This window comes from Jaculus jaculus, chromosome 2, assembly GCF_020740685.1.
Source record: "Jaculus jaculus isolate mJacJac1 chromosome 2, mJacJac1.mat.Y.cur, whole genome shotgun sequence".
Lineage (NCBI taxonomy): Eukaryota > Metazoa > Chordata > Mammalia > Rodentia > Dipodidae > Jaculus > Jaculus jaculus.
The window spans coordinates 152,353,165-152,471,666 of NC_059103.1; the positions used below are offsets into that span (position 1 = coordinate 152,353,165).

Sequence of the window (118,502 nt, forward strand, 5' to 3'; positions counted from 1 at the left end):
GGTCCAGCCCCCTCTTCTGTAGAACAAGCTAGAACCAGATAACATGCAAGTATCCACAACAGGTAGACCTGGCAAGTGCAGTGACAGTCCCCATCCCTCCACACCTAGCTTCAATCCTAGTGCCCACAGGAAGATTCTCCCACTCCCTCCTCTGATGGCTCCCTGAGGGCATCCAGCTGAGAAATCTCAAACTGTGGTCTCACTGAGCACTGTCATGGGAACTGACAGAAAGAACAAAACCAGATGGGAAAATCTGGTTTGTCCAGCATAACCAACAGCCATCAGATAATGTGCACAGCTTCATGCGGGATTTTCCCAGGCTTAATTAGCCCCATTCACGGAGATTCTCACAGATGGAGTGGTTGTATCAGGGACGGAAGGGCAGAGAGTATATTTCACCTAATGCAAACATATTGAAGCTACCTAGGGCCCCCTTTACTCCTTGTAATCCTAAGACCCACACTCTAAAGTGCCTATAATTAGTTCCTTTTGGGGGGTTAGTGCCAAAGTGTTGGACAGTGATACAGTTACTACCTTGGAAAAGTTTGGGCCCAAGCACGAAAGGACACAAGAAAGGAAATGTAATGCCCCACCAAGCAACTCACTGTTTCAAATGTTTTCCAGTTGGTTCATCTGCCAAGTGTGCAGTGAAGGGAAAAAGGGCAACTGCCTCTTTTGTTGTTTTCTTTGTTTTTCTTTACACTGGAATGTGCTCTACGCATCAGGCTGGCCTGGAACTAGCTACCTACATCAGACCGGACTGCAGCTCAACATCCTCCTGCCTCAGACTTCAGAAAGCTGGTCTTACAGGTATATGTCACCATGCCCAGCCAGTAGTCACTTTGTGACATGTTTATATGTGTATGGTGTATGTGTGTTCGCATGCAGTCAGAGGATGGTATCGCGTGTACTTAGTCACTCTCCACTTACTCTCTGAGCCAGGTTCTCTCACTGATCACAGACCTCACAGATTTGCCAAAGCTAATTAGAGAGTGCATGCCCTCAGAATCTGCTTGTCTTCACCTTTCCAGCTGTGGTTCTGTCAGTCCTCACATTGCTATGTAGGTGGTGGGGATCTGAACTTAGGCCCTAATGCTTGCATGGCAAGAACTGAGCCATCTCCCCCACCCTATAGTTAATGCTGATAGAAAAATTAAAAATCACTAATAATTCTTTTCTGTAAAATTTTTTTTATTTGTACATTGGCAGGGGGCACAACAGGCAAATGAATGTCAGATACATGTGCCACTTTTTGTGCTCAGCTTTTTAACCACTGAGCTATCTCGTTAGCCCTGTGTCCAGCTTTTTATGTGGGTGTTGGGGAATGGACGTTGGTGGGCCAGCAGGCTTTTCATACAAGTGTCTTTAACTGCTAAGCCATCTCCCTAGACACATTTCCATAGTCCTTTAATTCATACATACAATCTCCTAACTGATAGAAAGTCAGCACACACACACACACACACACACACCCCAGAAGCTTCTTGGCTCATCCAAAGGTGCTCATTCTACACCTATTGCCAAGAATTTTTTTTTTCTTTACACAAGCTGAGTGTATTAATTATTTGCATATCTGTCTGGTTATCTGCCTGTTACTTGCTATGTTGTAAAAAAGACATAAGATAAAGTATGTGGCTATGTAATATGGTGAGAATTTAAATTAGAAGTGAAGGCAAGAAAAAAATAAAAGCAAAAAGATAAAACCATAGGAGATATGTCAAGAATGGAAAAGCTTAGTTGTCTACAGATCTGCTAGCAGTGAGCCACATGTTAGCCTCTAACCCAACAGTGCTCAGGTCTGAGAGAAGGTGCTTGCTGACGTAATGCCCATCTTTAATGGGATGCCCAAACTTGTGTGTGCACCTGAGTCATCCAAAGAAGTCACTAAGGCCACCTATAGTTCAACTTGCATATTTATTAAAGGAGTTAGGGTCAGAGCCTGGACCCTTGTAGGCCTAATCAGGCTTAGCTATCCTTAATGAGCCAATCAAAAGAGCCTAATTAATAGTGAAAGTAAGAAAAATGAGAGTTATCCAATGTGGCCACATTGAAAAGAGGGACAAAGAGGCCCAGTGACCCTCCAAGTTCATGTTTGGTGTCTTGACAAGAGATTTAGGTTTAAGTAGAAGGCTGGAGATATGTATAGCTAGGCAGTGTCAGTCAAGCGGCCCCTAGCCCGTCTTCATGATCTGGGCTCCAGTATCTCTTCCTGTAAGGCAGTTTTACAATTGTTGAATTTTCCTTTCTGGCTGGCACCAGGTTTCAGCCTCTCCTCTCACCAGCAGGGCCTGCTAGGGGAAATTCCAATTCCTTGCAATGCATTATTTCAACAGTCTGATAGCACAGAAAAGAAGGCACTTGGGCATCTCTTTAGAATGAATAGTCCATGCTTGTCAGGTCGGTTACACTTCTAAGGTGAGATCCTGAGGCTTGTGGTGCTCTAAGTTTCCACTAATCTCTCAGACCAAAAAAAAAAAAAAAAAGCAAAGCAAAACAAAAGAAGACACACTCAGAGGCTAAAACAGCTATTTTTGGCATACAAATCAGAGAGGACCTTGTTCTAGGAACTGATAAGGAAACAGTGAAACATAATAAACATTCTGACAGAGATGTAAAGGTGTACTTGAACGATCTGCAGGTCTTTAAAACAGGCTTTTACAGAATTGCTATGTTGAGATTATGTGAAAATGGTGAAAAACCTGTAATAATATTCTCCAGGATCCTGATTTTTGTTAGTTTGGCCAACAAAAAAATGCATTAAGAACATCTTGGTTCACCATGGGTTCCCTGAGAACGCTCCGCTCCATGCCTTTGGAGGAATGTAACCTAGTTCATCTCCAGCCTTGAGCTATGCCGGAGGGGGAGGAAGGAGGCAGAGGGGTTTATCTTTCTCCGCATGTAAATGACTCTGTGGGGAACCAAAAACAGGTTTTAGTAGGTCCAAGTCACCTAAAGTTCTCAATATAGTGAAGTTCTCAATATATAGAAACTTTCCAAAATCAGTTTCATGCATTCCCCCCCCCCCAGCTTTTTTAAAGCAAAACAAGAGTTATATCTTTCTCGTATCTCTAACTTTGAAAATATACGAGGTTTGGGCATTCCATAAGGCTTTTTTAAAATATTTTTTTATTTTTCCCATGCTAAGTACTAAATGGCCTGGTCCTTTGAGTATCTGGGAAAGGGACAGTTTGGGATTATTGTAGGGAATCTCCTTTCTGCAGGCATACATAACATTTTTGCTCTCAAATGTGCATACAAAATAGCACAAGAGGTTTTGTTAAACATTGAGACCTCATTCACTTGTTCAGCAAACATTGATAGAAGATTTTGTATTTGCCAAGCACTGTGCTTGGCAGATGACGAGAAAATATGAATGGGCAGAGACTGCCATCATGGTGTCTGCAGCCACATTTTTACAGCAGAGACAATTGCATACCATAGTGACTCCTAACCAAATATGAGTGAAGAAACAGACCCCTCAGGAAAGGAGATAAGCCTTCTTGGAAGAAGTTACATATAAACTAAGACAAAATATGTGGGGAATGTATAAGTAGAAGTCAAACATGTGAAGGACAGTTGAACATGAGTTCAGATGGGTTTCAAAATGGAAATTGGCAGCCAACCTGCCTACAAAGCCAAAGGACCCAGGTTTAATTCCCCAGAATCCATGTAAGCCAGATGCACAATGGGGCACATGCATCTGGAGTTCTTGTGGAGCAGCTGGAGGCCCTGGCATGCCCATTCTCTCCATCTCTCTCTCTCTCTCTCTTTCAAATAAAGAAAAATTAAATATTTTAAAAACATAGCTTGCTCCAAATATGAGTATCCACAAGATGTCCATAAGGTCCATTGCTGAAGCTTAAAATACCCAGCCTGACCTGTCTAGGCTTTGTGAGGTTGAAGGTAAAGGCAGGTTGCATGACAAGGAGAGGGTAACTGAATCTTGTACAACCTTGCCATCCATATAGTACGGAATACATAAACTGTTTCCTCGGAGAATGAGGGAGCTAGACACTGGTGCTCATTTATCTGCATTTGGAAAATTACCTGAACTTCTGCATCCCTCAGACTTTACCTGTCATCATGGGAAGTCTGGGTATGTGAAGGGTTCAACATCCGAAAAACCAACACAGTAAAAGCAGTGAGGACCAAGTAGGGCTGTTGTTACTTAGAGAAACCCAAATTGCCCCTTAGCTACACCAGTACGGTACGTGTGCACAAGCAGCAGCCACTTGACCATCTAGGACGCAGTGGTGTTCTTGCTATGGCTGAGAACACTTTGTTGACAATGTCACTATAGTGGAACAAAATCAGCTTGTTCCAAATATGAACATTCATAGGAAGGAAAGTAAGAAAAAAGGCTGAAGCCTTAAAAATCCAGACTGTTCATCAGTGTAATGCAAGCGGTGTACATTATTGTTCCTCACTACCCCACCTCTGAGTCTCCATCACACAAGCAGTGTCTAAGTTAAATGGGACAGAGCGGTACCTTGGCGCCCCCTTCTGTAGACTGCTGGACCTGCCACAAAGTAGAGAGGGCATTTGCTAATGCTATTAGTAGGCCGATTATTTAACAGGGGAATTTAAATATCCTGGTGAGAAAAGTATTCTCATGTATGATAACAAAAGGCAAGTCTTGCATTTTATATCTTTATTTAGAAGCTGAATCTAGGGCCTCAAGAGATGGATTCGCGAATAAAGCATTTGCCCTGTAAGTGTGAGGACTTGAGTTTGGGTCCCTAGCACCCACATAAAGCTGATCATGGCAGTTCACACCTATAATCCCAGTGTCCAGGAGATGGAGACAAACAGAATTCCTGCAAGCTGGCTAGAGAGTGATCAGTGAACTCCAGGTTCAGTGAGAGACTGTCTCAATACATAAGGTAGAGAACAATAGAAGGAGATACCCCTTCCCCACTCCCACACCCCATGCACAAACATACATTTACACATGCAAAAAATAAAAATAAAAAGCTGAATCTGTAAGAGAAAATCCAGAGTGAAACATAAACAGATACCTACAGTTCTGCTTAAGGGACTGTGAATGAGTCCACAGCACAATTTATGCATTTCCCTGGTCTTATTTTGTTTATTTATTTATTTAATGTTTTAGTGTTGGAGGATAGAACCTAGGACCTCATGAATGCGAGCCCCTGTTCTGTGGCTAAGCCACACCCCCACTCCCTGGCTTTATTATTACATTATTAAAACCATTGGATAATGGGTTTTTTTGAATGAAAAGTAAAGTATTTCAGAAATAAGCATAATCAACAGACAATGATTTCCTGTGCACTGTTTGCCATCTAGTGTTAATATTTGGAACTATTTTCCAAGCAGGCTCCCTCCATGGCAACTGGCTTACTACTCAGCAACATTCAACTTCAAGATATCAAACTGTCCTGTGAAATGCTTAGAGGTTTGTGAAGGTGGGTGAGTGGAAGGATAACCTGGCTGCTTGCAGGAAGCAGATTATTTCTGGGAAATAAAATGCTTATCCATCCTGGCTACGTCATAGCATCACCTGGGAAACTGAAAACACAGATGGTCAGGCACAGGCTGAGGAATCAGAGTCACTGGGGCAGAACCCCATCATGGCATGTATTAAAAGCTTAGGTGGGATTCTCCACAGCCTAGTGCGGGCTGCTGAGTAGTGGGTATGGACCATGCATCCTAGCTGTATCTCTACAGGAGTTCACCACTTAGCCTGGTCACCTTGTACAGGGAAATTGGGCCAATGAAGTAGTAGCATCTGTGTGTCTAAAGGAAAATTTCTCCTGGGGTTTCTTTATTTTATTTTATTTTATTTTATTTTATTTATTGTTGTTGTTGCTGTTGTTTTTGTTTCTGATGTTCTGAGATGGGACTACCTAAGTAGGTCTAGCTGGCTTGGTACTATGTATCCTAGATCAACTTCAAATTCACATCAGTCCTCCTGCTTCAACCTCTCAAGTGCTCAGATTACAGGTGTGCACCATCACTACTAGTTCCCCCTAGGGTTATAAGTAATAAGCACGACCATAAATATCAAATGTTCAGCATAATGCATGGTACATCATGCTTGATAAATGCTAAAATAAATCACTTTGAGACAGGGTCTATGAAGCTTAGACTAGCTCATAACACACATTATATAACCCAGGGTATCCTTGAACCTGTGACCCTCCTACCTCAGTAAAAATTATTATTATCAAGGAAAATACCTTGTGAGCAATTAAAAAGAATATTACATATTAGAAATTAGATACACTAAAGTGACTTCTCATGTGGCATTTACCCATTCATCCTAAACAGGTAGACTTGTGTGATCGAATGCTCAGACCCAGCTCAGCCTGAAGGCCATCACACCTGAGAATGGAACTTCATTTTTCGTCCAGGTATTGTTTGATACAGAGTATAGACCATGAGGATCTTGAACTTGAAATCCTCCTGCCTCAGCCTCCATGGTGTTGGACTTGGGTTGCTGCACCCACACCCAACTACCTCTTGCTTCTCATGCCAGTGCTGAAGTAAAGTACTCTGTGACCGGTTCTTTGAAATCACTTTTAGCCTCTGTCACAAATTCAAACCTCTTAATTTACCAGCAAATTTAATTTGCCTTAGGTGGGTCTAATGTCTTCTCATGAATTACTCTGGGGTAGACACATCACCTACAAACACAGTAACAGTAGGTACAGACTGTGCTAGGGACCATTCCTGTGCAGAAGGAATCACTGTGACTTATTACTACAATCTAATGTTATGGTCAACTATTTTGGACAAGTGGAATGTCATCTGAAAAGGAGTCCAGTGGTTTTCAGTTTGGCTGGAATATTCAATGGGAATGTTCAGTGGGTCCATATAGATATATTTTTTAAGATCTTGGCTATGACAAATTGGAGTGCAGGGACTAGGAAAAGGGAAAAAATCAAATATAACTGGCTCATTTGAAAGGGGGAAGAAAGTATGCAGAAAACAGCAGGATATTTTGGGTAGAAAATCAAGCAGTTTTAAGAGATGCTAAGCTGAGAAAATAGAGGGCATTCATCAGGAACATCCTGGAGGAATATGGAGATATATTCAGGTGACCTTTCAGAAGGAAAGCATGGACCTAGGTCAGGATTTGAGATTCCAGAGTAAGGATACAATGGTTAAAGTCATGGACATAAGTGACTTTCCCAAGTATTTGTGGCAAGAAGAGGACCATGAGATAAGGTCTTATTATATAGCCCAGACTGACCTCCATCTTGTCATCTTCCTGACTCCACCTCCTCAGTGCTAGAGTTACAAGCACTGGCTACCAGCCATCTTCTAGATCTCTATTGAACCCTTACATGCTATTAAGTATTCAGGTGCCAGTCTTCCTTGTGAACTGTTTGCCCAGTCTTTGCTCCCCACATGAGGATATGCCATAGTTAGTCTAGTAGCCTGGTTTTCAGTGTTGTATTTAGGTTGATGATCGTAGGAATTGATCTTTGTACACGAAGAGATGGCATCAGTGTTTTTCATTACTGGGCATCCAAAGGACTTCATACCATTTCCTGGGAAGTGCATCTTTCCCTACTAGTGCAGGGACATTTTTCAAAGTAGGCAATCTTAGATTGATAGCTGGTTTTGGATTCCCTATCCCACTGGCCTGTGGCTGGCCTTCAGCTAATACCACTGCTTTAATTATGAATGCCCATGCTCGGCTTGCTTCAATCAGTCCAGGACCCCAGCCTATGGTGTGGGAATGCCCATTCTTCCCACCTCAATTAACCTAATCAGGAAGATCCCCCACAGATACATCAGGCTTTGGTTCCATGGTAAATCTAAATCAAGTCATGCTGACAACAGAGGCTAGCTATCTTAGCTGCCAACCTTTCCTATTATCTCCTGCTACAGTTTGGAAGTTGGCTGTCCTCCAAAGGTGTACGTGTTACAGAACTGGTCCCAGCCACGCATAGTGGTGCATGACTCTAACCCCAGCCTGGTAAGGCTTTGTAGTTTTCCTCTGCACAGCTCTTGCACTTATTTCACTGGAATACTCACTTGGCATCAGCTAGCTTCTCTTGATGCTCCTGAAAGCGGTATCTTCACTAAAAGCTAGCTCTTCTCATTCAGATACAGCTGCATTATCCCTGTCTCCTATGGCAGCACGAACTCTCATGACTGCTCTGCAGACTGTTGGATTTCCTAATCACATACACCATGGGTTAATATTAGTACTGATCACTACTCCTTCTAACTTTGTTTCCTTGCTCACCTTTCAGGTTACAGCTTTGACAAGTACAGCCTTAATCTACATCCTTCAAGTTTCATATATATTCAAAACAAGGGCTCACCAGAGAGGCTAGAGCAGGGATTGTAACCCATGTCTTGCCACAAAGCTCAAGCTCTTGCTGCCCCAAAAGCGGACTTCCCCAAGGCCCACACAGCAGAGAAAAATGAGCTTCCATGGGCAAGCACTTCAACCCAGGCACAGCGTTACTGGGAGGGCGCCACAGAAAATGCAAAGGGCAGCATCCTTTGCGGCAGGCTATTTCATGCCCAGCCACTGGTCTTGAATTCAGAGGACCATAGCCCTGAAATGAGAACGTGAACAGGCATATACAGAGGACAGAATGTGTTAATTATACGTAAGTGGTCACAACAAAACTTTCAAATTACTGTTGTGTGATTTACTTTCCAATCATCCTCTTCAGTATATGAAGAACTTTGAGCCAGAAATATCCAATTGCACTTACAGTAAAAAGATATAAAACATTAACTATAGGAAAAAATTCAGGTACTTAGACAAGTTGGAAAAACTACATGGATAATATATATTCAATCACCTGAAAGTTTCAAATATTTGTAACTTAACCCAAAAGTCCTGTAAGTAGCCTAGATTACAAACTGTAATAATTTATGTATCAATTATACTTTTTTACTTAAAATCATATTAATGCTGGGTGTAGTGACACATACCTGTAATCCCAGCACTTGGGAGACAGAGGTAGGAGGATCACTGTGAGTTCGAGGCCAGACTGAGAATACAGAGTGAATTCCAGGTCAGCCTGGGCTAGAGTGAAACCATACCTCAAAAATCAAAATCAAAATCAAATCATATTCATGGGCTGGGATGGAGCTCAATTAGTAGAGTGCTTGCATAGCATTCATGAGGCCTTGATTCAATCTCTAGCACTGTATAAACCAGATATGATAGTGTAGGGCATGGCTGAGGGCCCTGGGCCACTGGAGGTTTAAGCAGGCTTGAGCTATCAGGCATGACTAAGGGCCCCAGACCCCAGATGTTACAGCAGGTCTAGACCCCGATAATCTTGCTTCCAGACCAACAGGAATGAGGGCACTCCCCACCTCCCCCAGCCCAGGGCACCTGGACATCCTGATAAGACTTAAGTTCCCTTTTCCCCAGAGCCTTGTGACCTTTTGCTGCATGCACAGATCATCCCTGTATGTTAATGAGGTATCAGCCAGCAGCCTTCACACAGCCAATCCCCCTACGACCCATACCCTACACCTATTCCCCTCACTACTTAGACTCCCACCCACCTAGAAAGTCCCTACGTGCTAATTAGGCATCAGCAGGACCTTTGTACTAACCAATCCCCTTATGACCCATTCCCACTGGTACGTCTTCCACTCTTTCACAAACGCTTATAAACCCATTCCCCTAACAAATAAATGAGCTGTTCTCTGACAGTCTCCTGGGTGTTTCTTCCCATTGCACTGAGGGCCACTCAAGACCCTGCTTCTTCATTGCCTGGACTCCCCTGGGACACCAAGATGCTGCAGCTGCAGGACGGAAAGGAACATGATAGAACTCACCTATAATCCCAGGATAGGAGGTAGAGGCAGGAGGATCAGAAGTTCATGGTCATCCTTGGCTACACAGCAAATTCTAGGCCAACCTGAAACATATTAGATCTTTCCCAAAATAAATTAAATAAAATTTTATTCGTGATAATCTTAATTAAAATAAAATTTCAAAACAACTTATCTTAGAATTGTACAGTATGAGATGTTTTAGGAGCATGTGACAAACAGCAATACAAATATAGAAAATACATTAAGTTTATATATCAAATGTACCCAACATAAAAAGAACCTTTACCTTGAAACTTGCACCAACACTTCATTATCTTTTAAGTTTTATTTGTTTATTTGCAAAGAGAGAGAGAGACAGAAGAGAGACAGAGAGAGAATGGGCCACCAGGGCCTCTAGCCACTGTAAATGAACTCCAGATGCATGTGACCCTTGTGCATCTGGCTTACATGGGTTCTGGGGAATTGAACTTGGGTCTTTTGGCTTCACAGGCAAACACCCTAGCCTCTAAGGCATCTCTCCAGCCCCAGCACTTCATTATCAAATACAAGGTTCATACATGCTTGAAACAAAACTTAAATTTGTTCACATGCCAAGGGATAAGGCTAAACAAGTAAGTTAATCCTTTAAAAAAAATTAAAAGCACAGAGAGAGTGAGTGAGTGAGCATGAGCGTACCAGGGCCTCTTGCCACTGCAAATAAATTCAAGATGCATGGACCATTTTGTGCATCTGGATTTACATGGATACTGAGGAATTAGACTTGAGCTGTCTGGCTTTGCACGCAAGTGCCTTTAACCACTGAGCAATCCAGTCTACTAAGTGAATCCTTTAAAAATACATACAAACTTACAATTTTCTTCTTGAATTAGATAGTCTAAGACTATTAAGAAATATATAAAAGGAACAGCAGTGAACTTTTAAATAGTGGGAAAAATTCAAATATTTCCATATTAACAACATAATATATTTGTTAGCACAACCAGATCAGTATAAGTTATCTTCACGTAAGTATGAAACTTAGTAATGTTACACTATAACTATACACATGTCTAATGACAGCACCTTGTGCAAACTCTTGCTCTGCAGTGCAGGGACAAAATCTATACATACTCTCTCCCCAGTGCTAAGGAAAGTATAGTCACTGCAGGAATGCCCACGGTAAGAGCACTCTGGCAACAGTACAGTCATGTGAAATGTCTGGTAAAATGAAATATAAAAAGGACAGTGCGGTAACTTCAAAGCTGGAAGCCAAAATGTTAGATAGCTCACTATGTGTTCATTCTAACTGGGAATTGCTGCTTAGATCTTTGGCCCCAGATGTTGTTTTGGGTAACCTTCTATTTACAAGACTGTGCCAGGTGCTATATGGACAATGGTGAATAAAACAAGGTATTCTGCTAAGGGAGAACCAATGTATCCTATCTTTACAAACTTAAGTAAATATGGCTTTGGAACAAAGAAAAAAACTTTTCCATGACGTAACTTTCTAAATTCTAAATATATATATATATATTATTATCTTAAAAATTAAGAGGATCATCATGTATTCTTAAAAACATAAAGTTACTAATTGACTATTTCAATGTATAATTCCTGAGCTATACTTCCATACATTTTCCCCACAATTTTTTTCAACACACATTCCACCTCGTCTTTGTACACTTAGTCTGTAAAAAGTCGGTAAAAGTTCCCATTTTAAAACCAGGACCTCAAAGATAATTTACATCAGTCACATCACACATGTGAAACAGATATCCACAGATGTGTTAGCAAGCATGGGGAAGGGCAACAGTGTCTGAGCACGATGCCTTATTGTGCACTTAATTCTCATCATCTCTCTGAAGTGGTATTATCTGAATTTCTTTGGCTATCCTTTCAGCCAGTGCTTTACTGTTTGCAGCAATTATTCTCCGGGACATCAAATCAAATGGTCCACCTAAAATCAGATCAAATAAGGAAAACAGTTATAACCTGGACAAAAACAATTCAGAAAAAAATGTATAGTAATATGTACTATGGCTAATCCTAGCATAACGATGTGTTTTCTTTAAAATAAAAAAAAAATATATGGGCTGGAGAGATGGCTTAGTGGTTAAGCGCTTGCCTGTGACGCCTAAGGACCCTGGTTCGAGGCTCTATTCTCCAGGACCCACATTAGCCAGATGCACAAGGGGGCACAGGCATCTGGAGTTCATTTGCAGTGGCTGGAGGCCCAGGAGTGCCCATTCTCTCTCGTTCTCTGTGTCTCTCTGTGTCTGTCGCTTTCAAATAAATAAATAAATATTAAAAAAATAAAACTATCACACAACAATGCTGGTACATTGGCAGTATGTAACTGAGTTTCTACGTGTGTGTGTGTGTGTGTGTGTGTGTGTGTGTGTGTGTATGAATGTGTGAAGGGGAAATCTCAACTCAGCAGTCTGAAAAATGTCCTTTTAAAACTGTTTTTAAAAATATGTTATGGGCTGGAGAAATGGCTTAGCGGTTAAGTGCTTGCCTGTGAAGCCTAAGGACCCTGGTTCGAGGCTCGTTTCCCCAGGACCCATGTCAGCCAGATGCACAAGAGGGCGCACGCGTCTGGAGTTCGTTTGCAGTGGCTGGAAGCCCTGGCGCGCCCATTCCCTCTCTATCTGTCTTTCTCTCCCTCTCTCTCTGTCACTTTCAAATAAATAAATAAAAATGAACAAAAAAAAATTTAAATAAAAATATGTTATTTATCTGAGTGTGATTGTACAGGCCTTTAATCCCAGCACTTGGGAGGCAGAGGTAGGAGGATCGGCCACCCTGAGACAACATAGTAAATTACAGCTTAGCCTGGGATAGAGACCCTACCTTGAAAAAAAAAAAATAATAAGAGTGTGTGTGTGTGTGTGTGTGTGTGTGTGTGTGTGTGTGAAAGCCAGGGCCTTTAGCCACTGCAACTGAGCTCTAGACACAAGTGCCATACCTTGTGCTTCTAGCTTTATTATGGAATTGAACTTGGGTCCTTAGGTTTTGCAGGCAAGTGCCTTAACTACTGAGCCCTCTCTCCAACCTGGAGAAATCATCTTTTCTCTGCCTGCTTCTTCTGTGCACTCCTATTACCTCTGTACTCCTGGGCATCTTGGGACAAGTGCTCTGCCTCCAAGACACTTGCTTTCTGCTCTCTTTCTTATTCCCTGCTTTGGTTTTGCTTTCCTCCCAGGTCACTGGTAAACTTGGAACTGAGGGTCATCCACTATAATTTCACCAACAGCTCAAAGCTACTGTTTAACCTGCTGAGGCCCAAAGCGGAATATGGTGGTAGAGGAAGGGTGCAGTCCACTACCAATACGATTCTGTTCTGAGAGCTCTCTATAGCACCTTCTTACGACCTCCTGTGAGCTCCAGATCCTCACATTTCAAGAAGCTTAGTTGTTTTTCCTTATTGTTCCCACATCGCCATTAGATGTTTTCCTTGCCTCTAACTCCTGATTTGACTTCAGAGAAAATTATATACTTTGTTTCTGCCTTCAAGGCTAAAATACAACATGGATCTTGCATTTTTTCAACCCTACAAGGAAAGGGAAAGTCTAAGAGATGTGAAGGGAGAATGCTTGGCTGTGCATGACTTCACCTGTGACATCCATTAGCACTCCCCCAGCTTCGGTAACAATGATGCCGGCGCCTGCCATGTCCCAGCAGTGGATCCCCATTTCATAGTACGCATCTGCTCCTCCAGTTGCCACGAGGCACATATTAACAGCAGCTGTTCCAACACTCCGGATTCTAACATTAAAAATGAGATCAGAAAAAAAATAATCCTTCCAAAGGGAATTCCTCCTTAATTTCCCTCTTAATGTTGACAGAAACAATGACTCAACTAGAGGATAAATGTGAAGGGGTAGTCTTTAATTTTAAAATATGTTAATCTATGTATCATGGTATAGTGCACAAAACACAAAATCCTCCCAAAGCAATCATTTAATAAAATGAGTATTAGAATGATTCTTCAGGAAAAAAAAAAAAAGATCACTAAGGTGGCATTTTCTTTGAATTAAAAAAAAATTGCACTTGAGTGTATCCTTCACAAAGCAATTAAAGCAATGCTAGGAATGACATGATGTCTTTGATCTGGAGTATGTCTTCCAATCTCTGTTTTTTCTACATACCAAATTTAAAGAGTCCCAAGCAAATATGATCAATCTAACTAGCTTTAGTGGTACTTTTTAGTCATACAGAAAGGTGATCTGGGTGGAGCAAGCCTCATATTCCAGAACTTAGAAGGCTGAGGAAGAAGGATCCTGAATCAGAGGCTAGCCTAGACTACACAGTAAGACCCTGTTTTAAAACGAAAGCCCACAAATAAAAGGTCTACTTTCCTACTTCTTATATGAAATATGATGACAGTTCATAGCTCCGAGTCTAGAAAGAACATATGCAAATCTTTCCCAAGTAGGATGTCATGTTCTTGTCAGAGACAGAGCACTGAGCTAAAGGAGGCACAGTGACTGCTACAGGTGATGTTTCTGTGAGCTTCTAGTGAACATCCCGTGTTCTCAGGTGGGGGGACAGCAGCCAGGCAAGAACATGTTCTAGAAACAAATTATTCCCAAAGATTACCCAGGAGATTACTCAGCTACCAAGAAGTGATAATAGTAGCCAAGATTCTGCACTGTGTGTCCTGAGTCCAATCTTTATCTGTCTTTCTAGAAAGTTAGTCTGCTTACAGTGATGAGAAATATCTCTGTGGTCACAAAGATGAGTCTGCTCTCAAGCTCTACTATTTAAAATTATCCCTTTGAAAGTTTCTTCAAATGTTAGCTTTCTTGTTATTGAAACAGGGACACCAGTTTACCTTAGACCACTAATGTAATGATTAAAATGTATATTAAAATCACTCAGCAAAGTGCTTAGAGGACAAGAGGCCCCAAGTAAAAGGCAGCCATATTTATGACGAAACTATTCTCCCAGTTGCGTCCAACACAGGCTACGTGCATCCTGGGAATGTGGCCTAATTCATTTGTAGATGAAAAGATCATGTCATCATACCCCTGCAACCCATGACAACAGAAACATTTGATACACAGTGATTTTCTTCTAAATTATTTTCCCCAAATTAAACAAATAACTGATCTACCATAACTTATTTTTTCTTATACAGATGGTACCCCAGATTCAGCCACATCAGATTCTCTTGGGTCTCATTCTGTCTTAGAAAATACTTCTGAAATGACAGAGAAAAATAAAAGAACCAATGGAATATACCACCATAAAAAGAAATCAGTAAGTCCTTGGTAACATTTTCCAGTAAAATTACTGAAAAAAATTTTTTTTTCAGCCAATAGCACAATAAAAGATCAAGGTTGTAAATCACTTGAAGCTCTGTTATGGCCATAGTTAACATCCTTGCTTCAGAAGAAAAAACTGTACAGCAGGTTCTTACAAAGCACATTGCTCTCACCTCAAGGACATTATTCCTTGGGCTTCAAGGGATTTTACACTCTAGAAGATTCTATAGCTACATGACTGTGATTTCTCTTTTATATTACTCATTACTAGAGACCATAGGTTTATAGCCTATAAACACTGTGTATTATGGTCAACCCATACTTTGAATGCCTTAATTCCTATAGAAGTTAAACACTGGAGAGATAGAATGATCTGGAAGCCAGGGTAGACCTATCCCCATGCAAATACATCAACTGTCCTGTGTATAACAAAGGTAAACTTATTAGTAAGGTGAAACTACTCCATGCTGTGTACAAGAAACACTTAGAATGAAGAGGCCTGTTGGGCATGGTGGTAGACACCAGAAAGCCCAGAAACACAGAGGCTCAAGTGGAATAAAATGAATTAAGACCAACCTGAGCTGTATAGCAAGATCCTGCCTTAAAAATCAAAACCAGGTTGGAGGGATGGCTTAGCGGTTAAGGTGCTTGCCTGCAAAGCCAAAGGAACCAGGTTCAGTTCCCTAGGACCCACATAAAGCAGATGCACAAGGTGGCACCATGTGTCTGGAGTTTGTTTGCCATGGCTGGAGGCCCTGGTACACCCATTCTGTCTCTCTCAAATAAATAAATACCAAAAAAAACAAAAGAAAAAAAAAAAAAACAAAGCTACAGAGACATGATAAGATTTGATGCCAGGGCTGAGTCCAATCCCCAGCACCTACCTTACTCAGCCCAACTCCCAAGTGCATGCTGACTCCAGACTGAATGCTGCACTGGATAAAGGAAGACACTACACAGAACATTATAGACAAGTGGACAAAGCTGCATACAGATGGTAGGCTAGACAAAAATCCATTATGAAAAAGACCAGACCTGGGCTGGAGAGATGGCTTAGTGGTTAAGCACTTGCCTGTGAAGCCTAAGGACGCGGTTCGAGGCTCGATTCCCCAGCACCCACATTAGCCAGATGCACAAGGGGGCGCACACGTCTGGAGTTCGTTTGCAGTGGTTGGAAGCCCTGGCGTGCCCATTCTCTCTCTCACTCTATCTGCCTCTTTCTCTCTCTCTGTCACTCAAATAAATAAATAAAAATGAACAAAAAAATTTAAAAAAAAAAGAAAAAGAGCAGACCTATCTTATAGGATAAGCTGAATAATTTAGGAGTGAAAAACCATGATGTGTGTAATATAATCAGAAATAATTCAAGGAAAATACACAATAATAACGAAAATACACAATAATGAAATGATAAAGCAAAATGCTGGTAACAGCTTAAGCTAGGTACTAGTTCTACAATTTTTTTTAATTGGAAATTATTTCATTTTAAAAATTAATTAACTGTTTTGGGCCAGCTGGGAATCAAACCCATGCAAGACAAGTGTTCCACCAATAACCTATACCCACACCATTTGATATTCTTCAAATGAAAAGTTTTCAAAATTATATTACAAAATATATGCAATATGTATTTATATATATGATATATATGTGATATATTTAAGTGGAAAAAAAAGTGCTTACCCATGAATGGGAATGGAAAATAACTTTTCCATATTGGAAAGAATAATCCGTACAGTCTCTGGTGTCCTGGAAGAGCCTAACTCAGTCACTAGTAGTGATTTGGTAATATCTAAAAAGGAAATATTTTGAATTACTACAAGATTTTAATAACTAAAACTGTTGGAAATTTGACACCTGAAATTCAGAATAAATGGGACACAAATGCCTTTTCCAACTTTTATCAAACATTTCATTCTAAGCCTTAAATGTTAAAATACTAATAAATTAGGCACTGTGGGTGGCACAAGCCTGAAATTCAAAGAAAAAAGCTGGTGGGTAGTCCTCAAGTAATCACTTATATAAGCCTGAAAAGTCTACCTTCCTAGATTGTTACCAAAAATACAGAATATAACCAGTTTGCCTGTTTGCATGAAACCTAAGAAAAAAAATAAGCAATTCTCTTAAAGTAGATATTAGAAATTAAATTTGGTAAAGAATTATGTGTAGATTGGAAGTAACAGCTAAAGCAGAAGCTCTTATCTGGTTTCCTTTTACTGAGGTGAGTGATTTCTCAGTACTTTCTACACCCTCTCTTAAATATGACTGAAGCTGGACACACCCAACATACCCACACTTTACCTTTTCCCACTGGCAAGATGCATTCTTACCAGCTGTTTCTCCCCAGTATGTTTATAACTGTGATATACTTCTAATTTTCACAGCTAAATATTATGTGAAACAAAAAATTATACAAAAGGGAAGATTTGCATTTACATGGTATTAGCTATTATAACTCACCTATAGTTGATTTAAAGTATACAGGGATGTGTGGTCAGGTTACATTCAAATATAATATAACAAAGGTATGTGGGCACATTACATGCAAACACAATATAATTTCTTTGGGGGTCTTGGCCCTGAAACCCATCCTCCACAGATACTGAAGGACTACTTGATATATATCATTCTTAATGATTCTTGGGTGATTTCTGCTTGTTTGCTTGGGGATTCTTTTGTTTTCTTGGGATACAGTCTTTGCACCTTTGTTATTATTTGATTTGTTGACTCATGCTTAGTCAAAAGGCATGAAATCAGAGGAATGCTAGGAAGACCTCAGATGCTCAGCCATGAATGCTATGAGGGTAGAAGTATAGATGAATGAAAACAATCCTGCTTCTCTTGCCCAATAATCATGTGTTTGCTTTCTCTGCTTCCTCTATCACACTCAAAACTGAGGTCAAGTATAAAAAAAAGAACACAACTTACAGATCAGATAATGCTTGACAGACCTATGTTAACTAGAAAATAAGTAAAGTGGAAGTGCACAATATTACCTGCACTGACTGAGGACAAACCTACCTTCTTGTCGTGAAACCTGCAGCTTTTGGCCATTGCAGAAGGCACCTTTTCCTTTCCTGCCTGTATACATCTTATCTTCCACACAACTGTACACAACTCCAAACTCCATCTGCAAAGAAAAGCCAGTCTCTCTTACTAAACCTGATTATTTTTCTTCACTAAATCAATATCTTCTTGAAAACAAAGTAACAAGAAAATATAGTACATTAATAAAAAAAGAAAAGCATTCAAATGGCTAAACTGGGATAGTGAAAATATTAAGTTCCATTCCTAACACAGGAGGTCATGAGACCTTACATCTTTGACTTCCCTTGACTCTTCTCACCCCCCCACCCCAACCTCCATGTCTGTGGCTAGACAGAGAGCACCCACTTGTCTCTCTCCTTTAAAGTCAGATGGAGATTGCTCTACTGTTTTCCAAGGTGAACACACACATCCATCCTCCTGTTACAATTCTTACTCATTTACTCTATTAAAAACCTCTATCCACTGATCTTTCATCTCCTGCATTTCTCTTCTGGTACATCTCACCAGCCTGCTCCCTTCCTTGTTGCCATGGTTTGAACTTTTCCCCTCCAAAGACATGCTAAAGTTTAATTGCTAACATAATGGTACTGGAAGATGGGGCCTTTAAGAGGTGTCTGGGCCACGGGAGCTCTACCCTCAGAGGTGGATTTACTCTCTTAAAAAAGGGACTTTTGGAGCTTAGAGAGATGACTCAGTGGTTATGGCGCTTGTCTGAAAAGCCTTAGGACCCAAGTTCAATTCCCCAGTACCCACATAAATAAAGCCAGATGCACAGTGGCACATGCATCTAGAGTTGGTTTGCTGTGGCTGAAGGCCCTGGTGCACCCATTCTCTCTCTGCCAGGTATGGTGGCACACACCTTTAGCCTCAGTACTTGGAAAGCAGAGGTAGGATGATTACTGTGAATTTGATGGCAGCCTGAGACTACACAGTGAATTCTAGGTCAACCTGGGCTAGAGTGAAACCCTACCTTGAAAAATCAACAACAAAAAAGAAAGGAGGGAGGAGGGGGCTTTGGGATTGTGCTCTGTCTTGGGTTTCAGCCACGTGAGAATTCAGGTTTGCTCCCCTCCAGAGAAGGCAGCACAAGAGACACCATCATGAAGAGAAGGCCTCACCCTACCCTGACCTCAAACTTTCCACTCTCCAGAATGGTGGGCCAATATATTACTCCTGATTTACCTAGTCTTCATGTTCTAGAGCAGCACAAACCAAGCCTTCCGCACCCTTCACTGTCCAAGAGACATCTACACTTCATACCTCCTAATCTCTAGCTAACACATTACAATTTGGGTTCTGGGCTGATCACTCATTCTGCTGTAATTGCTGCCCAAAAAACACTAGTGAACCTTCCTGATCAAATGACTTGTCTACAAATTGGAAGTGTATGGCCAGCCTCCAGCCTTCTTCAACACTTAACTCAATACCTCATGTTTACTCTTGAATCCACCCCATGCCATTATTTCAGAACCGTCTTCCCTGCTTAGCCCTTAAAAGTTGCATGTCTCAGGTTTGTTTTGTTTTTTTTTTTTCTTTCAAACCCTTTGGCATTGCTTTCATTCCTGTTATCTCTTTAAATTTTTGTGGATTAATCCTTTCTAGTCCACAAACACTGCACAGATCTGGCTCCCACCAGCCCCTCTACAAATAATAATCTATGCTTCATAAATTAGCCTTACAGAAATCTTGTTCAAAGCTGTCAAAATTACGTCAACTTCTCCAAGCTCTTCTTTCTGATGAAGATGTTTCCCTTTTCTTTTTATCTGACAAACCTCTAATTTTCAAAGTAAGAACTCACATAACCAACTTGTAAGACCCCTTCTGTTATACAAAGAATTCTGTACCCTGCTATGGACAGGATTCTTTTTATCTTCTATTTCCTGCCTGCCACTGTACATTATCTTTACCTACTGAAACATTTGACTGCCTTGCAGTGAGTTCAAAATTAGGACCACATGCAGTTTGGGCTGATTATATGCTAAACACTCATGTAGGTCTATAAGATGTTCTCACTGACCAATATACCAGTATAACCCTGTGACTAAACTCTCACTGGTACTAATTTGTGTTTTCAATTGTGTGTGCAGTGCTGAGAATTCAAGTCAGAGGCCAGGCAAGCACTCTACCACTTAGCTTTGTGTTCTTATATTCAGTAATTTAAGCATTTTGTGTGTGCTAGTCAAATATATAGCAAACTCCTTGAAGTCAGGTGCACAAAATGTTAGGCAAATAGCCAAACAGCAAGGAAATGTAGTAGCTACTGGTTTTATTCTGCTAGGGTTTAGATATAAGAACGGGATTATGTTTAGATCTCTAAATCTACTCTGCCTTTCCTAACCATGCTTTGGTCCCTGCTGCTGCCTGATCCTTCATTGTCTCCCTTCATCAGCCCTCATTAAAGCATGCCTAGCTCAAAGCGTTTATATGATTCATGCTAGGTCACATCCACTCCTATAAGTGACTTTACCAAAGGATGATGGTGATTAGTTAATGACTTGTTTGCTATTACTTGTCCTTATGCTCTTCTTATATCTCTTGCCTCAGGAAACAAACGTTATTCACTGGAGAGGTAACATGAAAATTTAAGAAGATTGTAGCTTCTAGGCTGGAGAGATGGCTCAGTGGTTAAGCACTTGCCTATGAAGCCTAAGGACCCTGGTTCGAGGCTCGATTCCCCAGGACCCACATTAGCCAGATGTACAAGGGGGCACATGCATTTGGAGTTCATTTGCAGTTGCTGGAGGCCCTGACATGCCCATTCTTTCTCTCACTGCCTCTTTCTCTTTCTATCACTCTCAAATAAATAAATAAACAAAAATTTAAAAAAAAAAGAGATTGTAGCTTCTATTAAACCAATGCTGCAATGAAAACAGAATAAAGAAAAGTCTGAATTTATGGTAGTGAAGCATTTAATTTCTCCCATAAAATTAGAACAAAACATACATTTAGAACATACCTTTTTGTTCACAACAAAGCCGATTGAAACAGCTACAAAAGGAAATCTTTAAAAGAGAAGCAAAATCCAAAATTTACCAACACAGAGCTTAATTTCAATATGTGCTTACAAAATTTTTCAAATTCTCATATCCACTAATTAAGAAGCAACCTGGTGTTAACAGTATGCATAAATATTACGAGAAGGAGACAGCATCTATGCACCTGCTTGGACATACACTAACAGTAAGCTTCTCCCAGCACTGAACATATATGAAAGGACCCACATGAAACCAAAAGCAGCGGTCACTCCAGAAAGAGAGCCTCAGCAACACAGGGACAGAGTGGGAAAGACAATTTGCACTGTATACAATCTCACTGCTTTTGAATAACAAATAACATGAATATAGTAACTCTCTATACATATGTCTTTAACAAATAAATTTAGGGCTGAGAGATGGCTCAGTAGTTAAAGGCACTTGCTTACAAAGCCTGACAGTATAGGTTTGATGTACCAGTATCCTCGTAAACTGAGAGGCACATGTGGAGTTCATCTGCAATGGCAGAAGGCCCTGGTGTGACCATTCTGTCTCTTTCCCTCTCTCAAATACATAAATGAAATACTAATAAATAAATTTTAAAAATATTAACATTGATCACAGTTAAAGATTTCTTTTATTTTCCCCACAACCTGGATCTATAATAAATACAGGTACTAAACAAAAAACATTCTTGTTTGTATATATTTCAACCCCAAAGTCAAAGCTTTGTTTGAAAATACACTGCTAGTCTCAGTGGTTTCTATGGCTGGATGACAGTTTGCACATTATATGTACCTTCTCACACACAAAAGAATTAGCAACTGGACATTGTGGCACACACCTTTAATCCCAGCACTTGGGAGGCAGAGGTAGGAGGATCACTGTGAGTTTAAGGCCACCTTGAGACTACATATTGAATTCCACGTCAGCATGGACTAGAGTGAAACCCAACTTAGAAAAACAAACAAAAACAAATTTTTTAAAAAAGAATTAGCAACAAAATAGATTCAAATGTAACTTGAAAATAAGCTTAAATATTTAATATTGAGTTTTTATTTTAGTAAAAAGAGGATCAAGTAGTGCAAACTATAATCTTCTACTGTTTTAATCTAGCACAGGCAGCTTTCCACACTTAGAAGATACAGCACTATCACATACAGATTCCATGTTAGTTTTACAGACTGGTAAATGTATTATGTAGTGCAGATATGTGCAACTACATACCAGCTTCAAATGGAATGTATATGAGAAATTGCACCTAACTCTCACTGGCAACTCCAGCAGGCCTTCTTCTAGTGATACACTTACTGAATTGGGCACTACTTAATTCTTACTCAGTGAATCCACCAAGAAAGCAATTTTACACCAGGTATGGTGGCTCACACCTTTAGTCCCAGCAGTCAAGAGGCAATTCTACAAGGAAGACGTCATTAATGTGGACATTCTATAAGAAGTTTATTTTTTGTTCTTCTCTTTTCTCTCTTTTTTTTTTTTTTCGAGACAAAATGTTACTATGTGGCATATGTTGGCCTAGAACTTGCTAAGTAGCCCAGGCTGACTGACCTCAAACTCATGATTGCTCTGCTTCTACCTTCCAAGTGCTAGCACTACTATAGGTGGGTACCATAATGCCAATATAATGAATGTTTTTCAAACTGAGTCTTAAGAAGACTAAGTTGGCCACAGTCACAATGCCAATGAAGAAGGTTCAAGACTCTGTCTAAGTCTGTTGATCCTAAAACCCATGCTGTTTTTAACACTATTTTCTCTCTGGGTCTGAACTAATTCTATACAGACAATATTCTAATTTCTTTCTTTCTTTCTTCCTTTCTTTTTTTTTTTTTTTTTTTTGGTTTTTCAAGGTAGGGTCTCACTCTAGCCCAGGATGACCTGGAATTCACCATGTAGTCTCAAGGTGGCCTTGAACTCATGGCGATCCTCCTAACTCTGCCTCCAGATTGCTGGGATTAAATGTGTGAGCCACCAGGCCTGGCAATTCTATATTTAGTCATATAATTCTTCTTTTTTTTTTGGTTTTTTTTTTTTTAATTTTTATTTATTTATTTGAGAGCGACAGACACAGAGAGAAAGACAGATAGAGGGAGAGAGAGAGAATGGGCGCGCCAGGGCTTCCAGCCTCTGCAAACGAACTCCAGACGCGTGCGCCCCCTTGTGCATCTGGCTAACGTGGGACCTGGGGAACCGAGCCTCGAACCGGGGTCCTTAGGCTTCACAGGCAAGCGCTTAACCGCTAAGCCATCTCTCCAGCCCTTTTTTTTGGTTTTTTGAGATAGGGTCTCACTCTAGCCCAGGCTGACCTGGAGTTCATTATGGAGTCTCAGGGAGGCCTTGAACTCATGGCAATCCTCCTACCTCTGCTCCCGAGTGCTGGGATTAAAGGAGTGCGCCACCACACCCAGCAAGTCATATAATTCTTATATGACTCCCACAATGAGAAAAAGAATGGTGAAAGTACTTCACAGCACAAGTCCATTTAACATTACTATTTTTTCATGTCCTCTAGATCTGACAGAAATTCTGCTTAATACATTTACCTCTTAGAATAAAGTGCTTATATACATAAACACACACACACACACACACACACACACACACACACACACACACATTCTTAGAATAAAGAAGCATAAACAAATTACGTTATTCCCTAAAGTATGTTCAGTCTCTATACAAACAGTAATTATACTAAAATTAAAGACATACCTATGTACAAAGTTTGTTGTTCCATCAATAGGGTCAATAATCCACGTGGGGTTGTCAGTGAAGACAGTTTTTTCCCCAGCTGCCACAGATTCTTCACCAATGAAACTGAAAGAGGGAAACACACTCTTATCTCTAAACTGCTTTCAAGAAATGTCAAACCACAATTCCTTAGCTACAAAGACTCTATGAAACATAAGCTAAGTGTGTACACCACAGACCTACCTTTGTTTCTTTTTACTTTCTAAAGAAATAGTAGGACTGGAGAGATGGCTTAGCGGTTAAGGCGCTTTCCTGCAAAGCCTTATGACCCAGGTTCGATTCCACAGGACCCACAAAAACCAGATGCACAAGGTGGCACATGCATTTGGAGTTCATTTGCAATGGCTAAAGGCCCTGATATGCCTATTCTCTCTCTCTCTCTCTCTCCCTCTCCCTCTCTCTCTCTCTCTCTCTCTAATGAAATAAATAAAATTTTAAAAATTTAAAAAAAGAAATACTAAAATGTGATAACACTTTTTATTTCCTCCCAGAGGAAAAGCATGTAGAACATTAGAGAATTCAAAATTCTAACTGTAATACTAAAATAAAGATACACATAGACATAGACACACACACACACACACACACACACACACACACACACACCCCATCACCTACAAAGGACATCTATTGTAAAAGAGAACTCACTAAGGAAATGTGGCCATTTTTGAAGTAAGATTCTTTGTTTGATACTCAGAAGAATCAGGCAGAAGGATATGAATTGTCAGCTAGCATGGGCTAGTAAGGCTTTGTCTTAAAATCAAACAAACAAACATAATAAATAAAAGACCATAAACCTTCTAATACTTATCAATATGTATAGACCAATACTTGTCTTGAGTGAGTTCAACACAGTGACTCATTTCTAACCACAAAGGCATAGGACAGCCCTGCCCCCAACAACTCACTGCTGCCTCCACAACCCCATGGGGAACACTTGCAACCCCACTGAGGAGGGCCCCCGGTGGAATAGGGCAAAGACTAGGGAAAGGATGGTGCCAACACATGATGTATCCATACTAAGTATGTCTATAATTAAAAAAAAAAAAAAAAAAAGCCACACATTAATGGAAAAAAAAAGAGTGACAGCCTTCAATTTTGGGGACTAGTTCTCTGAATAGGCTGGGGGTTCTCACCTCCATCACTGTTTCCTCCTCCCTGTCCCAGGAGAAGCCAGCTGCCATGCTGCTCTGAGCAGTGGCCTATCATGAGGAATTGGGGAAACTGCCAGAATAAAACCCATGAAGAGGGCTGGAGAGATGGCTCAGCAGTTAAAGGCAATTAAACGTAAAGCCTGAATGGTTGGGTTCAATTCCCCAGTACACATGTAGAGAAGACACACAAAGTGAGGCATGCATCTGAAGTTTGTTTACAGTGATGGGAGGCCTTGGCGTATCCAATTCTTTCCCCCTCTCTCTCTCAAATAAATAAATATATATATATATTCTAAAAACCCACAAGGAGCTCAAGTCTGCCAACAATCACAAAAGTGAAGGGCTTCTTCAGCCCTGTGGAACTTAGGTGACTGCAGCCCTGGGCCACAATCCAACTGTGACTTCCGAGACCTCAGCTGGAGCCATGCAGCCATACTACTCTCATCTTCCCAACTCCACCACAACCATGAAACAGTCAATTCATTGTCCAGAGTCTAAGTTTTCAGAAGAGATAACTAGCAGAAAATATTTAATAAGTTGAAAAAGCAAATTGCCCACCAGAATGACTCTGAATGCCTTACTAAACACACTCTACAATAAATCTTATGTCAATTTCATGTATGTCTAAATTTATTGGTTTTATACTTTTTTATTATCTTTTTCATAATTTCCATGATTCAATATTAAACTGTCTTAATAGTTATCTTTCATTGTTTTATTTATTTTTTCTCTTACCTGCAAGCCTTTTTACTGGAAGGAAGTATATTTAGCTTTTAAAAGTTTTTTCTTCTCAATGGCCAAAAGACTGGAAATAACCAATGGCACTATGAGGAAGAAGTACAGAATAAGAGAGCTAACATTTTCACAGAATGACTTTTATTTTATTTTAATGTTATGGTACTGAGAATGTACAAGTCCTAGCTATACTCCCAGCCCTGGTTTTGTGGGACAGGATCTTACTGTATAGCTCAGGCTTGCTCTGAATTCCCACTCCTCCTACCTGCATCTCCTGAGTACTGGAATTAGAGGAGTGTGACACCATGCCTGGCTGACTGCAGAGTTTTGGTTAATTTTTGTATCTGTGAAGGAGCCCTGATTTTATATTTTCTCTCAAATTCTGTAAAGCTATCATTTCTTGCACATACACAGATGTGTACAATACAATCTGCCAATGGCAGAACTTTGCAAGCATTCCACCTGTTATGAAGGAACTCGACGATCCCTCTTTCCTGGTCCCTGGTACCGCAAGCACAGGCAATCAGCCTATGCTTGGCAAACATGTGCTCCTGTTCAGGATTTGTAATCCTAAACCAATGAGGTATGGACATAAGGACGGTCCAAGTCAAAACCATTTGCCAAGTGCAAGGCTACCTGCAGCATCCTAAGCAGAGGCTCCTGTGTCACCTGTGGCTATGCCTTCTTTCCTTCCATGCCTCGTACTCAAATTCTTTTTTCAGTTTACATCAGAATCTGCCTAATCCAGGTTTTATTTTATCATTTGAAAGAAGTATAAGAAATATTTGTGACGGGGCTGTAGAGATTGCTTAGCAGTTAAGGCACTTGCCTGCAAAGCCTAAGGACCCAAGCAAGCTCAATTCCCTAGTACCCACATAAGCCAGATGCACAAGGTGGCACATGCATCTGGAGTTCATTTGCAGTGGCTCTATCTCTCTCACAAATAAATAAAGGAAGGGAATATTTTAGAAAAAAAAGAAATACCTATGACACATTCATGCACACACCCACCCATACACAAAGAAGATAAGAAAAATACCTATGAGATGGATACTTTTCCTTTATGGAAGACAGAAGCATTTTTTCAACTTTTTGGTCAGTAGCTGTGACCAAGTCAGCTGGAGAACTTTTAATCATCACATTCATTTCTTTCTTTAGAGCTTCACGAATCACCTACGAGGATTTTTTGGTAAGCAAACAGAAAAGGCACAATTTAAAAATCAAACAGAAAGATAAAATACAGAAATGGTTTAAAATATTCAATCTGTCTTACATGATAGTCATACATTTTTCTTACAAAAATGTTTATAAAACAGGACATTTATGGGTTATAACCCTCTAAGTAAATCATATAATGCCATATCCTACTTTAGACTCACAACTGTCATCATAAAAAGCTTAAGGACAAAACTAAAGGTTCAGGCTGGAGATGGGAGATATCTCTCAGTGAGAGTGTGCTTGTCTAAGAAGCAGATGATCTAGATTCTATCCTCAGCAAAACACACATAAACACAGGAATTTTCACTGTGTAAACAAAGTGTTTGATCAATGTTAAATGTAGTTTAATCAAAATACATGTTTTACTGAACAAGACAACAATCTATGCACATTACATTATGACTGGCACAATTTGGTTCATACCTCTCCTGCTTGTCTTGCCAGGGTCACTGCATAATCCATGCACTCCTGCCAAAGGTCAGTCATCTTCAGGCAATACTTAACACACATAAACAGCAAGCAGTTATTAACTGGAAAGTCTTAATTACAAAAAGTTACTTCACAAAGGTCTCTCAATTAGCAACAGATTTTTATTTCAAGATTCACCCCTTCCATATTTTAGAGTTTAATTCCACCCAACAAGATTTTCTTATAGGCCCAGCAAAAACCATTTTTGTTACCTAATACTTCACACTTCTATCATAGAAACTTTGGCGGGTTTGTTGTTGTTGTTTGTATGTTTTTCTGAGGAGAATCTTGCTCCAGCTCCACTATGCAGTCTCATCAGGATGGCCATGAACTCAAGGTGAATTCTAGGATTAAAGGCATGTGCCACCATGCCTTGTTGAGGGTTTTTGTTTTGTTTTTCTAAGTCAGTGTTTCACTTAGTCCAGGCTAGCCTAGATCTTGAACTCAAGGAAGACCTTGAACTGCTAATCCTCCTGCTTCCACCTCTCACTAAGATCACAGTAGTGCACCACTTTGATGGACTCAGTATAAACATTGTCAAAGCAAAATAATATTCCATAAAGTGGGTTCTCAAAGTGTTATCATATCATATTACATGGGGGGGGGTAAAACCTAGCTTAGGCAATGGAGAAGTATTAGAAATATTTTAAAAGATAGGTGCAAGAATAGGTGAAGAATAAAGTAAGAATAAAGAGGAAGAAACTGGGAATACTGAAATAAAAGCAGTTTTGAAGACTCAACAGCAAAAGGCACATGTGATGAATACCAGGCAGTTAAGTGCTTTGTAGATGTGATTATTTTTTGCTTGTTTGTTTTTTGAGGTAGGGTCTCACTCTAGCCCAGGCTGACCTGGAATTCACTATGGAATCTCAGGGTGGCCTCTAACTCAGAAATCCTCCTACCTCTGCCTCCCGAGTGCTGGAATTAAAGGTGTGCACCACCACACCCAGCTCAATTTTTTTTTCTAATAAGGCTGGAAAGATGAAGATGAGGCTCACAGATTAGAAATATGCCCAATGTTAGTTACATGGACAAAGGTCAGAATTTACATACAATTCGAATTTCAAAGTCCATTGCTCTTTCTATTAGAACATTACAAAGGAGGAAAATTCCAGGCCTAAAAATATAATTAAATAAAGCAAAGTGATGTTTACTTCCTGAGCCTGACAGAGGAAAAATACAGCAGAACTTCACATTCTGACTGTCAGCTTTCCACTGAAAGACTCACCACAGGCTCGACCACACTGGCATCTGCGCCTAGCACAGCAGTGTTTGAAGCTGTCCAACTCAGAAAAGGTGGTGTTTTCTCTAAGGCAGCCCTAATTTTGTCTGCTTCCCAATTGAGGTTAAGTGACACAGAGCTTCATGGAGATGACTACTGCGAGCACCCTGTCTTGTGGCTCACAGTGGAGGAGAGGAGAGGAGCATAAAGGAGAAATACTGTTGGCTTCTTCCCATTGCTTCTTTTCTTCTTTTGCTACAAGGCCTGCCTCAAATTCTTCATCATCCCACCTCAGACTCTAGAGTGCTGGCTGGGATTACAGGCATGTACCATCATGCCTAGTGCTTTTCTTCTTTTTTTGGATACAAGTTCTCATGTAGCCCAGACTGACCTCAAATTCCCTCTACAGCTGAGGATGACTCTGAACTTCTGATCCTCCTGCCTCTACCTCCCAAGTGCCAGGGTTACAAGCGTGCACCACTATGCCTGATTTTATGTGGTGCTAGGGGTGGAACCCAGGGACTCATGCATGCTAGGCCCAGCTTTTCCTTTTCTTTTCTTTTTTAAAATATTTTATTTGTATTTTGAGAGCGAAAGACAGAGGGAGGGAAGGAGGGAGAGAGAGACAGAAAGAATGGGCATGCCAGGGTTTCTAGCCACCACAAATGAACTCCAGATTCTTGTGCAACCTTGTGCATCTGGCTTACATGGGTACTGGGGAATCAAATCTTGGTCCTTAGGCTTCACAGGCAAGCATCTTAACCATTAAGCCATTTCTCCATCTCCAGCTTTTTCTTCTTAATATAACCATTTAAATTATTGTTTAAAAGGCCACTACTTGCCGGGCGTGGTGGCGCACGCCTTTAATCCCAGCCCCTAGGAGGCAGAGGTAGGAGGATACCCATAAGTTCGAGGCCACCCTGAGAATACATAGTGAATTCCAGATCAGCCTGGGCCAGAGTAAGACCATACCTCAAAATCAACAACAAAAACAAAAACAAAAGGCCACTACTTAAATTATAGAAGAAACTTCTCAGTTTGTGAAGAATGGTTTCCTGATTTTTGCTCATTCCATTCTTCTCATCTCCTCCCATCTGGAAATTCTCAGGCTGTATCTGCTTCTTCACCAGAAACTGTGTTCAAGCCACTCACACCTCACCCTGTGACAATACTATCAGAGCTTCTACCAGGTCCTCATATACCATTTCAATAGCTACCTATCATCTCTTCTAGGGATTCTCCTGCCAGAACTTGTCAAATCACTTAATATATATTTTTCAAATAACTACACTATACACGCCATGGGGGGGAACCAGCTCTAGTTAACACTGTCTTTCCAGTGGGGAGTCAAAGATGAATCAAAAGTCACAAATCTCATGAAAAAACAAGCATAATAAAGACTAGGAGAAATCCAACAAGGAGGAGGGAGCTCTGGATAAACTTAGGCATCAGATTAGGCTTCTTGTGGACATGATTAAGCCAAGTTGAGGACAAGTAAATAGGCATTGACTAGTAATATCAGGCCTGCACATAAAGAGAGCATCATATTAAGTGATTCAAATTCAGAAAAACCAAAACTGTTCATTCTTTCTGGTAAGTGGTCTTAACTTGTAATATCTATATGCACATATATATGGGGGTGGGGCAAATGTGTATAAAACCTATAAAGACAAAAGCATAACCAAAAGTGGATATAATGACCTGATAAAAGAGAGAAGGGTGGGCAAAAGAATGCATATGACATAGAAACAGGAGGAGGAAACAGAGAGAAGTGAGGAGAAGAGAAGGAGGGGAATGGGATTTTCAACAAAACCAAATATGCTGAAAATAGAAATGAGTACCTGAAACGGGACAGTGCAGAAACCAAAAGGAATTGGAAAGGACAAGGCTAGGGAGGTAGCAGGAATCATCCTTTACAGAGCCTTAAATGGAAGGCTTTAAGAGCCACTAGACACCACTTCATGATGGCTCCAGAACAAAGCCAACAGAAGGCTAGAGGGAAAAGTACATAGCCAGTGTGAGTAGACAGGTACGGCAAACAGAGTGCAGCAGTTTGGAGACTCAATGCTTGGCTTAAACCTGGTAAACAGGAGAAGGGGTTTCTAGACTGCAAAACCTGCTTTGTGGGGGCTTGTTAACTGACTGTATATAAGGTACAAGGAAGAGTTGAACATGTTCAGATCTCCTGCTATAGCATCTGAAGGGATAATGATTAGAAAAAGGGCGCAATACGGTATAGCTAAGGATATTGGTAGGTTACTAACTAGTGTTAATTATTGCACATGGGAGGTGTGCTTTGTGAAATTAAATGGCAATGCCAATCAGGTAGCTAAACACATAAGGAGTTCCAGCTCAGAGGCATCCTTGTATATATAAATATGTGAGCCATGTAACTATGTAAGCAGCAGCTGAGGTTCCCAGGGTGAGTGACATCCCTCGAAGAATTCATAACATTACCACTTTTATGACACTCAACAATGACTCTCGCATTTGGTCATTTGCATGCATACGGTGTCTTCTCCACCAGTTTGCATACACTGCTTGATGAAAGGTATAAATGAAAAATTCTGAGGTACCTTAAAGTTAATTTCAAGGCTCCAAAGAGGAAACTAATCAGGGAGGTGCATAAGGTAACTGAGCTGTTGGGTTTTGGGGAGGGGGCAAGGAGGGTTGTAAATCAACAAAAGGCCGTTATGATGAAACCTAAAAACACCCTTAATCCTGGGTCCCAGGGCCACTCCTCCTGCCAGTGCTTAGCCTTGCTGCTGGTAGCTTTCCAGACGTGCGTCAGGAGCTGCTCATCTCTCTGTCTGGTAGACTAGTGTTCATGGGCCTCATATTTTACCAGCCCTCACTTTCCCAAAGCAATACTTAAAACTTTCGGTTCTGTCCACTCTCCTGTCACCCGACTGCGGACAGCACAGGCCTGGGCCTGCGCATCCTCACTGCGACTTGGTGATGGGGACGTGCCGGGCCTCGGAGCTGTGAATTGGGTGGCAGACACGGCCTCGGGGACCCAGTGCGATCGCGTGGATGGGACCGTTCGGCGGCTCCGTGGTCCTCAGCGCCGCTACGCCGACCCCGGCAGGACGGAGCCCTTTACCCCGCGCGGACCCAGCCTCCGCCCGCCCGCCCGCCAGGGAACCCCGCAGGAGGGGAGCGGTGGAGGGACAAGTGCGGCCTCACCTTGGGCAGGAGCGTCACCAGCCGGCGTCCTCCAGCTCAGCTCTTCCGGAACAGCCCGTTGCCTTGGCAGGAAGTCCCGCCTCCTTAAAGCCGGCATCTGAGGGCGTGGCCAGCACAAGCCCCGCCCCACTGGGCCTTGGCTAGCGGTCCTGGCAGGACTTGGCACTGGAATTCCATCCCTCTGGCCCACTTCTGGCCTCCCTTCTCCTTTTCCTGCTTGCGCTTTTCCTTATTTCACCCACATCTACCTTTCGTCTTCGTTCATATTTTCCCATCTCCCTTTCTCATTCTTTCGTTTTTCGTCATCCTATTCTTTGGCAAAATATAAATTGGAGCAGTGACTACAGTTGTGTGGCTCTCGTCCGCTAAATCTACACCAAGTAAACCTAAAGTAGATTTTTTAAAAAATAATTGCCAGAATCAACTGTTTCTGTCATTCATTTACACGATGTTTGTTGAGGACTTATCTTATCGCAGGTAATTGTGCTTCAAGCCACTCCAACACTGAGCAACCTTCTCAGACATTAATAACTCTTGTTTTTGTTTGTTTTTCTGTGACCAAGTGGTTTGGGTCGTCTCATCTTCTGCCTCCAGCTCCAGAGTGCTGGGTTACAAGCTTGTGCCACCACACCAAGTACCAAAGGTCTATTAATATGCTTTAACTTCAATATTGAAACAATTGAGGAGATTCTCTTCATTATACAGACTAGGAAACTGAGGCTTAGAGATGTTAAGCGATTTGCCCTGGATCACACAGGAAGAGCAGAGAGTGAATCACAGACTCCAAAGTCCACATGGAGGGACTACCCACCACAGGAAGTTGCATTCTATGAGGAACAAGGGCTCTGTCGATTGTCCTTAAGATATGTGTCCTCATTATGAAATAGCAGATCATTATATTTGTTCTTCTAATGCAAAATGTCCTACCAATAATCAAATTTCAAAAATGGGTTATTGCCTCATAGTTTGTGAAGTTTAAATAAATGACAAGAATTACCTGTGGGAAGCATGTCTCAAAGACCGGTAGTAGGAATGGTGGATCCAGCTCTCAATCCTTACAAACAGCACAGATTTAACCATGTACTTCCAAACAGTGACGCCATGCAGAATCTGCTTTGGATACCTCTATCAGATACTATTGGCTTCTTGATTTTTCAAAATAGCCTTCAGGAACTTTTTGGTTCTTCATTGTCAATCATGTTATGATAGAAAGTCATGCAAAATACATACTGAAAGTGTGTGACAAAATGAAAATTTCCAGGCATCTGGAGAAATGTCATCAATCATTTTAAAATGTTTTATGAGTTACAGAGGTTCCACTAACTTGGCAAAACTGCTAAAATGAATGTAAATGTTTTGAAGTAAGATAGTTAGGGGTCAAGTATCTTACTCCACATAGTGAGTTTGCTTCCCAATATCTTCTGAAAGTAAAGTGGGAAATCTGCTAGCAGGTGTTCAGAGTCCTGTGTAACAATGTAATAACTGGGTGCCACACAGTTCAATACATCTTTATAGGGTGTTGTAAAAGTAGTTCAAATGGCTTTCCAGACCTCTGTACATAAAAGAAAAGCTCTGAGGCATAAAGCAACAACAGAACACTGCTCCACATTAATAAACATACACTGAACCCCTTGGCATGTCCCAAAGGCTACTAAACAGTTGACTAACTACTAAGATTTAAAAAATGATCAAATTTGGGCTGGGAAGATAGCTTAGCAATTAAGATGCTTGCCTGCAAAGCCAAAGAACCCAGGTTCAATTCTCCAGGACCCACGTAAGCCAGATGCACAAGGTGGCACATGTGGAGTTTGTTTGCAGTGGCCAGGGATCCTGGCATGTGCACGTGTGCTCTCGCTCTCTCTCTCTCTCCTTCCCTCTTTCACTTTCTCAGATAAATAAATAAAAGCAAAAATAATTTTAAAAAATAAGCAGGCTTCCATACACTATGTGCTCTGCTCAGGGGCAGAGCCATCTCCATGACATCTAATATGATTTCATGACTTTTTGAAAAAATATATTTTTTTTTATTTTTCAACCAGGCATCTATAGATGATAGAAGATACCTAACATTCTCCCCTGACCTCTGCACATGCACATGCATGGGCATGTACACACAAGGGAACCACACATCTATACACATATCACATACCACACATACTCTACACAAACACACCAAAAAATGTCTAAAATGTCTAAAAAATGTCTAAAAAAATGAGCACCTCTTTTGTCCAATGCATTATGTGAGCATTGTCAGGAATTCAAAAAATATTGTGTGGTCCTTGCTTAGGGTTAAGTTCTGTGCCATAAATTAGGTCCTAGTATTAATTCCAGAATCACCAATTTACAGAGTTGAGCCTCAGTTAAGTCTCTGTATTTTACAGATTTAAAAATTGCCACGCTGAGAAACACTACAGGGTTGAAAGTGAATGAGCAGAAAGGCAGGTCTCTTGTCTCTCCATTAGCAAAGTATGTCACTAAAATATAATAATGTAAAAATATGCACACATGTTCTTATATTTTGAATCCCTAAGTGGACATTTTTCTTTGTAGGAGTAAAATATTCCAAAGAAGCAATTATTATTTTTAAAACTTGGGTAGCTAGACTGGGGAGATAGTCCAGTTGGTAAAGGGCTTCCCTCACAAGCATAAGGACCTGAGGTTGATCCTCAGTACCCATGAAAAATGCTGAGCATAGTGGCATGCCTGTGATCTCAATGGTGGGGAGGTGGAGACAGGAGGATGCCCAGGGCTTGCTATCTAGCCAATCTAGACTAATTGGTGAGGTTCAGGCAGCATAGAACCCCTGTTTTAAGAAAAAAATGTGGACAGTATCCTAGAAAAGGACATCATATGTTTTTGCACACACATGGACATACACATGCATATACACACACATAAAAAAATGGGATTGTCTTCCCTTAGTATGTCATCAGATCTATTGTAAATCTTAGTATTCACACACTAGATTTCATAATAAAAGAAAGAATATTGGTTATCTTATTAACTGGCAGCCCCTCCAACCCTAATTCCACAATGCTGTAGGCAAGAGTAAGCTGATAAGAAAATGTACACATCTAGGCTCCATACATAGTAATCAAATTCATAGTTCACACTGGCAGCAGAAATATCAGTGCAGAAATTTCAACTTGGATAAAATACTGACAGTGGCTAACACTGTGCTCTTCTAAAGCACATTACACATCTGACCTGATTTAGTTCCCAGGATAATCTGATGGATTATCTCCATGTTTTTAATTAGAAAACTGAAGTGTAGGAAAATCAAGTAATTTGCAGAGGTAGGAGGATCACCATGAGTTCACGGTCACCCTGAGATGACAGAGTTAATTCCAAATTAGCCTGACCAGAGTAAGATCCTACCTCGAAAAACCAAAAAAAAAAAAAAAAAAAAAAAGAGTGACATTTCCTAGGCTTGACTGCTATACTTTCTTTGGAGAAGAAAACAGACTATACTTAGGTACCAAAAGTTTCCACTGAAATTTTCACTTCTCTATGTGTGCTTCTCTTTAGTTCATTCCTGTCTAGCCTCAGGGAAATTGTGTGTCTTCTATAAGGATCCCTGTCTTCTTAGCCTTGGAGACCAGAAGGATTAGTAACATCTCACACCCAGAGCAAATGGCTACTGTAAAGGGAGCCATAGAAGCTAAGTCAGCTTTAGACTGTGGAAAAGAGAGCTGAATAATGGCCAGGGCTAAGAAACTGTTTAGCACCCCACTTTCGATAGCAATAGTCTTACAAACAGAAAGGGGCAGCATACAGACTTTAGCAAAGGAGTACCCAAACAACAAGCCCAAAGCAGGAACCAACAGACCCAGAAGAAGCACCTCTAGGGTAGCTTTTTCCAGAAACACCGCTCCCATCCTGAACACCAAATAGCTCCCTGCAAACATTAAAAGCAGGCTCAGAGGCCGAATGACCCTCTCTAAGAAGTGTGCCTTTTCAGGCATCCTACGCTTAATAACCATCCCAACTGACACTGGTATAAGTATGAAAAGGAGTGTGGACACAATTTTGAAAATAGGGATGTGAAATACACCCGATAGCCCTAAGGTCCTACTATATATGTAAGAGTTGACAGGCATCATTATCAGAGCCAACAACGTTGAAGTGCAAGTTATCAAAATAGCCAGAGTGACATCTGCTTCTAGAAGGAGAGCATAGAGATAGCCCCCACCCCCTCCTGGGCATGTGCAGGTCACTACAAATCCAAAAGCTTGTGCCTCAGGCAATGCCAAAATCTGAGACAACAGAAACCCACAGAATGGCATGAGAAAAAACTGTGTGACTGCCACAAGGAGTACTGGCAAAGGTCTCTTGTATACTGTTTGAAATGTCTGGACTTCCATCTTGCAGCCAAAGGCACATTTATTTAACAGTATCACTGGTAAGATAAGTATTAGCATGTATTTATCCACATTCATCGATGTGTGGAAAGGGCTATCTTTGCTTTGTCTGAGCACTCTCACTTTCACATTCGTTAGTTCTTCAATGAGTTGGGCTTGCCTACCTTCAGAATCCCAGAGCTGAATGGTCAGATTTGTGTCCCCTTCTTGACTGGGCATTAGGTTGATGGCAAAGACTGTGACATCTGATGCAGTCCTGGTCACATTCATCACTTGCAGCATTTTAGGATCTTCTAATAGCACTATGAGGAAACTGGAGTCCGGCTGTTTATCTCTGTAACTGGACCTTACAAGGACAGTTTCTCCAGTCTTGACAAAAGACAGTATTTCAGTATTTTCTCTATTCAGAAAACTGAGAAATGATTTCCTAGCTTCTCCTGGAGTCACCATCAACAAAAGCAGAATCGTGAAAGGTTTTCTAATCATCTTGAGAGCTTAAATAAACTACATATGCCAACTGTTTTAAAAATGAAAGAACATTCTCGGAATAGGTCGTCAGTGAGGATGGTGTAGGGCTGAGTTAGGTAAGCTGTTTTTGCTGGGTTAAAGTCCAGGAGGAGGGACTATTGTAAATTCATATAATCCATCTAGTGACACAGCCTGTTTAACTTGTAATTAAGAAAACTTAAAGGCAAGCCACAACATTTAACAGGTTCAATTTATCACAAACAGAAACTTAATCCTTCCTCCTGACTTCCTTATTTCTGCTAAAGTAAAAACAACCTCCTGTTATCCTTAAGTTAGAATTCTGGTTTCATTTTTTAAAAAAGTATTTTACTTATTTGAGATAGAGGACGATAGAAGAACGGGTGCACCAGGGCCTCCAGCCAATGTCAACAAGGTCCAGATGCCTGTGCCACCTTGTGCATCTGGCTCACATAGGTATTGGGGAATTGAACCTGGTTTCTAAGGCTTCACAGGCAAGTGCATTAACTGCTGAGCCATCTCTTCAGCCCCTGGTTTCATTTCTTAGCTTTCTTCCATGCTATGAAAAACATGTTCTAAAAGGTATCACGGGAAAAAAATTCTAAACTAGACCCTAACCCTTGTTGTCAGTGTTACTATTTCATCAACTCAAAATCAAACACCTGCCAGCTGAGTCCTGAACTACAGCTTAGCTCATGTAATGGTGACCAAGACAGGTGCAAACTCTGCTCTCCTGGGTTTGTGAGGCTGCCATACTGATTGTAGAGAGACAGCATCTTTATACTGGTAATAGTTTTCCTACAACTGTATAAAGATCCTGTTGGGCTGAATGAATAAACCAGAAATTGCTTTTAGTGTAAGTAGGAAAATAATTTTCACAAGTCACCAGATTACTTGGGAATATAGGCCAAGGTACACAAGGTACACTATGGCCTAAGGTATAGCCTGGCTGAGCAGCTGCTGCTACTGGATACTTGGAACTTGACAGTGGAAAGGCACTGGCATAAATGCTAATGTCCTTTCTTTATAACACGACTCACTATTTGCAGTTAGGGGCATGGATGGTCAGCTAACCCAACTGTGCTTCATGAGTGAAGAAAAGAAGCCACAGACTCATTCAGTTGCATATTTCCCAAACAAGGGAGCTGTTTTGAAGCCACACAGCAACACGTGAGACAACAAAACTGAAAACCCTGTAAATGTCTACTCTTAAAGTTAGAATACAAAAATGGGGCTGGAGAGGTGGCTTAGCTTGCCTGTGAAGCCTAAGGACCCCAGTTCAAGGCTCGATTCCCCAGGACCCACGTTAGCCAGATGCGCAAGGGGGCATACACATCTGGAGTTCGTTTGCAGTGGCTGGAAGCCCTGGAGTGCCCACTCTCCTCTCTCTCTCTGCCTCTTTCTCTCTCTGTCACTCTCAAATAAATTTAAAAAAAAATTTTAATTAAAAAAGTTAGAATACACAATAATGAGTTTCATTATGGAATTTTCATACTTGTACAAATAAATGTATTCTCTGACCCTTCATATCTAGTTTCTAAACAGGTGATCATTTCAGATCCTCCAGGTAATCACTGTGCAGGCAATTAAGAGAAGGAAGAACAAGCCATATTATGTATTGACAGAAGAGAGGCAGACAGAGAGAATGGCCACACCAGGACCTCTAGCCACTGCAAACGAACTCCAGAAGCATGTACCAGTTTGTGCATCTGGCTTTACATGAGTACTAGGGAATCTAACCCAGGTCATTAGGCTTTGTAGATAAATGCCTTAACCGGTGAGCAATCTCTCCAACTCCATATTAAGTATTTTAGATGATTGTCAGTCACTCTTCAAAACTTGTCAGTCATTTTTTTAAAATCAGACATTTTGAAAAGCTTTAAAAAATGCTATTGTGTTATGTAGGTTAATCTTTTGAATAGAATAGGCTTCCCTTGTCCTAAACTTTATTTCCATGTAGGACACTGAGGTATGCCACTGCTGAGAACACAGAGGAACACATCTGCTCCAGTATGACTTCAGTTAAGATTCCCCAAAAGCTTCTTTACTTTAAAATGACAAAACTACTCAGTACTGGAAAGGCTGAAGCAGCTGAGTCAGGAGGCCAGTCTGGGCCACATGGCAAGACCTTGTGTCAAAATAAATACCACAATGACAAAAGTAACACAACCTAAAACAATCTTTATAATTATGACCAAATACCTTACTTTGCAATGTATACTATACATATCTAAAAAGATTAAAAGTATGTGAACACTTCCTTTTCTCTCAGATGCATTACCTAAAACCTCTTTTCTCGGGTTCTTCCCCCACCAAAACCTCCTCCTTATCTAACTTTGAGACTAAGACAGACCTGACAATTACTATTGGAAAAATCTGGTCATCCATTACTTCTATGGATTTGTTGTGGGATTATCATTTACACTAAAGCTCATTTCTATCAACTTATTTTTTTCAACTGCTTATCTAAACTCCTCTCCCCTACTTTGTGTGTTTTCGGCTTACGATTTTGCATGTGTGTAAATAAGTGGAAAAACTAGAGTTGGATGTGGACAATGAAACCCCACAATTCCATTAGGAAAACTTAAATGCAAGAACTGAAAGTTTTATTTCAGAATAATCTGAAAACTAGGGACTTGAGGTTCTCTCCCACATGATGTTCTTTTAGAGACTGAGCACATGCTAGAGCTGCCAGTCTTCACTGAGGATATGTTTTTCTGGGCATTCTCTTGACCCAGTTGGCTTCACTGTATGGGAACTGATTTAGTCTGTTCCAGTATGTCCAACAACATATGTACTTCTCCATGCACCTTTGTCCCTTTTGCCTGATCCTTAGAAGCACATCTTTCCATTCTTCCTAAGTAGATTAGCTGTTGCCAGCTTCACTTGCCCTCTTCTAAGTAACTGCTGCTTTTCTAGAATATTTAGCTTTGGTCAATTGTGGTGTGCTGATTATCCACTATGTGGAATTATGATGCACAGTAAGGTACTGGTTTGTATTAAAACTTTCGGGTAGGTAGCTGCATATGTAAAAGTTATTTTTACCTCTAATTTAAGAGTTTCTGATAAAAGAACTACTGTAACATACATATATAATTGTGGTGGTTTGATTCAGGTGTCCCCCATAAACTTAGGTGTTCTGAATGCTAGGTTCCCAGCTGATGGATATTTGGGAATTAATGCCTCCTGGAGGGAGTGAATTGTTGGGGGTGGGCTTATGGGCTTTATAGCCAGTTTCCCCATGCCAGTGTTTGGCACATCTTCCTGTTGCTGTGGTCCACCTTATGTTGTTGGCCAGAGGGTGATGTCCACCCTCTGCTCATGCCATCATTTTCCCCTGCCATCGTGGAGCTTCCCCTCGAGCCTGTAAGCCAAAATAAATCTCTTTTTCCCAGAAGCTGCTCTTGGTTGGGTGATTTCTACCAGCAATGTGAACTGGACTGCATCAATAATTTATTCACTCATTTGCATCTTGCCATATGACCTTGGCATTATAGTTGTATGCACACTTATCTATATTGTATCTACCATGACAATTAGAAACTAACACATTAAATAGTTATTCAAATAACTATGTAAACAACTGTATATATATAAAATCAATCACCTGATAAAAGCTGGAAGATGTCATTAATCACAAGGTAATAAAATTAAGATTGAAACAGACCCAATGAACATTCTTTTATTCCTTTAAGCCTAAAGCCACTGTACACATCCATAGTTGGCACAGAAAAGGGGCAAAAAAGTAAATAATTTTTATTCTTTCTTCAGTTATAGAAAGAATTCACCAGGATAGTTGAGTTAATTTGTAGGAAAACTGAGTAAGTTTTGACAAGTATTTAGTTTTGGCACAGGGACTACAATGAAGTCAGGCTCTCCCAACTTTCTTCTCATTTGTAGTATATTTTTTTCAAGCAAAGAAAACTGAACTGTACTGGAAGGAATCTACCCAAAACAGGATCTAATGCAATCACATGATACCAAAAAACAATTTTCCCTTGGTTTGAGAAATCTCATTCAAATACATGAAGGCTGAATGAGTTGGTCTCTAAGTTTCTATAGTTCATATATGTAACAATTCATACATCATGATGTAGGCAGATAGTAAGTCTATCTATTCTGGCCCACTGATATTAGTCTTGACCACAGGACATGCTTAGAATACAAGTGATAAGTACAACTTCTAAGAGCCCAGTGAAGCATCTGCTATCTGCTTCTCTCTGCCACAAAAATGGCAGAATCACTATGAGGAAGAGCAGGGTGTTCCTTTAGCTGGAATCCTGGATGAGGATGGCATGGCTGTCTGCATCTCTCTACCAAAGAATGACAAAATCACTATAGGGAGGGGTGGAGTGTTCCTTTAGCTGGGATCTTGGATGAGGACAGAACAGAGCAGTGCCATAAACAGCAAGCACCAACATTAACCAAACAGGAATTGTACCTTTGTTGATGTTTCTAAGGCAGAACCTAATAAAGGCTAATTAAAACAGTAATTTGATAGTAATTATCAATACATGGTTAAATTCTAAAATACAAAAACTCATAATAAAATGATAATGTAAGTCATGAAATAACAGATACTTTTAAAAGCAACTTTTTAAAACAAAATAGCATTTGTAGTAAAAGAAGATGACAACATGTAATAGAATTTTCCTTATGATTTCTGGTTTGAATCCTTGGATGACTACTCCAAATAAGAATCAGCATCTTTTAACAACTGCTCTTCATCATGAAGATATTCTAAAATGACATCTCCACCATTATACAGAGGACAGTCCTTCTTGGTGATCCACGTCTGCAAAGTCTGATCCAAAGGTAAGGTCTCTCCTGAAGTGACGTGACATAACCGTAACTTCTGTGGAGAGAAATGGACTGCACTGTAATAAAGATACAGCACATGTCCTTACATTGTTAGGCAAAGATAACAACTGGATGTTACCTTAGCTGTTAACTTGTTATTGTCATTTCTGATATTGGCCAGAGAAGCTGCAAAGTCTATGACTTTTCCAATGCTCCATTGGTGGCAAAAGAACATGGCTTTGCTCTTCTCTTTGCTCCCTTTTGGTAAGTAAACCTGAAAGTAAATTCTTTCTGTCTGTAAAAACAACAAAATTTATAGATTATATTCATGAAGTAAAATCTCTGCATCAGTTTAGGGACAGCCCTTCCTCTCTTCTTCTGGTCAAAGGGTTACCCTCTAAAGACGTAATGCTTAGTGAGAAAACTGATCATGTAGTCCATCCACCTAAATGCATGCACCTAAGGCCCAAGACCCTGGCCAGGTTATCTGTGACCTTCTTCAGCCAATCAGGATCTTTCCTCCAAGATTTTATGTTCAAAGAGCCAGGCAGGAGAGCTTTCTTATTTCTTCATTGGCTCATCTTGCTGATTTAAGCCTGGAGTTGCTTGCATGCATCACTCATACCCCTCAGCCATTCCTGAATCAGTGTAGGGGGAACAGTGAGTTCAGCATATTACAGAGAGAAGACAAGAAAATCGATGGATTCTTTCCATATAATTCCACTCCTAAATTTGGTTACTCTATTCTTCATTTTATAAGGATACTAATTTGTTTTGACTGTACAACTTGGAATCAAGTCTCTGTCACTTGCAAGAGGTTTCTTGACACATGTAACATTTCTTTTGTATGACATTTCACTACAGATTTAGAGATAACAGGATATTTTAAAATGAAGAAACTAAAAATAAAAAAACTAAAGGCTAATAAAACCCCAGAAAATTACTTTATTAATAAGGCAGAAGATTACAGAGAAAATTTCTGCCACATCTCCATCACATCTGCTTCTTTGTACTGTATTTGGTTACTTAATTGACAAATAAAAAGAATAAAATGAATAGTGAATAGACAGTTTACTCTCAGGAGTCATTGCAAGTCATTGACAATCTTTTCCCAGAGGAGGAATCATGAAAATCTTGAGAAATTTTTAATTTTTTATGGATAAATGCTAAAAAAAAAAAAAAAAAAAATCCTGCTAAGATAGTCAGGACTTACATTATCAGACATAGAGTAGTTTATAATCTTCCCTTATTCTGAAAGAACTCCTTTAGGGCACTGCTTTCACAGATAATTTTCTGTACTCTAAAAATGTTAAGGTAAGTGAACATCTCTAAGTTGTTGCAAATTGATTACAATCATTTTAATAAATAATAAACAAGGTTAAAGGACTTAGATTTGTTGAAGACAAGTGGAGTGTGTTATTACATAGAAAAAGCACTCAAAGAAAAATGAAGAATCAATGGTAAGTCTAAGCTTTGGCCAATTCCAAAATGAAACAAGCCCTCTCCAAAAATAAAGCAGTAAGAACAAAAATATGAAAAAGGAAAATTTTAGAGATAAAGTTAAGATAAATATCTTAGGAGCAAAAATGAACAAGTGGCTGAGGCAGGAGGATCATGAGTTTGTGGCTTCAAGGATAGCCATATCTATTCAGGGAAACCATGTCTCAAACAAATAAACAGCAATAATAAGATAGGAAAAAAAAAAAAAAAACTAAACCACACAGGCTGTAAGGGATTCAAAAAAGGAAGAAATAGTACAGCGTTGAGACCAAGGCACAGTGGGAAATGTCACTGCACAGAAATAAATACAGCTCCTAAGGCACACTTGCTGCCTGCAGGGAGAGACTCGTGTAGGACCTGGATTACAGGAAAGGAGGCTAAGGAAGTGACTGCTGAATGCTGGCCTAGGCACTGCCTGAAAATCAACACTGGGGAAGGAAGACAAGCACAGCTAGCCACTTCTGAGAGTAAACAAGCAATTCCACATCAACAAATGTATCTGCAATGATCTCAAAATCTCTCTCAGGCAGGAATACAAACTATCACTTATTTTTACATTCATTAACATTATCTGTAGGTGCCAGTCATTGACAATCTTTTCCCAGGGGAGGAATCATGAACATCTTGAGAAATTTTAAATTTTGTATGGATAAATGCTAAAAAAATAAACCCTGCTAAGATAGTCAGGACTTATATTATCAGACATAGAGTATTTTATAATGCTATCACATCAAGTCAATTAACATAGGATTAAAAATAGATGAATGAAACTGGGCGTAGTGCATGCCTTTAATCTCAGTACTCAGGAGGCAGAGGTAGGAGGATCACCATGAGTTTGAGGCCACCCTGAGACTACACAGTGAATTCCAGGTCAGCCTGGGCCAGAGTGAGACCCTACCTTGAAAAAACAAAAAAAAGGAATGGGGGCTGGAGAGATGGCTTAGGCTTAGTGGTTAAGGTGTATGCCTGCAAAGCCAAAGGACCCAGGTTCGATTCTTAAGGATCCACATAAGCAAGATGCACAAGGGGGTGCACATGGCTGGAAGCCCTGGCGTGCCAACTTTCTCACTCTCACTCTCACTCTCACTCTCACTCTCATGCTCAGTCTGGGTGCTGGCGCACCCATTCTCATTTTCTCTCTCTTTCTACTGGCCTATTTCCGTATCTCGCAAATAAATTTTAAAAAATCAAATATTTAAAAAATACATGAATAGTGAAATAGGACAAGAAATTTACAAATAAACCCATACACACACACACACACACACACACACACACACACACACACACACGGCACCCAAAGCAGGAGTCAGCATCATCACTCGTCAACAGGAAGATGGCAAAGAAAGTCACATACATCTACTTCATGGAATATGAAGCAGTTTGTAAAGAAATGACAGAGAGCTGTACTGGTACACTTGAGGAAAAGGATACCTATGCTTCATTACCATCTCTGTAAAGTAAAAAAAAACTTTCACAAGTATCTGGTATTTAGGCATAGCATATACCATGTAATTTATGGCACATATTAGATGTGTTACTTGATGGAAGAAAAGAAGAAGAAGGAGCCTTCCACTGTATTTGTATCATTTCTGCTTTTACTAAGGCTCCTGACTCACCTGTGGCAAAGATTCATCCCCGTCAGCGTGCATCTTCAGCTTCATCAGGGCAACCTTTGCGGCAGTTGCACTCTTCTTGGCACCTTTTCGTTGTTTACTTGTTGGCCCTCCTGCCTTGGAGTCTAGAAAAGTGGAAGCATGTAGGTACTTTATCATTAAAAGTTTCAATGTTATTATGAAGCCCTTGTTTATTATAGCCCACAATATGTATCAATTACACATCATATACACATTAAGTATTATAAGACCAATGGAAAAATATTCAGTAACCTCAACCTCAAATGTAATTCACTGACATGTGCTTCTTTTAAAGTTAAAGCAGCTACTAATGCTTGTACTATGAACTTTAGGGTCTGGTTATGAACACTGTAGTAAAAGCACTACCCTTAATACAGAATGAAAACTGCTCAGCTGGTGTAGTGGCAGAAACTCACCTATGTAACATGTATCTTCCTTGGCACTTCATACAACAGCAGCATTCACAGTACAGCTGTGTGTCCTTGTTAGTGCTTACTCTTTAGAGAAAGCAGTCAACCCTATTAATCTCACAGGTATGGAACTTAGTCATAATGGCTAGCTAACTGATCTAAGTAGCCTAGTAAAACAGATCATCTTGTGGGGTACTTCCAAACAACTTTCCAATTTTTATTGGCCAGATGGGCTTTGTGAGAAATATTCTCAAGAGGGTCATCCCAGGGCTGTTAGCAATACTTTCCATAGTTGGTAAGTAGATGAATGAGGCAGGAGCAGCTGGCTGATCCAGCATTAAGGAAAGATGCCACAGAAGCTTTTGAGGTGCATACCAATAATGTCTTTGACAAGTTTCTGTGTGGCAGCCATCCGAGGTGTTGGTATCTCCAGTTTTTCACACTCATGATCGGACTGATGACGGTGTCTATAAGACAGAAGAGTGGTAGTAGTTCAGGTGTTTATATATAACTTACACAGATACACAAAGCTTGAATGGTATAAGTGATGACCTTAGGCAAAAATTCCTCTCACAGTAAGGACATATGACTGCCACAAGCTCTTTTTCAGCACAGTCCTTGAATGAACATGAATAAGATTTGTGTGTATCTGTCTTCACTCTCTCATTGAGTACAGTCACCTGAAAATGTATAAAGGGAAAAGTGGCATTATATTTAACAATTATATTTTAGATTTAAAACAAATACATGTCAATTTTGGAAAGTACCATTTATATCACTTTTTTTTTTTTTTTTTTTTTTTGCTGAAACTTGTCAGATGTTCTCACATAAAAATTGTAAGAAAAAAATCAGGTGTGGTGACACAAGCCTTTAATCCTAGCACTCAGGAGGAACAGCTAGGAAGAGTGCCATGAGTTTGTTAGCTTGGGCTAGAATAAGACCCTACCTTGACCCCCTCCAAAAAAAAAAAAAAAAACTGTAAGAAAATTTTGTGTGAGAAATGACTGCATGTCAGAACATTCCCAATGGCTATATTTAAGTAAAATTATAGTGACTGTGATAATCTGAATATTTGTCCGTTAACTCAGGTGTTTTGTTAAAACTTGAATTTCCAAAGTCAGGTATGGTGGCGCACACCTTTAATCCCAGTACTAGGAAGGCTGGAGTAGGAAGATAGCTATGAGTTTGAGACCAGCCTGAAACTACATAGTAAATTCCAGGTCAGCCTGCGCTAGAATAAAACCCTACCTCAAAAAACAAAAACAAACTTGAATTTCCAGTCCACCTGGCTGGAAGAGGTGTCACTAGGGGACAAATCCTGGGGTCCGGCCTTAAGGTGTGTTTGGGGCAGATCTGATTCCAGCTTAAAAGTATACAGAGTAGTCTGAGCTCTGCTTGTGTCCCTGCTGCTGGTTGTTGGGTGGTATCTCTCCCCTTGGGTCTGTGAAAGGGAGCCATCTTCTTCTGCCATGAAGGAACTTTCCCTGTACACTTCAAAAAAAATCCCTTCCAACCATAAACTGTGTGTGGTTTGAAAGTACAACTCAGTGACATGAAGCTGACTACAACAATGACTATTCATATGTTTTTTCTACATTTCATTTTAAGACAGGGTCTCACTCTGTAAAGCCAGACTAGCCATGAACTTGAGATTCTTTTGTTTTAGCCACCTGAATACTGAAATTATAGCATATGATACTGTGCCTAGTTTATCCTCTACAATACTGCAATACATAGTCCCACACATAGATGCCCCCATAACAAGATACTCAGGGAATCAGTTTATCAATCCTCAAATGGTAAGTCATAACCATTTTTTATGACAGTTTCAGGAAATTAAGTACAATTTAGGAGATAGGGCCCTTAAAATTGCTTATTTACCAATAAGGCAAACATTAAGATAGTTTTTAAATCATAAACTGTGTTCACTATTATATTTTGTATTATATTACCATGAAAATATTGCATCAAAAGACAAGACTTTGCTAAATGTCAAAGAAAGAAAAACAGATCAGCAAATTATTGAACAAGTAACTAGGTTTCTAGAGTTGAATAAATGTAAGAAAATGACAGCTTGAAATATATAATCAGAAGGAATTAATGATAGCACCATCCTACTGGAATTAACCTAAACACCCTTACAACTTTATTGTAATGGCCTAATGGTAAGATCATTGTTTCTTGAAAACTAGTAAGTTAAGAGATATTCATAGAAATCAAATGCTATAATAAGAAAAAAAAAGCACAGGGGGCCACATTTATAAGTTGCATAAGAAATTATAAGTGTTACTATAACGTTTAGTGCTGTAAGTGGATTTCTTAAACAAAAATGTTAAAAGTATGAGGGTAAAAATTTATGAATAACAAGTAGACTCATTTTTCTTTAACACAGAGAAAAATATAAATGAAGTCCTCTTTATATAGTTTATGACGTCAAACTTTAATATCTAGTATAATTGTTTCAAATCTAATTAAATTCTGAAAGAAAGTAGGTGAATGCAAATATGTTTATCAGATAAAAGAAAATAAACATACCTCAGGACAATCATGACAGTCCTTGCTTCTGTGTTCAAGGCTGAAATAATTTTAGAAAAGTGTTTATTTAAATGCAATCAAATAATGATAACTGAAGTAACTTGAACTATTAATGTCTGGTATCTTTACAATCCATTACATACTCATATTACATTGTTCACTCTTCATGTCAGAATACACTGACACAGCAGGTAAGGATGGAGCACCTGTGGTCAACAGTTTTAAGACAATTACTCAACTTTAGTGAGTGAAAACAATGCTCTGAATTGACTTTGTGAGGGCTCCAGAAAATGAATGAAAATACAAATGGGTTTTTCATATTTTTCTAAAATCAATGCACAAAAATTGGAAGCATTTCTGTATGCAAATGACAAAGACACAGAAAAAGAAATAAAGGACATAGTCCCATTTTCAATAGCAACAAAAAAAATAAAATACCTTGGAATAACGTTAACCAAGGAAGTAAAAGATCTATACAACGAAAATATAAAAACTCTCAAAAAAGAAATTGAGGAGGACTTGAAACGATGGAAAGACCTCCCATGCTCCTGGATAGGCAGAATTAACATTGTGAAGATGACAATCCTACCAAAGGCAATATATAGATTTAACGCAATTCCAATTAAAATCCCTACAGTGTTCTTCACAGACATAGAAAAAATGATCTCAAATTTCATATGGAAAGGCAGAAGGCCTCGCATATCCAAATATATCCTCAGCAAAAGAAATACCTCTGGTGGCATCACCATACCCGATATAAAGTTATACTACAAAGCCATAGTAATAAAAACAGCATGGTACTGGCATAAAAACAGGAGTATAGACCAATGGAATAGACTTGAGGACCCGGATTTTGGGCCAAGCAACTATAGCTACTTGATATTCAACAAAGGCCCAAACAATATAGACTGGAAAAAAGATAGCATCTTCAACAAATGGTGCTGGACAAACTGGATAACCACATGCAGGAAACTAAAACTTGATCCACACATTTCACCATGCACAACACTCAAATCCAAATGGATCAAAGACCTCAACATAAGACCAGAAGCTCGAAAACTACTGGAAGAAAATTTAGGAAGTACCTTCCATGATATAGGAATGGAAAAAGACTTCCTGAATAAAACCCCAGTGGCTCAAGTTCTTAAACAGTCACTCAACCATTGGGATCATATGAAGCTGAAGAGTTTCTTTACAGACAAGCATATAATAAGCAAAGCCAATAGAATACCCACAGAATGGGAGAAAATATTTGCAGGTTATCCAACTGATAGAGGCCTTATCTCTAGAATTTATAAAGAACTCAAAAGTCTAAACAATAAGAAGACAAATACCCCACTCACCAAATGGGGCACAGAGTTAAACAGGCAATTCACAGAGGAAGAGATACAAATGGCAAACACACACCTAAGAAAATGTTCATCATCCCTAATCATCAGAGAAATGCAAATTAAAACAACTATGAGATTCCACCTTACCCCAATAAGGATGGCCAACATCAAAAGGTCAAATGAAAATAAATGCTGGCGAGGATGTGGAGAAGCAGGGACACTCATTCACTGTTGGTGGGAATGCAGGATGGTACAACCACTTTGGAAAGCAATATGGAGACTCCTGAAAAAGCTGACTATAGAAATACCAACAGACCCAGTGATACCATTACTGGGCATGTACCCTAAAACCTTCAAACCAAAAGCCAGAGAGATTTGCTCAACCATGTTTGTAGCAGCTCAATTCGTAATAGCTAAAAGCTGGAATCAACCCAGATGCCCATCATTAGAAGAATGGATAACAAAGATGTGGTATATCTACACAATGGAATTCTATACAGCAGTAAGAAAAAACGACATAAAGAAACTTGAGGAAAAAATAATTAGAAAAATAGCAAGGTATGACCCAATTTTAAGCAATTTTAAAGTATGCATTAATTTTATTTATTCCAACAAATTTTTCTGATTTATAGTCTGAAGATTTGTTTACAGCAGAATTAAATCAAATGCTTGTTATTTGAAGGTTAATTGTAGAGAAAATGTTTCCTAACAAGTTTTGTTCAAGGCAAAGGCTATTGCTGCAAGTGATATGTTCAAATATGTATCATCCCATTCAAGGAATTTATAGACTGGCTCTTTGCATTTACTAATCAAAATACAGAGTAATTTTAAAACTGAGTTTATATTATAGATATCATTTTCTCCTTGTAATTAAAAACACAGTTTTTACATTTATGATTAATCATATACACATAATGCTTAGAACCAGTCAGTTGTTTTTTTTTTTTTTTACAAGTGATCATTATGTTGACTGCCTACTAGTGGCTAAAGTTATAACTATTTTTAAATCATTATACTTTTTCAGAGATTAATCTATTAACAAATACCAAAACTACTCTCAAATCCTACATAAAAATTTGACTTACCAAAATATTCCTGAACAACCATCACATACAAATGGAAGAAAATCTAAAATTGGAGGAAAATGTGGTAGGAATTGGTCAGTGTCTTTGATTTAGTTTTCTTATGTAAAAATAAATTTTAAGGGGCTAGAGAGATGGGTTAGTGGTTAAGGCACTTGCCTGCAAAGCCTAAAGACCCAGGTTCAATTCCCCAGTACCTACATAAGCCAGATGCATTAAGGTGGCACATGCAACTGTAGTTTGTCTGCAGTGGCTAGAGGCCCTGGCATGCCCATTCTCTCTCTCTTTTAGACACATAAATTAATTAAATTAAATAAAGAATCTTGAAGGGGTGGCTAAGCCTACAGGAAAACTCTTTGAAGAATGATCCTGGTGTAGCAAGTTCCTATACAATCTCTGTTAAACAAATGCTATCCCATCTTCAGTAACTCTGATACTACTACTAGTAGCTTTGTTAAACCAGAAACATTTTGATTGTATTTTTTTTGTTTCCAAGATTTAATAGGTATTGTTTTGAAGGACTGTATACTACAGAAATTATGCAGTTGAAGTAGAAAGTCTAGAGGCTAACTCCACTTATTAATCTAGTAATATTAAGTAAATATCTACTAATACAGCCTTGAATATATATATATACAAGCACAATATTATACAAGTATTATATAGAGTATACATACAAGTACAATATTATACAATATAGTGTATAAACATGCACACACATACATGTGCATGCTTATGTATGCATGTGTACAGATCCCTATGCTGTATGTCATATTCACTTCATAGGGTAATGGTATGAACAAAATGAGATATATATAAAAGGCCAGAATGGTAATATAGTAATTATAATTAGCGAAAAATTACAACAATTAACTTATTTTGAGTAGCAATGCTTTCAAAATGATTCCAGAAATTTAACAAATGAATGGATACTTTAAAATTAATTGAATTTTTCCTTCTTTGGACCAAATAACTAAGTAACAAGTAAATTAGGAACTGAAGTTTTGAAAAGCACATACAAGTATCCAGTCTGAGATATGGAAACTAATCATTAATCACTAAATACATTTAAGTATCACTTTGTACTTTGAGACGGCATCTCAAGTAGCACTGGCTGAAAAATCCTGGTCCTCTTACTTCAGCCTCCAAAATGCTGGGATTACAGGTGGACCTACCCCATCTGGTTTCATGTATATTTCACATACTGATTCCCATATATTTCATGTATTAATTGACAGCATATAGCCAAGTAAGGCTGGGATGTATCCAATCATACCACCTTCACACAATAAAAATAAGAAGGTACAGTTGAGTCCCACTTCGGGAAAAGCTACAATTGCCATGAAAAAGTCTCATCCGAGCTGGGCATGATGGTGTGAACGCCTTTAATCCCAGCACTTGGGAGGCAGAGGTAGAGGATCACCATGAGTTCAAGGCCACTCTGAGACTACAGAATAAATTTCAGGTCAGCCTGAGCTAGAGTGAGACCCTTACCTCAACTCTCACCCTCCAAAAAAGTCTCATCCTACAGGTTATCTTATAGAAGTTATCCTACAGGAGTTTTATGTAAACAAAAGGGACCACTGCTTGTAGATTAATTCTTCCCTCACCTGACAAGTGGATGAATTTTCACTGTTATTATTAAAATATGATACTGTGAGCTTAGGTTTTAGACCAAGAAATCAGGGACATGTATTAGTATATGAAAATGATGCAACAATCTGCACAACTTTTAAGTCCTTTTCAATTCAGCCTCCTTGCTATTTTGAGGGATTAGATGACCAAGATGCAAATGAGGAAGACACAGGAGTTAAAGAGTTAAGATCAAGTTAACTTTCTAGCATCTGATAGCACTACTTAACTCCATATCTTAGCCATTCTGCACTAGTCCACAAGTGACAGACTCTGGTCTCAAGTCAAAACAGTAACTCTAACTACAGTGACGTTGGAAAGGAAAATGAACTATACTGTGATGGAATACATCTTTAGACTCCGTAGTATGAATCAGCCACATCAGATGTACATAACTTACACCGAAATTCAAATCCCCAGGCTTCCATATGAAAGCATTAGGGGGAAGTTCTGACTGGCTGAATGAGTGGTGACAACACTCAACATTGAAACACATAAATAGTACTGTAAATAACAAGGGACTGTGTCACCTGTCCTATTGGTCATGCCTACAGCAAGTGTCACTCTAATAAAATGTGGCACTCAAAATAAATCTGGACTAAACCTCGGGGTCTTTTACAACAGTGGATGAGGAACTTCCCAGCAATGACTGGAACTGCAGGAGGGAGCTAGGTACACTTTTGAAGTGAAGACCAGGAGCTAAAGCTGAGCAATCTGACTGCAGCGCTTCAAGAACTTCCTGATCAGGGGTGTAAGAAGAACCTGTAGCCTCAGAAATACCACCAGGGGCTATGTGTATTGCAGTCTCTGTCCAACAGTAAAGTCAGACCCTGACCGTGTAATTTATTAATGCTCTCTGAAAATGCGGATTAAAGTTCTTCTGTGTAAACGACTGTATAGACAAGTGATTTCAGCATCAAAACCAACGTCCTGTCCACGTTCAAACAATGACAATCAGGATTAAAAAAAAATGACTGAGGGGCAGCATAACGACCTCCCCCCCCCCATCTCGGCGGGGAAGTCTGATCAGGGGCCGTTTGAACTCATAGAGCTTTCTCACATGCGTTCATGGCCCGAGGAGCCCGTGACCACCAGGTTAAATACTGAAGAGTGAAGAAAAAGCCTGAGAAAGTGTCCCGGGCTAAGGGCCGGACCAGGACCCAGGCGCTGCACCGCCTAGCGGCGCGTGCTCCGCGGGGGATGTGCGCGGGGGCTCGGGGACCACCCGGGACGACCACCGCCGCCCCGCGTCCTCCCTCACCCGCCGCCACCGCCCCCGATGTCACAGCCGGACCAACGTCGCCCGCGGCCGGTGACAGGGCCTCCAGCGTCACCTCGCTGCCGGCAATGCGGCACCTGGCAGTGCTGCCCGATGTCCAGTTCCGCCATCTTCCCGGAACCCACGGGGTGGGGGCGGGGCCACGCCGTGCGCGGTGGCTGTCGGGAAAGCGTGGGGCCCACGGGGCGGGGCATATGTGGGCGGGGCATATGCGGGGTGGGGAGGGTCTTGAGCGCGTGCGCGCCGAGGCCAAGACTGGAAGTTTAGCGGGAGAAGCCTTGGGGTTCCAGTTTCCAAGAGTAACCTAGCGCTTAGGGATGCTGTAGTCTGAGCCGAGGTTCTCACGCCGCGGACTTAGCAAACCCAGTGCCTATGTGGACACTGCATCCGTAGAGCCACAGTGGTCCGACCTCGCGAGAGATGTTGAATTTTAATTACTGCAACTGCAGGAACCAGCACAGACCTGGCAGAATCAAGTGAAAGAACCCAACACTTGATCACTCAGTTAACTGGCTCAACTGCAATATTGGCTCTACATAGTTTGAAATGAACTCCCTTTGGAGTCGATGCAGTAAGCTTGATAAGTTGAAAATATTTTTCCCTGTCCTTGGTGGAAAAACAACCACAAAACTAGAGCCCTTAGGGTTCTTTAAACAGCGCACATTCATTTCACAGTGCCCAAAGCAAATCTGTGGCTGTTCCGCCTGGTGATCCACTTTACAGGTAGGGAAGAAGTCATTCCACCGAAGTGACACCAGACTGGGCTGGAGTGTGTGTATGGACACCAGTGCCACTCAGTGGGTGGGGTGACAACCATACGCATGACCTAAAAAGAATCCACTACCACCTCCCCTCTGACTTGAGATTCCTAAGACAATATTCACACAAGAAGGGAGGAGGGTGGAATTGGGAAACAGAATGTGCATTTAAATAAGATTTTTATCTCTGAATTGCTTCGGTCTCTGGAGGAACTTATTTGTTGTTTTTGGCTACCAAAGTAATGGGCTTTAGGGTGGCATTTTTCATAAATACTTTGTTTTTGTTGATCCTCTTTCACAATGCCCTCACTTATCCTTCCTAATAGTCCCCGTGCTCCTCCCAGTAGCTCCCTTCTGCTTTCATGTCACATGTATTCTATTACCCTCCTTTATTCTCCCACATTTTTTCTCCCTGATGGTCCCCTTTTTAATTTCATGATCTATATTCACTAACCATACACTTAAAAAAAAAAAAAAACAACCCAGGAACTGCGTGTGAGAAAACATGAAGCATTTTTCTTCTCTTTTTTTTTTCACGTGTGTGTGTGAATATGTGGTGTGCGTGTGTGCGTGTGGAGCACGTGGGTGATGTAATATAAGTGGTTTGTGTGTGTGTGTGTGTGTGTGTAGAGTACGTGGGTGATGTAGTAGTCTTGTGTATGTGTGGTGTATGTGTGCATGTGTGTGTGTATGGACATGCCCCATGTGCATGTTTGCAGAGGACAGAGGAGAACCTCCTGATGTCCTGTTATTGCTCCTCAGCTTATTTCATGGAAATGTAGTCTGTCCTTCAACCCATCTCTCCAGTCCAGAAATATTTTTATTTTTTTCAACCCTTGGAGAGTGCTTTCTCTTTCCTTGCAAATAAATAAAATATTTTTTAAAAAGAAATAAGGGTGGGAGAGATGGCTTATTGGTTAAGGCACTTGCCTCAAAGCCAAAGGATCCAGGTTCATTTCTCCAGGACCCACATAAGCTAGATACACAAAGTGGCACATGCATCTGGAGTTCGTTTGCAGTATCTGGAGGTCCTGTCACTCCCGTTCACTCATTTGTTCTCTCTCACTCTCTGCCTGTTCTTCTCTCTCTTTTATATAAGTAGATGATTGATTGATTGACAGATAGATAGATAGATAGATAGATAGATAGATAGATAGATAGATTGACAGATAGATAGATAGATAGATTGATAGATAGATAGATAGATAGATAGATAGATAGATAGATAGATTTTTAATTTAAAAAGAAATAATCTGGGGTTGGAGAATGACCTCACAATCTAAAGTATTTCTGCAAGGCCATGTTTTACATCCTCAGAAAGTTGTACAGCTGTAAAGAATTCAGGCAAGTAAGCACTTTCAGTGGGAAGTCCACTGGGATTTACCCTAACACGAGATCCTGTGCCTCACTCTGTTCAGTCAGAGCTTGGCCTCACATTCTCACACAATTGGCTAAATTTGAGTTTCAAGGACTTTCTACTAAATGAAGTTCTCAAGAGATGAGTTTCTCTATCTTATAAGGTCCTTTCCATTTCTCACTCAGGAGGTCCGATCTTCCTGGCATTCTGAGAAAGTCCCCACATTTCTCTAGGTTCTTTAGCTGCTTATGTAGCTGACCTTGGTTCTGATTCTGCTTTCTGAAGACATAGGGTTTTAATCCATATCGCGAGGCTTTGTTATCTACAGACCAATACCATGCACTGAGTCACTTCACAGCCTGTAAATATCCACTCTAGACAAAGGCAACTAAACAGCAGATGTTCAGTATTTCTGGATTGTTAAACCTGTAAATTCAAATTTATGTAACATATTTCTTTAGAAAATGGACCATCATTCTATTTTTATTTCCCAAATATCTTTGTGCTGTTACCCTTGATTTGGAATGTCCTTTCATGCAGCCCTTACAAATCAAGTTTTTCACCCAGCCTTGAATAGATGACATCACTTCTCCAAGGCTCCCCTCCAGTCCTAGTCATTTTCATATGGAATCCTATTATGCTTTATCTCTACCTTCTTTTTAAAGATAGTTTATTTTTACTTATTTGTTTATTTGAGAGAAAGAGAGAGGCAGAGAGAGGGAGAGAAAGAATAGGCATGCCAGGGCCTCCAGCAACTGCAAATGAACTCCAGATGCATGTACCACCTGGTACATCTGGCTTATGTAGGTACTGAGGAATCGAACCTGAGTCCTCTGGCTTTGTAGGCAAGTGCCTCAACCACTAAGCCATCTCTTAAAGAGTTTATAATATGTCATTTAACTTATGTAGGTTTGGGACTGGTTCCTAGTAGTATGCCTATAAAGAACAAGATAATAGTTACCGGGCAACACAGAACAGTGAATACTTGTGGCATTAATGAAGAGGGTTTGCTGAAGATGGCATAGAAAGTGTAGTAGTGATGCTAATCTATCTCTGTTGTGTGTCTACATTTTTTCCATAGGTTTATGTTTTGCAGTAAAAATGTTTCTTTAAAGGTAATGTGTTAGAGAATGGGGAAGTGTTCTAGTCGAGGGTTTGGCATATTTGGTTCGGGCAGTACATGTGCCTTTCACTGAATGCATCAAAGGTATGAAAACTCACCCACTGCATATTTGGAGTACTGATGTTCCGTTTTGTAATTGGTTAAAATAGGAATTAACTATGACTTTAATTTTCTGGCAATACCAAAATTTGTGATTAAGAACATAACTGGGGCAGGGAAACTAGCTCAGCAATTAAAGGTGCTTCCTTTTTGTAAAGCCTGCTGGTCCAGGTTCAATTCCCAAGCTACCCATAAAAGCCAAATACAAAAAATGAGACAAATGTCTGGCATTCACTTGCAATAGCAAGTGGCCATGACATGCCCAGGAGCATGTGTGCGTGCACATGCACACATATAAGAAAATAAAATAGGGCTGAAGAGATGGCTTAGCGGTTAAGCGCTTGCCTGTGAAGCCTAAGGACCCCGGTTCGAGGCTCGATTCCCCAGGTCCCACGTTAGCCAGATGCACAAGGGGGCGCACGCGTCTGGAGTTCGTTTGCAGAGGCTGGAAGCCCTGGCGCGCCCATTCTCTCTCTTTCCTCTATCTGTCTTTCTCTCTGTGTCTGTCGTTCTCAAATAAATAAATTAAAAAAAATTTTTTTTTAAATTAAAAAAAAAATAAATAAGAAAATAAAATAGAAAGTGTAAAATGTTTTATTTAAATTAAAAAAAATTGAGAACCCTAAAGTAAAAATATCAAGGTAAATATGAAAATGTGTTTACTATCAGAACATACATGAAAAATAAAATATTGTTTTAGTTTTAGAATGCTATATTATAACAGCCAGGCATGGTGATGCGGGCCTGTAGTCCCAGATAGAAACTCAGGAGGCAGAGGCAGAAGACTGAGAGTTGGAGTACAGGCCAGTCTGTACATCCTGTCTCAGAAAACTAAGGGATAAGGCTATAGTACAGTGGCAGAGCACTTGCTTGACATGAAGAATCTGAGTCCAATCTGCAGCACTATAGAAATGAATCCATATCCCATGAAGATCATAATTTGTCATACATGAGGCTAGGTAAATGGCTCGGCCAATAAGGTGCTTGCTATGCAAGCATCTGTACTTGCATTCAGTCTTTAGCACCCACATAAATTCTGGGTGTGTGTGGTGATGGCCTGCTTGTAATCCTGCCACTTGGGAGGCAGACAGCGTATCTCCTGGGCAAGCTGACTAGACTAGCCCAGTCAGGAAGCTCTGGTTCACCTGAAAGAGCCTGCCTCAGCAAATACAATACAAGGAGAGCAATAGAAGACACTCAACATCAACCTCTGGCCTCCACAAGTGCACACATACAAGCATTTAAAAATAGTAATAATTTGTTATGCAGTATATCATTGTGTATGTTTAAAATTTATCATTACTCAAAATATGTTCAATATAATATTAATGAATATAGGAAAATAGAATATATAAGTTATTAATTGAATTTTTTTCTCTTTCTTCTTTCTTTCTTTCTTTCTTTCTTTTCTTTTTTTTTTTTTTTTTTTTTTTTGGCAAACCCAACAGACTGGCCTTTGTTTGTTTGTTTGTTTGTTTTTCAAGGTATGGTCTTACTCTAGCCCAGGCTGACCTGGAATTCACTATAGAGTCTCAGGGTGGCCTTGAACTCATGGAGATCCTCCTACCTCTGCCTCCCGAGTGCTGGGATTATAGGTGTGTGCCACCGTGCTGTGCCCGCAGACTGGCCATTTTTTTATGTGACAGAGAGAGGTAGGGGGAAAATTGGCATGACAGGGCCTTTAGTCACTGTAATTGAATTTCAACATTCTAAATCCAAAATTTAATATTGATCTCATAACTAGGCTTGGTGACACACACCTGTAATTTAAGTACTCAAAAGACTAAAGCAGGAGGATTGTGAGTGCAAGGCCAATGTGGGCTATCTAGTGAGTTCAAGGCCATCCTGAAATACAGAGATTTATTCAATGTGACACTTGGGGAAGGGGAACAAAAAGGCCACATGACCCCGTACATCCATCTTTGGTGTTTTTACATGTAGTTTAGGTTTAAATAGAGGGCAAGAGATATGCATATCTTAGTAGTACTGGTAAAGGTTTGGTCTCATCCATCACTGACCATCACTGTCTTAGCTCCAGTCTATCTTACAAGTTCTTAGAAGTGAGTGAAATTTCCTGTGAGTCAAAATTTTCTTCTGACTGGCACCAGGGTTTCAGCCTTTCCTTTCCCAAACATGTGATTTCTGGTGAAATTCCAATTCCTGAGTTCCATTGTCTTAATAGACTAATAGTGCAAGTGTCTCTCTATATAAGATCTTAGCTCTTGCTAGGATGACCAAAGGGAGGTCTCAAAAAATATCTGTTAGTCGAGTGTTGTGGCACATGCCTATAATTCCAGACACAACTTAGGAGGTTGTGGCAGGATAATTGGGAGCTTAAGGTTATCCTCAGTTGTGTAGTGAGTTTGAGACCAGCCTGGGTGACATGAGATAATATTAAAAAAAAAAAATCAAGCCGGGCGTGGTGGTGCACACCTTTAATCCCAGCACGTGGGAGGCAGAAGTAGGAGGATCACCATGAGTTATAGGCCACTCTGAGAAAACAGTGAATTCCAGGTCAGCCTGGGATAGAGTGAGATCCCACCTCAAAAAAAAAAAAAAAAATCAGCTTACTGTTCAGTGAGTAAACAAGCCAATGCTAGCATACTGCTGCCAAAGAAGATTAATAAAATATAAACACCAAAACCTAGAAAATAAACAGATTTTTCACCCTCCTTACCTGGTTAAAAATAAATGAAATATTTTGCCTGATTCTGAGTACATACACAGTAAGTATGAAAGAGGAGAATCAGGGAATATTGAAAAGAAACCAACAGGGTGGTGAAGGAACTAGAAACAGTATTATGTAAAACTCAGAGTGTGTATAATGTTTAGAGTTTAAGTAGAAGATATAAGGAACAGTGTGACACAGAAAGACACCATGTTATTGTCCCCCTAGGGATCATGGTCAAGTTAGCATGTAGGCACATCTGTCATCTACATGCTGCATGTGTGTGTTTTGAAAAAAAGTCATCCTTTTAGCTTTTCCATTTATAATTTTTTCTCAGGAAATTGACCTTAAAGTGATAATTTTAGGATTCCTGATAAACATGCATGAAATTATTTTGAAATGACAGCTTAAATTGTATTTTGGCCTGAGTTGGATGTTCAAATATAATTAGTCTAATTAACTATGAGAAAATTTGGGTGATGTAATGACAGCTACTATTAATGTTACTCTTTGAAATTTCCATCATTCAAAAGGAAGGATATATTTAAATTTTACTTTTATTAGAGAGTTTTTTTTTCTTTTTACTATTTGCAAGAGAAAGAGAAAAAGAGGCAGATAGAGAAAGAGAGAAAGAATGGGCACACCAGGGCCACTAGTCATTGCAAATGAACTCCAGACATATCCTCTACCTTGTGCATCTGGCTTCTGTGGGTACTGGGGAATCGAACCTGGGTTGTTAGTCTTTGTAGGCAAGCACCTTAACCACTATGCAATCTCTTCAGCTCTAAAGATTATTTTTTAAAATAAGAGGTCATGTCTACCTCCTTCTCTAGTGCTGGTGCAATATATGTCCCATTTTTTTTTTTTTTTTTTGCTCCAATTAAGATGGGCCAGAATTTTATTAGAACATTTGTACACTGGCCTCAGAGATTTCATGATCACAGCTATAATATATCTCTTTGGCATTTTAGGATAATGACATATTATTTGATCTTTTTAAAAATATTTTTATTTATTTGAGGTTGAGAGAGAGAGAGAGAGGGCGCACCAGGGCCTCCAGCCACTGTAAACAAACGGTGGACGCATGTGCCACTTTGTGGCTTATGTGGGTCCTGGGGAATTGATCCAAGTTCCTTTGGCTGCGCAGTCAAGTGCCTTAACCGCTAAGCCATCTCTCCCGCCCAAATTATTTGATCTTATCATCATTTCAAATACTTTCATTTCTGTACCCTGGTTTGGATATTTTATCATTATTTATCTATGTTGTATATCTTCATTCATTTCTTCAACAAAAGTTGATAGAGTGAATAAATATGCTAGGCTCTGTGGGAATGGAACATGCTAGTGAACAAAGCAGACAACAATCTCTGCTGTCATGGGAAGCATTCCAGGGTCAGAGGAGATAGGGAAAAACAGGATGAGAATAAACCAAACCAACGTTACACAAGGTGCTTGTCAGTAGTATGGAGCAAAGCAGTACTGCACAGGGGTGGAGACCTCAGGGTATTAAAAGTTTGATAAGACAGAGCTGGAGAGATGGCTTAGCAGTTAAGCGCTTGCTTGTGAAGCCCAAGGACCCCAGTTCGAGGCTCGATTCTCCAGGACCCACGTTAACCAGATGCACAAGGGGAGGCACGCATCTGGAGTTTGTTTGCAGTGGCCAGAGGCCCTAGAATGCCCATTCTCTCTCTCTCTCTCTCTCTTTCTCTGTCCATCACTTTCAAATAAATAAATAAATAGTAATACAAAAAAATAAAAATAAAAGTTTGATAGGACAGGGTTGTGATGGTTTTAATTAGGAGGGGTGAAAGGATGATGAATCTGGAGGAGGGAGTGAATGCCATGGGCATGTGGAGAGGCTTCTGCAGAGGAGCATGTGTGCTGCTTTCCAGCCAGAGTGAAGAAGCTGTGCGGCTAAAGCAGACAGGACAAAACGTGGGCCAGAATGCATAGACAGGGAGGTGCGGTTCTAGTAAGAGTGAGGGTTGGCATTACCGCAGGCCAGACTTGAAGACATGTGTGAACACCTTGGCTAGGAACTGGCATGAGGTAGGAAGTTGCTGCAGAGGTTTGACCCAGATTCACCACATGCGCTCTGTGCAATGAGACTGTGGCAAGATCAAGTGTTTACAGGGCATTTAGTTAGAAGTCTATTGAGATAATCTCCATGGGAAACGACTCCTAGCACCGTGTGAGCAGTGTTGGTGGGGACAGGTGGTTAGGTCTCACAGAGTGCCTGGGATTTACTGGTTGATGAGACATAAATTGAAGCTGACTCCAATATAATAGTATATAATAGTTAATATAATAGTTAATAGTATAGTATATAATAGTTAATAGTAACTTGAAGTTACTATTAACAGAGGAAAAAGAGCAATAATGAGGAAAATCTGTGTTTTTTGATGAGTGATATGCAAGTATTATGAATTTCTGGAGGTATGAAAATATGTAAAAGAAAATTAATGTGGCCTGCAGAGATGGTCTGGCAGTTAAGGCACTTGCCTGCAAAGCCAAAGGACCCAGATTCCATTCCCCGGGACCCATGGCAGCCATATGCACAAGTGGGCACATGTGTCTGGAGTTTTTTCGCAGCAGCTGAAGGCCATGGCATGCCCATTCTCTCTCTCTCTTTTTGCTTCTCTCTTTTTCTCTCAAATAAATTAAAAATTTTTTTTTTAATGAGATAAATCTACTCAGTGTAGCCCTAACATTGAGATAGTGGCTATATCCCATTTTATGTCCACTAAATGGTTGTCACAGAAGACATTGTACAGTCAAATCTGGGAAACTTTGTTTTTCTTGACTTTTTCTGACCAGGGATGAATAAAAGAGTTACATAGGCAAAACTTGATCACAAGCACAATATATGTTTTCCTTAGGAATTAGGGCAATCAAAGCTTTACTTTAGCAAAATTATTATTTTTCATGATGAGCACCTTTGTACTCATTACTATGATCGAGTCTCACAAACAATGTGTAGTCAGTTCTAGGAAACAAAAAGAACTGATGATGAAAAGAATGTGTACTTGCTTGTTGGGCTGCTTGATGGATAACTATTTGGTGCTGCTCTACAGTGTGTTTAAAGGGCAATTCTTCTTTCTTGCTTTAGAAAGCTCATTTGGCATTCTAAAAATGGATGCAATTTCAAAGAGTGGCCAAAATGTATCAATTAGCCTGACATCTAGGTCTTTTTAACAGATCTATAAATTTCCAATTTCCTTTGCCATCTTAACCATGGTAAATCATCTTGAACAAGATCATTCTTTTGAACAACAGCCTCCTTATTAGCCAAGATCAATTGAGATTAGAAAATGAAAAATACACCAGACGCTGAGAGCTCTTTATGAAACTCCATTTGTAGGATGAGTATTGAATGAAGATTAATGTGTTATTTTCAGCTTCTAAATCATTGATTTAAAAATGTATTTTCTACATCCCACTGCTGGATTAAACACTAATATATATGTGGTTGGTTTACTTGTTTGCAAGTATTATCTTTCCCCATTGAAAATTTATGTATTAATGGGAGGGAATGAATTTTGGTTTTAAATGTATCTTGTTTTGCATACCACCTGTGTTTCTAAAATCACTACACATTATATTGGATAAAATATTTTTCATTTGAATTATAAATCAACAATTAGATCCTTGTTTTAACTTTGGATTGATTTTCATCTCTTCTGATAAAACATGTGAACTTTAGTATAAGGTATGGAACCTGTGTGATCTGAACTCTGCCTCCTTTGAAGAATGTCTCAACATTCCTTTTTATTTTCTTTTTAAAATTTTATTTTATATATTATTTAACAGGTTATACTCTTATCCTCTCACTCCAGCTCCCATTACCTGGGGACCCTCCTCAGTGGTGTTATGGTATTCATTGTGGGGCATGAAGGCCTCAGCCAGTCCCTGTCAGCACTCGTTTTCCATAAACAAGTCTTAGAGTGGACTTCTTCAATCTCAACACTACAGATTTGAGATATTTGCACATATTGTTTATAAGTTTAGTTCTCTCACATTCCTCCATATTGCATATATAGTGTATTTATTAACTGTCCATCTTCCTTAACTAGAAAGTAGCTTCCAAAAAAAATGCACCGGTTTTGTCTTTCTATTCACTGCTGAATTTTCACATTTGATACTGTATTGAGGATGTGAAAATATACTCAGAGAAAAGGATGAAGCTGGGCGTGGTAGGGCACATCTTTAATGTCAGCATTTGGGAGGCAGAGATAGGAGGATTGCTACCTCAAAAAACCAAAAAAAAAAAAAAGAATAAATGATAAGAGGATGGAAGAAAGCAAGGAATGAGTGCTTTTTATTATTTTTTATTTTTTTTACCAGGACACTGATTTCCCTAGTACAAACTTTGGTAACATCTATTTATCATTCAAGTTGCTTTCTTGTTTGTTTGTTTTGTCTTTTTGTTTTTTCAAGGTAGGGTCTTACTCTAGGCCAGGCTGACCTGGAATTCACAATGTAGTCGCAGAGTGACCTTGAACTCATGGCGATCCTCTTACCTCTGCCTCCCAAATGCTGGGATTAAAGGTATGTGCCACCATGCCTGGCTTTTCAACTTGCATTTTAAATATCATTTTTAACTTAGGCTCCTTCTTTTGACTCCAAGACAATATCTGGTTCTTCTATTATTTGCTTTTAAATTGCCCATATTTCTCCTTGGAATGTGCTAGAACTTTTGTTTACAAAGTCTGTTATTTGTGAGACAATTTTTTTTTTCCTTCAGGGCTCTCCCCAAAGCTAAGCTCTGTTAGAACAGAAAACATTCCTATCTCGTTCTTACACTTATCCAGCAAAAGCTCTACCATCCAGATCAGATAATTGCTCAGTAAATAACTGATAAATGAAAAGGTGAGTGGATAGCTACAGCACTCCTTGGCTCCTCTCTTCCACTTGTTCAGTGTGCTTCAATGTGTGTGTGTGCATGGATAGTTGGTGGGCCACAAGAAATTGTTTTGGTAGATGGGCCAAGTTTCTATTTAAATTTACTTCTATATGAATAATGCTGGTAGGATCCACTAATTATAAACCTCATGATAAGTGTTTTCACTTTACCCATTCCCCCAACATATTAGTTAATTCTTCTCTGGATCAACTCAGGGGGAAAGAAGGTTGTAACAATAGCAAAAGGAACATAGCATTGTTGGCTTGTTTGTTTTTTGAGACTGTGTCTCACTGTGTAGGCCAGGTTGATCTTGAACTTGAGATCCTCCTGCTTCAACCTTCCAAGTACTGAGATTTCAGTAGTGCATCATGTGTGTAAGGAGCATCAGGGCCTCTTGCTGCTGCAAGCACCGGGAGATAGTGTCACTGTTTGCATCCAGTTTATGGGAGGTGTTTGGGAATTAAACCTGAGCTGGCAGGCTTTGCAAGAAAATGCCATCTTCCCAGCCCCCATGTCATAGATTTAAAAACAGAACGATCACTTCCACTTTTATTTTCTGTGTGAATGTACCAATTTGCCAGTGGAGTTTTAGGGAATTTATCTTTAAAATGAAAATAGAAATGTCATTTTTCCAGAGAAGTATAGCCCGGAAGCAGCTTCCCAATGATACATTAATGTAATTGTCAGCGATTTAATCAGAACTTTAGCATATAAAAGCTATTAAAATAAAACATAGAAAGATGTCTTTTATGGAGTTTTTGTCCTGGCAATAGATAATGCATGTAAGGCTGGGGAGATGGCTCAGTGGATGAAGCAGTTGTCACTCAAGCCTGAGTACCTGAGTTCAATCCCTGGACCCCACTCAAAAAGCTAGAAGCCATGATGGGGTTCTGTAATCACAGCACACTGGGGCAAGCTGGGAGGCAGTGACGGGAGAGTGCAGGAAGCTCACAGCAAGCACAGCAAAGAACAGCAACAGCACAGCAAGATTCCAGACAGCTTGTATCCCAAGTGAAGTAGAAGGGTGAGAACTGACAGAAGAATTGTCCTCTGGCCTGCACATACACATTATGGCATGTGTGTACCATGGTATGCACATGCTTACACTCACGTGAACAAGTGCACACATATGCGCAAACACATCCATACACTCAAGAGATAAGAAATAAAGCAGATAATGCACGTAAGCATACTTGACACGCAGTAAGTGCTCAAAACATGAAAGCTGGTAATACTGAGCCTGAAATGTAACCTTCTAGAATAGAGCAGCTTGCATTGCCTGTGTCTTAGATATGTCTACACACTCAACAAAGCTTGGGTCAAAAGACTAGCAGCGGGATCCATAGCATGACAAAATGCAATCAAAGAAGTAAGTCTGAAAACACGTTCATGAAATTTTCAGATTGTAAAGAACACATGTTACAGTATGATACATGCCAAGTTAGAGAAAAATATGTGTGCCGACTATAAATGCTTTGGATAGATACTAAGACACGACAGCAGGTGGCTGGCTGTTGTTATTAGGAAATGGAAGTTCTTCTGTGTGGGTGATATAAGCCTCATGAAAACATCCAATTCCTTTGGCAAAATTGGATGCTGGATATAACCAATGTTGGATAAAAATGGACTAATTTTCTGTGATGGCAGACAAAATTGAGTTATTGATCTTGGGTATGGAGGATAATTTGTCACGGCGGTTTGCTAATGACCATGAACAGGTTCAGGTGATGTTGAGTAATGGCGCCAACAGGGCTGTGTTGTGCAGCAAGCCCCAGCCATCTTTGTGAACAGCAGCACTGACGAAATCCCACATCCACCTGTTTGTTGTGCACTCAACACTCCTCTCCAGTTGTATCACAACATCCACAAACGTCAAGTGCTTGCTCGGGAGAGATGGGAATGAGATAATGGGCATGGAGAAAGGTTATTTTCTGCTTCTTGTTACTTGGTGTCTGCGTTAAGGCATTTGACAAAGATGTAAGCACAAGTGAGCCCCACTTTCCAGTTTTAGAATCCCTGTCAACCACACAGAAAGCTTCAGATTCCTAACCACAGAAGTACCTGCAGCCACCCAACACACCCAGAAGGTCTGCCATTAGGGGAAGACCCAGTCTTCCTCCAACCTGGGGGCAGTCCCACCAAAGAGCAGTCAGGTGCGCGGGGACCATGCAAAGGCAGAAGCCATCCCAAACAGCCTGGGTCCCACACTCAGAGGAAAGTAGCTCAGGATTCTCGTTGACACCAGCCCAGGCTGGATGTGGGAACCCCGAGCTGTCTAGCTGTCCAGGGCACTCACTAAACCCGCTCAGGGAAGGAAGCCCTTTGCATATCCAGGTGAACCCAGCACCCGGGGCCCCGCTCTGCTCTTCTGTGAGCCGCTCCACAGCTGCGGATCCCGGGGGCATCCATCCCCAGAGTGGATCAAGCAGTGTCTCTCGCGCGGCCCCTGAACCCTGGCCAACTTTTCTGTGTCCTGGGAACTCCCGAGTGGCGCCGTCCAGGGCAGGGCGGACTCAGCCCTGCCTCCTTCGGGGTGGCCGGCGGGGGGCGGGGCCGAGCCGGGCCAGGAAACGCTCCGGGGTGGCAGTCACCTGCCGACGCGGCTTGTTGACTCCACTCCGGGTGTAGCTCACCTGTGCCCGCGCCCGCCGGGCCGCCCGCCCCGCACTGCACTGCTCTGCCATGAGCAAGTTGGGCAAACTCTTCAAAGGGGGCCGCTCCTCCAAGGGCCGCGCGGCCCCCAGTCCCCAGGACGCCCTGGCCCGGCTCCGGGACACCGAGGAGATGCTGAGCAAGAAGCAGGAGTACCTGGAGAACAGAATCCAGAAAGAGCTGGCCCTGGCCAAGAAGCACGGCACGCAGAACAAGAGAGGTAGGCTGTGTGCCCCTGGCCGGGCCCGTAGCACCCACTCCCAGCCCTTCCTGGGGGACCATCCTGCTCTGGGCATCTGAGCCCCCAGGCAGCCAGGTTTGCACTTTAGTCTTTCCAGGAAATGGTCCTGACCCCCCAGGGCCCAGTGTTTGGGGTGAGATGAGCCAGGCGCCTGCCAGGCTGGCAGTGTATAAGGCGGGGCCAAACATTTCAGAAATCATAATGAGCAAGACTTGTGTGTGTGTAATAATTGAAGGACGTAGAGTGGATTTAAAAATTATAATGAACCCGAAGTCAACATTTTAAATAAAGTCAAGATCAGTATTATTTTTTTTTTCTCTTGTCTTGGGGTCCTATGTTGATGTGTATGACATTTCTTTATTTAAAACTCTTTTTAATGTGATATTTTGCTCACCATGGATTGTTGTGTATGAATTTTGAACTGATACAACTTTAGCATTAAAGTGAGGTTTGCCTTAGTTACTGGTTTTGCCCATAGCTCACCACTTCCTAGCTCCGCCGTTTCCTCTTGTGCTGCACATCCAGTTTTCCTGTTTGTTTGCATCAGGCACAATTCACACGTGAGTCTCCAGTGAAGCACACCTTCACAGGCTCTGGTTTATCTTGCTTCTCCGCTCTTGAAAACTCCAGTCAGCTGTTCTGCAGTTGTGATCTGAAAAAACCACAGGCAGGAATTAAATATTAAGTTTTCTATCACTGGCATTTAGTAGATACCAGGGACTTTGAGTCAGTAATGACTTGGTGTGCCTGTTGCACCTTGAACTTTTTGTTCTGTGCCAGAGTTAATTGGTTTCTGCAGTACACTGATCTCTCTATAGGACTAGAGCACCCACAGCGTGCATAAAAACCCAGTGAGGAGATGAAGTGACTTGCTCTTAATACCAGGTCCATAGCAGACGCCCAAAGAGAAGTGGCAACATGGACCCTGCTTACCACCAAACCCTGAGCATTTGTGGCCTTAAATGTCTAAGCTTCTACTAAACCATTGGTGTGGGTGTGAGATTTTGTTTCCTCCTTTCTGTCTTCTTGTATGACATCATGCATGCCAGGTAAGTGCTGTCCCACTGAGTCACACCTGCAGCCCAAGCGTGGCTTTGTCAGTCACAGTGAAGCCTTGGAAAGATTTAGTTTACCCTAAACAATGCAGCCATTGTTCAGTTCAGGAAAGGAGTGATGTCTGATGGAGTTGTCCTTGAAAACCCTGCCTCTTCTTCTAAAACCATGTGTGATACATTCATGCCTACTTATCACCACAATGGAAAGGCCAGGCTTCACTTTCCTCTGTCATTGCATGTAGCTTTTGGCCACACTACAGCCTGGTTTAGAGCTAAGCACTGGTTTCTATTTTTACTTTATGTTGAAGAGTATTTTCGGAAGTTATCCAATGGCAATTTCTAAACCCAGACAATGCCATTAGAGCTCCCTAAGAAGTCAGTGGTCATGCTGTGACTCCGCCCTTCCTCTTCAGTTTGATGTGCACTCTCATCTTGCTTAGTGGCTCTCCAGGCACTTGCCCCTTGTCACCTGTTGGGAGCTGTGTGTAGCTTTGTTTCTAGTGATAGCTCAATAAATACTGGTTTAGTGATATGAAAAACATTGAGCATCTGCTTCTGGGAATTAATAAAAATGTAGATTTACTTTCAGAGAATAACATATAAAATAATATAGGTTATATTGACTCTTTTTTTACAAAAATATTCTCCAGTTGGCAATGCAGTAAGCATGCTAACTTTATAGAGTAAAAGAAAAAAAGAAAAAAAAGAAAGAAAGAAAGAAAGAAAGAAAAGAAAAGAAAACAAAGCTGAATCCTGATGCAAAGGTTACAGATACATGGATCGTGAGCAAATAACCAATTGGAATAAAAAAAAAAAATCCAGTCTTGTGTTTTGTTATTTATCAATGGAAAATCACTGAGGTTAATCCAGGCCTGGGCTGCAATGGCTTTGGGAGTAAGCAGAGCTTTTGTGTGTGTATGTGTGTGTGTGTGTGGTTGTTTATGATGTAAAATGTGGAATGAGTTCATTCTTAGGCCTGTGTATCAAATGCTCTGCCAATATCACTGAATTTTCCAGATAAATTGGTCAGCTTTGTCCATACAATCACTCTCTTCCAGTAGCCATGGAGCATATTTTCAGACATGTGACAAGGTAAGGACTCATAATCCTGAGCAGCAAATGTGACACAATGTATTGCTAGAATGGCTGTAATTGACATTGTAATCCGAGAGACATAGTATATGTTCATCTAAGCTTAATGGCTGCCTAGTGTGGCGGCACACTTTCTAGCTGAGTGGCCAGTCAGCATTGCACCAAAAGCTACAAATTCTTCAGTGATACTGTTCTTTACAATAACAAAAGTGTTGACAGCACTTTGAATATCTGAAAGGAGTCTTTCTGGTAAAATGAGTAACATAAATTAACATAAGTGTCAGATGTTTCCCAGTGGTGAAACTACAAATATTCAAAATATGTCAATTGACTAAAATGGCCTAGGGAAACTTCACAGTCCCCTCCCACACACACCAGGAACAGATATTAAGAATCTATGATCTACTAGATGTATCATTAATTTAACATCAGCATGGTATCTGCTTGCTTTCCATCAGGACAGTGTGCGGTCACGGGTTCAGGTTTTGAATGTGTGCTTCAGCCACAGAGCTCAGGACATTCCAGGGACTGTTCTTGTTCTCCTGAATCCGTCTTTCAAACGCGGGCAACTGGAGGATCTGAGAGGACACAGAGTTGGGGCTTTATTGATCTCATAATGCAGATTGGTAAACTGTTCTGCTGCTTGCACTGGATGTTTGTTTAATTACATAGATATGGACTTAAAAAAATATCTGCTACATAACAAGAAGTAAGGTGATGCAAAAGTAGCTAATTTTCACCTCAAACTCATTCAAGTGTTTCCACCATCATCCACCAGAAAGGATTGGAGCCTGCATAAGCAAACTAGCTTTATAGCATCCACAGTATCCTGATATTCAAGGCTGTGTTGGTCCAGAAGACTAATAGTTGGACAAAATTTATAATGTAATAATCATATTAGTTCAGAGGACTTATTTGTTCTTTTTTTTTTTTTTTGAGGTAGAGTCTTATTCTAGCTCAGGCTGACCTGGAATTTACTCTGTAGAATCAAGGTGGCCTTGAACTTGTGGAGATCCTCCTCCCTTTGCCTCTCGAGTGCTGGGATTAAAGGAGTGTGCCACCATACATGGCAAGAATTTATTTTTTAATATTTTATTTATTTATGAGAGAGAGAGAAGGAGAATGGGAACACAGGGGCCTTTAGCCACTGCAAAAGAACTCTAGACACATGCATTACCATGTGTTTATGTGGGTACTGGGAAATTGAACTTGGGTCCTTAGGCTTCACAGGCAAGCACCTTAACTGCTGAGCCATCTCTCCAGCCCTTATTTTATTATTTATTTTTATTTTTCTACAAAGGTTGTATTCTTATTTCCCCTTTACCTGTACTGAGGGCTCTCCTCAGTGTGGTCGTTGGTGTTCACTGTTGGGTAATTAAGGTCTCAGGCACACTCTCTTCCACAATGGTCCCTGAGCCTTGGCAGTTCTGTTTATGTTGAGTTCTGTGTAGCCTCTGGGTTTCTGATTCAAAGTGTTTTGATTGACCATAGTTTCTGTTAGGCCAGAAATTTTTAAGTGTGGCTTATTCAAATTACTGTGATGTTACACCTGATTTGTAGCAAGTGGTCCTCACTGGGCAAAAGTAAATGTTTTTATATCTCACTTGTATTTTCTACTTCTTTCACTGTCAGAAAAGTTTTCATTCTGAGTGTCTGTTGAAGTCACCTGGGCCCACCTCCCACAGATTCTGATGTAACTGCAACGGTTCTCAGGCATCAGGCATTTTAGAAGGGCTTTCTGCTGATTCTTTCTCAGTGCCAGGTTCAGGCTTACAAATCTAAGTCCATCACAATGTTAATGGGGTAGAAAACCCAGGTCTCTCACTCTTCAAGCTTCTTGGTTCTTCCCCCATTGTGGCCTCCATGGGCAATGAATATTTTCATGATTCACTGGTTGGTAGCCTCAGACTGAAGAATTTCATATCTTAGTGCAGTGCAGTCTGTGATTCATATTGGTTAATTTGGTAATACACCTTAGATATTCTAATTCTGTTCCAATTCCTTTTTAATATTCTTGAAAGATGAGCACAGGGATTTTGATAAAATATGATATACCAATTAGAATGTTATAATTTGATAAAAAGTAAGTTGGTGTTATAGTTAAGAGCTTGGGTTTCAGAGAAGTCAGTCCTGGATTTGATTTTTGGTCCTGTCACTTGCAACTCTGTGACCTCAAATCATTTACTTGATATGTCTAATTAATTCTGTTTCCTCATATTAAAAATGATAGTGATAATACAGACCCTAAGAGTTGTAAGGATGAATGACTGCTGGAAGCACTTAGTGTCTTGTCAGTATTAACCCTTGGTCCCTAACAATTATTATTATTATTTTAAAATTGAACTTGGCCCACTTACGGCCTCAAATTTTGTCTTCTGGAGTAACATTGAATACATCTCTTCATCTCCTCCACTTTCACATATTTGAGGACAGCAGTCACTCCTCCAGGTCATCCTTTTTTCACCCTTCTCCTCTCACTGCTTATGGACTCCTTCCTGTGCTAAGCTTTCTGGGCCCAGTGAGAGGCTTTGTACCTGTGTGAATCCTCCTCTCACTTAGTCCTGACCCCAAATGACTGCCCAAATGACTGATTTGGAGTAGCAACTCCAAATATGTAATTGTGTAAGATGGGGTGGATCCACTCTGAGGTTGTTTGTAGGCCGTGGCCTGTTAAGCACATGACAGGCTGATAGAAAGGGTGAGAACAGAGGGAGCAGATTTAGACTAAAATCCTCTTTGGTGTCACAATATATAGTTCCAGTGAATTTTAGTGCTGAGGTCCATTCCTCTTCCTCATTCTGCTTGGGAAAATGGGTCTCTGAGGCAAAATCCTCCATAGGAATAAGCTTTCTCACTTGGAAGCCTGGGCTGTGAATGGACAAGGGAGTATTTGCCTTCTGAATTAGAATGCAAACAGAGCTTACCATGGACTGGACCTGTGTGTAGGTGGAGTGGCTGGGTGTATGGGCAGTGGAGTGTATATGGAGTAGGCATGCGTATCAGTGGACTAGGGCTATATGTGTGTAGAGCTGTGTGCAGGTGACTATGGCTGTGTGCATATGGGCTGGAGTTGTGTGTGTGGACTGGGGATGTGTGCATAGCCAACTCTTACTTCTGTGAGAAGAGCCTCCTGTTCTGTTGACTTTGCTTTTTCGTTTTCTGTTTCAAGGTAGGATCTCACTCTAGCCTGGGCTGACCTGGATTTCACTAGGCAGTCTCAGGCTGGTCTTGAACTCACAGCCATCTTTCTCCTTGGCCTCCTAAGTGCTGGGATTAAAGACAGGTGCAACTATGCCCGGCTGACTTTGCTTTTTGTTGATGTCGCTGAATTCTTCCACTTCAGACATAGGGGGCTAGAGGACTTCTGTGTAAAGAGAGCCACGGCAGAATTTGGTTGAATGCCAAATCAGCAATGAGGGTACTGTGTGGCTGAGGTAAAGTGAGACAGCCATAAATTGCAGAGCCATGAAGGAATTCCCCTGGGAAAGGGAGCTTACCTGTTGACCTCCTTCCTGAAGAGACAGAATGTGGCTCTCTTCTCAGATACACTCAAACTCCTCCTGAATGCTTTCGATAATGCTCATTCTCAAATACCCCTGAAGATGTGAAGTGAGGGGTTGTGTCTGTAGTCTGAATTGAACATGTTGCTTAAAGATTTCATTCCCCAGGACACTCAGTGAACTTGTGATGTGTTGTTTGATGAACCTGTGGTGTATAATTCAATGAATCATTAAATGAAAGATTAATCTGTGTTTCCACCCTTACCCTTTCTTATAGTTGCTCCCTCTTCTCATTTTATTCAGATATGTGGATGAGAAATAAACTTACCATTCTTACCACAGTTTGCTCCAGGAAAAAAAAAAGTTTGAGGAACTTCCAACAAATCTTCATTAGCTACCTGAATTATTTTCTTAGGGAAAGTCATATGATTTTTGTTGTTATTAATATATATTCATTAATAGATTTTGCTGTGGCATTCATGTGTGTATTATAAACATGCATATGTCACATTTTGATAATGTCCATTCTCCCTTCTCCTACTTCTGTTTCCCCAGTTCCCTTCTCTATCTGTAGTAGTCCTTTTTATCTACTTTTGGTGTTTTATTTCTATTATTTTTGTTTGCTTTTAGTGTCCACATAGAAGCAAAACATGTGATCCTTGTCTTTTGGTGTCTCACTTATTTGGCTTAGGGTGATGTCTTCTAGGTCCATCCATTTCCTTGCAAATGACAGGATTACTCTTCTGAATGGCTAACAATCCATTGTGTATAAGTTGTGGTTTATATCTAGAATGCTCCCTAAAGGCCAGTTGACCCCCAATTCAGCAATGTTCACAGATGGAGCTTCTGGGAGTTACTTCATCATTACTCATCAGCAGATGACTCTGTTGATGGGCTCATAATTTGATGGGTTTCTTATTGGTCTTCTTTCTCCTGCTCTTCCTACTTCCTCCTCTCTGTTGCCATGAGATGAATAGTCACTTTGGCCACTTGTCCAGCTCCCTTGATGCTCAACCTCTCCTCAGGTCCAAAGCATGGAGACTTGTAGCCTATGAACTAACATAAATAAATAAACAAACAACTCTGAGCTCTGAGACTATGAGCTACAACAAACAGTTCCTCCTTTAAGTTGATTTTCTCAGGCATTTTTGTGACAGCAATAGAATACTTATCAATACAGTATATATACCACATTTTCCTTGTTCATTTGTTGATAGGCATTGTTACTTTACTTGTACAGATAAGAAGCAACTTAAAGAAGGAAGGAAGGAAATAAATAAGAAAGAAAGAGGTAGGAGAGAAAGAAAGAACTAAAGAAAGAAAGAAAGAAGGAAAGAAAATATGGCTTAGTTTGGCTATAGCTCATCATGGTGGTGAAAGCATGGCAGAAGGAGTCTGAAGCAGCTGTTCACATTCAGTCTACGGTAAGGAAGCAAAGAACAATGAATGCTAATACTCAGCCAGCTTTCTCCTTTTTATCCAGTCCAGGACCCTATGGAATAGTGATGGCATCCATAGTTAAGGTGACTCTTCCTACCTCAATTAACCTGATCCCAGATATGCACAGAGGTTAATCTAATCCATGTTATCCCTCAACAGGAGATTCTGGGTCCTGTCAGGTTGACAAAAAACATAAATCATCACATCCATCATTACATAACTCAGTGTAGTAAGCTTGCATTTCATATTTTACATTTATTCCTATTACCTATCTTAATTTTTAGTTGTCTTAGAGTTAAGGATTTTAAATTTAAATTTATTATTTTTTATATGCTATTTCCTTTAGTGGAACCAGTCATAGCTAGACTTTTTTGTTGTTATATAAATACTTGGTAAAATGTACAAGATATAAGATAGATGCAAGGACAGGGCTCTATGAAATACTGCTAAAGACTTCTTTATTCATACTCTCTGTGTGATAGCAGTAATGCTTCATCTAAGATTCAGCCAAGACTTGGCTCATTTGAAGATTAACACCCAATGAGTTTAGTTTTTCATCTGGGCATGAATACATCTGACTTACATTTCCAACCCCTGTTATCTTGTTTCTCTAGCTTTTGATTTCCTTCAATAGTGCCCCATATACCTTGTGAATCATATTATGAAATTCAAAATGCACCTTGGGTTCACAGGTGTTGGTTCATGAACTGATAGTGTGTTAGTGTCACGTGAACCACTACAGAGCTTTTTATAACACCATCCCATGAGACTCTGTTCTAAGAAATTAGACATGATTTTGGGATTGAGGTGCTCATGGTTCTGGATGATTTTTCTGTGCATTGAGTTAGGGCTGCAGGTGTTCCATAGATTTAATCCTTCAGTCAGCCTCCAAAGAAAAGAAGCCCATAGGATTAGTTTGGTGTTTTTAATTTTGAGGAGCTAATATTTCCAGCAATCATTATCCTTTTTTCAATTTCTCAGGAACTAATGTACAGAGTATTTCTGCTTTAGTCATTCATCAAGTGTGTGTGACGCGTATTTCAACAGTTTGCAGAACTGTTCTGGCCACTTCTTTCTGTAAGAGCAGCTGGGACTGCTTCTTGTTTTCTAATCTTCATGAGTTTGGAATAGTAGCATACATATTGGAACACTTATTATTATTAATTTATATTCCACAAAGGTAGAAGACATGCACCTTGGAAAATAATTCTATTAGGAAAATAATATAATTTTCCTTGATATATACAGTTTTGCATTTTATTGATTCAGGCCAAATAAGTTAGAGTGAAGTAGAAAGTTACTACGAACATGGTCACAGTACATGCACCTCTGAGTGCCATGGCAGAGAATAGTGTGAGCTCATTCAGAGATGTGCTTAGTGTTGCTATTCTGCTTTTTAGTATTTACTGCTCCTTATTTCACACATCTTTAATGATATCAAAAAAGAAAATATGTTCTGAGTAATGAACTATAAAGCAAGGTATCTAATGCTTAGTTTTTTCTGAAATTTGATTTGAAGGTCAGTTTTGGAGTTAGTCCTGAGTGATTTTGTTGGATTTATTTTATTTTATATTTTTGTAATATGCTCAAGCACATGTAAATCCAGTTGCGTTTTAAAAAGATAAAATGACATGAAACTCTGAATAATATTGAGAATTTATTTTTATTATATTCTCAATCTTCTAGTTAGTAAACTTATCTACTTTTGTACTTTATACATGATTTCATGCTGGATATTGTTAATTATTTACTTTTCTGATTAACATTTGGTAGAAGTTCTAACAAATATACAATTCAAAGTTTGGCTGGGCATGGTGGCGCATGCCTTTAATCCCAGCTTTCAGGAGGCAGAGGTAGGAGGATCGCCATGAGTTCGAGGCCACACTGAGACTACATAGTGAATTCCAGGTCAGCCTGAGCTAGAGTGAGACCCTGCCTTGAAAAACAAAAACAACAACAACCAAAAAAGTTTGAAGAAGGCCAATAAACCACAACCAAGAAAAATTTATCAGGCCTCTGCTGTGAATATAAAGGATGATGTAAGCCATTTCCTAAATAATTGATTTCCTTGCATCACAGATTTTGATTTCTTTCATCAGACAAATGGTGTGGCTAGGGGATTGTTTGATGGGAAATACTCCAAAGACATTAAGGTCATGGTTTAAGGCAGTAGTGATTCCTACACATGGACCAATGGCTCGGTCTACCACTGCTAAGCCCTTTTCCAGGCATTTCTGATTTGCAGGTATTTCCAGTGGACTCTAGCTCTGTGAAACCTTCCTTATCCCATCTCAGACATCCTGGCAAGCCATGGGCTTAAAATATCAGCACAGGGCTGAGAGATGGCTCAGTAGTTAATGGCACTTGTTTGCAAAGCCTGACAGCCCTGCATTCTATTCTCCAGTACTCACATAAAGTCAGATGCACAAATTGATTCATGTGTCTAGAGTTTGTTGGTTGTGGCTGGAGGCTCTGGCAGGCCCATATTTACTCTCTTTCTCTCTCAAATATGTAAGTAAAATAAAATCAATACAGTAAATATTATGATTGAAAACACTCAAAAAAAAAAAATAAGCAAGTGACTTCTAGCTAAGATGGTAGCATAGGAACCATGCCAAAGCAGCCTATGGAGGAAATAAGCAGCAAAATACATTCTTCTACCAAAAAGTGAAGGTGCAAAGGAAATTATCAACCTCAGCAGAGAAACAGGAGAGACCTAGAGCTTCTAGAGACCACAAAACAAGGCAAAAGTGTCTCCAGCAATGGTGCTGGTCCATGCAGCCACCAGGCTGTGTCTGAGCCACAGAAGCCAGGTAAAGGGATTTTCCACTCATACCAGCCTCTTTGCAAAATCAAGAAACCTGAAGGACAAGACAGCAGGATCAAGCTTAGTAGCTCATGAAGAAGAGGATTGTGGGGACCAGCTATACAGCTCAGGTACAACTTCAGGCACCCTCCACAGCCTCCTCTTCCCTGACTGCCAGTGGTGGCAACCACTAGAGAACTGGGGAAGGGAGATCAGCTACACAGCATCCAGTGTAGATGATCAGAGCAGTGGACCCACTGACACAGACAGTCTAGCTGAGCCCACAGCACAGCAAAGAGGGACTCAAAGGGACACACAGCATAGCTAAGACCAAAGCCATCCCAAAAGGTAACAGGGCTTAGTTATATCAGGTCAATACCCACTAAAAAAGCATGTAGGACTGCATTGGAAATGCTAATCACATCTTCTATGTCAGGGCAGGTTAAGTGTCAGATCTGATTGATGATTGGGTTTGCCATTCTTAAATAAGCTATATTTTGGGGTTGTACTTTGTTGCTTCCTGATTTATAGAGCTTTTGTCTTCTTTTGTCATTCTTGGGGGAAGGGTCTCACTCAGCCACAGGATGACCTGGAACCCTTTACAAACCAGAAATTTCAGCTTCCCAGTTGACAGGATTAAAGGTGTGGGGCAATGCACATCCTTAAAGACCTTGACTTTGTTAGATTATCTGTTTGTTTTAATACCCATTCTTACATCAATACTCTATGCTGGTTTTGATTGAATATGTATATTGTTCAGTTGAATTTTAGAATTTACCTGTATTTTATTTATTTATTTGAGAGTGACAGACAGAGAGAAAGAGGTAGATAGAGAAAGAGAGAGAATGGGTGCTCCAGGGCCTCCAGCCACTGCAAATGAACTCCAGACACGTGTGCCCCCTTGTGCATCGGGCTAACGTGGGTCCTGGGGAATCGAGCCTAGAACCATGGTCCTTGGGCTTCACAGGCAAGTGCTTAACCACTAAGCCATCTCTCCAGCCCGAATTTGCCTGTATTTTGTTCCACTCAGCCTACTAGAACAGTTGCATAGCAGGCAAACCCAACACCTAAGGTCACTTCTGCTGTTATCTTGGAGTCATTTAAGAGTGACAAGTGGCATCTTATGCTCCTACCCTGAAGATACATAATGCCAGATTTATACATCTCAGAATACAGCAGAAAATTATAAATCCCAAACATCAGGTTAACCCAACATGAAAAATACTGCACATTATAATACAAGAAACACACACAAAAAAATCAAGACACTATAATTCCACCAAAAATGATAAATCCATCCGAAATGACCTCCAGTGAGACTGATATAGATGAAATGCCTGAGAAAGATTTCAGAAGAGTGGTTATAATTATGTTCAAAGAAATCAAAGAGGAAAATAAACTCCTAAAGGAGCACACAGGAAACCAACTTAATAGAATAAGGAGGTCAATACAAGATATGAGTAAGGAAATAGAAATACTGAAGAAAAGCCAATCAGAATTAGTAGAAATGAAAAACACAGTAAGTCAAATAAAGAAACTCTGCAGAAAGTCTCACCAATAGAATGGATGAAGGAGAGAGCAGAATATCTAAATCAGAAGACCAGGTAGCAGATGTTATATAGTCCAACAAAGAGAAAACAAGCTAGTAGGAGGGTATGAATGGGAATGTCAAGATACTTGGGACACTTTGAAAAGATTAAACATAAGAATTCAGTATATAGTAGAAGAATAATTTCACTCCAAAGGCATAGTTGGTGTTTTCAACAAACTCATAGAAGAAAATTTTCCCCAAATTGGGAAATAGATGCCAATATAGATACAGGAAGTTTTTAAACACCAATCAGCCAAACCCTGGAAAGAACCTCTCCTCACCATATTGTAATTAAACTACTAAACATGAAAACCAAAGAAAAAATATTGAAAGCAGTTAGAGACAAAAGTAAGTCATTTATAAAGGTAAGCCCATTAGGATAACAGCAGATTACTTAACTCAAACTTTAAAAGCCAAAAGGGCTTGGAATAATGTATTCCAAGTTCTGAAAGATAACTGTCAACTAAGAATACTTTATCCAGCAAAGCTGTCCACCAATTGATGGAGAAATAAGGACATTTCACAACAAAACAGGCTAAAGGAATATATGACCACTAAGCCAGCTTTATAGAAAATACTTGAAGAAATTCACCAAAGAGAAAGCAAAACACACACAGGAAGAAATAGGAAAAAATAAACCATACTCAAATAACAGTTAATACAAAAAAGTAAAGGGAAAACAGGCAGCACTACAAAACAAGAAGAATTGCAAGAATAAATGCACACCTTTCAATAACTCTTAATATCAATGGCCTGAAGGCCCCAAACAAAAGACACAGCCTTGCAGACTGGATTAAAAGGCAGGATTCTTCTGTTTGTTGCCTCCAAGAAACTCACCTCTCCATTAAAGACAGACACTATCTTAGGGTGGAAAATGGTATTTCAAGCAAATGGGCCTAGGAAACAAGCAGGTGTTGCTGTCTTAATATCTGGTAGGATAGACTTCAAACCAGCATTAGTGAGGAAAGATGAAGAAGGTCACTTGATATTAATTAAAGGAAAAATTCATCAGGAAGACATTATAATTCTAAACATATGTGCACCTGAGTGCTCCTAATTTCATCAAACAAATGGTAGTAGACTTAAGGCCCCAGATAACACCAAGCACAACTGTAGTGGGTGACTTCAATATCCTACATTCATCAATTGACAGATCATCCTGGCAAAAATAGAGAGATATCTGGATTAAATGATGTCATAGAACAAATGGACCTAACACCTATCTACAGAACATTCCATCCAAATCCTGCAGAATACATATTCTTCTCAACAGCACAATTCCTTTTACATCCCTCTTGAAAATCATCTCCAAGAGATCAAAGCCACACAGTCAGGTGTCTAGCAGCAAATGACACCGCTCCTCTGGTACCAACCTTACTGTTGCAATCAGGTTCACACTGCTTGCATAAATTACCTGACTAAGGGCAGCTTGTGGGAAAAAAGGTTTATTTTGGCTTACAGACTTGAAGGGAAGCTCCATGGTGGCAGGGGAAAACGATGGAATGATCAGAGGGTGGACAACACTTCCTGGCCAACATTGGGTGGACAATAGCAACAGGAGAGTGTGCCAGACACTAGCAAGTAGATACTGGCTATAATATCCATAAGCCTACCCCTAACAATACACTGCTTCCAGAAGGCATTAATTCCAAAATCTCCATCAACTGGGAACCTAGCATTTAGAAAACCTAAGTTTATGGAGGACACCTGAATCAAAGAACCCAAATACCTTGTACTTTATCTTCTCACAATGTGATTGAACTACAAATCAGCAACAAGAAAAATTACAGATCATATACAAAATCATGGAAACTAAACAATATACTACTGAATGAAGAAATCAAAAAGGGTATAAAAATTCATAAAATCAAATGGTAATGATAACACAACATAACAAAACCTTTGGGACACAATGCAGGCAGTCCTAAGGTGAATTTTTTTAAATCAAGAAATTAGAAACATCACAAGTAAAGTACATAATGCTTCACCTTCAGGCCTTGTAAAAAGAACAAGGCAAGTCAAAAATCAGTATATGGGAAGAAATAATAAAGATTAGAGCAGAAATTAATGAAATAGAAACCCAAAGACAATACAAAGAATCAATGAAACAAAGAGTTGGTTCTTTGAAAGGATAAACAAGATTGATGAACCCTGAACAAATCTGACCAAAACAAAGAGAAAAGGGACATAAAATAACAAAGTTAGAGATGAAAAAGGCACCATTATGACAGATACCAAAGAAATTCAGAAAATCATAAGGACATACTTTAAGAACATATATTCTACTAAATTTGAAAATCTGAAAGAAATGGATGATTTTCTAGGTTTTTATGACCTTCCAAAATTAAATTGAGATAAATCAATTAAATAGACCTATAACAAGTACAGAGAACTAAGCAGTTATCAAAAATCTCCCAACTAAAAATTGCCCAGGCCTAGATAGACAAGTCAATTTGAACAGACCTTCATGGAAGAACTAACACCAATACTTATCAAACATTTTCTTGACATAGAAAAGGAAGGAATACTACCAAACTCCTTCTATGAAGCCAGCATCATCATCCTGACACCAAAACCAGACAAAGATAGAACTAAAAAGAAAATTACAAAGCAAGCTCCCTCATGAACATACATGCAAATATTCTCAACAAAATATTGTCAAACAATACAAGAATATATCAAAAAGTTATTCACCCTGACCAAACAGGCTTTATCCCAGAGATGCAGGAATGGTTCAACATATGCAAGTCCATAAATGTAATGTACTATGTAAATGGACTGAAGGACAAAAATCACATGATAATCTCAATAGATACAGGAAATGCTTTTGACAAAATCCATTATCCCTTCATGGTAAAAGTCCTAAAGAAACTGGGAATAGTAGAAAAATATATCAACATAATAAAGGCTATTTATGACAAACCTGCAGCCATCATAATACTAAATGGGAAAAACATGAAGCTTTTTCACCAAAATCAGGAATAAGACAAGGGTGTCCATTGTCCCCACTTTTATTTAATATAGTACTAGAAGACTTAGCCATAACTATCAAGCCAGAGACACAAATAAAGAGATACAAATTGGATAGGAAAATATCAAATTATCATTATTTGCAGATGATATGATTCTATACATAAAGGACCCTAAAGATTCTACCATCAAACTTTTAGAGCTTATAAACACTTTTTTTTTCTTTTAGCAATGTAGCAGGATATAAAATAAGCACACAGAAATCAGCAACCTTCCTATATACTAACAACAAGCATACTGAGGATGAAATCAGGGAATTACTCCCATTCACAATTGCCACAAAACAAAAACAAAAACAAAAACACCTTGGAATAAACCTAACCAAGGAAGTGAAAGATCTATACAATGGAAACTTTAAAACACTCAAGACAGAAATTGCAGAAGACACTATGAAATGGAAAGACATCCTATGTTCTTGGATTAGAAGAATCAATATTGAGAACATGTCAGTCTTACTGAAAGCAATTTACACATTTAATGCAATCTCCATCAAAATTCCAATGGCATTCTTCACAGAAATGGGAAAAAAAAAAACCCTAAAATCCATTTGGAAACATGCACGCACACACACACACACACACACACACACACACACACACACACACCAAGAATAGCCAAAAAATTTTGAGCAAAAAAAAATAAGGCTGGTGGTATCATCATAACTGATGTTAATCTATATTTCACAGCTATAGTAACAAAAGCAGCATGGGCACTAGCACAAAGACAGATAACATAGATCAGTGGAACAGAACAGAGGATCTAGATGTAAATCCAGGAAGTTACAGCCATTTGATTTTCAACAAAAAGGGCAAAAAATATTTATTGGAGAAAAAACAGCCTCTTTAACAAATGGTGCTGGGAAAACTGTATATCTATATGTAGAAGGATGAAAATAGATCTTTATCTCTCTCAATTCACAAGAATCAAGTCCAAGTGGATCAAAGTACTTAATATCAGACTTGAAACTCTGCAACTGCTATAGGAAAAAGTAGGGGAAACCCTTCTACATGTTGTCATAGGCAATGACTTTCTGAATAAAGCCCCACTTGCTCAAGAAATAAACCACTGGGACCTCATGAAATTACAAAGCTTTTATACAGCAAAGGACACTGTGAATACAGCAAAGAGTCAACCTATGGAATGGGAGAAAGTATTTGACAGCTATACATCTGACAGAGGACTAATATCTAAGATATACAAAGAACTCAAGAAACTAAATAAGAAATCAAAGAACCCAATATAAGACTGGCCTTGGAATTAAATAGAGAGTTGTCAAAAGAAGAAATACAGATGGCATATAAACATCTAAAAAAGATTCTATATCCTTAGCCATCATGGAAATGCAAATTAAAACTACTTTGAGATTCCATCTCACTCCTGTCAGAATGGCTATCATCAAGAAAACAAATGACAATAAATGCTGGCAAGGATACAGAAAAAGAGGAACTCTTCTATACTGTTGGTGGGAATGTTATCTGATACAGCTATTGTGGAAATCTGTGTGGAGGTCCCTGAGACAGCTAAAAACAGATTTACTATATGACCCAGCTCTACCACTTCTAGGCACATATCCTAAAGACTCTTCTCACTACCTTAGAGATACTTGCTCAACCATGTTTATTGCCACTCTATTTATCGTAGCTAGGAAGTGCAGCTTGCCTAGATGTCATTCAACTAATGCATGGATAATGAAGATGTGGTACATTTATACAATGGAGTTCTATTCAGTGGTAAAGGAAAATGAAATTATGAAAATTTCAGGGAAATTGATCTGAAAAGGATTATATTAAATGAGGCTGTCTAGGCCCAGAAAGTCAAACATCACATGTTCTCTTTCATATGTGGATGCTAGCTACAAATATTTAGACTTTTATGTGAGTTGGAGTAAACATCAGTAGCAGAGGCCAATAAGGTAGAAAGGGGCTATAAATGGGGGAGGAGAGGAGAGGACTTAAGGGGATGGTACTGTATATATGTAAGTAGATGAACAGATTACTGAGGGTGCAATGGCCTAAGCAAGGTCATAGGAAGAGATTGAATAAAAGAAGCGTCAGGGTAGGGTTAATCAAAATTCAAGATGTTGTGAATAAGGTCTCCATATGGAGACCTACTTTTTTAGATAATGGCATGCCCAGAAGCCATAACTAGAAAAATAGCAGTGCCAGGGATGGGATATCTTCCAGTGAGTTGGCCACGGAGCTAACTGATGCCCCTAAAACATTACAGGCTGTTGCCATGATTCTTGGTTTCCCACCACAAATAGATGGTAAAACCCTCTCACTGAGGACTCCACATACTTGGGCAGCAAGGTCATTGAGAAATCAAGATGAAGCTGAGCTGAAAAACAGCTGGCAGAAAGCTGGAAAAAACTGCATCACATGCACCCCTATGGGAGACAGAAGTCATAAGATGTGAAAACAGTGGACACTGCAAACCTTAATTTTGGCCAACTAGGCAAAATGACCTAACGGGTGCAAGAGTGTCATGTCTGTTTTTAGGGAAACCAACTGCTTTATAATTGGACTGGAGGCCTACTTTATGGTAGGGAATACATGCCTGGTTCTGGATACCTAATCAAAAGCCTATGGCAGGAGAAGTCATGAGCTGTAGGAATATAACACCTGCTTTTGTCTGGCTAAATGCATGTATTATGCTCACCAAACTGCTCTGTAAACACTTTATTTAACATTCATATGCATATATTAATGCTGTTGTCACTTTTTGATAGAGAAGCTTCTCTTTTCAGATGGCAGTGACTACTGGGATGACCCAAAAGGTACCATAGTGCTGAGAAGAAGTGACAGAGGAGTGCTCAGCACTGAAACATTTCCATCATGTCTTCCAAGGCTCAGGATCCATTGCAGAAGAGGTGGCAGAAAGAATGTAAGAGCCAAAGGAAGTGTAGGACTGCTTACAATGCAATTATTCAAACAGAAAGTGGCCTCAGTATCCATGACCTCACAGTGCCTAACATTACCTTCACAAGATCCTCTCAGTAGGAGGAAAAGATGATGACATCAAAATAAAAGAGGGATTAATGGAGAGAGAGAGGGGATATGATACAGAGTGGATTTGTGAAGGGAAAAGTTGGGGAGGGGAGGTAATTATCATGGTTCATTGTCTATAATTATGGAACTTGTCAATTAAAAAGTTAAAAAAACCAAGCAAGTGAGAATGGTGATTTTAAAATGATAGGAAAGGGAAAGGAGCTCATTCTATATTGGAGTTGGGAATGTTGCATTAGAGCCTGAATTCTTGGTTTAAAGATTAATATTTAATGTCTACTTCACATGAAATAAAGCTTAAATATTTACATCAGGCTTAAGTAGAAATTTAGGTCAACAGACTTATTTAACCAAATGTTTGACCAGCATTGTGGATGTTTTATGCTTCATTTAAATAATTCTAGTGAATTTCTTTTGGTTCCTTACAGAATGGTATGTGCTATAAGCAGTGGGTGTGTCTTATTTGCTATAATAGTAACACTGCCCAGCAGGCTTGACTCATTGAGCAGGGTGTATATTACCATTTCTTTTCATATATACATTGTGAGAACAAATATGACCTTGGACTTTAAACAGAGATATTGTCCTAACTTTGAAGTTCTACTGGGTCAATTACATCAGAAGGAGAAAATTAGAGCCGGGTGTGTTGCCTTTAACCCCAGCACTCGAGAAGAAGAAGTAGGAAGCTCGCTGTGAGTTCTAGGCCAGCCTGAGACTACATAGTGAATTCCAGGTCAACCTGGGCTAGAGTGAGACCCTAATTGAAAAACAAAAACTAAAAAAGGAGAAAATTACTATTATACATGTTTAAAATGTCACATACTTATGAGTCTACAATTTATCATTTGTGAGCAGTTTGAACTATCTTAACTTGCTGGATATTAGTTATCTTTGAAAAATCAAGTATAGTATACCATCAATTTTAGATAAACTTATTTCTAAAGAATTTCAAATGCTATTAGTCATCTTGAGTCATTCCAAGATTTGTTGAATATGAATCCTCTAAGGAATAATCTAGAATCAGAGAGAACTGAAAGAAAATTTTAGGGATACAGTTGGTTGTCCTTAAACTTTAGGTGTAAATAATCTGCATACCACAAGCATACTACTACAAAACATGGCTAGCTCACATAAACAAGGCATATTTTTAATAAGTATAAAATAAAACAATATGAAACACTTATGTATTTATATAAATATATATTATATCCATAAGTACATATCTACCCTATAAAGTTAAAGTCAGCTATTTCTGAATTTTTTTGTTAATATTTGCTGGTTTCACATTCACTTTTGTTCCCATATTTTAAGTGGAAAAAAATACCACAAGGTTTATTAATTTGTGAGGTTATAAATAATAGTAAGTAAAAAGAAAAACTCATTCAATCAGTGAGACTGATTTCAAGCAATTAACTGGGTTTGAACAAAGTATATTAATAGATTTTAATGAACATATTGGTATATTGTTCCAGTAAATATATTACTATTACCTGGCAATTGGCCCCTGAAGAAATTAATCATAAGGAATAAGAATTTGTCTGGTCGTTTAAAATTAGTCTTTTATGCTTAGACTTCTTCTTCCCATTCCTCTTTCTCCTACTCTTTTCTTTTTCTGTTTTTATGTAAATTTTTATTAATTTATTTATTTTACAGAGAAAGAGGGAAAGAGGAGAGACAATGGGCACACCAGGACCTCCAGCCACTGCAAACAAACTCCAGATTCATGCACTCCCTTATACATCTGGCTAACATGGGTCCTGGGGAATCGAACCTGGGTTCTTTGGCTTTGCAGGCAAATGCTTTAACAGCTAAGTCATTCCTCCAGCCCATCTCCTCTTTTCTTGACAACTCAAGGTTGATAGGAATTTTTAGGTCCTGAGCTTCCCCTCTCAGATTTATCTTCTCTAATATTTTCTGGCATTGATACTGGTTACAAGAATGATCTCATCCTCAAAAGCAATAATAAGCTCTTCTAGAATGAGGACAGGAGGATCATGTTTATTGGAAAATCATTTGAATTTTCTATGTAATTTTTTTTCTCTCAATCTCTTGCTTTTCTCATCTTTTTTCTAGTAATATTAGTCAGTCATGTGTATTTTAAATATGAAATTTGGCTGGAAGTTAGTAGCTTGCTTATAGATATACCACTTCTGAATGTTCTTTCATCAGATTACTTTTCACATTTTTTCCAGGCTCATTCCCTTTCACCACCTCCTCAGACATCTGGCTTGCCATCATATAATACTATATATCATTGTTGTGGTTTAGGCTTTTGTTTGCTGGATATTTACCCTTCTTATAACATTTTATACCGGTGAGACCTCTGAAAAGATAGAGGTTATATATAAGATCTAGCTGTTGTGATTTGCTATATTTTTGAGGTTTATAGTTCTTGGCTTCCCATATATCTGAGACAGAAACTTCACATGAGGATGAGATTTGCAGCAGGGGAAAGGTCATGCATTTTATTGATTAGTGTGTTATGTGTATGTGTAGGGAGCTTTGAAATTTTTCTCTGTCCACTCTATCTTGTAGATATATCATTATTCTCTTCATCTCCTCCACTACTGAAGACGAAAATGTAATTTATGCATGTTGATATTCCTGGACACTGTGTCTGTACCATAGCACAAATAGATACCTTTTTTATTTTCTTTCTTTTCTTTCTTTCTTTCTTTCTTTCTTTCTTTCTTTCTTTCTTTCTTTCTTTTTTTTTCCTGGTGGTCCTGGGGATTGAACTCAAAGGTCCCCAGTATGTTAAGCAAATGCCTTACCACTGAGCCCCACCCCACCCATAGTAAATATTGGTTGGTAAGGGAATGAGGAATGCATGATTAAGTGACCATTTCATGTTTTGCCTTTGTGAGATTGTCACCTTATTTCTCTTTCCCTCAGTGCTTTACAGTGCCAGGCACATGTGGCAGATCTTCATAATGCACGTGTTCAGTGACTGAAATGAATATTTCTGCAGTGTAGGAGTCTGGGGAAATTCATAATCAGGGGAAGCTGAGCAGTGCCTTAAAATGTTCTAGTATGTCCTCAGCTGGTCTAAATATAATCCATGGCTTTGAACAGGAGTGTTTGATTTTATTTCTGTGAAATGCTCCTGATGACACTTATTCAGAAGGTGTGTTTTGAGAACTAAGACCATGTGCCATCAGTGGAAGGGATGATTTGCAAATGAATAAGAACTTACTCCTAAAGTCCTCCATAAAATATGATCATGAGACTTCCCAGTTAAAAACAAAGAAAGATATAACCAGTTATATATTCCATCTGTCTCTTAAGCACTCTTGTAACTGGGCTGAGGTTTTTGGAGCCTTATCCTTTAATCCTTCTCTAGAGACCATCCACTCCTGGGTAAGAGAAGAGCTATCATATTCAGTTTCGTAGTTCACAAGCAAGTTCATCTATATTCATTGCAAACCATGGTTCTTCAAAGAGTCTTCTGTTTTGCCAACTGATAGGTGAACAATATACCCATTTATACACCCTAGGTGAGTGATGGGCAACAGGCTGACCTTTAAAGCCAGGATGTCCTGTATGTTAGAGGAGCCATGAAGCTGCAACGCTTTTCTTAAGTTATGTGGCATAGATGGTGGAAAGCCCTCCCTTTTCAGCAGCAAAGTAGAGTGGAATTATGTAGGGTTGCTTTAATTTTGGATTGGGTAGACAATTCTTACATTTCAGTAAGGTTCCTTCTTGTATTCTGTTCTCAGTGCACATAAAGGACATTGTTCTTCAACTCCTTTGCCAAAGGAACATTGCTCCTATGAGAGGAGACAAGTTCCTGGTTGATTCTCCACCCAAAGGCACCACAATAGATTCCTTTGTTTTAGCAAGAATGTTGCCCAGCTGCTGAAAAGCACACATAGGAGTTTGGAAGATTGAATTATACCTTTCAGCAGGTTAAATTACATGGTTCTAAAAGTGTCCTTCTTTGCCAGATCACAAACAATGTTTGTTGTGACGCATTTGCCTTCAAAAAAAGACAGCCACTTCTCTCTCAAATGGTTCACTAGGAGTCTGCGATTCATGGTGTGTCCATGCCTCATCAATTCCGTGTGAGAAGCAGCTTGTGGAGAGACGCGCTTGCACTGCTCGGCCACCCGGAACTGAAGGTTCTTGTCTGTGAAGGCAGCTCTGCTACCCACTACACCACCTGTGCTTCAGAAGGCTCTTGTCTTAATGGTTGAGAGCAGCTTAATGTACCAGGCAAAAGTCACAGTCCCAAGGGTCTTGGAACTATATCCAAACATGCAGAAGTTGTTTTTATCATTCCCACCTGGTTAAAAAATACAAATGAGCATTATAAGATTGGAGCTTTTGCATGCACACCCAGAAGCCATGCCTCTTTAGGATACATACATGGCTTTCTTCCAGGTCTAGGTAGCAGGGGACAGAGCCTGCCATGCTGTTTCCATTATGTCACGGCTGTGCTCTCTGGACACTAGGACTTGCTTCATTCTTTTCTCTCCCTGAGTCTGAGGTCAGTGCCTAAGGTCATTTCTTGTCACTTTAGCACTATTCTTTTTATTGTTATGGTAGAGAAACACTTCTCTCTCGCACAAGAGACGGAACAAAGTGCCCTTTCCTCCTGACCCTTTCTTTGCTTCACTTACTCTCATTACCTGCAGGTCTCCACTTGAGTTTGGGGCTCTGGTGCAGAGCAATTCTAGTTTGCAGAATGGGAATTATAAAGTAAACACTAGATCTCTACTTGTGGGTGAATTTTCACGTTTCTCCCTAGTATTTTGAAAGCCATATTGCAGGGCTCCTTCCCAGGCAGGTAGGTAGTTCCGAGGGAAGGACCAGGCCTGCTGGTTCCTCCCTAGGGGTTGAGGGGATGATGAGCATCAGACGACTCAGAAACCTCTCCTGGCCACTGGAGAAAAAGCACACTGAGTCGGGAGTCTTTTCGATGCAGGAACTCGCAGAAAAAACTCACTTTATTACTCTGAGCAGTTGCCTATATCATGTTGGGGAGGAAGGTGGGGATTTTAGGATGGGGGCAGAGGTAAGGGCCAATAATAAACTGTAACTATTGAAATGGTAATTACAATTACCATGTGGAGGTGGCAGGCCAGAAGCCATTAGGTGTCTTGCTGAGTCCTAGCTGTCCAGAGACAGGTCGCCAAACTTTACCTAGGCTCAGGAAGTTCCACTAGACCTCACGCCTGGACCTTTCAGAGCCCAACACCATATGGTGACAGAGGCATTAGAAATCATGTCTGATGACATTTACAAAGTTGGGTGTTGCATCCTGTTGCTCCTTCCATGGGGTCTGATAACCCAAGGAGGAGGTGACTATGATGGTTGAGATCCTCATACTTAGTGTCCACTCATCACAGTGCCAGACACTGTGCTAAACACTTTACATATTTAATTCACACATTACCTAATGAACCAATAGGGAGTTATATTCTCATTTTCTAGGGAACTATGCCATGTACGTACAGATATGAAAGTAGACAACCTCAGAGTAATATTCTGTTGTCTTCTTGGTGTGGCTGTTGTTATTTAGAAGGGACATCAGGCATGGTTACACATAAACCATTACTAAGTGGTGGAAGTAGGCGTAAACTCCAAAGTTTATTTTACGCCAAATCATGTTTCTTGATTTGTTTTTTATCCAAGGCAGGGTCTCACTATAGCGCAGGCTGACCTTGAATGAAATATGTAGTCTCAGGGTAGTTGAAAACTCACAGCAGTTCTCTAGCCTCTGCCTCCCGAGTATGTTAGAGTAATCTGTCACTAATTTTTTTTACTGAAAAACATCATAGTTCTTAATGATGAACTTGAAAGTTCTTTTAAATTGATGAAATAAGAATGTTTTGGGGGGGGGCAGTAGGTACTGCTGGGTTCTCAGCAAGAATAGACCCTGAACTATTTTGACAACGAAGGGAGGAGACACTGGCATTCTACTTCCTGGATATTGGGTGGAGAGATACATGTGAGGCTCAGCATCTTAGACTATTCTGCTAAAGAGCATCATTTATTGTACCTGTTGAGATAGAGAATTGTTTTGTAATATTTTGCTTCTTTTATGATGACTTATACTTTAAAATATGGCTAAACTCAATGGTTATCAAAAATATGTTATACAGGGCTGAGGGATGGCTTAGCAGGTAAGGCATTTGCCTGAAAAGCCAAAGGACCCAGGTTCGATTCCCCAGGACTCACATTAGCTAGATGCACAAGGTGGGGCATGCATCTGGAGTTTGTTTTCAGTGGCTGGAGGCCCTGGTGTGCCCATTCTCTCTCTCTGTCCCTCTTTCTTTCTCTCTCTTCCTCTTTCTGTCAAATAAATAAATATAAAACATTAAAAAAATAAGATATACAAACACATTGACTGATAATCTTATATAAACTACAGTGTTGATAATAAATAAAACATGGAGACTATATAAGGTGGTTTGTATAAATTTCCACTAATTCTTTTACCTGTCCCGCCTCTATTCAGTTTTATATAATTTCTATTCCTAGATAGCGAACTGAACCTCAGAGCCAGGAAGTGACTTGCCTAAGAGTATCCATCTGTTAAGTCATGGAAGGTGGCCCATGCTAGGCTTTCCATGGTGCTGAGCTGTTATTTATACAGAGAGAAAGTTATGGCACTTATTCACTCTATACTCATTGTATCCCCTGTAACATAGCTCATAGCAGCATCTAACCTTGGTGTTTCATGAGGATTAAATGGCACAAGTCACATAAAGCAGTTAACCCTCATGCGGCATGTAATAAATGTGAGCTTTTGTTGACCATGTGCCAAGACCTGGACCAGGTGCTGAGGAAACAGGGACATAAGAGCTCTGTCATTTTTCAAAAATAATTAGGCTCAGGAGAGATGGGGTGGAACTGATTTTGTAAGTGATCACAGTCCAATGTGAGAGATCTAATAGTCACTGTCATCCATAGGCAGAGGGAGCACACAGAGGGTCAGTGGCCATTCTGCCTGTACAGTGGAGATACTCCCACCCAGCCTGGCTGTCAAAATGCTGACTCTCTTGAGTGTGAGATTGTATAAAGGACTCTAAAAAAAATTGTGTTAAAATATTTTGAATGTTCCTCAAAAGGACAGGGTGAATAAATAAAAACTGCTCTATTTAGCAAGGACTCAGGTTGAGGTGTTAGATCTCAAGAAGAAAACAGAGCAGAGCCTGAGGTAACTGTGGACCTCCAAGTCAGCAGGGAGGGCAGAAAGGGATATCCTTACTCACAAAGAATGGGAAAATGTCCCTCATCCATATGAAAGCCTTTTATCACAAGTACAAGCATCTCTAGGTGTGTGCTGAGCTCTGACATGGAAGGAAGCCTGCCTGGCCTTCGCTCCACCTCATATAGACCCTGGGCAACCTTCCCCCTGTGACAGTGGTCTAGGAGAATCATCTTCTATAACAACACGCACAGCGTCATTAGGAGAATAAAGTTAGCATTTACAACTGACCAATATACTTAAAGACAAAAGGGAAAAAGAGGCAAAAAGCATAATATACAGAAAATGCATACAGGATGACAATAAAAAGATCAGATTAGATGACTTGTCAATCATAATAAATGATGCTGAATTACAACTTTACAGTAAAAGCTAGAGACTATTGCTTATTTGAAATAAGTCAATAAAATAATTAATACCAATTCAAGTATATGCTGTTAATTTCAGGCGTGATAAAAAGAGCACTTTTGAGCCAGGTGTGGGGGGTGCATGCCTAGCCTCTTAACACTCTGGAAGCTGAGGCAGGCAAGATGATTGTGAGCTTGAGTCAAACCCAGGCTGCATAGTGAGGTTCATGTAAAAAGTATTATAGGCAGATTGTTATTGAAAGGACAAAATGTTAATTTAAAGAAAACAGAATGGAATTTAAGGCAAAAGAGATAAAAAGAGACAGAGGGTAGTATTTGATATTGATCACATTTTTTTTTGTACGTTGTTAATCTTTTCATGAAAAACTTGCATAATCACCACAGATAAAGCCATTAGAAATCTTTTCTCCTACTTTTGTTGTTTGTGTGTGTTGGGCATATATGTCCATGTGCTTGGGGGCAGTTGGGTGTGGGGGTTCATGTGGAGGCCAAAGGTCAACGTTAGGTGTCTTCAATCACTCTCCTCATTTTTTGAGATAGAGTCTCACTGAACCTGAAGCTCACCAGTTCACCTAGACTAGCCAGCCTAGCTAGCCAGCAAGTGCCAAGGATGCTCCTGTCTCTGCCTTCTAAGCGCTGGGATGACAGGCTCAGGCTGCCATGCATGGCTTTTATGCTGGGGCTGGGGATCCACACCCAGGTTCGCATGCTTGTGCAGCAAGCTCTTTACTGACTGAGCCATCTCCTCAGCCCTTCTATTCTGTTGTGTTCCAGCCTTTGCAGTCCTGATGTTCTTCATTCTGCTCTTGTATTCCTTTCACTATTTTTCTTTTTAATATATTTTTATTATTTGAGAGAGAGAGGCAGAGGGGGGACGGGCACACCAGGGCATTCAGCCACTGCAAATGAACTCCAAATTCATACACCCCCTTGTGTATCTGGCTTACATGGGTCCTGGAGCGTTGAACCAGGATCCTCTGGCTTTACAGGCAAATGCCTTCACCACCAAGCCATCTCTCCAGCCTCTTCCTTTCACTGTTTTCTTGACACCTTTTCTTTTTGTGTTGTTTATATCTTGCCAGTCTGTGTTTGGGTTCATTGTCCTTTGCATAATGTGAGGAATTTCAAACTATACCAAAACCAATTATCTTGCTGCCCCTAAATCAGTCCCTAGAGATGGCATCTAGAGTGTTCTTGTGCTATTTTTCCTGAATTTCTATCTTGGGTCCTGTTGTCTTCTCAGGGTAAAGTCATTGGTTGGTCATAAACACACTGCTGAGATAGTTCCTTTGTCATTCCTGATGGTGACTGGTTCCTAGACAGCCAGAAGGAGGTAAAGAGCCATACTGATTACTAATAAAACCTCCCCCAAAATATCATGGCTGGGAGTCTATATGCACCAATGGGGGAAAAGAATCACTGGAAAAAATAAGCAAATCTGTTTGAAATGACAAGAAATTGACCAGAATAGACTTAGAAGGAGTCATCTCTGTAACTTCTCTGCTTCCTTCTAAATCCACAAACTGAGTTCTTTTGCCAAATTCATTTAGTTACCATTTACCTTTTAGAAATATTTCTTAGTTATTTATTTGTGAGCAGAGAGAAAGAGAGATAGAAAAGCGACAGGGAGGGTGAGTATGGGTGTGCCAGAGCCTCTAGTCACTGCAAATGAACTGCAGATGCATGCACCACTTTGTGCATTGGCTTTATGTGGGTTCTAGAGACTCAAAGCAAGGTCATTAGGCTTTTCAGGCAAGCACCTTAACTGCTAAGCCATCTCTCCAGCTCTGTTGCTTATCATGATATTAGCATTTTTATGTTTTCATCTTGAAATTTTCCTTAGTGCTTTGTCAAGCTGGGCATTTTAGGACCTTTGTGAAGACGTCTTCCAGGGTGCCACGGTCAAAAGAACCCTCATGGTTTTGTGGCTTCTGAGCAGAGCAGATAGAGATCTTGCTAAGTGCCAGTGTGAAGATTATTTGGATCTTATTTCTCTGAAAGCCACACTCTGCTCTCCAACCAGATGCCACCTAACCCTTGCTTATGATTCCAGAGGCATCGATTTCATGGACACTCAGGGTTATATATATTAGATGTAGCCTTAGTGAGCATCATCCCACCATTTCAGATCAGGGCAGGCAACTCAGCACTTCAGGTTCCAGCCGCCACCAGGAGCTATGTGCCTTTTAGTAAGTCCCATCATTTCTACAGGTTTCAGTGAACTTTCCTCAAAGAAAATGAGGCTATAGTTGACAGCCATTAAGTCCTATTCCGCTGATGGTTTGTTTATTTATTTATTGTGTGTATGTGTGTGTGTTCATGTTTATGAGTGCAGACACTTTCATACCACAGTGTGAATGTGGACATCAAAGGACAACTTCCCTTCCACCATGTGGAGTCTTTTTCACTGCTTCACTTGAGCTTCAGACAAATTCTCCTTTTTCTGCCTCCCTTTTCTCAGTAATCAAACTGGATTACAAAAGCCTGCTATAGATCCCTGCTTCTATGTGAGGTGTGTAGATATGAACTCAGATACTCAGATGAAACACTTGACTAAAAGCAGCTGACAGTCTCAAGGGGAAACTTCCTGATGGCAAGGAAAAGATAGTAGCGCAGAGGCGGAGCATCATGTCTATGGCAATATGAAGTAGACAACAGCACCAGGAGAGTGAGCCAAGCTCTAGCAAAAGGGAGTTGGCTATAACACCCCTGGGGCCACCCCCAACAACATGCATTCCACAAGAAGGCTACACCTCCCAACTTGCTACCAGTTGGGGACCAAGTATTGAGAACACATGAGTTTATGGGGGTGTCCTAATTCAAACCACACAAACATTGACTTTCCATTCTCTTACACATGCCAGATCTTTGACAGAAGGTTTGAGAGCGCTGATGTATTTATTGATGGAGAGACAGATGGTCCCATAAGTGTCTCAGGGTTTTGGTATACTCTCTGTCTGTAGCGTACAGCTATTCCGAGGCCATGTTTGGTGTGAGCAAATTTCACAGGAGCAGGCACTGTGGTCTCTTCCCTTAAATCTGTGGTCTTTTGTTTATTTAGCTGCCCTGCAGGCCTTAAAGAGAAAGAAGAGGCTCGAGAAACAGCTTTCTCAGATCGACGGCACCCTTTCCACCATTGAGTTCCAGAGGGAAGCCCTGGAAAATTCACACACCAACACCGAGGTCTTACGGAACATGGGTTTGGCAGCCAAAGCTATGAAAGCAGTTCATGAAAACATGTGAGTGACCCGAATAACATGCGATTAAGAACTGTCCTCAATGTCGGGAAGAGGCTTTGAAATTATGTGATGGCTTTGGAGGACTGGCTCTTTAATGTTTTGAATGGAATGCTTTTTCCAGAGGCAAGTTAGTGCTTACAGTGATTTTAAAAAAAGAAAATAAAGGAACGAAAGAAAAGATAATTCATTTTAACCATAATATTTCTTGGTCCCCTCATAAAACCCCACTTGTAAACAATTGGCATCTATAATTTTAAACAAGGCTTCAGTGCCAACACTAAGAAGGGTGTGAGAACCATAGAAGAGTGGTTGCCAAACTTTGATGGACACCAGAATTGTCTGGATAAAGAGCTATTTAAGAAAATGTAGATGCTCAGCTTGCTTGGACTAGGTTAGGGTTTGGGACTTTTTGTCCCAAACAAGTTCCCAAGTTCCCCAGCCTGATTCTAAAGTGACCCAATATTTGACAACCACCAACATAAAATATTCATTACAGAGACCAAGGTTAACATTGTGAGGTCAAATTATTTGGCTGTAATCCTAGTACACAGCTGATTGTCATCTGGGCGAATTATTTTCTCTCTCCTCAATTCAATTTTCTTGTCTGTGAGTTGGAGGTAGTGATGGTACAACATATTGTTGTGAAATTCAGTGACATGCTAGATACACACTCAGCTCAGTCCTTCCTGGCACAGAGTGGCACTCAGCCATCAACATTCCTAGATGTGGTGGGGCTGGTGGCACTTGTTTTGCATTCACAATGGGAAGCACATTGCTGACTCAACTCTTTGCTAACCGAGGACACCGAGAGTGGACTCTGGCCACAGGATCCCAGAAGCAGCGAACGCAGGAGGGATTTCCATAGGATGGGAAGAGGCAAAAGGCAAATTCTAGGGTGGTGAAGACCACCAACATTTTCTTCTCTCGGCAACTCATTATTTATCAGCTGCCATTCTGGTGCTTCCAAGCCCATTCCGCTCATAGTTGCCATAGAGCAGGTGCTGCAGTGGGTCTCAGCCTCAGTCCTTCCCTCCAGGCTGCTCAGGAGCATCAGACCATGCTGTTCCTGTCTAGAAAAAGGCACTTCCAACTTTGAATTTTGGCCATTGTTGCAGTCAGTTTTCTGTTACTGGCACAAAGGACCTGACCAAGTTGCTTGTGGGAGGAAAGGGTTTATTCTGACTTACAGACTTGAGGAGAAGCTCCACGATGGCAGGGGAAAATGTGCCATGAGCAGAGGGTGGACATCACTTTCTGGCTAACATCAGATAGACAACAGCAGCAGGAGAATGTGCCAAACACTGGCAAGGGGAAATGGACTATAACACCCATAAGCCCACCCCCCACACCTCCAACAAGCTTCCAATTCCCAAATTGCCATCAGCCGGGAATCAAGAATTTAGAACACGTAAGTTTATGGGGGACACCTGAATTAACCTATCACAGCTACATAGTTCTCATACTCCTTTTAATAAATACATTCATTACATTCATTACAACCATAATGGTGAACGGGTGGTAAAGCATTATTTGGAAATACCATGTGAAAATATGTGAACATATTCAGTTTTTGTAGGGTATATAGTCTGAGTACCTAAAAAAGGAATTCTGGGATGGAGAGATGACTTAGCAGTTAAGCACTTGCCTGTGAACCCTAAAGACCCCAGTTCGAGGCCCATGTTACCCAGATGCACAAGGGGGCGCACACGTCTGGAGTTCGTTTGCAGTGGTTGGAAGCTCTGGTGCACCCATTCTTTCTCTCCCTCCCTCTCTTTCTCCCTCCTTCTCTCTGTCACTCTCAAATAAATAAATAAAATAAACAACAACAAAAAATGATGAATTCCACTGGGCACAAACTTTGGTGGTGAGTTTACCTAATGAGGGACACTGCCACTGCTCTTGGAGCTAATCAGCTTGGCCTTGTTTTAGAGTTGGGAAAGCGATTCAGAGAAGCATTACAGAAACAGAGTGAATCTGGCTGTAGCTGATGCTGGTGTTTAATGGCAGGACAGGTATACACTAGAGATGGTCTCTAGAACAGAGGTCCTCTTGAGTTGAGCTTGGGCCTGCCTGGGCCCCCTTACTACAGTCCCAAATTTTCTGAGGGCACCATAAGTCAAATCCTGCCTTTCCAGTACTTTCCCAGGGCATTTCCTCTATGTGAAATCTTCAGGCAGTGAGCATCTCCGAGTACTAGGTATTAGAGAAAGCAGTTCCCCAGTCCTTAGCTTCTCTACAGGGCTACTGCCAGAGAGTGGCTGCTATGTTTATCTTAATCAGGTGGTTCTTAGTGGACCAGAGTGACACACAGCAGTGCATATACAAATATCATATCCCCATCTATCTGTCTGTCTGTCTGTCTCCATCCATCCATCTATCCAGCTATCTATCTATCTATCTATCTATCTATCTATCTATCTATCTATCTATCTATCTACCTACCTACCTACCTACCTATCTGCCTATCTGCCTATCTGCCTACCTGCCTGCCTGCCTACCTACCTACCTATATTGCCACACATATAAATACATGTGTGTTATATATACTGAACCACATACAATTTCAAAATGGGTCTACAAATATCATTAGTTACAGAGTAATCTGATTTAAAGTGACTCCCAGTGATAAAAGATATTTACTTAAGACTTGAAATATAAGTGCATGTACAGGTTTAATGATTTTCTGAAATGCAAATTATTTTAAAATATTTTCACTGGGAATTTTGTTATGCTGCTGAGATCACCAAGAGTTTATATCAAATTGACTTGTTTTGTATAAGGAGTAAATCTGAACTCAGAACTATGAATTAATGTCCTAAACCATTCCAACAAAATGTGATTTCTCAGGGATCTGAACAAAATTGACGACTTGATGCAGGATATCACAGAGCAACAGGACATTGCCCAAGAAATCTCAGAAGCATTTTCCCAACGGGTTCAATTTGGTGATGGCTTTGATGAGGTGGGTATTAATATTAAAGAATGTGGTTTTATGACTTCTATAATGGGCAGCTTTTTATCATATATACTAGACAGTTCCCTTTAATGAATAAATGGTATTTGTGGGAATGTACTTTTCTTAGGAGGGAAATGAAATGTTTGCAGCTGATTTAAAGGGAAGATTAATATACTGTGGCAAACAGCCTCCTAATTAGGGTTTTAGCTATTAAGGAAAAAGTAAACAGCTTGTGATTATGTAAAGTTAGTGACTTTTAATGGCTGGAGTATAAATAGCCCCATTATGAGGATTCATGTGCTTGCACATCTGGGCAAATAGAGCAGACTGTGTCACTCGGCAAGCAGCAGAAGTATTGTGCTCCATGGCTGTTAAATTAGAGGTTAGGCTGCCTCGGTTTATTACTCAGGCTATGAAACAAAGTGTGTGGAATGGCATTATCATCAACACACACATTCCTTCCAAATCAATCAGTCCAATAATCCAGGCACATGATAGTTATACATGTGGTGCCTGCACTGTGAATTTCAGTGGTTCCACTCAAGGCACACACATACAGGACAAAGAGACCTTCCCAAGGGTTAGAATAGCACAGCCAAGAATCCAGCTTCCTGCTTCTGTGTAATATTTATGATAATGCATTTCTCAAGTAAAGGTGTGGCTCCACAGAGCCCTAGGAAATGATAATTGAATCTGACCCTTTGTAGAGAATGCCTTCCAGCCTCGCATAATGATGTGGGAAGAGTTCTGGGGTCATGAGGACAGATGGGTTCTACTGTTTATTAACTTGAGCACGTCCATGCCTTTTTTCTTTTTTTGACTTAGCTTTCTCATTTATGAATTACACTGTTGGATCAACAGATGATCTCATTTCTCAAGTTCTAAAATTCTTTTATAAAAGTGACTTTTAATGGCTAGTATGTACATAGACCCATTATATTCATGTATAACTGTTTGGTACCCAAGTGATGGGGGTCAGTACTCTGCTTGTGTATTGGTAAAGAAAAACATCAATATCATTGTGATTCTGTCAAGAACTTTCAAGAACTGTTGACAGGTCTGGGCCTGAATTCACTTTAGGGTGACTTGTTTTGCTGTTATTATAGTTGCTGTATTTGTTTCCTTTAAAAAAAAAAAAACAAAAAACAATTTGAGACAGGGTTTCATGTAGCCCAGGCTGGTCTTGAACTCATTATATAGCTGAGGATAACCTTTAAGTCCTGTCCTTCCTGCCTCTGCCTTCCTAGTGCGAGGATGACAGGCGTGTGCCATCACGGCTGGCTTATTCTAAATTGTTTTGTGAGTAGAAACAGAACATCAGAAAATTCATTTTACTATCATTTTATTCATATAACCTATGAAAAACAGAGCACATGACCACTCTAACCTTGCCTGCTGCTTCCTAACTTCATATTTTATTTATTTGTGTGTGGAAGATTTAAAAGAAGTTGGCACTCAGCTTGCAGCATCAATGCTTAGGGCAGTCAGAGTGTTTCCTTTCTTGTCATATGATGTTTTTGCTCTCATTTGATTATATATATTATATATATTTCAGCTGTAGAGTGCTTGCCTAGTATGTGCCGGACATCATCTTCTGGTCCTGCAAAAAAAAAAAAAAAAAAAAAAAAAAGGCTGGCATGGTGGCACATGCCTGTAATCCTAGCCACTCAGACATCAGAGGCAGGAGGATTCTGAGTTTAAGATCACCTTGGGCTACATAGTGAGATCAAGGCCAACCTGGCCTACATAGCAAAACTGCAGCACCAACCAACCAACAAACAAACAAAAAAACCCAAAGTATGGGATATTTATGTGTCTTTCTCCCAAATTTAAGCAGAGGTTTCTTGACTACAAGAAATATTTATTCAACTTTGCACCTCTGGTACTGAAATCAAAACCTGCCCAGAAGTGAGCTTTCATATTTGTTGAATGAACGAACGACTAACAAAGAATCTACTTGGCTATATATAGAGGTTTTCCTGTAGTTTTATTTTGTTTAAAATATTTTAAAATGTATTTTTGTTTATTTATTTGAGAAAGAGAGAGGGGTAGAGAGAGAGAGAGAAGAAATTGGCACACCAGGGCCTCCATCCACTGCAAATGAACTCTAGACACATGCACCACCTTGTACATTTGGCTTACATGGGTCCTGGGGTATTGAACCTATGGCTTTGCAGGCAAGTGCCTTAACTGCTAAGCCATCTCTCCAGCCCCTTTCTGGAGTTTTCTAATTGTAGCAACCTCTGAAATCCAACAGTTACAATCTTAGTTTTGGCTACAACCATATGCCCAGGGGGGCTGACTTATTCATGAAGACTTTCCAAGGCAGCTAGATGTGAGCTACTTCAGCTCATCTTAGACTTGACATGAAGGACTTTACGGTCTCAAGCTAGTATTGTCTCTGTACAGGTTTATGTCCAGGGCCACTGTTAAAGGAAATGTATTGTATATGTTTTGCAATTTTATTAAACCAAACACACTGGCTGGTGGGGGGGGGGGTGTACCTCAGTGGTAGAGCACTTGCCTAGCAGGCACAAGGCCCTGGTCTCCATCTGCAGCCCTGAAAGAAAACTCACCAAAACCGTGTAGTTTTTGATGACCATGGAGCTCTGAGAAGAGAACCACAGTATTGTGAACCTTCTTTACGTTTGTGCATCATAGTTTCTGTAGTTGTTTTAATTGTAGTAGCAATAACCCAAATAAAAAAGTATATATTTCCTCCAATTAAAGTTTCACAGATTCTCAACAAGAGAAAAGAAAAGAATACAATGGAAAAATGACAGGCCAGGTATAAATTTTCCAGAATAGAGGAGATTATATATTCAGCAAGCACAAATTATTTGAATGGGTGTTTACTGAAGTATTATAAGATTAACTACAACAAATTTGTACAACCCAAAATATTCATTTCTAATTACTGCTCAGTGTTGCAAAAAATACTTAGTTTTAAAATAAATATTCCATTTCACTGGGTTCTCACATATCAATTGGGTAGCAGATGTTGTTGTTATTGTGTTTGGGGAAAGCCACGTCTTGAAACGTTAACTCTGTAATTCTTTCTCGCTCCTGCATTCAGGATGAGTTGATGGCAGAACTTGAAGAGCTGGAACAGGAGGAATTAAATAAGAAGATGACAAATATCCAGCTTCCAAATGTGCCTTCCTCTTCTCTCCCAGCACAGCCCAACAGAAGGCCCAACATGCCCTCTTCATCACGTCTGTCCCGAGCAGGTCTGTCACCCACCCTGTGACCCTTGTTCATGTAGGTTCCTACAGTAATAGCCAGACTGGTTGCTTTCAGCACCATGTATATTTAACTTCATGAATAGACACATTTTGTGTGTAAGTGATACCTGTTTTCTATACTGGAAGGATGAATAATATGAATGACTTGTCTTTTTCACTTTTATGTTCCAGCATCTTCCAGGAGAACAGAAGAAGATGATGATTTTAAACAACTGGCAGCTTGGGCTACTTAAACTAAAACAGAACTTTTTTTAAACACCTAAATTAATGAACTACACATAAGGCATGAAAATGTTTTTGCCAAGCTAAGAAGTTAACAAAGTCTTTGTTTTATATTTATACTGGATGAAAAATTGTCTTTTAAGAAAATGTTAAGGAACTGTTTTGTAGATACCATCAGAGATAGCAAAGAGATTCCTGCTAGAATTATAGATCATTGCAGATTTATGGGGTGGATACATGACTCTCTGCAATGTTTACGATTGTATTTACATTTCTGCCACATAGTTAATACTCTGTATATATTTGTTGAAAGAAAACTAAATTATATTATCATTTAATATGCAGACCAGCTTACAAAGCCATTCATGAGGGACACTTTAGGGTAATGGGAAAATTTCTATGTGAATGCAAGGTCACTGTGTGTATCTCTGTCATCCATAAATGTAAAAACATTTAAGGACAGATTCTTGTAGAGATCTTCAGTGAGTCTATACATACATTCATTGTTTCACTTCAGTTTCATGGTTTAAAATCTTAAGGGTACTCTAATTGACATTTATATTGCCAATTAAGCAAATGATACATTTTCCAAAATGTCTGAAAGCACAAGCAGTTTACCCTGCTGAGCGAGCTTCTCCTGGGTGTAACTGAGTCACTTAGGGAGCACCCACAGGCCATTATTCTGCAGTTTCGGCTTCTACGTGAGTGTTCATTCTTTTCTGTTTTGGCTCTTTCATCCCCACTTCTTCTTATTCTTTTTTTTTCTTTTTTACAATTTACAGAATGTGCTTTGTAATTATATTAAAATATTGACAATGAAAAGTATATCTGAGTAAACTGAGTAACAGTTTGTCCATAATTATTGTAAATGAAAGTAAATTGCAAAATTATATATTATTCTTGATATATCATAGACCATAAAATAAAAAGTACCGTGATATAAGATGTTCTAGCATTCTCTATAATAACTGAGAAGTGCAGTGGAAAAGGAAGGTGCTAGATTTGATGTCGGAGTCCCGGGCCTCGGTGCCTGCTCAGTCACTTGCGTGTCACACAGTCTCCAATTTCTTGTTTCCGCTCGGGGAAATCTAAGTGTTAGACTGGATTTCCCCAGTGACTCCATTCTGCCACAGGCACTGGGCATCTTCTGGGTTTTATTTTTGTTTTGGCAGGTTTTCTGTCCTGCAGAACACACACGCCGTTCCTCCTCATTCATTAAATACTAACTAAAATGTTCCCTGTTTTGAAAAACGTTTCTTGATTTCCCAGATTAAATTAAGTCTTCCCCTGAGATGCTTTCACAGCATTCTGTCCTCTCATGTGTCATTTTTTATTGTTTCTATTACATATTTCCCTCAGTGACTTTGCTGGGCTCTGGTAATGTAAGGGAAGAGACTATATGTCTTGAAGTCCAATAGTCCATCCTCAGTACTCTGCACAAGCTCCTATTATTCATTAGTTTTTATTAAGTGAGTAGTAATTAAATTTTTATATCTTTTTGACCACGAGAGAACAATAGGATTTACCTTCAGTTCTTAAGCAACTGTAAAAGAGCAATCAACATATGAAATAGTAGTTTTTAGACATTGGGCAATAGGTGCACTGGATAGTCATATCTAAAGAGAAATGAAGTGAGTGAAAAGATCACTTCTGGTGTCGTGGCTTACTGCTTTTGCTGCGAAGGGGACTTTGAGCCGAGACTGGTGGTCTTGCTGAGTTGAATTTTATGGGGAAGCGTTCTGGACAGGGATGACTATGGAGACAGAAAAGCACATGTGAGTGGGAACAGGAAGGTGTGAACTATGATCTAAATGCTTGAGTTTCTCTAACTTCATGTATTGTAATGCTCCTTCTTCGAGATGATGGTGTTAGGAGGTAGGGCTCTCCAGGAGGTGCTCAGATCACAAGGGCAGAGCCATAGGAATGGAGAGATTGTTCTTACAGAAGCTAAGTCTAAAGGAACTTGTCCATAAACTTCAGCCATGTGAGACAGGTGCTGTCGCTGATCCACAGTATGTACTCACAAGGCCTGCTGTCTTATGGTGACCCTCTCAGCCTCCAGACTTGTAGAAATAAGTTCCTGTCATTTCTGAGCTCTTGGGCTATAATGTTTTGTTGTAGCATCCCAGCAGACTGACAAAGATAAGGCCCAAGAAGATTCTAGATGTATTAAATGGAGGGCTCCCTACAAGCCTGGATGAACACAAACTACAGACTTATGTTAGGAAATCACTGGCCAAGAGAAATCACTGGAAAGATGCAGGTAATCTCCAGAGCCCTCACAGGGCCAGGAAAACTCTGGGTTCTTGTTTTCCAGAGTGGAAAGACTTTCTAATGTGGTAGCATCTGGTTAAACACCCAGAAAGACATTGCCTCACTAGGGAGGTCAAATTATACTTAGACTAGTTCCACCTGAAAAAAAAAAAAAAAAAGCTTAAAAACAAGCCTCAAAAAGATCAAATGAAACCAAGTGCTTGGGAGACTGAGGTAGGAGAATTGTCATGAATTCAAGGCCAGCCTCGGGCTTCAGAAAGTTTCAGGTCAGCCTGGGATACAGTGAGACCCTGCCTTGAAACAGACAGAAAAATAAACAATCAGGGCTGGAGAGATGGCTTAGTAGTTAAGGCATTTGCCTGCAAAGCCAAAGGACCATGGTTCAATTCCCCCAGACCCACATAAGCCAGAGACACAAGGTGGCACATACATCTAGAGTTCATTTGCAGTGGCTGGAGGCCTTGGTGCACTCATTCTCTCTCTCTCTCTCTCTCTCGTAAATAAATAAAATATTAAAAAAATAAACAATCAAAATCAAATGATTTCAAGTAACTAATCTATATCTTAGAAAATGTCCCAAAATAGTTAAAGAAATATAAAAATTAACAGTGACTAAACAACTCAAACCAAACCTTGGAACACAATGATGTGAAATTTTTGAAGTCTAGCATTCAAGAAAAAAATTCTCAGGCATGCAAAGTAATAGGGAAATATACCCATAATTAGGAAGAAAAATCAAATAGTAGAAATAAGCTCAGAAATTACATAGAGAAGAAAAGAGAATTTCAGCAGCTTTTATTAATATGCTCCAGGTGCTCACCAAAACAACCAAGTATCCCAAATGTTTAAGAGAGAGAGAACATGCAGGGCATGAGGAGAAAAATGGAAGCTAGATATTAAAATGTACACAAGCTGGGTATGGCTGGTGCACACCTTGAATCCCAGCACTTGGAAGGTTTAGGTAGGAGGATAGTTGTGAGTTCAAGGCTGGTCTGAGACTAATTGCAGGTCAGGCTGGGCCAGAGTAAGACCCTAACTCAAAAATCAGAAAACAAACAAAACAGAAATAAAAGGAGATAAATTTTAAAAGACCCAAGCTTAAGCTGTAGAGATGTAATACGTAATAGCTGAAAAAAGAATAGAAGGCTGTGAATGGTACCAGTAGATTAGATTTTGCAGAAGAAAAGATGTGTGTCTGTAAAGATATAGCAAGAGAAACTATTATAAAACAGCAAAAGTAGGTCTGGGAGAAAATGGAAAGAACAGAGAAAGAGTTGTGGGATCAGGCATACACAGGTAACTAGTATTCTGGGATAGAGGTGGTGGGCTAAGAGAGTGGTGTTTGGCTGAAAGAATGGGCTCTAGGGCATCAGGGGAAAGGAACTAAAGAGAAACAATTCTTTGAGGAAACAATGCTTAAAATGTCTCCAAATTTGATGAAATTATAAAGCTACAATTTAATGAGATTCAATCCACCCATCTTAGTCTTTTCTGCTGCTATAACAAAACATTCAATTTTAGGTAAATCATAAAGAAACTAATTGGGGCTGGGAAAGTGACTCAGTGGTTAAAGATGCTTGCTTACAAACACATCCAGCCAGGGTTCAATTCTCCTGTACCTGTAAAGCCAGATACACAAAGTGGTGCGTGCACCTGGAGTTTATTTGCAGCAGCAAGAGGTCCCACTACACTCATTCTCTCCCCTCCTCTCTCATTGCAAATAAATAAGTAAATAATAAATATATTTTTATTTATTTGCAAGCAGAGAAAGAGAGACACAGAGAGAGAGAGGGAGACAAAGAGAAGGAGGGGAGATGGATGCACCAGAGCCTCTAGCCACTGCAAAAGAAGTCCAGATGCATGCACCACTTTGTGCATTTGGCTTTAAATGGGTGCTGGGGAATCAAACTTGGGTCACTAGGCTTTTCAGGCAAATACCTTAACTGTTGAGCCATCTCTCCATCCCCAAATAAATAGTTTTAAAAACAGAACATTATAGCCTTAAGAATTAGATTTAATCAGCAATTCATGGAGGAACTAATAAAAACAATGACAAAATAGCACATTATTTTTCTCCTAGAACAGGATAAACAGGAATTGATAGAAAAATGAAAGGCTGATTAGAATAGAGGAAGATGATTACATCAGAACAGAGATTTAAAACAAAAAGAAGGGCTGGAGAGGTGGCTTAGCTTTTAAGGCACTTGCCTGTAAAGCCTAAGGACCCAGGTTCGATTCTCCAGATCCCACATTAGCCAGATGCACATCGTGGTGCATGCATCTGGAGTTTGTTTGCAGTGGTTAGAGGACCTGGTGTGCCCATTCTCTCTCTCTTTCCCTCTATCCCTCTATATCTACTGAATAAATAACTAAAATAAAACGATTAAACAAAAAGAAGAAGTTGATGTGGCTCACAGTACTGGGAACTGGGAAGTCAAGAGAAGCGCACCAATATCTGCTCATGACCTTGTGAGGGCTTCTTGCTTCCTAGTAAGACACTGTAATGCATCACAAAGCACAGTGACATGGCTGAGACATGACATGGTGAGATAGAGTGAGCATGCCAGCTCGGGTCTCTCTTCTTACAAAGACACTCTTGCCATCACAGGGCCTTTATTTTCATAACCTCATGTAATCCTAATTGCTCCCAGAAGTCCTGCCTCGAATACCACTAATATATATGTTCTGCTAGATTTGTGAGTCTAACGAGTCTTGGTTAGGAGTAGCTGAATTTTAATTGTGCTTAATTTTAGTTAATTTTAATTCAAAAGCTAGTTCTCAATTCATGTATTAGAAAATTGTTTGAGTAACTTGGGTTTGCAAATCTTTTTTTTTTTTAAGATTTCTTAAATTTTATTTATTTATTTGAGAGTGACAGACAGACAGAGAACAGGCAGAGAGAGAGAATAGGCGTGCCAGGGCCTCCAGCCACTGCAAACTAACTCCACATGCATGCGCCCCCTTGTGCATCTGGCTAACGTGAGTCCTGGGGAATTGAGCCTTGAACCACAGTCGTTAGGCTTCACAGGCAAGTGCTTAACCACTAAGCCATCTCTCCAGCCCACAAATCTTTTTCAACTATAAATCTATATACAGACAAGTCAGCCACCTCCCCCACCCCGCCAAGGAACTTCCTATATAGCTTAAACTTGAACTTGTAATCCTCTTCATTCTCCCAAATCCTGAGATTAGACTGTGACTATCACTGAACAAAGCATTTATTTTTTTCAATCAATTTATTTTTTATTAACAACTTCCATAATTGTAAACAATATCCCTTGGTAATGCCCTCCCTCCCCCCCCCCACTTTCCCCTTTGAAACTCCACTCTCCATCATATCCCCTTCCCCTCTCAATCAGCCTCTCTTTTATTTGGATGTCATGATCTTTTCTTCCTGTTATGATGGTCTTGTGTAGGTAGTGTCAGGCACTGTGAGGTCATAGATATTCAGGCCATTTTGTGTCTGGGGGAACACGTTGTACCCTTCCTTTGGCTCTTACATTCTTTCCATTATCTCTTCTGCTATGGAGACTTGGAAGGTGTGATTGAGATACTGCAGTGCTGAGCACTCCTCTGTCACTTCTTCCCAGCACCGTGGTGCCTTCTAAGTTATCCCAAAGTCTTAACCATCTGAAAAAAAAAAGAAGCTTCTCTAACCAAAAGTGAGAGTAGCATTAATATATGGGTATGAACATTAAGAGAAGTGCTTGCTGGGCAGTTTGGTGAGCATAATATGTCCATTTAGCCAGACAGCAGCATACTTACAACCCTAGGGCTCATGACTACCCCTGTCATAGGTTTTCAGTATCAGGAATGTATTTCCCCCCATGGAGCAGGCCTCCATGGACAAAGCATTTCTAATGGAAAGCTCTTAAGTGTTATAATACACATGGGATTTCAAAGACTTAGTGTATAAAATGTAAACTATTTTTTAATAATTTATATTGATTATATGTATAACTATTTTAGCTATATTACAGCAAATAAAATACTATTGTTTATCCTATGTATTTATCTTTACTTTTAAAAATTATTTATTTATTTGATAGCGGGAGAGAGAGAGAGACAGAGAAAGAGAGAGAATGGGTGTGCCAGGGCCTCTGACCACTGCAAATGAACTCCAGACATATATGCCACCTTGTATATCTGGCTTACGTGGGTACTGGGGAATCAAGCCTGGGTCCTTAGGCTTCACAGGCAAGTGCCTTACCCCCTAGGCCATCTCTCCAGCCCTCCTATTTTTACTTTTTAAGCATGGCTCCTGTAATTTTAAATTTGGTATGTGTTTCTCATTGTATTTGTAATTTTCAGTTGCCATCAGCTTGGGAGCCTAGCATCCAGAGCACCCAAATTTATGGGGGACACCTGAATGAAGCCACCACAAATGTCAATCAACTTTGAAAACCATTCAAGATGCTCCTTGACTCTTCCAAGATCAACTGTCTCGCATGAAAATAAACAAGCACACTACTGTCACTATTCAAATGTGTTTTCATCTTCAGTAAACATTACAAGTTATGTGTACAAAAGAGTTATTTTGAAATAAATTTCTCTAGGACTTATCATCAAGAAACAATAAGAGGGCTGGAGAGATGGCTTAGCAGTAAAGCGCTTGCCTGTGAAGCCAGGACCCACATAAGCTAGATGCATAAGTTGGCACATGCATCTGGAAGTTCATTTGCAGTGGCTAGAGGCCCTGATGCACCCATTATCACTCTCTCCCTCTCTGCCTCTTTGACTGTCTGTCTCTCTCAAATAAATAAATAAAAATTAAAAACATTAAAAAGATGAGAGAGAATCTCAGATTTATTAGATGTGACAAGGATAGTGAAAAGGACGGAAGGAAAGGGTCAGAGTGCAAATGGGAGGGAAGTCAGAAAACAGGGAGGCTCCAGAGCTTAGAGAAGCCACATCTAAAAGACTTCTTTATCTCTTCCTGAGTGTCCAACTCTGAGCACAGTACACTGTCATCATTTTGAGCAGCTGTTCCCCTCAAGAGTCATATTCTCATCCAGAGCTTTGGACTGGCCAGGCTTGGCTCGTGTGATCGCCTGGAATCAGCCATCTGGACCCCACAGACTGGAAGCAGTGGGGGTTGGTAAGTGGCTGTAATCAAGGTGACCCCACCTTCATAAGAAGGAATGCATGCTGCCCATCTGAAACCTCAAAATGCCATTGATGTCCATAGGACATCAGGGAACTGTTCCGTCTAAATGAGAGTGTTTTCCCATTCTTGGCAAACATACAGAGCACTGGCTTATTTAGTGGAAACTAGGGTAGAAATAGTTTATTTTTCACAATGACATCTGTCTTAGTAAACAAATTTGACAATGTGTTAAACTTAGGAAGCTTAACAAGAAACAAACAAACAAACAAAAACCAAAGAGGACTGATAAGTATATCTTGGTATTACTACATTGTAGCCCCAGGAAAGGAACTGATTTTAGTCCATTTCTGTTTCATCTCTCCACTTCTTCCCATCTCCTTAGTTTTATACAAGCATTATAGTTATGTCTGGGAAAATGCTTAATGACCATCTTGGCTACAAGATTAGATGTTACAGTACTCTTGTTCCAGTAACCCCTATTTTACTGAATAATGCTCCCAAAGGGCAAGAATAGTGGTATTGGTGATTTTATTTCATGACACTGTTAGAATTATTCTATTTTATTTGTTCTTACTCCAATATGTAGATTAAATCTCATCATAGGTGTGAATGTATAGAAGAAAGCATAGCATGTGTAGGGTTTGGTTCTATTAATATTTTCAGATATCCTTGGGGCATCTTGGACAACATTCCCTGGAGATATATGAACATGTAATGTGTACATGTTAAACACAGATTACATAAAAACTATGTGAATATAATTTGTGTGTGTCCTGAAAGCTTTGAACACCTGCTCCTTCTTGCACTTAATCTTTTCTTTCTTGTATTTCCTTAATCTCAATTTGTAAGTTTCTTTCTCTTGTCTCATAAATTGCTGCTGTTTAGTTACTTGCGTGTCCCTTTTGTAGTCTCCATGGATTTTATCTTAAGCTATGCCTTCAACTATTACTCTATGGCAATCAGTTATAATCTCTATAAATTAATTTACATAATGCTGTTTCCTTAAAAAATTTTTAATTTGCAAGCAGAGTGTGTGTGTGTGGGGGGGGAGAAAACGGGCATGCCAGGGCCTCCAGTTGCTGTAAATGCACTTCAGATGCATGCATCACTTTGTGCATCTGACTTAAAGAGGGGTACTGTGGGATAAAATCTGGGCCATTAGGCTCTGTCAGAAAGTGCCTTTAACCACTGAGCAATTTCTCTGGCCTGTAATACATATTTCTTAAATTCCTACTACATTCTGAGATCTGTACTATGCATTGAAATGAAAGTTTAATAAAGCACGGTTCCTGTTGTTGTGTATATTTATAGCGTGAGTTTGTTATAGTTACCTTTGTATTTCTGGGACAAACATTCCACCAAAAGCAGCTGATGGGAAGAAAGTTTTTGTTCTGGTTTACAGTCTCAAGGGTCGGCTTTATGGTGACGGGGGAAAGATGGTAGAGAAGAAGCTGGACATCACTTTCTTGCCTCAGCAGGTAGAAAATAGCAGCAGGAGAGTAAGCCAAGCTCTGGCAATGGGGAACTGGCTATAATACCCCTAAGCCTGCTCCCCAGCAACACACTGTCTCCAGCAACTATCCACAACCCAAACTGATACTAGATGGGGACCAAGCATTCAGAATACATGAGCTTACCAAGGAATAAGATAAGGAACAACACTCTGAGGTTGTTCCCTGACTTACACATCACACACATACTTGCCCATAGAGACACACAATCACAAGCACATGTATGCACACACACACACACACACACACACATTCACAATCTCGCATAATTCTTGGTGTGGTGGCATGTTCTTAAAATCCCAGAGGTGGAGGGGCAGATACAGGAGAGGAGGATCCCTGCATTTTGTTAGGTAGCTAATCTAGCTGAATTAGTGTAATTAGTGAATTAGGTTCAGTGAGAGATTCTGCTCAGAAAATAAGGTGGCAAGTGATTGCAGAAGACACCTAATGTCAGCCTCTGTCCTCATGCACACATGTTCACACATACCACACACCTGTGCCCATGTGCTTAATCTGCATATGCACACATTCTTACTGCACTTATGCACTTGCAAAATTTTACTCAGTCTGGAGTATTTTGTTATATAAGCAAGACTAGATAAGATTATGTCATTTTTTTGTTCCTTAAGTTTTCCATTACCTTCTCTTGTGTTAAATAAATATGACTTCTATGCTGTTTTAACTCTCATGTAATTTACATTTTGTTAGTTTAGATGACTACTATTGGAATAGAGATTTAAAAGAGCACATGCACCAAAGCATGCAGATTGAAAAAAAAAATTAGCTTGGGCAACTCGCTAAGCAAATAGCTACAGTAAGAAGCAACAACAATATACCTTAGGGTGATTTATACTATCCAAGCATATAACTTTCAGATTTCATGTTTTCACAAAAATTATAAAACATGTAGAGAAACAGGATCAATGTCCCACAGGATGAACTAATGCCACTTCATTTAGTTTCTTTTACTAACTATTTTTGAATTATTGTCATTACTTTTTGTAGTAATTGAGCTGGAACATAGGGTCTTCCCTTGCTGCACAGTGTTGTACCACTGGGCTACATTACCAGTTAGGATTATCTTCTTAGTGATTTTCTTTGGATCACAATTAATACCTAAATATTAAACAATTGGTTTGAATTAATATAGAATTAGTTGCAATCATAGCAAGACTTTTCTTCTATATCATTCCATAGTTTCCTCCCTGATGCTATTAAATTACACCTGTATTCATTATGTGTCTCTCAACTGAGATTTATAATCATGTGATACAATCAGATAGTGAACACAATTAAGAAAGAGGAGTAACAAACAAAAATAATCTATTTTATAGTTAAATGTGTGGTTATAGCAGGTGTTTTTTAAAAAATTAGTTTGGCTGAACTTAGATTATTGCCAAGTGTCCATTCATTTTATCATGAAGCAATCTCTTTATTTCTTATAGGTATGGCCTCAAAGGGCCTCCTAAAAATAAACTTTTTTTTTTTTAGCTTTTTTCTGTCTGAGAATGTCTTAATTTGCCTTTCAGGTTTCAAAGAATTGTTTTGGTAGGTATAAAATCCTTGGTTGACTATTGTTTCTGTTTGATTCCTTTTTTGGCTTTGTTTTCTAGGAGAGAGGGTCTTGCTAGCACTAAACACTAAACACACTAACCTGGTTAGACTGACCTCAAAACTTGTAGTAATTTGCCTCATACTTCAGCCTTCCTAGTGCTGGGATTACAAGGGTGTGTCACTATGCCTGGCTTTTTGTTTCACCACTCTGAAGATATGACTCTATTATCTCTTGTCTTCTGAGAATTCAGTGAATAATTGTGGGTCTCTTGTACATGGTTGAAGTTTTCTTTCTTGCTGCTTTAAAAATTCTCTTTGTAAAACTCAGTACCAGAGACTAATAAGTTAGAAAGGAGATATAAAGGGAATAGAAAAGAAGGGATAGGGGTACTTAATAGGAAGGAATTGTGTATCTATAACTAGAGGAATAGATTAATGGGGGTGAAAAGGCCTAAGTGAGGTTAGGGGAGAGATTGAGTAAAGAAAAGATGGAGTGGGGCTAATCAAAATCTAAGAGGATATAAATAAATCATGTGGAAGCCTACTTTTTTGGACAATGGAATACACAGAGGCCATAGATTGTTACTAGAAAATTTTCAGTGCCAGGGTTGGGATACCTACCAGTGAGTTGTTGGCCAGGAAGATCCCTGATGCCCCCTAAACATTATCGCCCATTGCTGAGGCCTTGGTTTCCTACCAGGAAGAGATGGTAAGACCCTATTGATGAAGACTGCACATACTTGTGCTGCAAGACCACTGAGAAATCCTGCTGGAGCTGAGCTAAAAACGTCCAAAATGTAGACCAGCTGAAAGAAAGCTGGAAAAAGCCACACTTCATGCAGCTCGATGGGAGAGAGAGAAATCACCAGGGAAGATACTCCACAGTGGACACTGCAAGCCTTATATTTGGCCAAACAGTTCAAATGAGCCAACGGGTGCACTAGTGGCACATCTGTCATGATGGAAACCAGCTGCCCTCTAATTGGACTGGAAGCCTGCTCCATGGGAGGGAATACATCCCTGATACTGAAAACCTACAACAGGGGTAGTCATGAGCCCTATGGGTGTAACATCTGCTGCTGTCTTACTAAATGTATATACTATACTCATCAAACTTCCCAGTAAGCACTTTTCTTAATGTTCCTTTTTTAGGTACTTCATAAATTTTATTAACAGTAAATGATGGAAAACTCTGAGTACAGAAATAACATTTAATAAGGCAGAATTCTGTTTGGGGGATAGAAAGTGAACCTGACAAACTTACTGTGAAAAAATTCTCCATTTTGCATCCACCCTCTAATTAGACTGGAGACCCACTCCATGGGAGGGAATACATCCCTGATATTGAAAAACCTACAACAGGGGTAGTCATGAGCCTAGGGGTGTAATGTCTGATACCGTCTGGCTAAATGTATATATTATGTTCATTAAACTGCCCAGTAAGCACTTCTCTTAATGTTCATACCCATATATTAATGCTACTCTCACTTTTGGTTAGAGAAGCTTCTTTTTTTTTCAGATGGGAGTGACCTTGGGATAACTCAGAAGGCACCATGGTGCTGAGAAGAAGTGACAGAAGTGCTCAGCACTGCAATATCTCTATCACACCTTCCAAGGCTCAGGGTTCATTATGGAAAAAGTGGCAGAAAGAATGTAAGAGCCAAAGGAAGGGTAGGACTCCTTACAACATGCTCCTCCAGACACACACACACACAAAATAGCCTGAATATCCATGACCTCACAGTGCCTGACACTACCTACACAAGACCATCATAACAGGAAGAAAAGATTATGACATCCAAATAAAAGAGAGACTGATTGAGAGGGGGAGGGGATATGATGGACAGTGGAGTTTCAAAAGGGAAAGTGGGGGAAGGGAGGGAATTAGTATGGGATATTGTTTACAATCATGGAAGTTGTTAATTATAAAAAATAAAAAAAATTCTCTTTGTCATTTGTCTTTAGTTTTTCGTTGCAGTGCTGGGATTGAGGCCAGGTGCCTAGCACATGCCAGGCAAGCACTAATCACTAAACAGCCAAGCTGTTGTTGAGTTCCCACACTTTGGTATCAGAATGTATCTTTATGAATTCTTATTTATAGGATTTACAGCTTGAATGTGTATGAATGTAAAACTGAATAGGTCTTTCATCAAATTGGGGAAGTGTTGGTCATTATCTCTTCTAATATTGTTTTTGTTTTCTCATTTTCTTTCTTTTTCTGTATCTTTGTCTTTTGCATACAGAAATGCTACTGATTTTTGTGCATTGATTTGGTATCCTGCTACTTTGCTATAGGAGTTAATCAACTTCAGGAGTTTTGGGATGGAGTCTCTCAGGTCTCTTACATATACAATCATGTCATCAGTGAATAGAGCTAACTTAACTTCTTCCTTTCCAAATTCTATCCCTTTTATTTCTTTCTCCTGTCTTATTGCTTGAGCTAGGACTTCCAGAACTATATTGAAAAGCAGAGGTGAGAGAGGACATACCTGTCTTGTTCCTGATCTCAATGGGAATTCCTCCAGTCTCTCTCCATTAAGTATTATTTGGGCCTTTGGAGCTTTGTATATTGCCTTTATTATGTTAAGATGTGAACCAGCCATGCCGATTCTCTCCAATGTTTTGATCATGAAGTGATGTATCTTGTCAAAGGCCTTTTCTGCATCTATCGAAATGATCATGTGGTTTTTATGTTTAAGCTTGTTTATGTGGTGTATTACATTGACCTATTTTCATATGTTGAACCACCCTTGTGTTCCTGGAATAAATCCCACTTGGTCAAGGTGGATAATGCTTTTGATGTGTTGTTGGATTTGGTTTGCGAGTATTTTGTTCAGGATCTTTGCATCTATGTTCATTAGGGAAATAGGCCGGTATTTTTTTTTTTTTTCTTGTGGCATCTCTTCCTGATTTTGGGATTAGGGTTATACTAGCTTCATAGAAGGAGTTGGGTAGCTTTCCCTGTTCTTCAATTGTGTGGCACAGTTTTAGAAAGATTGGTTTGAGTTCTTCCATGAAGGTTTGATAAAATTCGGCTGGGAATCCAACTGGTCCAGGACTCTTCTTTTTTGGGAGGATTTTTATTACTTTTTCAATCTCCATGAGTGTGATGGGTTCATTGAGGTGATTAATCTGCTCTGAGTTTAGCTTTCGTAGATGATATGCATCCAGAAATTTATCCATCTCCTCCACATTTTCCAGTTTTGTGGAGTAGAGGTTCTTGAAATAAGTCCTGATGATTCTCCCAATTTCACTTATGTCTGTTGTGATCTCTCCTTTTTCATTTTGAATTTTGTTAATTTGGAGTCTCTCCTTTTTTTGTTTGATCAAATTGGCCAGAGGTTTGTCAATCTTGTTTATTTTTTCAAAGAACCAGCTCTTTGTTTTGTCAATTGCCTTAATTGTTTCCTTGGTTTCCAATTCATTAATTTCTGCTCTGATTTCTTTCCTTGTGAGGTTCCTGATACACACACACATGCATATATACATATGTAAATATACACACACACACACACACACACACACACACACACACACACACACACACACATATATATATATATATATATATATGATAGTGTTATACAAGTTTGATTTGTGTTTACCAGATAATCAGTAACATTTGGCTGAGGCAGTCTTGGGCCCGAGGTGGGGAAACTACTACTGTTAGCAGGCTAAATGCATATATTATACCCACCAAATTTCCTCCAAACATTTATGTCTATGCCAATTTCTTAATGATACTCTCACTGTATATTTTCAATGATACTTCTCTGGTTAGAGAACCTTCTGTTTACAGATGGTGGTGACCACGGGGTGACTCAAGAGTCACCAAAGTGCTAAAAAGTGACAGTGGAAGTGTTCAGCACTCTGTGAGACATCTCTATCAGACCTTCCAAGGCTCAGGGACCATTGAGAAGTGATGGTAGGAAGAACATTAGAGCCAAAGGAAGGATAGGCCTTCTTACAATACTGTCTTCCAGACACAAAATGGCCTTGATATTCATAACCTCACAGTGGCTGAAACTACCTACATAAGACCTGCATAATAGGAGGGAAAAATGATGGCATTAAAATAAATAGAAGAGTGACTAGTTGGAAAGAAGAGAGATTCAGTGGAGGGAGGGATTTGGAAGGGGGAAAGGGGAATTTTTGGAAGAGGAAAGGGGAGTGGTGGGTGGGAATTATGATCATGGTGCATTGTCTATATTTATGGAAATTGTCGATAAAAAGTTAAAAACAGACAAATCTGAATAAACAACTTGAAAGTTTACAAAAGAGAGGCTGGAGAAATGGCTCCATGGTTAAACTTGCTTGCTTGCAAGGCTGATGGGTTCGATTCCCCACTACCCATGTAAAGTCAAATGCAAAGTGGTGCGTCCCATCCTGACCCCTCCCCTTGCAAATAAATAAAGTATTTTTTTTAAAAAAAGAATAGCAGTAGCACAAACTGAAAATCCAAGTTTATAGGTTCTATCATGATTTGTGACAATAACAAAAAATGACTTGTCTCTTGCTAGTTACCCAGTAGCTTTATATTTTTACTTTTTTTGAGGGAGGGTTGAGGTAGGTTCTCAGTCTAGCCCGGGCTGACTCGGAATTCACAACGTAGTTTCAGGGTGGCCTTGAGCTCACATCAATCCTTCTACCTCTGCCTCCCAAGTGCTGGGATTAAATACGTGTGCCACCATGTCTGGCCTAGCTTTATATCTTTCAGACTCTGAACAAAGCAACTTCTATCATCAAATTAAACCCTTCATCCAAAGAAAGATAAGGAGTAGATAGAAGTTTTAAAAGTGTCCTCAAATTTACCAGTCTTAGAAAATCAGCTGAACTTATAAAAAGATAATGAATAAGTAATCTTTTCACAAAGGAACACAGAGGGTGTGAGGAAACAGCAAGGGGCCACAGGAGCAGTTCCACAATACTCATTAAGACTTGTTAAAGTGGATGTACATCAATATTATGTAGCTGGCATTCTGTGAAAACCAGGGCTGGTGGTTAACATTGATTATCAGCTTGACAGGATCTAGAATTATCTAGGAGACAAACCTCTGGGAATGTCCATGAGGAGTTTCTAGATTGGGCTAACTGAGGTGAGATTATCCACCCTAAATGTGGGTGACAACATGCCTTGGCTGGTGTCCCAGGCTGAATTAAAAAAGAGAAAGTTGATGGAGAGTTGGCTCAGTGGTTAAAGGCAATTGCATACAAAGTCTGATGGCCTGGGTTTGATTCCCCTGTACCTATGCAAAGCCATATCACAAAGTGGTGTATACATTTGGAGTTTGTTTGCATTGGTAAGAAGCCCTGATTTGCCCATTCCCCACCCCTTCTCTCATTCTCTTTGTCTCTCTGCTTGCCAATATATGTATATATTTTAAAGAGAAGTGAGCTGCGTAGCAGCATTTATCTCTTTTTCTTCCTGACTGAGTGTGCAGTGCTTTCTAACAACTCTAAATTAGCCACACTTACACTCTTGAACAGTGTTGGAATTGTTAAAGACTACAGCAACTTTTGAAGTTAGACTGAATGAATTTTCCATTATGAGAAGGCCATGATTTATGGGGTTCAAAGGTGGAAGGTTATGACTTACAAGTGATGTATGCTCAGGTATCAAGTTGACAAGAGATGCACACATGATACTTAATGTTTGTCAATTTAGCAAGGTCTAGAAAGACCTAGGAGAAAAACCTCTGGGAAAGTCTGGGAGGGAGTTTGTAGACTAGGTTAAGGTGGGAAGAATGGGCAGTATCATTCCATAGGCTGGGGTACTGGACTGAATATACAATTTCAGCCTCCTAATTGTGGACTGCATGTGGCCAGCTGGAGGTAGTAGGCCACTGGGAGAAGGCCTTTGAAGCTCTAATCCTTCCCCTCTGCTTTCTTTGGCCAGGAGATGAACAGCTTCCTCCTTCTTACATTCCTCCTCCCTATGCTTTGAGGTCCAGCCACACCACAGGCCCAGCACCAAGCTAAGAGCTGTGCACTGAGATCTCTGAAACTGATACAAAATAAATATTTTCTTTTCAAATTGCTTTTGTAGATATTTTGGTTATGGGTAGACAAAGATTCAATTCTTTGTTATTTGGGAAAGTAAAAGAAAGAATCCTCCAAAATATCCTATATTGAGTAAAATCTATTTTTGTTTAGGCAAATCAAGAGCTAGAAGAGATAAATACCTTAATGCAGCTCAGTTCTCTTTCTTAGTTGAAGTAGTAACTCATCTAATATATTCCTTTTTTAGGTATTTCATAAATTTTATTAACTTAGTCAATGATAGAAAACTCTGAGTACAGAAATAACATTTAATCAGACAGAATTCTGTTTGGAGGATAGAAAGTGAGCATGACAAACTTATTGTGAAAAACTACTCCATTTTGCAACTGCCCTCTAATTAGACTGGAGACCTGCTCCATGGGAGGGAATACATCCCTGATACTGAAAACCTACAACAGGGGTAGTCATGAGCCCTAGGGGTGTAATGTCTGTTGCTGATTGGCTAAATGTATATAGGATGCTTATCAAACTGCCCAGCAAGCACTTCTCTTAATGTTCATACCCATATATTAATGCTACTCTCACTTTTGGTTACAGAAGCTTCTTTTTTTCAGATGGTTGTGACCTTGGGAT

At 39.9% G+C, this 118,502-nt stretch overlaps 4 protein-coding genes across 6 annotated transcripts; 1 reads left to right on the forward strand and 3 right to left on the reverse strand.

Annotated features, from left to right (window-relative positions):
- Positions 1–9,896: 9,896 nt before the first annotated feature.
- Impa1 (inositol monophosphatase 1) lies at positions 9,897–31,911 on the reverse strand. Its single transcript, XM_045144676.1, has 9 exons — positions 31,805–31,911; positions 27,352–27,426; positions 26,750–26,883; positions 23,783–23,887; positions 21,040–21,085; positions 18,057–18,165; positions 16,719–16,827; positions 13,382–13,533; positions 9,897–11,722 (listed from the first exon to the last, which is right to left on the reverse strand). Exons 2-9 carry the CDS (start codon positions 27,412–27,414, stop codon positions 11,607–11,609), a joined length of 834 nt encoding a protein of 277 aa, XP_045000611.1. The 5' UTR covers positions 27,415–27,426; positions 31,805–31,911; the 3' UTR covers positions 9,897–11,606.
- A 3,360-nt stretch (positions 31,912–35,271) lies between these two features.
- On the reverse strand, positions 35,272–36,651 carry Slc10a5 (solute carrier family 10 member 5). The gene has a single exon (XM_004657018.2). The coding sequence runs from the start codon at positions 36,649–36,651 to the stop codon at positions 35,350–35,352; it is 1,302 nt and encodes a 433-aa protein (XP_004657075.2). The 3' UTR covers positions 35,272–35,349.
- Positions 36,652–40,301: 3,650 nt separating this feature from the next.
- On the reverse strand, positions 40,302–53,001 carry Zfand1 (zinc finger AN1-type containing 1). 3 transcript variants are annotated; one of them, XM_004656899.2, is made up of 8 exons: positions 52,913–53,001; positions 49,950–49,992; positions 47,534–47,573; positions 45,551–45,678; positions 45,374–45,465; positions 44,571–44,692; positions 41,591–41,746; positions 40,302–41,506 (listed from the first exon to the last, which is right to left on the reverse strand). In XM_004656899.2, exons 1-8 carry the CDS (start codon positions 52,965–52,967, stop codon positions 41,336–41,338), a joined length of 807 nt encoding a protein of 268 aa, XP_004656956.2. In that variant the 5' UTR covers positions 52,968–53,001; the 3' UTR covers positions 40,302–41,335. The 3 variants fall into 3 exon arrangements, with proteins under 3 accessions (XP_004656956.2, XP_045000648.1, XP_045000649.1); XM_045144713.1 differs by lacking the exon at positions 52,913–53,001 and adding an exon at positions 52,639–52,663; XM_045144714.1 differs by lacking the exons at positions 49,950–49,992; positions 52,913–53,001 and adding an exon at positions 47,677–47,695 and having other exon boundaries at positions 45,573–45,678.
- Positions 53,002–66,352: 13,351 nt separating this feature from the next.
- Chmp4c (charged multivesicular body protein 4C) lies at positions 66,353–102,159 on the forward strand. The gene is made up of 5 exons (XM_004656901.2): positions 66,353–66,637; positions 94,823–95,000; positions 97,848–97,962; positions 101,033–101,186; positions 101,373–102,159. The coding sequence occupies exons 1-5, from the start codon at positions 66,448–66,450 to the stop codon at positions 101,432–101,434; spliced, it is 699 nt and encodes a 232-aa protein (XP_004656958.1). The 5' UTR covers positions 66,353–66,447; the 3' UTR covers positions 101,435–102,159.
- The last annotated feature ends 16,343 nt before the right edge of the window (positions 102,160–118,502 follow it).

Bases quoted from the DNA above. Each gene is read 5' to 3' on its own strand.
- Impa1 (XM_045144676.1), bottom strand. From the start codon at position 27,414: ATGACTGACCTTTGGCAGGAGTGCATGGATTATGCAGTGACCCTGGCA. The intron at 21,086-23,782 runs GTATGTCTTTAA...TCTCTTTTAAAG, and splicing joins ACAACAAACTTTGTACATAG to ATTTCCTTTTGTAGCTGTTT. The intron at 18,166-21,039 runs GTATGTTCTAAA...TTTTCTTTGCAG, and splicing joins GCTTTGTTGTGAACAAAAAG to ATGGAGTTTGGAGTTGTGTA.
- Chmp4c (XM_004656901.2), top strand. From the start codon at position 66,448: ATGAGCAAGTTGGGCAAACTCTTCAAAGGGGGCCGCTCCTCCAAGGGC. The intron at 95,001-97,847 runs GTGAGTGACCCG...GTGATTTCTCAG, and splicing joins AAAGCAGTTCATGAAAACAT to GGATCTGAACAAAATTGACG. The intron at 97,963-101,032 runs GTGGGTATTAAT...TCCTGCATTCAG, and splicing joins TTGGTGATGGCTTTGATGAG to GATGAGTTGATGGCAGAACT.
- Slc10a5 (XM_004657018.2), bottom strand. From the start codon at position 36,651: ATGATTAGAAAACCTTTCACGATTCTGCTTTTGTTGATGGTGACTCCA.
- Zfand1 (XM_004656899.2), bottom strand. From the start codon at position 52,967: ATGGCGGAACTGGACATCGGGCAGCACTGCCAGGTGCCGCATTGCCGG. The intron at 49,993-52,912 runs GTGACGCTGGAG...CTCCAATTTTAG, and splicing joins GCCGCATTGCCGGCAGCGAG to ATTTTCTTCCATTTGTATGT. The intron at 45,679-47,533 runs GTATGTTTATTT...ATACATTTTCAG, and splicing joins ACTGTCATGATTGTCCTGAG to GTGACTGTACTCAATGAGAG.